Source organism: Achroia grisella, unplaced genomic scaffold, assembly GCF_030625045.1.
Source record: "Achroia grisella isolate CSIRO2021 unplaced genomic scaffold, CSIRO_AGI_Agris_v1 utg327, whole genome shotgun sequence".
Lineage (NCBI taxonomy): Eukaryota > Metazoa > Arthropoda > Insecta > Lepidoptera > Pyralidae > Achroia > Achroia grisella.
This window is the reverse complement of record NW_026712799.1, coordinates 2,235,126-2,379,304: the sequence shown is the minus strand read 5'-3', so window position 1 is coordinate 2,379,304 and position 144,179 is coordinate 2,235,126. Positions and strand designations below refer to the sequence as shown.

Genomic DNA, 144,179 nt, shown 5'->3' with positions numbered 1-144,179 from the left:
ATCCCTTGCTAAAGTTACACATTTATCTGTCTGCAGGATTTAGAGTTTTCGAATTCTCGCACCAACTACTAAAATCATAATTCAACCTTTCTAACTTCATGGCGAGATAAAATAAAGGCTGGGGAGAGTTAAACTCGTTATCCTGACCAATGGTCCATGAAAAATCTACCAAATCATACCACTAGTGGATTGAAGCGGTATAACATTTACCGTTAGCGAGTCATTCATATCTCTGATGAAAGTAATATATGATCATAAAACGTTTTATTAAATGTCTCTTTTATATAAAAATAATAGCAAATATATTTTTAAACCGTCTGAAACAGAAATATAGTTGTTAATCACCGTTATTTGGAATAAAAACATACCTTTTTCATTGTATAAGTTTATTGGCCAGTAAAATAGGGTACAAAATTCGGATTTAATGCCAAAAGTATTCTCCACAAATTTTTGCAATGAGAGTAATATATGATCATAAAACGTTTTATTAAAAGTTTCTACTTAAATAAAAATAACAGCAACATATTTTTATTTGCAGATAGATTTTTTGCGACTTTATCCGTTTGGATCAGTATGTCTTCATTATTGAGTGTGAATTCAATCATTACATTTGATTGGCCAGTAAAATAGGATACAAAAACCGGTTTTAATGTATTTATTATCTTTGTGTATTTTAGTGTTCTAGTAATTTCTGTTTTCTTTTTTTTTGTTAACTATGTTTTACGACTCTGGATACAAGTCAAGTTATATTATATTGCCATAGTAACATTTTGTTTTACCATTCAATTTAGTATATACAGAAATAGAATCATAATCTTTATTCAAATAAACTTAACGCGAACTCTTTTGAAAAGTTATGTATTATTATTTTTTATTGTACCGCTCATTCTTATCTTACCTTTAACTAGGTAGAATCTCTACAAAGTCAACTGCGTAGGTACCTATGTCTCATCTATTTCCGGAGCTTGCTTTGTAATCTATCTTTGAAAAGAAAAAATTGGCAATGAAATCACAGAGTATATACATGACAGATTAGTCCTGAGAATGGCAACATTTTAGAAACCAACAGTCTTCGCATGACGATGAAATGTAAATTTATAGTTACTTTTTTGTGAGGCATCAGATTGTTTACCATTCCACTAACATAAAAAAAATCCATAAGCCACATAACATTAAAAAATTCCTAATGCCACATAATATCTAAGGATACTTAATTTATTACGCTGCTATCAGGTATACGGTATTTAAAGGCGTTAAACTTATCTTGTACTTGTATTGCAAGTACATCGCTGATGGGATACTGTTAGTTTTTACTTTGTACAAACTAGTCTACTTAAGTATCTACTCGTACATCTCTCCTTTTACTACCTCCGATTATAGCGACGCGACTCAGCTACATTCTAGTGCAAAAACCCGACTAACAAAACGTTACCTTTAAAATAAAATAAAAAGAATGTTTATTTAAATAAGCAAATTTTTTTACTCTATCAAATTTTTTAGTCTCTGTATTTTATCTTCATAAAATCCTAGTAATATTATAAATGTGTTTTATACTCAATCACGCCTAAATAGTTAGAACGTAGATATGTAAATATACATATAAGATACTTCTTAATCTCAGAATCCCCTTAAAAAAAATTTATGGACATGTAAACCAAATTAAATGATGATGATCGTCGATCATGAGTGATATCGTCGGTGTCACATGATAACGTGATGTCCGTAGTGTTGTAGCTTGTTTGCCATTCCAATAATTAAAAAAAATCAAAACTTAAACCTGCAGAATAGATCTATTGTAAACCGGATTTCCAATCAATTACATTTATTAAGTAGCTGCGGTCGCGATTTCATCCGCGTGAAATTTATAGCTTATATGGTATTCTGATGTCCAACTTACTTTATTATAAAATTTCATTAAAATCCCTTTAGTAGTTTTTGTGTAAAATAATAACAAATAACTATGCAATCATCTGTCCTCCCATACTCAGAAACTTTCGCGTTTATAATATTAGTAAGATAAACTAAACAAATATACATACATGTATAGAGCGAGCTTTCTTTAATTAGCGACAACGATGTAGTACTAGCAAATGCAACAATCACTAGGCCAGTTGACACGCGTTTCCTTCCGATCTTAATCTGCAAATGTATGGAAAATCCATAATCACAAGAGCTCGCACACTTGACCTCTTTAAAAAATCCATTTATGCACAGCGCTAAGGTACTTAGGCGCCTAGAAAAGGTAAGATAATATAACATTTGTAAATTCATTTAACAGGATAATCTTTACGCACAATAAAATCATAACAGTATGTGTGTACATAACATGTAACATGTTCTTGCCTTTATGATATGTGGATAGTAAATGAGTAGTGTTATAATTTATTTTTAGTTTAAATTGTTATTGCATCACCAAAATCTGACTAATATTATGAATGCGAAATTTTATAAGTATGGATAAAGATGGTATAAATGTTTGTTACTATTTCAAGCAAAACTACTAAATAGATTTTTATGTAACTTTCAAGTAATATAGGTTACACATAAGAATAATGCACTGAGTGCATCCGAGCTAAGAAGAACTGACAAGAATCTCAACTCGTATTCTTTTCAAATAAGGTTAGACATGTTTACAATAGCTTCGTTTTTAAATTCAAATTTGGAAGAATAGAGTGACCACCTGCAGATGCTATTGCAATTTCGTTAAAAGCAAATAGTCTAATCAATTCCTAACCGAACAGAACATCTTCATGTATATAGAAATATTTCTATTGTATAGGTATCGAAAAATTTGATCTAAGGCGATGTGTTAAATTACGCGCTAGATATTAGTCCAATTAAAGTATTTAGAAGAAAAAGAATAATTACGAGTATTTATGTATATGTAAAAACAATTGTTATATAAGTATAACAATAATATTTGTGCGGATAAAATGTATGCATAAAGGTCATAGGGCTCATGACTCAACTAAATGTTGTGGTGCATAATTTATCTCAGTATATCTTATAATGTTTTATCACACGGCGTCGGTGTTTGTGAATGTGCTTCTTCGCACATAGGCTATAAGTTTCATGTGGGAAACCGCGGGCACAACTAGTGTTTTATATTTAGAGTCAAAATGTAACATATGCCATGTGGTTGTTGTATTCACAATTCACACTGAGTATATATTTTTTTTATTGTTTGATTTTACTTTGATAAGAGCAACAGCAAAATTTTATGCTCCTTCTTCGTGGCTGAATCTGCTTACACGAATATAGGAGTAGAATAATACTGTTCAAATGTTCTTATACTAAATTTAATTATACTAGGGGTCACCAAATGGGCAAAATACAACCATAATTAATCTAAATTATTTAAATATTATTATGGTTCTATTGACTAAGACTAATATGCATATGTGTGTTAAATTCATGGTAATGTGTGTAATGTTTATATTTATTGATTCAATGCATTTATTGCAACACTGCACTCCGTCTCTATTAAAACTATTAATATGCGAAATTTTACTCTCCCCAATCCACGTTATTTTTGAAAAAGAGGTATAATGTTTTGGCTCCATGCATTAATGTTATGATTAAAATTACTTTTACTTCTGTATGAGTTTAAGAGATACTTACATACATTTGATATTCATTGCATAAAGTCGTATAGAGGTGTTACTCAATCGAATGCTTGAACCATCTCATTAATTAATTAATTAACCAAGCACCCGAAAATGGGTCTAGAAACATTACATTTTGAACAAGGCTCCCTTATTAACCTGAGTAAGCTCTAAGAAATTACTTCGAAATGTTCCTATGAAAATGGTAGAACTAAATCTACGTGAATAATATTACATATTACTAGCTGCACCCACGACTTCGTCCGCGTAGAGTTTAACTTTATTTTTCTAAAATAACAATAACCCTTATGCCATTTTTATTTTATGTAATAAAGAGTAACTTATTACTCTTTATTACATCCGCTACCTGCCAATAAAAGTCATGTCAATATCGGTCCAGTCATTTCAGAGATTAGCCGGGACAAACAGATATACAGACACACAAAAATTATAAAAAAAAATATTTTGGTGTACGTTATTTCAATATTAAAAAACGGTTATTTTAATATAATAAACAGATACTCCAAATTTATTTATACGTATAGATTTATATATAACATATTTTTATCCAGAAAATTCTATTAGAATACTAAAATAACCTACATATTTCCATTTCAAGAAATTCCAGCTCATACTTTTATGAATAAAAGGTTAACATTATTATGCCTAGATAAAAACTGAATAATTCTCAAAGTATTTACGTTCTAATTTATTTGCATATACATGTTACTATATAAATATATTTTTTTGTAAATAACATAATTATTGTGATATTATTATTATTATTTCATTTATTTCGGATATTTTCCATCTATATAAAAATATTTTGTTAGTAAACAATTTTATACATTTAATTATATATTTATGTCTTTCTGATATTACATATTTACAAAATTATTATTATTATTATTAGTAACATGTATATGCAAGTAAATTATTTACGTAACATATTATTTGAGATAATATAACCCTGTAATTTTTTTGTACATGTTTATTACCAATAAAATTGCATAAATATGTTTAAAAATTCTAAAACCTCAAATGGGTGAAAACTATATTAACGGAAACCCAGTTAATATAGTTTTAAAAAAAAGATTTTCAGTCAATAGATTTTATGTATACTTAAATATTTTGTGATAATAATATCACCAATTGTATTTGTATTTTTTTAAGTTATATAGATATTTATTTAAACTTATAATATTTTTAATGGATCGGTGCCTGTCGTTAGCCGGTGACATTAAACAATTAAAAAACTTCACATTTGAATATTGTATATATACTAGAATCAAGGTAATTGCCTTCACAACAGTTTAATAATATAATTAGTAGGTATAGTACTGAATTTATGAGCTATTGAACATAATTACACTATTAATATATTCCAAGGAGTACGGGTCATATCATGCTCATAAAATTATCATGAAAATTACTTACATCAACAGAAGGTAAAGTATATAAATTTACTTACAAGTTTACTCCCAAGGAGCCTTCCTGCTTTTACTTAAAATATATAAAAGTCATCAAACACATTATAAACAAAATATTCACTTTTAAAAACAAATAAATAAACATAAAATAAAGATTTCATTCACTTAGATAAGTTCATTAAACTTTTTTTTTAAGGATGAATTAAAAGTGTCTGAAAGTCTAGAATAATTTTTGTTTCAAGTTACATCGTTTAAAAACATTTTTGCAGTATTTATTTAATTTATAAAGTTGAAATTAGTTACGAATACGTTCGCAGTTTCGGGAGCGATCGTTGTTTCGTATGGCGCGGGCGGTCGCAGCCGCGATGACTCGACAAGTGGAGTGAACAAGTTGTAGTAGGAACAATCCCGCCGCGATGTATCAATCACTATCCTATAATTTGCGACTCCTGACTTTTGTCAATCTTTACATATTATAAAATAAAGACCCCACCGCTGACTGCACGTTTAGCTCTTTTAAATTACGCAAAAGATTTTAATGCAATTTTCAGCAATAGATAGAAGTGATTCATGAGGAAGGTTTTTATTTATATGTATAGTATCTACATTGCAACCGAGTAAATCTGGGGAACTATAGCCTAGTTTAAGATAAAATAATATGAATAGCTTAAACAAATTTGGATATCTAAAGAAAAAAGTAGACTCTCCTATTTGTCACTATTGAAGATGCTCAATATTAGTTGATGGAATGAAATGGAAAAAAAATTAACTGCTTTCATTTCAGATATATTATTCCTTTTTTGGTACGTACATATCTGTAATGTAAGTAGCTAACTAAAGGCAGATCTGATTGAAGAATCTACTATTTTTAAAAAGTAAAACTGAACAATACACTTAAGAATTATGTGTTGTCAATAGTAGAATGTGATGCCATATATTGTCAAGCTGTTATAATTGTTCATCATCATTATTATAATATCTAATTTATTTTCAATCATTCACAAACAAATTTTTAGTAATAATGTAGCACAATAAGAGCCGGAGTTGAAAAATAAAAATTGCTAAGTATGCACTTGGTGTGAGTACAATGAGCTTTAATTTTTGAAGTGGCAGAACTACTTAATAGCTCTCAATTGGCACTGACCTAAAAAAATATTTATTAAAATTAAGAAATCACTTCAGAAACCTTTTGTTTAATTAAAAATTGATTCACGTGCTTTAAGAAGCCAATTAAATAACTAACATTTTTGTTTGATATTGACATGCTTTTAATTAAACGACTAATGAGAAATGTCTGCCGTCATCTATATATATGTATGAAACCATGAAATTCACTTCATCATGTGTCGACAGTAGGTAATACTGTATAACTCATGCATTGTCATTCTAGAGAAATTATGCCTTCCTTCCATACCCTGTTATATCCCATCTCATCCTTGAAATCAAAACATAACTTTCAGAGGTTAATTAAGCAGCCCTAAAACTGTATAATACCTATATTTAGCATTTTAAAAAGTTGTCAAACATCTTTATAAGATATTATCAGTTGTATGGCAAATGCATTTCTCGTCCTTTTATATATATAACCAATAATGTATAGTGATTACTTACTAGCTACTACTACTTTGTCCAGTAAGTGGTGGTCAGTAAGATTGTTTGCAGTTTTCAATAGTAGAAAATAGATCTGGTATAATCGTATTATTTCATTCTACTTTGTAAAGGAAAACTGTTTAAGTGAATTCTTCAGTAAATACAATATTGTTGTGTTTACGATTTAAAATGTACGATAAGTTACTTTCTCCTCTGAACATATTATTGAAACTATTGAGACTAGAGAATGAGGATATATAATATACAAATTATTTTTATTGATTTGTTTATTCAAAAACAACAAAGATTTGTAATTAAAATTATGTCAGTGTGCACTAAAAAGCAGGATAGCTTTATACACAGGGCACATATTAGTTACTTATTTGTAGTATATGATACTGGTATAATAATAATCATAATAAGTATTAAATAATAAGTAATTAGATGAAGTATTCGTAAATTAAATAAAAATGTAATACAAAAGGCGCAACGCGCACGTGACACCCCTGTTGTTTCAGGCGTCCATAGGCTACAGTAACTGTTTACCATCAGATGAGCCGTATGCTTGTTTGCCAACTACGTGGTATAAAAAAAAACAAAAAAGAAAATCGCTTACGTATGTGTCTAAAATATCAAAGAATAAATATACACAGAATAAATATTTTTTTAATTTATTAAGTCTATTTTTATCTACATAAGTCCATTATTATAAAGTTAGGTTTTAGGTTAGATGACTATAATGTTTGAGTACATAAAGTTTATTTCTATATACAAAAAAATATATACCTTATCGTTAGATAATCTCGGTGGTGTAGCATCCAACTGCTCTACCTTGTGATAGTCGTGGGTTTGATCCCTGCACAATTATAACATTTGTATTTATAAGTTATTATTTATACCATAGTTTGTACTTACTTGGGCGATTACCAAATGTAAGTATTTTTTTCTTGTCTAGCACCAATATTACCAGCACAGCTTAGCTTGAGACGATATGACGCTGTGTAAATTTTCGAAGGTTATTATTGACGGCCTCGGTGATTTATCGGTTTAGCACACCGCTTACTTCCGATGGTCGAGGGTTCGATTTTATTATGATTGTTTGTATCGGTCTAGGTGTTCTTTATGTATAAATATGTATGTATTTACAAAAACATTATGTATTTATATCAGTTGTCTAGTAGCCATAACACAAGTTTTAGCTAGCTTAACTTAGGTTTAGATAGCGCTGTGTGAATTGTCCTGAGATTATTACTATTATTATGAACGATTATAGGTAGTACATTAGAATTACGAGAATAATCTCGTTACTGCAATTAAAGAGTTCTTTTAGGAAATACCCAAATCTGTCATGCGCATCCCGCGGTTAGCAAATATACTTCTTCAAGTTTCAGAGGTCGAAGTTTGTGATACCGCATTCTCTCTCAAACACGACATGAGCCGAGTTTGGAGCCATCTCGTTTCTATGTTGAGTACGAACATTTATTTCTGCCCGCTAAATTTTAGCAAACAAAACTTACTTTGTGTGAATTTCGTACAACTTTGTATTTAAGAGGTTTGTAATGAAAACTTTATAGCATTGTAAGTTAAAATAAATATATGAATATATAACTGAACAATTAACACAGCGCCATCTAGTCCCACGGTAAGCAGTGGCAAAATACTTAGATATTTTTTTTGTAAATGCATACATAATATATAATACATAAAAAACACCCAGATCGATACAGTTGTATTTATTTTAATGCCACATATAAAAAAAATACCAAAAATTTTAAAAACAAACGTAAGCCCTTATCACTTAGGGGTATGAAAAAGATAGTAGCCGATTCTCAGACCTACTGAATATACATGTAAAATCGTAACTAACATTGTGACATGAGAATTTTATATATAAGAAGATAAAGAATATCTTTCCACCAAGATTAATGTTTAAGACAAAAGATAAAAAAGCCTATTCATGCAATCAAATTTCATTAATATCTGCTCAGCTGTTTAGTCATGAAAAGCATGAAGATCATAACAGACAGAAAAACATACTTTCACATGTATGATATTAGTATAGAAGGAAGCTTGACTCCTCAGGAATAGCAACGCATGAGGAGACTCGTGTTAACAACATGCCCATGGTGCTATTCAAGTACTGTACATAAAGCTTACAACCAATTTTCATCAGGTGGACCCTCGGCAACTTTATTATACCAGTTACATAAAAAGAAACGTTTCATATAAAGCAGTGATTAAACTGTCAGTCATTTTATGCCCTCGTCAGATTTACTAGATGATACAAAATGAATCATATTTTATTCGTATAAAGCAGTTTTTCAGCTGACCAGTAAGGGATTCTCAATTTGACACTATTTTTTTTTTGCAAAGCTACGCGATCCCTTTGGCAATCATGTAGATTTTAGTTTTAACCGATTTCAAAAGAAAGGATCAGGTTCGACTTTTTTTCTACGTGAAGGAAATTCTGGTAATTGTTTTTTTCGTATATCATATATATATATATATATATATAAAGATTGTTAGATTTTTTATACTCTACAGTACACATATTTATATCGGACGAGTAATTGAACCTCCGACCATCTGTAGTACGACTATGTGCTAAACAACTAGACTACTGAGGCCGTCTATTTGAATTCAATATGTGGTTTCTATAACAGCTTCATACAATTCTCAACAAACTGTTTGAAACTTACGTATTATTGAATGCGGTCATAGTTAATTTACGAGTACAATATCCAAATCCCAAATAGGTAAACCAATGAATGAAACAGCTTTCTATATCATATTAACATCTATAAATGGTCTATGGTCACTGTTATTGTATCTATTCGTGCTATTGTTTTAAATATATATTTAAAAGAGTTTTCTTTTCTGTGGAATACAGGCCATTTAGTCTATATTATAGTTATAAAGGTTTATATTTCGAATATCTACCAAATTCTACCATTGTCACTTAATTCTATAGTTCCTCTCGTTATCCCTTTCTGGCCCTAGTTTGGAGTATTTCTTTGATAAAATATATTATGTATAATGTACATCTTACGACATTTCTTTTCAATTTTCTTTTTAATGCACAAACAAATTTGTACATGTGGCGGACTTAATATTTTGCCGCGTTATTTACCAGGCAACCATGTCTTATTGTTTATATAAATACAAAGTATAAATAAATACATAATGATCCGATAATCAAATTATAAGTCAGTCTCAAATTGGTAAGAAAAACAGAAAATATAGAGAGAACTATCGGCTACATTTTATGTGAAATAAATTTTGTAGATTAGGTAGAGAGAAATAAAGGCATATTCAATATTTACCCTGTATTGGTCTTCAATGAATAACTGATAAGTACCACTGCTTGATAAAACTATTTGATATGAAATATGAATATTTTTTAAATGGACTGACTTCCACTGTCTGGCTCTGACCTGGCTGGCAACAGCAAATGCAAGCAGTATTACTAACATTACGTAATGGAATTGGGAAGCACAGGCATTACATGATGACGTGATATATCTGGTTTTCTTCATGTTGGTACATAAACGACGGTTTTATAATGGATTATAATGGAATGTTGCACCCGACTGTTTCCGTTAACGATTTTCTCTGGCAAAGCACCAATGGTGGATGATAAGTGAGCATGAAGACAGATCAGTTAGCCCATCGTACCGGGAATTTATCACGATGGTTTCCAGGCTCAATATGACATGGTTACATAGCAATGGTGTTATTAGTCCAGTCCACATTTGGCATTTTCTACCAGTCAACGATAGAAAATATGGTATAAACATTATAGTGCAAATATAATGAATGAAATAAACCATATAACGAAAATAAAAACGAAACTGACATGCTTCTATATATTTAATATTTCAAAGAGCACATATCTTTACAAACTATCACCTGTTATTCGTGGTAAATATATTTATTACTAGTATAGTGATGTCCAATGATGCAGACAAAACTAGGCCAATAAAATGGGAAACGCAATTCTTCATATTACCAACACTGGATATCCGCCAAAATTTTCTGTTACCTACAAAACATACGCTAAAGTTCCGAACATAGTTCTGTCACATATAAATCTCTTTGTGAGTTCTTGATAAATCTGACCAAAGATCCATTTGCGATGTGAACATTGTCATTGCATAACATGTAAATACTTCTAGAGTTCGTTGACACTACTTCTATAGACTAAATCAGTCCTGGCCACTGCTTCTAATATCTAAAAGCATCACGCAAGTTTCTTGCTCGTGCTTCTTGTGATAAGACAGCTTTCCAAATAAGCGGTATAAAGAAGGATAATTATGACGTTTCAAAAGTGCTTAAATTAAATTAATTTAAATAAAGGATTCTATTTCATTTTATTCTAAGTAATTCCAAATTATATAAATGACTTATATAAATCATATATGTAACTAATATCTGCTGTAAGCGATACGTAATATTTAGATACCATGTACCTATTTATATCACTGATACACTATCATTCAACGATCTCGGTGATCTAGCGGTTGAGCACGCAGTCTTACTTTCGTCACTCGCGGGTTCTGTTCCTCGCACTGTACAAACATTTGTATTCATGTGTATGATTGTTTGTACTTGTCAGGGTATTATCTATATTCATTATTTATATATTTATAAAAAAAATCTCTGTGTATTTATATCAGTTGTCTAGTATTTACAGCACACGCTCTGCGTAGGATGGTGCTGCTTAAATTGTCCTGAGATACTATCATGTTTATAAACTTTGAAAAAGGGTGAGCCAATTGATCTATCCCGTCGCAGTACTACAAGTCTTGGCACCTGACAATAGCCCAAAACCCTCAATTTAAAAAAATCATGCTAATATCAATGAGTGACATCATTTATACATATCAACGCAACAGTGTATCAGCATCAGCAATTTGGTACGCTTATCGTCCAATATCAATGAAGTATGTATTCTTCTTATTATTGGTATTACATTAGCTTAATAAATATCTATTTTGTACGCTCTTGATAAAACTAACTAAGGAGGATTTCCTATAGAGTATGGTTGTGACATAATATTTATACTCAAAACTTAGTCCCATAGATTATATGTATTACATCTTTTCGTTACATTTAGACTAAGAATTCCAAACCATAGTCGTATTTATAAATATATGCATCCCATATCGAATACGCGTTATAGAGCGATACGCAAACCATGATAGATTTCGGTAAAACACCACCGCAAAGATATCTATGTAAGCTCTATATAAGCACATAGATATCAACAGGACAGGGTATCATCAATACAATTTACACATTGTTCAATATCAGTCATGCATACTTCGTATCGTACGATATGTAAGAATACATATCTACCATACGATACTGCTATAGAATGTTTGATTGCAGTCCTTAAAATCGATACAAATTCAAAAAGGTATCGTGTTATATAGAAATAGAGTCGAATCAAGAACTTACTATTTAAAGTTCGTTGAAAATAGTATTAAAGAAGTCACGAGTTCATTCGAACACAATTGTAAACTTCTATTTTGAGAGCGGCCAAGCGAAAGTGTACGTTGGGGAATGAAATGAAGACTTCATACAAATTCAAATACCAAGCGCAATTTCAACGGAGCAATGCACTTCTATTTTCTTCTCGTCTGTTGTGAAGAAATTCAAGGTAATTTTGTCATACAATACAGTATGCCTAAGAGCGAGACTAAACTAGTTCAATTTTCGACAATTGTAATTTTATGTAGCTTGTTATGTAATATCTGATTAAATTCTCTGTAATCTCTCAACTTTCTTAACAAGACTAACTCAAATATTGCAATGTATTTTCGCACCAAACTTTGTAAAATAAATTTGAAGCCGAAAATTTAAATTAACACTAAAAATCGATAGTGTAATCAACAGTGTTTAAAAAAATATCATTCTTTATAAAAAGAATGAAAGAAAGTACGTTTATATGATACACATAAAATGTACAACAAAAATATTGTTTTATTACAATTAGAATCATTATGGCACCAAAGGTCCGCTCAGCATTTACCGTATCGGGGTGCCACGGCGCTAGTATTCTGTATATTAATGTAATTGGTACAGCAAATGAACTAAGGGCGCACCTGATGGTAAGTGATAATCGTCATAATCAGGACTATTATAGGTATCCTTATCTCCACTCTTGCATCAAAAATAGCTTATAAAGCAAGCTTGCTTGCCAACTGAATTATGTGAGGCTGAGGTACCACTCAGTTTTCACACAGTTTTATTTTTAGTTTTTAATTAATAGGATAAGCTTATGTAAAATTATTTACTTACTCAACTCTTTATTTGTGGAAGTACCAAATTATACTGCACATATATCAATTATTTTAATATATATTCCATTTAAATTTTATCTAGATACAAATGTCTTTGTGAATTTAATTTAATAATTAAATTAGTACATATATATTATTTCAGTTAGTTTTCCTGGTGACTGCAATCTCGTGTTTTAAATTATCTTGTACTATGAAATGATTATTCCAAATACATTATTGTTATTTCTCGTTACTCCTACATACTGGATATTTAGATAAAACATCAACCCGTTTAGTTTCGAAGTATATCTAGTTGTGTATCATCGTCAGCTGTCGCTGTCCTGCAGTTTGGTATCGGGATATTTTCCTTTTAAAGTAATCCTTATCAGCAATTGTATATTATTGTTTAATTCTTCTAATGCTAAGCTATTCAATGAATGTACTCTGTAATATATAATAAAACAACATTCTATAACTCTAAATAAAATGCAACGACTCCCTTAGGAGACTTTTATTATAATTAATATAATAAAAATCTCCTCAATTTTTACATTTTCTTTAAAATAAAGACCAAGACTAACAAAAAGATTCGGCAGCCGTACTCGATTACTAAAAACATCAGACAGAACTTACATATTTTTTATTTGAAAATTTCTCAAAAGTAAAGCAATGGGTATACCTACATTCATACATTTTCAGCCTTACCTTGTAAATGCGCTTAAATATGTTTAATATGTAAGAAAGTATATCCAAATTAAAATTTTAAATTCTATTTAAGACAAAATATATAATAATCACTTTATTATGTATTTATTTAATTATTTTGGATATAAACGTTCAGTAAATAATAAAATACATGGGATTTAAAAAACAGTCCATTAATTATTTGGTATTGTATTGAAAATTACCTATAATGTTTTATTTTGCAACTAAAACATATTATGCTTAATTTAAAAGAGCAAACTATATTATATCATAAAACTTACTAACTCTTTTCAAAAGCATCAAAATCCCATTCAGCTGTTTACTGTGATTCTCTCAGTTTCCTTTTAAAATACTGATCACGTGCCATCTGTCCCAACCAAACATACCCCATATTGGATGGAACTTTAACATTTTCGAATTTAGGGTATCGCGTTTATAAATATTTACGACTGAACGGGATAAATTTATATTTATATCTCGTATCGTAATTTTTTAAACTATGTTTCAACATTTAACAAAAGATTGAACAAAAAACTCAACTATTGAAGAAGAACGAAAGACACAAAAACAATTAGTTCTTATTCATAAACCTAATAACCATAATAAGTAAGCAAGTAAATTCGGATTGTTACATATGTATTCCAAATGAGTTCAGATAGGCGTAGGTGTATACAAAAATAAGTAATATTAGTACCTACCTACTCAATGATCAAAATGTAAAAGAATATTAAACGTAACATATTTAGCTCAAAAAAAATGAAATATAAACTATTTATTGCACTGAAAGCGAACTTAATGCTTATTGACATTCTGTACCATTTACACGTGGCGCTGAAAAGAAAAAATAAATATTATTCTACGTCTTGCATGTACACAGAAGAGATTTATATATACAGAACCAATGTATATAATTAACGCTCTAACCTAAATATGCTTTTTCTCATATCGCATGACTATAAAGCACATCTTAACAGAAGAATGTCAAATTATTTGCTGTCAACACGAAATCTGCAATCTTTATGCACGTCGCCATATTTGTTTAAAACATTTACGTAAAGAAGAAAAATAATAATAACATACCTACACGACTGTTGTAGGGTAGTGTGGTGGGGTAGTCAGAGTTTATTGTCAAAAATAAACGTCGTGCTGAAACCGTGAAACTAACATTTCATAAACCCAGATTTCGACACATTAATTCTACATGGTGCTGGGCGCAAGCCTACTGTCGTCTGCTATCTCTTGGATTACTTTACTTGTATTCGGTATTGCCATCACTGGAAAGTCAATCAGATTATTTTTGCGTCTCCCAGACTCAAACTTCAGGCATTTCGGCGAAAGTTGGAGTAGTAACCATTAGGCGACAACCTCAAGATGTATAGTTACTTCTTGAGATAGTTGTCGCCTAATGGTGTGTCGCCAAATACTGTGATTATTTAAGATATTTCGGAAATTCATATGTCACTGATTCATGACAATGATCTAAGCTCCTATGAGAACCCGGACAAAGAAACATCTGTCAATACAATCGAAATCCCGCGAAATTTTCTTTCGTAAAATCATGTGAAGTGGAAAAATTCAACAAACATCAAAGCGTTGAAATATCTACAATTCGAGGAAAGGATAATCGTACCATTAAATATAGTAACAAACTCGAAGAAAAACATGAAATCTGTAAGTGTACTTAGAACATAGTAACCGATTAACACTGATTTTATTGTTGTTCAGTATTTCAGGTTTTCAAAATGTGCTCACCGTCATCTCCTGTAGACCTGTATTTAGGATGTTTACAATATCGAAAGTTCTTAAATAATTATAGTCTTCAGCTCAGTGCACTAGCAGTAGGCTAGTGTTGAAAACTGTTTTATATATCTTTTTTATTATTTTTTTTTATCGTCCTTTTCTCCTTCCTTCACAGCTGGACATAGGCATCTCCCAAAGCACGTCACTGGGTACGATCTTCAACCCTTCTGGTCCAGTCGTATATTGTCAGGGTAAATATTAGGTACAGTGTAGAACCCCTATACGGAATATTTACTACTATCCATATATCCATAAATTACATCCATTATTATAATTTCATATTTTTTACCCTTATACCACCGGTCACATTTTACTGGTAACAATTTTGTATTTTAATACTAGAATAGAAAAGAGGCGTCATAAAATTTTCGGTTTTCTTCCATGATTGGGTGGGATGTAAATTTCTTTAATTGTTATACACTATCCGAATTTAAGGAAGAATATCGCTCACGCATGTTTATATGCAATGTTTATCTATATATGGAGGAGTAGTTAGTAATAGAATAATTAATAAATAGAATGTTCCATTGTTAGCTATAGGCATACCTAGTTTTGCAGTCAACCCACACGATGTATCGCATAATGAATTCGTTTGACTTCATTCTCCTCCTATCATCTTTTTATTATTACTTACTTACTTACTTATTCACTAGTACCCCGCCAGTACCTATATACCGTTAACGCAGATGGGGCACCATTCCACCATAATCCACAAAAACGGTACAGTTATTTTTACGGTGGCCCATCAATTTTTTTTCTTTCGAATCTCAACACTATAAAAAACACGTGACATCAAAAATCCCGACCGAAATCATTTACGCAGGCAAAATATTATCTGTAATTGGTATTACATATTATAGTCAATTATTGATATTGATATTAATAAATATCTTTTATAGTCGTAAAACACTTAAGATGATAATTTTTTACGATCGATAAATGACGCTCCCGTAATGATCAAGAAATAACAAGTAGTAACTGTAACGCGTGCTTTGACATAAGAACCGGAATTAACCGGATATTATAATGGCTCAATCACTTTGTAAGTGGTGCTGTTAGTTACAGTGTTGCCAACAAATATTGAGTTATCCCCACTAGATGGATCTATAAAAAACAACCAAGGAGACAACAATTTTACACCAATTTTATTAGGCAATCACTAAATTACAATTCTATGTGAAAAATGGCTCTTTCCAATTTGATAGTATAATAATTATTAGATAACTACAGTAAAAATGATTCATATTATACAACAAAAAAATAAAACCATAATGATTTAGAATTATTCAGCATAATTTTTGTGTACTAATCTGTCTGATAAAGATTTGGCTAGAACCTAATCCAAATTTTAATAATTTTATTTCTACTAATCTGTCTGTTAAAGAAAACTAATCCAATTTTAATAATTTTATTTCTACAAAGTAGCTCAAAAGCCTAAAAATGAAGTCAAAAGCATACGTATACGTATTTTTACTGCATAGGTATTAAAATCATACTACAGTTCTACAATAATCAATAACATAGCAAAAAAATATTCAGCCTTTAAATATAGATTTTATATATGACTAAGATCTTCTAAAACATTTTTACAATAATAGTACTTTGATAATTTCATATCCTATTTTGCATTTTCTTTTTTACTATGATATTTTTCAGTTTTTTTATAATCAAGGCTAAGATAATATGAGAGATATTTTCCAGATATAAAACTGCAACACCTCTATTTTGAAGGATATCAGTTAAAAATACTTCGCTAAGAAATAATGAGATCCTTTGGGAAATGGGAAAATTTCTTGCATACGAAAAGCTAGAGTGAGTAAGCAAAATACCGCAGAGCTAAGGCGTTAAATTGAGTGTTTTGGGAATAAAAATGTATTCTAAGCGTAAATGCACTTTACAGTTCATACAATACCCTAGTAACTGACCCAACAATCGTTGTTTTGCCACATAAATTACTGCATTAAAGAAAATTTCTGGTTAAACTCAACTTATCACGTTAGAACTAAAAAATATACACCAAAAATTGCATTTCACCCAAAATCGGTCTTGACGTTGTGAAGGGGTTCTATTCAAACACTCTAAACAGGAGTTATTTTATATTATATATAAGCGAATCTATATAATTATAATGACATGTTGACCTGGAATTTATCAATTTAAACATTTAAAGACAGAGACAAGACATCGAGCAAATATATACACAAAAGAAATATATTCTTAGAAGACGCTTTACTTGAAGCGGCATATAAAGTTTTGTTATCTATCAAATTACATTTACTTGACAAAGTGACTATTCAGAATTTCAAGCAAATAGATCAGAAAATATATACAGCAAATCCACAATCCACATAATAATAAAACTATTTTTATTTTACTAATTTTATTTTATTTAGCGAGCATTTTATTCAAATAAGTATTTTCTCAAAACTTTATTCTTTTCAAAATTAGATACTTCAATTAACATTTTTACTCTACTTACAGAAATATATTCAATTCATTTTATTTAGGTACCAACTTAGATTGTTACGCGTAGATTTGTAAAATATTAGTAGTATCTTTCTAAATAAAATCTTGCCGTTCTATATTAATTTAAAAACACAACTAGTGGCATTTCGTGGCCCTGCTTGCGTTGTAAGTGAATATGTACTGTGTACATCATCATCAAATCATTTAAGCCGGAAGACGTCCACAGCTGAACAAAGGCCTCTTCCATAAATCTCCACGACGTTCGGTCCTGTCTGTACTCTCTATGTATATCGTAAATAATGAAGTATCTTATAAATATGTCAATCTAAGATATGATTGATCTGTCTACATCTGCATTGAATCCATCTAGACATAAACAAACAAAAATTTACACTTCTACATTACGGCTGATACGATGTAGCAACCTGCCCTTGCTTCAATAGAATACTATACTTTCCTAAGGCAAACTGAAATTTTAAATTAAACATCTAACAATGCGGTATATTTCGAGTGATTTATATACAAACAGACTGATAGACGGATAATAATTCAAAAAACTTTTGTTTTGCTCTTGTTGCTCTAATAATGTTTATTATTAGTATTATTACTTTTTTTAATGTCTATAATATATACATAAGTATACAGACATCGAGATACATTATTTGTACATATGTATAGATTACACATATAATAATACTGGGTATTATCGGTCAGTTCTTTTTTTTTTGAGATAGTGCTTACGTCAGTCGTCCGAATACAATCAATTTTCACGTCAAACATTAAGATCCATTCCATCATTAGATCGTGAAAAGATGTCAAACATACAGGCAGATTTTCTTATTTCTAATGTTAGTATGGATGCCAGAGCTCAATCTGACAGGATAAGAACGTGCCTCACTCAGCATTCGGGCCGAGTGGGTTGTTTTTAAAAATGTATTTTTAGCAACAGGACGACTGTTATGTCACAGCGAGTGTTCGTGACAGACTGAGATATTGCTGGGCTGACATTGACCCAATAAACCGGTGAATCATGTTCCTGGTAAGCAAATCACAGTCACCGGTTCCATTCCCGTATAAGGATAATTGTTATCGACAATAATTTTATCAGTTAATGTATTTAATGACGCGTCTGGATGCTAATGGGAAATCTGATATGTATTTTTATTAATGTAATTGGAATATGGCAAACAGCTGACAGCCCACCTGATGGTAAGCAGTGACCATTGACTATAAACTAAAACAGTTCTATGGCTATGTCATCAGGGTTATCATATGACTATTCATGCATATTAATTCCAGTGGATTAAGTTGTCATGCCTCTTATCCTTTTTCATTGCCTAATCTGCAGGCTACAACAGAATCAGTTTAAAAGATAACTTACGACTGAATAGGAGACTGATTTTTTAGAATTAAATAACAACACTATATAACTATCTCTGTTACTCAAGCTTTAAGTATAAAGTTACCACTATACGTTATACTCGTACATACGTTCTAAAAAATAATGCGAGACATATAATTATAAAAATACTTATCTACACTGACTGACTGACCTTTCAACGCACAGCTTACAGAACTAAGCTAACTTGAGAACTTTAATATATTCTAGTAAGTTCCTTTTAATTTTGCAATGTTCTTCAAGATAGGGAAATGCCTAATTCATATATCAGATAAAGCCACAGTAAATAGCTAATAGATTTATACATTTAAAGTACTATACGAAATTAAATTTTTAATATAAAAATATTCGCTATATATAGAAAAAGTCCTATTAAATCTTGATTTTAAACCACTCAACTTAAATTGTATTTGCATGAATATGACAAGTTAAATATAAGGAACATGGCTTTACTGGATAACCGAGAGGTTTACGGATTTAACGGGCTTTCTGAGAATTGATGAAGGTTTTGCTAGATTGATAGGTGTCACCCCATGTTATTTAGATGTAAGTAACACTAGAAAAAAATAATAAAATGACCTTTATTACAAACAAATACAGACGATTTTAAACAAAATTACCTAGAATTAAACATATTTTCTAAATTTAATGTTTAAAAATACGTAATTTGAGTTTTCTTCGATAATTAATTCGAAGAATGACATGATCTCTGATTCGCAGAGATTATTACTTCGTTGTAACGTCACACACAATTTTTGCAAATTGCTGTATTGCTACGTCACACACACATTATTTTTTTATTTAGCAAATATATTACAATAACATAGCACTTTTGAATATTATGCTATATCTAAATCACCGCTCTATTAAAACTACTTTTATAAAAAAAAAAAACTTTTATATCCTCAGTGTTATGAATATAACGTGTATAACTTTTTTTTAAACTTGGCGTCTTTACATTTTTATATATGATTTGTATCAATTCAGATAGACAAGCCATTTCATTTCACATTAATATCTTATATTTATCTCGCAATCTTACAACATATTTATTTCTAGTTTTATATTTCACATATCTGTTTTCAATTTCGTATTACTGTGTAAGCCATGAACAGATCTGTTGCACCGTCAGATATATTTCATCTTGAAAGTCGAATACATTCGTTCCAGATGTTGGGTATCACACAGTTTGCGAGATGAACTACGAGTAGCTGTGATGCCACGTTCGGAATTTCCCCTTAAATTTGGGAGAATTATGTATGTAGAATAGATGGAAGGACCAAATGTGTGGAGGAGGGAGGTAGAACGTGATTCTAGGAGAAAATGTTGCAAAGGTGTTTTAACACTTCCATAGATCTGATAAACACACGCTTCCTAATAAAAAGTACCTGAAACGTAAAAGATTATTTCGTGAAATTAAACTGCTTGGTTTAATAAAACCAGTTTCACGAAACAATCGAACTTGAGAAAAGCAATAGCTATTATATATCAGATGATCTAAATAACAAGGTCAACAGCGTTTTTAGGCGATTTCAGATTTTTAAAACATCCGGAAACTAATCGAATTCGAAAACGAACAACGAAGAAAGAACTGAAAACGTTGACTGATTGCCATCTTTTTTATTGAGAGGATTTTGTACAAAATTCAAGACAGTATCTAGCAACACTGACATGTAGGTACTTGTTCGATTCTAAACAAATTCGAAACCGGTCGTGTCGTATAAACACATATTTTATTGAGCTCTATTTGTTTTGGTTATAACTTTAAAGGTAGAAAAAATAGAATTGGGTTTTTAATTTATTTGGTAACTTACGTTAAGTACTTATATTAATCCTTAGTATGGCTCGAAACTTATTGTAATTAAGAAAAGAAACAATACATTTTTAAATGGAAAGAAAAGAGATCAAACTTAACGAGAAGAATTAAAAAAACATGGAAATAAATATGACACTGATTTTACTTTGGTTGTTACAAATTGAACTAATCTAACGTTAAAGTTATAATATTTTATATTTAATATATAACTTGAAAATGATGCTATTAACAATAAGAACCAAGCTATGGTAGTCTAAACACATTACCATTCGTATTAATATTATAAATGCCAGTGTGTACCTAAGTATGATTAAATGATGTATATCTGTCTGTCCATCCATCCGTCTGCTTGTTCATTGCCTATTTAAGTAATAAGAAATAGATTGTATCTCAAAAATGCAAACGAAATTTCGGGCACGTGTTACCCGAAATTTCATTAGTAACGTGTAAAAGGGAAATGAATAAAATATTTAGCTTACTTTGTAAACATAAATACGTAATTATCATACATGGGTGAAGTTAAAACATTCACACGCATACTCAATTACAAGGCTAATTAATCTTCCACACGTTTTCTTCGGAACAATATAAATACTTACTTATACTTTTCACGCACATGTGCGTTATACTGAAATAGACGTCTTAATAAGAAAATTAAAGAAAAATAATGTGACCTACAAAATTTTATTTACTTTGTACTTTATACAGTTTAAGAAAGATAAGAGTTTGACGACCTCGGTGGTCTAGCGGTCTAGTACGCCGCTTTACGACCGATGGTCGCGGGTTCCATTCCTCGACGGCACAAACATTTGTATTCATGAGTATGATTATTTGTATCGGCCTGGGTGTTTTCTATGTATAATATGTATGTATTTACAAAAAAAATATCTATGTATATGTATCAGTTATCTAGTACTCATAACACAAGCTTTAGCTAGCTTAACTTGGGTCTAGATGGCGCTGTGTGAATTGTCCAGAGATTATTATTATTATTATTAAGAAAGACAAATATATTGTTTTTATCTGTAGGCAACACGGTATTTTTATTTATTTAAGTTTTTTGTTATTAAGAACTTCAATGAAGTCAATTTAAACATCCTACAGTTTAACATAGAACAGTGTTTTATCTGATAATTGAAATAAGATGAGCATTTTATTTGTGCTATAGTTTAGTGTTGTGTATTGTTGTGTATGTACCCTATTATATATATCTACGTATATATAGCATTCTGTCGGCATACGCTGAGTATCCTTTAAATGTATTTTCTTTTATATAATTTGATTGGCCGTAATATATAATTCTTATTCTTATTTGTTTTCTCTTTCTTTATCAAATGTTATGTAATATTAATTACCCATTACCTACGCCTTCTCATACCTATTTATTGACTGTTCTACTACATACACTATGTACAACAGACTAACAAACCTTCTATATTCCGAATTCTATGACAGATAATCATAGATCTATTGATATACGACCTAAAGAAATTCTCACGTGAATAGGAGAAAATAGGTATGCTCAGAACTGGTTATTCCCGCGAATGCTAATGATTGCCTGTGTTTGTTTGTAACGGTGTGAGTATTTTTAAAACATATACCGTGGCTTAAAAGAAAATAGGAAGGAACAAAATACATTGCTTTATAGTATATATAGATAAAAAATATGGTATTCACAAATCATCGCATACAATAATGATTAAGTATGAATATAAAACCTCCTTAGCCATCTAAGTATATTTTACTTTTTATTTACGTAATGATTCGAAATTCGAAATTTGAAAATTATTGTAACAAAATTTCGATACCATAACATGGCGTATTAATAATTCATTTTTTATTTTGTAAATTACTTAATATTAAACACTAGTGGATAAAAGGAAGTGGTTTTATTTTAATGGATCCGTTAAACAATAATATAATTCGTATAAGTGACAATGTATAGGAATTACGCTATAATACTTTTATCTGAAAAACATGAAATTATTGAAGTATCCATGACTAAGGACGTTATACAGTCATTCAACAGTATTAACGTTAATTTGAAGTTACAGTAAAATGACACCATATGTCTTGTCAATAAGAATGAACCCATATTCCCTTAAGTGTTAGTCACTTATTCGTAGACGCAGCTATACGTGCAATGAATACTGAAGTGCAAGAATACGTAGAGCTCGTAAGGTTAAATGTAGACAAACGACATACTATATTCGCCGATATCAATAAACCCTTGTTTATTAACATGCAACCCAGTTTAGTTTAAGACTTTAGGAAAAAGGATAGATGTAGATATAAATACTAAACAAAACGGCTACCACAATCTTTTAAAATTTTCTCGCATTACAGCGCCTTATAATATACTTTTGAATCCTGAAAACGTATTTGAAAGTTACATTAATACTGACATAAATCATCAGAAATGTTTTGTTTACACATCAGTGTGCAACAAACACACAATATATGTAGTACATACATAACAAATTACATTCACTATCCACATCATCTGTGTTATTCTAAAATTACATATGCTATTACATATTCTGTCAATATAATCAAATTACAAAAATTATTATATGTAACAGAGAGAGCGGATTTTGATACGAGGAAATCTTCAGAACCGGTGCACCAATTTGACAAATTATTTCCTTATTAAATGTCTATGTTATTCTAAAATTACATATGTTATTACATATTCTGTCAATATAATCAAATTATACAAAATTATGTGCATCTAATTTTAACCGGGTGCTCTCATTTGACAAAACCGGAGCGGGCCAATATGGCCTTCGTGGTCCAGCGAATTACCACTTCGCTTAACTTCCGATGGTCGTGGGTTGAGTTTCTGAAACGATACAAACATTTGTATTCAAGAGTATGATTGTACATGTATATTTACAAAAAAAAAGTATATAAGTGTATACTATGTAGTACTGATAATAAAAGCTCTGCTTGGGACTAGATGGGGCTATGAGATTTGTCCTGGTTTATTATATGACTTTTTTATATAAACTAATTAGTTGAATAAATTCAAGCAATCTAACACAAAGTGGTCACCAACTATCACATTACCATAAATTTCAGAACCACTCACATCCAGAATTGGCGCGTATTTGGAGTTTGACATATAGATTTCGTAAATGCACCAGACAAATGCACTTACACCAAAAAGCTATTTCCACGGTGTTTTGTAAAGCCAATAAATAACTGGAGTGAAACGCAATCGATGCACTAAATCAAGATCGGTTTAGTTGGCGTGAGTCAGCACTGCTTTCCATTTTCAATCGCTTTATTATTATTATTATTATTGCATAGAGGTAATTGACCTTTACAGTGCTATAGCTACAAATTTTGTAACTATTCTTTACTTATGAGTATTATGAGATATAAGTATCTCTCTCTTGCAATTTAGTCAAGACAGAAAGAGAAAAATGACATTAAATAGTTATGAACTGCTGCTGCCAAAACTTTGACTATGCAATATTCTTTCACTATCTTATCTGTGCTTTGACTCAATAAAAATATAGACGCATTCTATTATATTTATTTTTATTCAATCCATATATATTATATTATACATATATATACCACATATATATTACATTGACATATTTGTCAATGTACTATATATGTGATTGTACTTTTAGACCTCTAGTAACCGATATTTGTTTGTACTCTAAGAATATTTAAATATTCTCAGAACTATTCAAATAAATGCTCTAGTAAATAATAATTTACCTGCGAGTATGTACGTTACGAACCATTTTAGATTTTGCTTTGTACCATGCGGTGAAATGCACTATTCTACCCACAGCCTATTATGGGTGGCTATTAAACTTGATGGGATAGACAAAGGCCTATTATGTTTCTAGTAAATCAAGAGGCTGTATTAAGTTTCTGCTTTCAACAATGAACATCTCAAATATAGAATCTGTTTGCCTAACCAGACTATTAAGACTGATTTATTTTCTTACTCCACCAACAATATGTATGTTTATTACTTTGATACTACTTTGACTTATTTATGTTTTCCTGGTATTCGGTAGTTTATATTCATGTAAATGCAGACTTAAAAATGTAAATTTGTCTACTGTTTATTCAAGAGCAACAGGCTAGTCTATTCTTTTATTATTCTTTCTTTTTGACTTTGACAACCTCAGTGGTCTAGCGGTAAACGCATCACTTTACTTCCGATGATCGCGGGTTCGATTCCTCCCACGGTATTTGTGAGTATGATTGTTTGTATCGGTCTTGTATTTTTTGTATACGTATACAAAAAAAATCTAAGTATTTATATCAGTTGTCTAGTACCCATAACACAAGCTCTGCTTACCGTGGGACTAGATGGCGTGGGACTAGATATTAATTGTCCAGGGTTATTTATTTTTGACTAAAATTGTGTTCCGAATAAGCGATACATTAAAGCAACGACTTAACGTACGTAAACGTAAAATAAAATTTATAAATGTTATTATTATTATTCTATTTAACATAAGGTACACCAATTCCCTTTTTTCAATTATCATTGTCATTGTAGCCTAATGAAAACAATTTCCACGAGATTACGTCATTAGGCGTAAAGTAAATGGCAAAGGAGTTCAAAACTGCACGTCATTCTGTGCACCATTATGCAAGGAAGAGGGGTCCTGTCAAAAAAACTTTTTAATGCCCATCGTAAAATGGAAGGTGTTAAAAGTTTCAATCCTTTGTCTCTCTTTCACTCTGGGTCTTAGTTAATGTTTTCGTATGGCCTTGTAAGTTTTGTGAAATTCTGTACTTACTGTTGCTTTCAGACGATAGATGTAGGAATCTTTATACCATGTTTGTTTTAGTTAAACACTGTCTTTCTCTGTTTTTGCTTTTTTTTTAACAATTCACACAACCACATCTAGTCCCAAGTTATTAGACTACATACTACTACTACATTATAATCACTTAGAGCTTGTGATATGGATACTTGATAAATACACAAATATATTTTTTTTTCGTAAGTATGTATCTATTTACGAAAAAAAAAATATCAATGTCTTTATATTTATCTATTTATATATATAGAAAACACCCAGACCGATACAAACAGTCATACTCATGAATACAAATGTTTGTGCCGTGCGAGTAATCGAACCCGCGACTATTGGAAGTAAGGCGGTATACTAAACCGCTAGAACACCGAGGTCGTCATTGTCTTTTTATTATTAAATTACTTGTACTTAGATTGAATTGAATTGAAATTAAATACAAATTTCTATCTGTCACAGACAATTATCGTAAAAAGACAGTTTCATTCATATTTCTAGTAACATTATTATTCATATTCCCATTGGAATCAATAAATATCCATTGATATATGCTGCAGTTTGCTCAATATCAAGGAAAGTTATTGAATTTCTGTCGATAAAACTGAGATAAACAATGAAATCCACTCGTTTAATACAAAAGTTCAACGAAGTGACATTAATCGCCGAAGTTTCATAGCTGGGAGACTTCAAACAAAACACACAAACTGCAGTAAGAGAGTTGTATAGTTCTGCAACAGGCATTATGAATACTAAATCACCATTCATGTTCACTTATTCCTAAAAACACCAATCATAAATAAACCTATCATAAATAAACCTATCTGCAAACCTATTTTCGAAAAGAAAACCTAATTGACTTTGTAAATATCTTTAATACCTATGATGTTCAATTAGAAACTGATTTTTTTTTAATCAATACTTACAGTGCCGTGAAGGTTATACAAAATTACTGATATTACAAAAAATAATCAACGATATCTACTTATTCAAATCATTTAGTTTAAAAATCTTGACTAAGTCAACTTTTAAACTAAATCTTTAAATATAATAAAATACCTGTATTATTTTTATATTTATAATCATCAGCATCATTATTTCAGCCCGAAAGACGTCCACCAGCTGAACAAAGACCTCCTCCAAAAATTTCCACGACGATCGGTCCTGCGCAACCAACGCTTTCCAGCGATATTGACCAGATCATCGGTCCACCTTATCGGAGGTCTTCCCACGCTACGTACACTCCAAGTACATAATCTATACATATAAATAAAATTGGAGTGTCTGTTTGTAATATTGAAATAACCGTCTTTTACTACATGCATATATATGTAAATGCGGTACATACACCAAAATACCATTTTTTACAATTTTTGCCTGTCTATCTCAGAGATCAAACGTCTGTTTGTTCCGGGTAATCTCTGATATGGCTGGACTGATTTTGACGGGACTATTATTGGCGGGTAACTGATGTAATAAAAACTAACATAGGGTGCTTTTATTTTAGAAAAATTCTCCAATTAACTTTTTTGTTAAATTCCACGCGGACGAAGTCGCTGTTACAGCTAGTAAAATATATAATTTGTTAACTATTAAGAATATGCAATAATTAAAAAATAAATACTAATATATATATCTCAAAAAATAGAGTAAGAAATAAATCCCAACCAATATAAGATATCATCTTACATTGGTTGTGAAAAACAGTACATCTCTCTTATACAAATTGTTATACAATTATATGAGTATTAAAACTGAAAATCTCTACTACATTGTATTTGCATGTAATCAATTTTTAATTATTGTATCGGGTTTCATATGCGTCACCATATACAAAGTGCTTCTATGCGTTAGATCACGTCAGAGGCTTATCAAATATCTGGATAACGAAGTCTGAAGTGCACAACTATGTTAATTTGGTATGACTAAACAACGATATATTATATAGAAATGGAATGTAACATTTATACAAACATTTATTTTTATATAACGCCACATTAAGAAAAAATGTGTGTTAACATTTAATTAATTTCTAATTAAATCTAATTAAAAAAATATTTTTAATGAAATATAAATACATTTTGAATTATTTTCGCATTTAGAATGGAAATTATAAATAAATTTAATAAGTATCACTTAGTTAAATTAAAGTCTGCTTTAGTTAAATATACAGTCAATTTATATAAACAACGGGACGTAATGCGTGCAAAATATTTCTGACTCGATATCTTTTACTTTCAGAAGTTTTGAGGCATTAACGAAAAGCGCCAGCCTCTTAACCCGTTAAATTTTTTGAGATCTATTATTTCATTGATATAAAATAATTAACTCACTAACAATTAGAAATACCGATATTTAACTAAAGTAGTTATTGTACTACTACTCTCCCCTAATTACTAGTAACAAAAGTGTAGTAATAATAGTGTTTACGAAATCAATAGTCACTTTGAACTTGAACATAAAGACATTCATCAGTTGTTCCATAATAATATATCTTCATAAATACATCCGCACGAGTCACCTGCGACTTGACTCCAAAAGAAAATATATGGGTCCCGTGAGTGAACTAAGATACATAGATCAATTCAGAGAAAACACGCGGGAACGAACAAAATATAATCAATTTATCTAAAAAATGAATAAGATGGAGAATAATTTTATTAATAGGCAATTTAGAAATTAATATCGAGAAACAGTAATCTATATTCATTGTTTTTTTTAAATAAAGGAATATAAAAAATAATTAAGAATATTTTATTTCCATAAAAAAAAATATTTAGATAGTAGGAACGTATTAACAAAACAGTAAATTGTGTCAATTAAAAAACATCGTCATAATCGATACAGAATTGGCAATAATCGCGTAGCTCATATAAAGAAGTATATACTCATAGTCAAATTAAAAAAATTACTCTATTTTGAAATAAAAATATTTTAAGCGCAAATAACAAGACATGTACACAGACTACACACTAAAAAATGCTAACCTATATGGCAATGCATAGATAATAATACCACAGATTAGATAATAATACAAAATGGCCACATTTCTCTATTAATTTATTAAATATATTATTTGAATTTTTAATATTATTCTCCTGCAACAAACTTCTTAAAACACACAAAAATTACATAAACATTTGTGTATCATTCGAACTTTTTCAATTAAAATATACCTAAATTGTTGCTACTATAATAAATCACATATATACATATAATACCAGGAAAATGGAAACGTAAATGGAGTCTCCATTATGTATGTCACGCTTTATATCTTTCTGAATGTTAGGCGATATCATATGATTCTATTTTAGTCTGTTACTTAACCAACCTTGAATTTTACTTCATGTCGTTTAAGTTACCGTAATGGGACATTGTAACGTTGAATTAAGTATATGTAGAAAATGAGAAAGGGATGTGAAATGTAATATACCTTTAAATACTACCACTTAACTATAATAGTCCATTACTTAATGGATTTAAATTATTTTGTTTAATTCCTCTACAATTAGCATGTGCGAGAAACTTGACTACCGTTACGACCTTCTCTAATGGTGATCAAATTCCAATTGTAATTGAGTCTACACCCATATAGCAATTTGGATGCAGATCTAGTTTCCGCACTGAAAATTTATGGTCTCACACATGCTAATTGTAGCAGAATTAAATAAAATCCATTAAGTAGTGAAATGGACATCCGCGAAAAGACGTAATTCGATAAAAATATAGTAGTCCATTTCCTTTCATTTTAACCACTTCAAAAACCGACAATTACTTCATTGATTAAAATAATAAATGTAGTGATATATGTTATAAATAATGTTTCGAGTCTGAGTATATTATTAATAAATGGCCTCTATAAATTTACAAAATTATATAATAATTTGCAAAACGATTCACAATGTAAAAGTCATAGAAAGCCACAGTATATTATACATGTGAGTAAATAAATTACAATCATATGAAATATTTATTAACCTACATATAGACTGTGGAACAAACGATATATTAGATTCGAGTAGACAATAAATATTTCAAGCCAAGTCTCTGCCTCCACCTTGTCAAACATTGTAGGTAGTCTAAATAAACAAAATACAACAAACCAACCGACATGTTTATTTCCATGATTCATAAATAAACTAACAACATAAATCTGAAAGAGTGTTTGTGTGAAAGATCAAGTTCAAAGTAGTTAGTTTCAGAAACAGCTACATGTTTAGTTTGGTTAGAATATACTTTGAGTTATATCTAAGGTATTTTAAGAAACTACACGAGTGAAATCCGTCTCTAATATGATCTGAGTGAGATAACTTCTCACTATCAGGTAATTAAAATATTTTTTCCTACGTTTCCCCACAGTTCAATTAATTGTAAAAAAAGATGATAAAGTTTAAAAAAATGTGAATGATCAGACTTTAATAAAACAATTTAGGTGCAATACCGTAAATAAATTAAGTAATTCTATTACAAACATTATGTTTTAATGCATCGAATTCATTCAACAGTAAATGTTAAACTTTTCAAAGATGTGTGTATTATTTTTTATAATTGAAATAGATGACCCGCCTGATGGTAAGTGGTAACTATTGTCTATATACATAAACAGCACTATGGACATTACATTATACTATTTATATACCATTCATGCATTTCTGTTACTGAATACTAATTAACCATTCATTCGTTGTCGCTCACGAGAACTAAGATATCCATGCATTCTGTCTCTAATTTCCTAATCGTACCCTACAACCGAACCACAATCAAATTAAACAAGGACTTCTGAAATAAGTTAGACTCAGATACCCACGCAAATGACTTTTTACAAACTGTAAATATTTAATATAGGCACATACACAGTATCATACTGTAATGGAAAAAGGACAAGTATAATCTAACTTTTTCACGTATTCGAGTAAAGATAGACACTTTGACGGCGAGAACACGTCTGTATATCAACAGTTAATATTCCCACGTTTTGTGTCACGTAGCAAATTAACTTAAAATGCGGATAGGGCAGAAAATATGACGGTTCTGTGTGAAATAGTACTTTTACTTTCTTATAAATTACCAGCTTTTTTGATGAGGAAAATGCTTTTACGTATACCGTACCATGTGAAGGTGTATGGATGTGCGGCGCACCTCTATTCGGGGTCCCCCAATAAAATTCACCATAATTTCTTACTTTATGGAAGACATAATCGTACGTGCTACGTTCTCTATGGGAACTAGAGGACTTATAGAAAACAAGAATCACACGTTGTTTATATTGTTACAACTTTAGTCTAGACTTTAAACTTATAAAAGCCAATTTTTTTATTCAGCACAAGTTTGAAGCTCTCACTTTTTAATACGGGTACTGTTATATTTGACAATAAACAACCAGTTAATATTTTAACTGCCAAGAACCCGCTCGTCGAGTTCAGTCGGGTTCCTAACAGGTAAAGTGCTAAGAATGGAGTTCAACAATGAGAAATACTGAAGCCTATTTAATGAATACATTCTTCCTAACAAGAGTATAATATAGCATGTGGTCATAGAATGTTTTTATTTTATTATATAACTCTAGCTATGGCCTCCAATCATAGGGTAACGAATACCCATCATTCAGCTATTACCTTTAACAGCTGTTTCTATTGCCCATTGTAATGATAAATAAATTACTTGATACACGGGGAACCCAAAATATACGCAAAAGAATATCCTGGTCCGTTTTTATGTCCTAGCCGTAATGAAGTTATTTACGGAACTAGAGTTTTAGGATTTTGTAACATGAAGCAGCAGGAATAAATTATTAAATACTAACATTAAATAAGAAATTATTATCACAATTTTATGAATACGATAAATTTAAATATAGTTACTTGACAAATATTATATTTACCTATATGAAATATATATGAGAAAAATATTATTGGGTGAATTCTTCATCAACTTAATAGGACCTAAAGCTTAGATTTTTTTCGATTTATTTGCTAAACTCAGAAACAGCTTAACCGATTTGTGTGGTTTTCACTAATTTATAATCACTCAACACTTAGTTCTGTTGAAATCGCTTTCCAAACTTTGACGATCTCGCTGGTTTAGCTATTTTACACAGCGCTTAGCTTTCAATGGTCGGATCCTTGCACGATACAAACATTTATGTTCATGAGTATATTTGTATGTATCGGTCTGGATGTTTTCTATGTATACTATGTATTATTTATAAAAAAAAATGTATTTAAGTATATCTATCAGTTGTCTAGTGTCCATAACAAAAGCTGTGCTTAGCATGGAACAAATTATTATAACGATACATGTGTCTTTTGTTATATTGTTTGTGCTTCTTCTTTACTGTACGTTGCAAATAAAGTATATTCTATCTATTCTATCTATCTAACAAAAGAGTTTATACTGGTACAAAGTCGCGGATCAGCTAGTCCGCCAACTACTAAATTTATTGTAATTTATACCCATTAGCTACATTAACGTAAAAACGAGCTTCATTTGTAACTCTCAGATCAAACTCATTCTTACTCACAATTATCAATTGAAATACAATTTTGGGTCTATAGAAATAAGGTTTTATATGTACAAACATAAGCCTTTACCAATGCACCGTAGCTGATTTTTTGTCGAGTGTAACGTATAAACTGGGGGCACATCAGTAGATATTGCCATGTGCGGACCTAATAGAGGTCAAATGTATTCGACCCCGATAGGAAGCCATGAAGAACAATAATGTCATGGATTTTCTCCCTCATTCTGAGCAATTTTCGAGAATTCCCGGAATATCGGGTGTTGATCCGGGCCTGGTTTGCCGGTCAGTGGCCTTATTAGGACAAACGTGTTGAATGATTGTTGACAAAAACACAATCAGTGTTAGCCTCTTATTTTGACGTCGTAAATCTTGTTCATAAACTACTTTGTTGAACAATATTGTATTTCCTAGTTGTATACAAGTCATGTGTGTCAACTAAAATTGATATTTAAAATAATAAAAATGCATTGTCAGTGAACATAGTCCATTTTGTTAGTAAAAACTAAACTAAACAATCTTTAACTTAACTTAAAATAAATGCAGTAGTTTAGGTTCTTGGCTGTTTTATTCAACTGAAATAATTACTTGAAATGGACGGAATATATGTTGCAAGATCTCCTATATTATATATACTTACTCATTAAAATATTATTTAATCTAAAATACTATCACTCACTATATACTAAAAGATTACCTACTTCACATAAATAATCTCCATATGTCATAAATCAAACAATCCTCATTAAATTAAGAGCTGCTTTTACACCACGGAATTTCGTTTTCCAAAGACACGTTTAAGATTTATAAATTATCCTTTATAATATCCTTGAACCATAGTCAGATGTCAGCCATTTTTCAATGGAAGTTAATTATTACAAAAATGCATTATGCCATAGTGCGCTAGTGTGTAAAGGTATGTATTATATGTTATCTGTGATAAAGGCAACTATTGTGTGTATAGATTTATACACGAACATCAAATCAACAACTAATGTTAATTCTGCCCTGAGGCTGGGTTAATAGCAAAATTAGCATATTATTATTGTTTATCATATTTCAATTTGTAGGAATATAAACACATAATTGTATATTATTACGTGTTACTATGTAATGTCTGGGCTTATTGTATACAAATACTTATATAATTGAATATAACTATGTATATCTGTTAGAATTGGTTTTAATTAATGTAATGAAAAATAACAAATTCTGGCTAATATGATTGGAATTCTACAATTGGATGCTTGCTAGTACCAGTAAAATATATTATATACTATAAACTATAATAAAATAACACTCCTTATACGAGTATAACATTAATATGAAATGAAAATTACTGTAAATAATATATTTATTGTTATACAATATTATTTTATCTGTGCTACGTACCTTTATTGCGACATATTTTTATTCTAATGTAATATTTATTTAACGACAAATTTTATGAAATTTAACTTATTAAAATTATTATGATATCAATTTCATTATTTGCAAATCCCTACTTGTACTTTTATTATAAGATGTAATTTAGTCCATGTAGCAAGCAAATAAATAATTTAATATTATTATTAATATAAAACGTAAACTCTCATTGTGTACAAGGACGTGACAGTGATGTAAAGAATATTGCGTCATGTAACGTACGTACATATTACGGGGTAACTTTCGTAATTCGCGACACGGTAAAGCAATAAAAACCCTTCCAGCTAGTCATCATTGTAAATTGGCCCGAATTTATCCTTGAAAGTCCCTGGATATGACTTCTATACTTGCTTCAAACATTGCGCACTACATTTTTGTTTATATTAAAGTTTTAAAATATGCACAATTATGCACATATTGTTAATATTATAAGCCATAGAGATAGAGCAAGAGGCTTTGCAGTTTTTCTTTTGTTTCCTTTATTTATTTTTTCAGATATATTGTCATTATTTGCATTGCTAACATATAGACACCAAAGGGTAACAAAATATATGAAAATGTTTACTTCTAAAAATATCAGAAATGAAATATATCATAGTTAAGAAACAAATATAGAAACATCGATAACAAAGAAATTACCTCATTGGTTAATTATTTATTAGCCCCTAATGGAAATATATAAAATATAATGGATTTTAAAAATTATTTGGTAGTTGCTTCATCATCGATGCAATAGAGAAAATAACTCAATAATCTCATCCACAGATAATGTAAAAGAAAACCCACCCAAATGCGCATCTGACTAATATTGCAAGAGTTCCGTAGCTAAATTTAGATATAGTTATTTTTACTCTGCTGCTCGCAGTAATAATGTATTTAAGATATTATATTAAATTACCGTAACTATTTTACATTATACCTTTATACTTTTATATCATATATATGTAGCATACATTGAAAACTTGAATAGCTTCTTTCATATTTAAAAAGAAAGAAAACCGTCTTTGTCTCTTCAGGAGATCATAATCTTATAATAATACTTTTCCTACAAAATCGCCATATGTTGATAAAAAAACTCATTCAGGATTTTTGAGTGTATGTAAGATGTCATGTACCTGATGTGTATGTAATCGTTTAATATTAAGAATAGTTGGTACTACCTCACATATGTGATCAGTGATCACCATTCCATCACCTGCAAACTAAGCTTAGAAATCGAATTATGACTGTTAAAAACTCCGAGTTCATACTGATTAGAATCACATCAGATTTGATACTGGCGATCAGCAATCTAGTTGCTCGATGCAGCAGTTACGTTACCTTATATCGTCAGTTGCAGCATTTTTAGTAGCATAATTACTACAACGCTACTAACGCTAACTATAAAAAGTAGCAATTTTGCAAACACTGTAACGCTGTGCACACGATACAATGTTTGCAAAATTGCTACTTTTTATCTTTCATGCTAACGATGCTTTAGTAATGAAACGTACAGAAAACAACCTAAATAGTAAACAAGTAACAGATAGCCTTCGTGATACAATCTATCTTCATGCTAAATTTTATTAAGATCCATTCAGTCGTTAGACAGAGACATTATCTAGTTCATAATATTAGTATGAATTATTTTTTTAAAATTACAAGTTAGTAGAGTACTAAATATATTAATAATGCTAAATTACTAATTAACATCGAAGTAAATGTCAAATTGCCTATTTTAGTACCAATAAAATTGCGACACTTGCAAAAGTAGCAAGTGTGCATGGACCCAAATATATGATTAATGTGCATACAAACGGACGAATAGCTTTCCGTTCATGTTAATTGACTACGGAACCCTGAAAACAGAAGATTGATGACTCAAAGATTATCACAGGGCATTGTCGTTTTTCTACCGCGCTGGTGACTGGTCTTTAGATGGATGAACTACTGATCGTGAGGACAGAGACAGAGAATCGATATATTAGGAGTATATTCGAATATGCAGGTAATATTAAATCAAAATACCTACATGAAAATATGGCTGTAATGGATGTACATTAAAGTATAATGTATGTAAGTTATCTCTTTCTTATTTGGTAAATAAATATTATTATTTTTACCGCAAAGTATACATATACGAATAAATAAATTGAAGTGTCTGTGTATAATTTCAAATTAATATTTTTCATTAAAGCATATGAGCGTTTACACAATTCTTAATTCAAAAATTAATTTTAAAAAATATATCTCGAGAGGCTAGACCGATTTAGACGAGACATTCACTCGCAGATAGTTAATGTTATAAGGAGTAACTTAAGGTACTTTTATTTTAGAAATTGTATTTATTTTATTAAAAAAAAAGTTAAGTGGTTCCTAATTTTTTTTAACGCCCGTTCGGGCGATGGTACTACTACTGGTAATGTATATTTAAAACTATTAACTTATATATATAATTTTAATATGCGCTTATTTGGTTGTATTCCAATTACGAGTGCACAACATAGTTGTACTGTTGTAAAGTTTAATCCAGCAGTCTAAAACTAGGTACGACACGATATGGCACCCGATTTGATTCGGATCGGAAGGGGGTAAGTTGAATAAATCGGGCCGACATGTTAGTTTCTGTCCTTTCTGCAACTGACTGACTGAAGTTTGACCTACTAAATTAACGTGTTAAGACCTCGACTTAATAGTAATATTGCCACTAATTGAAATTGGGTAGACGTTGCATGTAAAATTGATGTGTATGAAGAATATGATTGATCAGCTGTGCCCGCGACTTTGTCTGCGTGGAATAGTGACCTTGACCAAATAAAGAAAAAAATTATTAACCCAAAAAAGCCAAAGAAAAAACAAGGTTTCATCGTTCTAGCTTCAAAAATGACGAATTTCCATACAAATTTTCATCCTTTTTATTTTTCCTTTTTTTTATTTTACCCCCTGAATGACATATATTTAATGAACAGCCTAAAAAATAAGTTTCAAGCGTCTAGCTTTAAAAATGACGATACTTCCATACAACCTTTCATCTCCTCTTTCAACCGCTTACAACCCTTTTTTCAGGTTCTAGATTATCTGTACACCAAATATCATTTAAATCGGTTCAGTAGTTTTGGCGTGAAAGCGAGACAGATAAAGTTACTTTCGGATTTATAATAATAGTAAAAATAAACAAGTAAATGTAATGGAAAAAGAAAAAACAAACGCTTAATTTTTTACAAACGTTGGGTCTAATAACAAGAACAATTTGTTAAGCGTCAATGTAAAATAACAAGAAATATATGGTTTAACTCGTGTTTAGATTAATCAACACACAAAACGTAATTCCTTTTTTATTAATTACGCGCGTTTCAGAATGAGTAATTTAATTTATTTTCTAAATAACACATAAAGCATGTACGGCATTCCATCAAAACGACGTAAGGGTACTATACTGGATTATGGTGAGAAATGCCATGATCAAAATGAAATCTGTGTAATTAGTGACGTCAGGAAAGCCAGCGAGATTACATCTACACTAATGTTGACTCGTGGGTTTGCTTTCCAGGTTACATTTGACGCCTTCGGTGGACTAGCGGTGGAGACTTATCTTTTGGGTATCGGTTCAATCTCCGCACAAACATTTGTAATTATAACTATGTGTATTTGTATTGGTGTGTTAAGTATAAAGTAGGATTTTTTAAATTGACGGTATTTGGTCTATTGTTAGGTGTTAAGACCTATAGCACAGTAGTATTTAGACCTGCGATCTGCATAGGTCTATTGTGCTCGTCCTTCTTCAAAGTTTTAGATCCATTAGGGACAAGAATTGAAGGCTATTCTTAGGTGAGGTGGTTTTTATCTCCTCAGGTATTTCCAATATACATATATATATATATACGTATTTCCAAAATATATTTAACTACCTATTTGTACTAATTAATAATCTAATAGTACAGACTACTTTGCTTGAGAGCTCCATTAAGCCGGCGATAAATATTGAGCTGGTAAATAATATTCTTTTTAGCATTTCTTACAGCAATAAATACAAAATCTATAATGTAAACATTAGTATAAGTAAAAGTATGTTAGTACATATTATAGAGACCAGTCTAAAACAATTATATTCTGATTAATCGATTTAAGAGCACCCTAACTCTTCATATATAATTTAATCTTTATGGGGTACATTATGATTTGGTAAAGAGACCTTGATATGATTGATAGTTACTCATATTATGTGCCCTTGACGCAATGTCATTAGCGTACCAATATCACAAAACCCTGTAAGTATGTATGTGTGTATTTCAACTTGATGCGTGGATGTGATCGTTGATAACCATTAAACACACCAAATTGTAAGTTAAGTCATGATTATAATTTTTATAATAATTTTAATATACAAGCAGCGGTGTAACAATGTGAAGAAAAAAAAGACTAATGATTTCACGAAAAGATACAGAGTTCTATTTTTGAAAATTATAAAATAAAATAGTAAAAAGGTTTTAATCAAGTCATTAGCGTACTAATATCACAAAATCCTGTAAATATGTATGTGTGTATCTCAACATGGAGCGTGGATGTGATCGTTGATAAGCATTAAAAACACCAAATCCTAGATTAACAGAGTTCTATATTTGAAAATTATAAAACAAAATGCTAAAAAGATTATAATCATTATTTTTGTGGGAGATTCCAACAGGTAACCAGGTGATATATTATATGCGTGCCTGATGGAGCTTACGGCCAACTTGAGGGTAACTTGTGACCATCGCCTAAATACATAAACATCACCACATCACGTGATCATGTGACGACTTGATAATTGACGATTGACGACGCATACGTCCTTAAACTTCTTTCCGTAGTTCTCAGACGTGCCTCGTATTTTGTAACCTTACTGCTTCATCTCGAACGTTAAACTGAAACAGCCTACGTAGCAAATAATGTGACTTTTTTAAAAGTATTCTTCGGTCGCGTAAAACTTGTGGAATACATACACTTAGTCTATATTATATTTATACACCTTATATTCGTACACTAAATTCTATAATAATTTTATTCTTCCTATTTTGCTATTCAGTTCTCCTTCCTGGTTGGTATCTTTCTATTCAAAACATATTATACTTGCGATTCTCTACTTTCTTTAGCCTTTACTTTATATAGCCTTGTTAAACTATCCATCTTCTCGTCTTTTACTTATTTATACAGACAGGTCGACACACTTAGACGTTTATAATATGAGTACGTATGGGTGCAAAAGTAATTCTCTTTGTCACCTGTTAAGCACTGATCTAATTTTGATTAAAAACGAACTTTTTATATAGCTAAATACGACATGAAGGGGTTGAAATGTGAAGTGAAAATGTCTATAACCAATCCATTTCTTTAAGAAAAACATAAGCTACTTGAAGTAGGTATTAACTACTCCCATGCAAATGAAGTTGCCGGCATTACATATGTAGTTCAAATAGGTTACTATATTTATAGAAAATCTTTAACTTCGACTTCGTGTGACATAATCCTAACTGAGAATGCTTATTACTAGTAAGCATTCTTGGATAGGATATGTGGTTTTTAACTAAGAACAACAACTTATTATTCTATTGTCATTGTTTTTAAATCAGTTTATAGGTGTGTATAATATTTATTAAGTCTATCTATAATTTGGAAGTGTCTTGCTTTAGTACTATTTCGACTTCGACCACAAAGGTCATGAATTCGAAACTGGCTAGCACAAAATTGCTCAATGTGTTAAGTTATATTTTTGACTGACTCTCCGGTTACATAAAACTAATAACAGCCAAGAGACAACGACAGACTATATATTCAAATATACGTTCCATTTGATTCAAATATACCCAGCGAAGTCAATTTTCACTCAGTATTTACGTTACGCATTTTCATTTTCCCCAATGAACAGAATATAACTAACATCGTACTAAGTTATCCTTTCACGTTTTCCGTGGCAAATCCCATCGACCGTACAACTCCCCGTAGAGTGCAACACCATGCCTCACCATAATAAGTTGGGTAATAACTTTAGGAAAAATTAGGTCACCCATATACTGACGGTGCCTATGAGACCTGTTCCACGATTTTACGCTCACCGAAATGGATATATGCATTCTGTGATCACATCGACGTTTTTTAAATTAAATTTGGGGTCTACTTAGAATAGCTGTTTAATGTTTGCAGAATCAAATTTGACAGTCAACAAAACTTACATTAAAGTGAAAGTGTATTGTTTTTATTTATATTTTGAACGTAACGTAATGTATGTGAAAGCAAAACCGTTATGCTAATAATAAGAAATATTGTAGTGGCAGTTGTCTCCCTCCTATTACGTAGACCTTTACGTGATTTATTCGTAGCGAATACTTAGTTGGTTCCTGTATACCATGATTTCCTCTATCCTTATAGATATGATCAGAAAACAATCTGTGAGACAACTGCAAGAATATTTTTTACGGATAATAATGGATGGTGCATCCGCCTGCGCTAACGGTACAAACTGACGGGCACCAGTGGAATATAATGAGATGATGGCCCATCATGACAAAATAACCAGGAATTTGTCACGATGGTTTCCAGGAGGAACCGCGTGGAGGTCAACCACGATAAAAACATGGCACATTGCTAGCAATAGGGTTATCAGTATACATTACTAAATTTCTTTCACTCTTAACTACAAGGCTATTGCTTCCTACAATGAAGATGCTAACCGAGATATGAGCAAATAAAAAAATATCTGTAGGTAGGATAATATGAAGATACGGAAAAAAAATAAAAGACTATTATAGTTAATAATTATTGTCATTTACTCATTTTTAGTAAAGTTATATGATGTTAACGCCTACTATACAATAACAAATTGCAATACTTATAAAAAGTTGCTATCAAAGAAATTAAGGCGCATGCTATTATTTTCGACGATTATATTTCATCGAAACCAAAATTAAATATCTGGACTATATCTATTAGACAAATATTCACCAAAATAGACTCACTCAGAATTTACTACATTCTATCCGCAAAAATTGTCCTGTTTAAAGTCGGCTAACCTTCACAAACAACTAAAACTAGACATAGATTGTCGAGTTGAATGAATATAGAACGTAATACAGACAAGTTCTCTTTACTTAATTTTTCTTTTATCTTGACTGTAATTCTAAGATAAGAATCTCATTAGCCCAAGTTGCTGAACCTTACTATGATTTCTTAGATATTCTCATCTAGAAAGTTTATAAGCCGCAGGCCATCTTTCACTACAACTTTTGCCTTTATAAGTGTTTTTTCTATAAATATACTTTTATCTCAATAAGAAGGATTACAAAACTAATTTTATAAAAATAGCTCGTTTTATACGCTGGGGGCACCAGTCGAGGATGGAATTAGGTTCATCATAGCGTATTTAATTCACCAGAACTTAACTATGAAGACTTCTCTGGAGTTTGCTGAAAACAATTGACTAGGTACACTAACAACTAGTTAGGTACTAGTCGTAATAATCACTCCGCTATTCATACCCCCACCTCATATGGATAAACAGCTATTATTATTCTCTAATGGGAATATAAATTATATAGAAATAAAAATTGGGAATACCTACAAAAATATTTTATAATATATATAATAGTTATAGGAGCTAACACGGTCTAGCGGTAAGAGGATAAGCATTGAAAATACATTTGGTATCTGCACGTATGAAGGAGTAAACATTATAATTTGAATTTCTAACTATTCATCTTTATAGGGCATCAAAAATAATGGCCTATTTTTTATCCTGAGATAGACTTTTTCCTGCAAATTAATTCATCATATCTGTCAGCCGCACACTGGACTTAAAGACAGACGTTACTGAACAATCGATGAAATAAAAAGATCCAAATTGGGTCAGACATTTACTGTGGTACCTACACTTATCTACTGGGATATACAGAGTGGGATGTTAGTTTTTTGATTACTCGGTATATTATTAAATATTATCGGTTTTTCCATCACGAGGCGGATAATTAATGAATCAGAAATATAAAATAACATGCAGAATCTTTTGGTGTAAGATAGATTCGAATTCACGACGGATTAGTCGAAGTCCTAACAGTAAGTTATACAAGCACATGCATCATAGGAACTATCAGAGAATATTTAATACTCAAAACAATTACTTATTTATTTAGTGTTTGGAATTATGTTATGAAAAGTTCAACATGTAATATATTATTCAAATTACGCGATTGAATATAATTAAACCGTGTCCTTTACACATTTAGTAGCCATGACTTGACGAAACATTGTTATTTTCATAATTATAGCATAACTATATCCTTTACACGTTATCATACATAGCGATCTTAAAGTAAATTAGGAAATAAAATTATTCATAATTATCTCATCAGCTGTATAATCGAAGCTCCTTTGCCTTTCACTTAAGTATTTACCGGCAAATGTGTTGAGCTTGCGTCAATTTTCTGAAAATGTCAATGTCAGTTTTGTGTGTCAAAAGTGTCATAATATTGATATTCATATTCTAGTTCAAGATTTGTTTGTAAATATTAATATTATTATAGTAAAAAATATCATAATGTTTGTTTAGAAGTCCGTATTAATTAGAATAAGTGTCTGTGATTTATTCTACAGGGTAATATGGTGAACAGGCAACATTATTCATATAATTACGCACCGTTACTTTCGGAAAACGCGTGAGTATTCTTTTTGTACTGAAATAATTTCTATATATTCAGTTGATTTCAGATGCTTTCAAATAATGATAAAAGTACTGGGACAGTACTTTCATCATTATTTCATCAAGTTATTAGAACTAGATTTGAAAGTTGCTCGATGCATAAGTGTGTTCCTTGCAGAATTTTTACCCATTATTTGTGTATCCTTAAATAGACACTTTAAAAAAACATTATCTACAACTTAATAATAATTCATGCCATTTAATCTTGAACTAAACATATAAAATTATAGATAGTGGATACTAGAATAGAAGTTACAAAGTATGTTACAACTAGAGTCTCTCATATTTTGTAATTCCTGAGGATTAAGAGGTGCCATATTTAGTACAAACGTAATCCACTGCTTGCTTGACTGATTGTCTACTAATCATAGAAGAATATGAGAAAGATATGTTCGCACAGAAGCCTTTGTTATAAGTTTTCTGCTCAGATGTAATTTTTTATAATATAAATATCATAATTAACAAAGTATAATGTAAACATAGGCTAAGACTATATAATGATAAGTCAATATGAATGTTAGGACTATTTTTAATACTTTTATTTTGAGCAGGCACTCAAAGAGAAATTATAGACTTATGCTGGTAGCTAAAGATACATTATGAGTTACAAATACATAGAAATAATAATAAAGTTATATTATACCTTCTACTATTTGAACCATGCAACTTCACTGGTATCATCTACTTTTGAAACATGTATCAATGATGTTGAAATATAATTGGTTGTAGTGTGAAAACAATATATATTGATATTGTATTCCTCAATCCTTGATCAATCGGCTATCCAACTTAAAATATTTCATGTTTTATTCAAACTAATAGTTTCTGGGATTACTTAGAACATTCAATGAAACAAATGAACTCCTCAGCTTTATAATTTTATATAGATGATAGAAGCTATTACAACTCCATTGTAATACTAGGTCCTTATAATACTCAGTCCTAATAACTTTTCTAAAATATGTTTGAATGTTTCATAAAACGACTGTTGCTTGCCTGATTTGGTTGTCCATAGATATAGCACCGTTAAAGTCTAGAGTCAAATAGGACCTCTTTAAATAATAGGTCTATACAATACTTAAATATACTTTCTGTTATATGGTAATCATATTATCGGAATTAATTGGAGCAGAGTATGGTATTTTAATATGTGTATTATATAAAATCAAACTAAAATATTTTTTCTATAGTCTCTTTTATTGGCTGATACTCAAATGGCAACTGTATATGCTGGTAGGGTACCAGTAAAGGATAATAAGATGAGCATGAAGTCTTCTTCATGCTCATCTTATTATCGGCTCTTATTATGTCGGCTCCATTAGCCCATTGTGATAAATTCACAGGAATTAATAATTTAACAATGATGTTTCAACCAGATAGAAATTTCTAGCATTGGGCCAACAATTAATAACAGTCAGATCAGTTATGCCATCATAGCAGTGGTAGGTCAGTACTATTTCACGAACATATCAGAATATTATAATAGGACTATTTATGGTTTGTATAGCCAATGGAAATGCTTTTATTTTATTAGTAGTAATAAAACAGCTTAACTATAAACATATCTTTCAGTTAATAAAAAAAAATCGTTCCGTACAGTTTCATTAGTTATTTAAGAAAAATCGTCACGAAATAATTGACGCCTCCCACCCTCTTGCCACACAGTGTCATACTTCATCGACCCACTCACAATCCCTTAATATGTGACCTTATTTGTAAATGACTCCATATTAGCAGTATCACTGGTCATCACATGTATTCTATGATGACAGTGATACAATAAAATTCTATAAGTGACTATTATCGTCATCCGTAAGGTCAATCTTCAGTAATTCCTTTAGTAGAAGAAATTCTTTATTCGCGTGCGTCACTACAATAGATTAATTAACGACCCTCCACTTGAACCCTCTCACAAATAACGGTTCGGCAAATGTCATTGTTAGCATAACCAACTTATAAATATGCCACCTACGATACTGTGATAAGGCTGCATTTCCATTATCCCATATTATTTTGCTAGCAGCTTGGACGTTCGAATAAAACTATACAATTAGTATTACGATTTAGTGTAATATATATATTTTTAATTAAGATATTTATGTTCTTACTTAAAGGCAATATTTCTGTAATGATACTGGTACTTATTGAACATTAATCATTGTCGAATCTAAGCATAATTTCAACAATTCACTATATGCCGTCCAATAGAAAAAGAATCATCGGTCGCCGATTTTGGCTCACGTGAAAAAAGCTATGAAGTAACACACAATAAAATACAGTCGAATTAAGAACCTCATGATCTGATCTTCTGAAGTTCCAGTTGTAGAATCTATTTTTTTTATCTAAACTACGAAGTCCTCTTGTGCATAAACATATCCATTTGATAATAAAGTTATAATTATTATTTCTTATAGAATATCACTTATTAATATTTCTGCCTCTGACAGAACTATAAAAAGTGACTCATTGACCTGTACCACAAAAAGACCCGTCAACTATAGGAACTTAATTTCACTCTTATGAGTCTTATGATTTATTTTCCCTAAACTTCTTTCTTTAAACCATACATACATACATACGAACAAATAAAAAAAAATCTGATAAAATGTAATATATAAATCAAATTGCCTCGTATATCATATTTTGACTGATTTTCCTAGCTCAAAATCTCGTACAAACATGTATGAAAATTAAATGTTCTCGTACCCAAAAACAAAAATCTCGTATTTGTACGACGATCCTCTCACGGTTAGCATGCCCTATTCAGCCCTGCCTTTGTTTGTAAATCGTGTCGTATCGTCGTTAAATGGAAACCAATGCATGTTATTACCAGTGGGGGGGTAAGTACGACCGCGGGGCGAGGTTAGGCAATCTATATCGAGTCAGTATACAGAGTGAGAGGCGCGGGCGTCGAACGCCGACTTGCCGTCCTCCAACACTAACCGTCTCAACTTTGAACTCATGCACCGTAACTTCGACCGTATCTTGTGAATGTTAAAGTTCAATTTAAACTGTGTTGTGTGGTATTGGCGAAATCGTAGCACAGTGACCTCTTGGTGTAGGTGCAGTGTAGTGCAAAAATGAGTGAAGACAACGCCGTCTCCGATGATATGAAGAGACAGGCTGCCATGTTCTATAATTCCACTGAAAGGTTTGTTTACCATAGTGCAAATTGTTTATGAATGTCAACGAATGTGGAAACAAGTCTGAAATGTCTGTACAATACGGCCAATAAAATGATACTTGTTTCCATGTCATAAAGTTTAATTTCAGGTAACTAGATTTTATCTTTTCTGCGCATGTAGGTAGACACGAGAATCGTATTCATATATCATAATCATAATTATTTATAATCACGAGGAACGTGTTTTCACAAACTGTTTGCTACCTGCTTATGATGAACATCCGGTCAATTCAGCACTCGTGGAAACTATAGATGTTCCAATGACGCAAAGTAGCATAGAAACGCAATCTCCTTTGTATACTCATCCCAATAGGATTTTAAATTTCTTTATTTTAATTTACGCAGTGCATTTTTTTATTTATAAATATGAAATGGAATAAAAATGGGTCAGTAGCGGATGAAGGATTACTTTGCTCATCCTTCATCCTTCAGATGAGTTGAACCATTGTGTTCAGTGGTTGAACCGCGTGGAGAATGACTTGATGTGAGATTATTAGCAGTATGGCCACTATGTCTGATTACTAATAAACCGCCTATTTGATATGTTAATGTCATAACAGTATATTGACGCAATGAAGCAAACAAACTCACTTTCATATTGTGTTATATTATTAAAATATATATATATATTTAAAAAAATTAAGGATTGGCTATTTCGCGCAGCATTGTTTGCGCAGTACCATTTATATCCAGTTCAGATGAGAATTTTCAAAAATTCTTTGCTTACATTATACAATAAGTGTATGAACGTATAAATTCATTCTTCTAGAATTACTGGTGGTAGTTTTGTCTGTGTGTTCATAAATAACAAGTATAAACTATTTTATTAATATTGATTATTCAGTGTATTTCAATTAACTGTCTCTTTACGAGGATTAACTTAGAAACACTGATTTTAATAATAAAGCGCCTACTAAAGCCGTTAAATTATTCAAATTTTGTAGAGCCTAGTACATACTTATGTAAATTATCTAATGCCATACAATAGGTATAGAAGACTGGTTGGGACAACGGTAACGGTCGTTGGCAACTACGTAATAATACGTAAATTCATAATCAACATACCCATCGTTGAATTTGACCTAATGTCCCAGTCTTCAGATGTCTCGGAGCTGATTATGTAAGGCTATTGCGATATTTCATATTTTAAATATATTTAAACTGAAAGTATTACAATTATGTATGAACTATTTGACAGTTATATACAAAAACCACGATATCGGCCGCGATTGGAATTGTTATATGCACAATTTATTATCCACAAACCTAATTATAAATTTCATTGTTACAACAAATAAGGCAACGATTTCTAAAAAACCATTGGTTCTGGATATAAGTCACTGTTATAAAAATGTTAATAATTATAGTCTTATTTTTACTACATCATAGGATAACTTATAATCAATTTATTTATTTTATTTATTCATTTATGTATTTCGAATATAAATCCATAGTAAATTACACTATATATCCTTATTGTAATTCATAAATTATATATCTATATCTACGTCCACGTCCCAAAGCACTGGGTCCGCAGCAGTGCAATGATGTCATGTGCTTCTGGAGCCGACAATCCGACATATTTGTTATAATGTGTAGGATTCAATACCAAAATTTATAGTTTAGAGTCATTAGAATCAAATTTTAGTCTTTACTAACATATAACAATAGATACGTAATACGATTAAGTACCAGAATTACCCTCGCTACACAAGACGCTACTAACCCTATTAGACCTTTCATAATATATTAGGTTACGCAAGTATACAATATGATACATCTAATGTTACAACTGTTGTGGTTATTTACTATCACGAATGGGGACTGTTAGTAATGTAGACTCATGATTTTATTGCGAGCAATGTACTATATCAAGTTGACCTCCACGCTGTTCTCTCTGGAAACCATCGTGATAAATTCTTGCTGAATTTGTCACGATGGGCTAACTGAACTGACCTCATGCTCGTCTTATCATCCTCCACTGATGCCCTGCCAGCGTAAACCGTTAGCGCAGGCGTGTGCAAAATTCCATTATCATCCATAAAAAAAATCACGAATGCATAAGCTACACATGTTATAAAAAAAAACTAACAGTCCTCTATTAAAGCCTTTGTAGATACAGGATTGAGTACTTATTATTGTCAGGATGGGAATAATGCCGGATATGAGGCCATGACGGGTCTTTTGATTTCGCATGCTTCAATAAATACACAGATATGTATAAGTACTCACATTATTCACGGTTATTTGGACACCTCGCCCACGTGAATTTAGTAAAGCTCTTTCTGCTATTTATAATATCTTTTCGTCGTTTAATAATAAATGACCCTCTTAGCAATATACAATAACTACCACACGTTCCCGCTCGAAATCAACGTGGTTAATTCCTAGTGAATTTTACGTGACAGCTTATTCAACCATCTGCTTCAATATCCTCCGCGGAAACGAAGTAATGTAGTCGACAATAGTGAAATCATATCTGACCGATACCAAAAACTCTGTGTAAATTAGCCAAGTTACTTCGATAGATTGCTTAAGACTCACCTGCTCACCAGCACATTATCAACAAAATATTTCCAAGTCAAGTGTTTATTCTTCCTTATTTTGAATGGTTAAGGCAACGATAACTACTCCATTTGGGATAACAACAATTAAGATATATATGTGTATATAATGTTTTTCTCACGTGATATAGAGATATCTATATATTTATCTATAGTAAATAAAGTTTTGTTAGTAAAATATTAACTCTGTCCTTTACATTTTGTTGAACTGACAAGAACCTATTTACATAGCTCCATGTTTGTCAGTTTGTCCATCCGTTCTTTCGAAGACTAATCTAAGGCATTCTTATTTATTTCGTCAATAAGTGCGAGGGGAAAAAACATATGATCTCATTTAATGAATATCTTTTTCGACTATGATTCCTTATGACACGATAATAATTGGTCATTTGGTTTCGGTTTTATTAGATTTCGACGTCGGTCGATGTGACCCCAACCTTATGCGATATCTTTTATTTATTATGGAACAGTTACACCTGTAATGTTCTTCGTCATTCTGTTTTTAAATTAGGGTCAAATATATGGTAATTTAAGGATTTTCCCTAAAAAAACGGTCAACAAAAAATTACCCCAAAAATAGGAATAATTATTTATGAGAATATGTTCTACTTAAACTGACTACTTAATTTATTAATGAAATGATGGATGGAATTGATGGCACAGATTTATTGTTGTCATTTGATTATCATCAATATATGGCGACCTCCAAATTCAACATCACTACAATACTGGTATTATAATAAAGAGGAAAGATTTACATTTTCTTGTATATTTGTTTGGAATGGATTTACTAGAAAATGTTTAGATCGAATTTATTAATTCATTTTCTATAGAAAGCTACGTTAACCGCGCGTATGTAAGCTATAATCTCACGCGTGTAATGCCGAGGAATAGAGTTAGTTATTAGTATAGTTTGTCGGCGAGATATAAAACGTATACTTCTAGGGTATTAAAAAGTCTTTAGTCAAGCATAAACCCTTTATTGCGATGCCGGTAGGTGACAGGGTGACCTACAGACGTAATATACCATAACGATCTAGCAAAGGTACTTAATTGGCCACCGTTTCTTGTGTATATATACAGTTTGACGGCCTTAGCACAGGCTTTTGGGGTCATTCAGAGTACTCTACTATGATTTCCTTTTATTATAAACTTCTAGTTCTATATTTGATCGAATTTCCTATAAAATATAGTTTGGCGGTGACTGATTCCTACTTAGATAGTTCAATTGAAATGATTATGAGAGCGTAGATAAAATTTTTGATTTTTATTTGAGAAATTTTGACTTTTTAGTAAACTGTTTCATATATCGTCGACGTTCCTTTAAACCAGAATAAACTTTGTACAATGTCAGCTGCATAAACATCTCAGTAGTAGTCTCACCTATTGCAGCACTGAAAAGCTTACTTTGTAAGATGTGTTTTTGTTCTTTTAATGGTGAGGCATAAGGTATTAAAATTACAAGATAGAGGCATCTTAGATCTCCGGAATGGCAACGAAATGGCACGAGCATCATATGTGACGTGATGTCCGCTCTTCTTGTTTATAAGCAACGGTTACTACTTATCGTTACGTGAAGTGTCAGCTTGTTTGCTATTCCATTTACATCTAATAAATTGGTAACGGATTCCTATCTAGATGTCAAACTAAATATAAAGTTTCTAATGGGCGAACAAAAACAAATGTTCCGACGGACGTTAACATTGTCTTTTTTCATTTGTTTGAGTCTCATTATAACTAGTTAGTTTCATATTTTGTTGACTATACTATTAAATATGAAATCTTATTAAAATTAAAAACTATAAAGTTTGTGAGTATGGGGGGATGTTTGTTACTCTTTCGCGCAATAACTACTGAACAGATCATTATGAAACATAACTGTAATATAGCTGATACACCACACATAGGCTGTAATTGTATAAATTGGGCGAAATATAATGATAAATGTCTAATAAGTGTGATGCAGACGAAAATGCGCGGATTGGCGAGTTTACTATATTTATTGAAACCACATATAAGTGCGCAAAACCACAAATGAACTGACAAGATAAACATTATAACAACCATTGTTTAGGATTCTATTACGTTGACAGTCCCCCAATAAAGTATTTCTTGTATATTTTTCATGTACTTCTGTGTGTACTGTTAAGTAATATTTTTATTATATGTATAGATATATATTTTGTATATATATTTACGTCAATTCATTGTGGCTCTGCGTAATACGAGTTATTGCATAAGTACCTGCATAGAATTATAAATGCAGTTTACCTGACCGATCTGTTATATACATATCAGCAATTAATAAACAAGTGCAAATATTATTGTGATAATTAATGCAGCACCACGATCACGAGTTATAAAATGTATAAAGTATAGTATATATTCTACTAAAGTATAAGTAGTAAACTAGTAAGTTTCTACTACTAACTTTTTAACGAGGGATCTTATTGGACTGTAAGTAGGTATTAGTTAGTACTTTCTATGTATTTCTAAGAAAACTCGGTTGATATAATATAAATACTATTTTAATGTTAATAGAAATATTAGTAAATGACGTTTGTGGAAAAATGAAATATAATATTTTTAAATATAAAAGAGTTGCATTGCGCACATATATTCTAAATTATAATGAATTAATGTAATTCCGATATAAGAGTAAATTCTTTGTTTTTTAAATTGTTAGAACCTTTATATTCTGTTGATGATGCCATACAAAATTATAAAAAAAATACTAGCAACTACCTGTTACTGGCTGTATACGTATGCTGTTGTTATAATTAAAATGATATAGGCATATATTTAATATTAATGCGCCGTATAATATGTTTTCTCTATATTGGTCTTTAAAATTGTTCTCGTACAAGACTTGTTAAGTTTTTAGGAATGTCCAACACCTTCGCGTGTTATTCAACTCTCGCTTGTACAATCACCAATAGTCTGTTGCCTACGATTTTGTAATTTAGCTCTCAATATCTTACTACACAATACATTAATATACTAGTAACCACGGCTACCAGGTTAGTAAGAGGCATTGTAAGTAAGTAAGTATCGACATTACATTTGACACAAGCGCATAACTATGCTTACCTTAACTTATCTCAACTTATTTTACTAATAATATAAATGCGAAAGTTTGTGAGTTTAGATGCAGAGATGAATGGGCGAATGTTTGTTACACTTTCACGCAAAAACTACTGAACGGATTTTGATGAAATTTTACAGTGATACAGCTTATACATCAGCGACGCAGCCATAAATTGCATACGGGATGGAAACGTGGGCACAGCTAGTAATATAAACGCAAAAGTTTGTGAACTCAAGGACTACTGAACGGATTTGATGATTTTTTTTAGATATATTGGTAACTATTTATACTACATACTAAATCATGTTGAGATCAGGAAACAAACTTAATTATTTTACTTTTACCATTAATATAAGTACAGAATAAATTGTCATTCTATTTCATAATCAATACATAGCATATGTAATCGACTCGATCTGCATCCATATCTCTGTCTAGGTGCAGAATCGCAAACTTATTTTGTTAATTCTAATTTTTATGGATGTATATATATATGGAATGATGGGGCATTATGCCTGCGTCAACTATATTAGTATAGTGAATTCATCAGTAGTTAACAAATGAGTAAATTTTTAAAAGTTTTAAAATTAATTTTATTTAAATAAAGATTATTTCTATTATATTCATTTCAGCGTTTATAATCACGGTACGTATAATAATCAAGCTCCAGATCTATACTATAATGATTTTATGAAGTGATGAGTTTATTTGTTTGATTGAACGCGCTTATGTATACTATTCCTGCGAATTACAAAAATCATTTAGTATTGAATAACCCATTTACCGAAGAATGTATAGGCTAGATACTTCACGCTGCGACCTACAGGAGCGAATTTAAAAACGGGTCAAAATTAACGCAGGCGAAGTTGTCGTCTGTGTTACATAATGACCACTAGTTCAACTCTAGTTTCTATAAAGAAGAAGTAATACTATTTAAAGACGTTATTTGTCTTTGAAATTTAAACAGTTTGTTTTTTGTGGTTTTGTTTGCAAGCTGAAAGTCACTATCGTCTGAGTTAGTTTTGTAACAGTAACATTTAGTATTCCATACGCACTTTGGCGCATCAAACTGGCGACCTTCAGGGTTGGTAAAGGTTGGAGGTCGGTCGCATAATACATTAAAAAAAAGAATTTTTTTATGTTTTAAAATATTTTATTTCTATTATCACTACACCCGTTTAACTAGGAGAAATCTGCATATATTTCCTGCCATGTGATTCATGCTTCTCGTTTAGCTATTAATTTAAAATGTCCCGGTTCCAAACCAGAACCTTTGTAGCAACGTCAAAATCTCATTAGCTTATAAATAATGTTATGACGGAAAATAAATAAATATAAATCCCGTTCACATATAGTGGTATAATTGTAAAGAACCCTGAATAGAGTAGTAGCCAGGATAAAACAATATCAAAGTCTACTATTTTCCTTCCTGTGATATAGCATGCTAGTCATTGATGCTTTCCTTATGCTTCCACTTAGCGAGCCGCACCTAAAAAATAAAAATATCAGCGTGGCATTTCTTGTTGACTCTATTACGCAAACGTTGCAGTGGTTAGTTGCAATTGTTGATTATCCGGTTTCTCCTACGAATACAATGCATAATGTATATTGTGTGTTGTACGTAGATATGGAAATTATGTGGTAACATTAAATCGACAGATTATTCCCACTTTATAAACCACTAGCGCCCTGCCCCGGCGTCGCACGGGTAATTGTGTAGTGTAAAGTGTCATGATTGATTTTTTATATGAAATAAAATGTTAAATTTATATACAGAGTCATTTTTTGATGAATTGCTATTTACAATATAGAATAAAAGAGTGTTTTTTTTTGTGTCTTTAATCATTCTATAATCATACGTGAAACCCATCTTTTTACCTCTTCAAAGTTAATTAACTTTTTTATTATAAATTTATCTAACACATCGTGTAAATAGCTTTTCGTTGGAATGCGGACCTGTAAATTTGTATACAATCTTATAACTTAACCAGCTGTGCTCGCAACTTCGGATATATTTTTATTGACACCAAAATAATATATATTGCTGGGAGGACATCAGTTGCGAGTAATATGATGAGTATGAAGTCAGGTCTGTAAACCCAAATAACATTATTAAAATAATTATGACAATGGTCGAGATAATCTATATACATGTATATATATATATATATAACTCAAAGGTGACTGACATAGTGATCTATCAATGCACAGCCCAAACCACTGGCCGGATCGGGCTGAAATTTGGCATGCAGGTAGATGTTATGACGTAGGCATCCGCTAAGAAAGGATTTTGATTAACCCCCATGGGGATAAAATAGGGGATGAAAGTTCGTATGAAAGTTAACGCAAGCATATAGCATATAATTTGATGGCCTCGGTGGTCTAGTAGTTTAGCACACCGCCTTACTTCCGTTGGGCGCGGGTTCGATTATTCGCACGGCACAAACATTTGTATTCATGAGTTTGATTGTTTGATTCGGTCTGGATATTTTCTACATATAATATGTATGTATTTACGAAAAATATATCTTTGTATCAATTGTATCAGTTACTAGCACCCGTAACACAAGCTAATATATATTGTTTTTCTTTTTATATTTGATGTACATATTAATTTATGTAATTGTTATATCTTTCTGTAAGAGGAACAATAAAGTGTTTTTCATTCATTCAATTTTTAGCTAGGTTAACTTGGGTCTAGATGGCGCTGTGTGAATTGTCCTGAGATTATTATTATTATTAAAATAGGTACATATTAAAAAATAATTATTTCTCCATTTCTCTCTTTTCTAGCCTATATATTCACCTATTCTGTGAAAGATTCATACAGTCATTTTACGTGCAACCTTAACACTTTATTATTATTATATGTTTTATAAAAAATATTTCTAAAAACAAACCATGATAATCCCAAGACATGTGATCTCATCGTCCAATAATTCACTATCGCACGTTCCGTTCCGAGTGTAGCGATGCGAATAACCATAGCTATCAGAATAATCGCTGAAACAAAAACAGAAGGATGTAGTTGTGTATTGCTTTGTAAATGTAATACATATTCGACAACGCTCGATCTGTAGGCAATTCTCCAATAATCATAACATTGATATCCTATATACCCAAATAATATATGTGTATAAATCAATATCTATACATATAATAAAATTGTAACACGTCTACATAGACGTAGTTGACTCTAATAAATACCCCCGTATACATACATATGTATACGGGGGGTATTTATTAGAGTAAACTATTATGCTCTGTAAGTAGATGTGTATTTGTATGTAGTTTTCACCGATGTATTGTTAAAAATCTGCAAGATCTTCAAAATAGGGGCTACTTTATACGGAATAAGATCTTGCAGACGTCTTCAGAGGCATTAAGTTAAGTATCGGTGGAAATTAGTTACTCTCTCATTGACAATTTAGTGGACAGATTGAAATAAAATTTAGTACACAGATTGTTATGTCCTTGAGTAACAACAGTAAAGAACGCTTTTTTTACCGGGAGCCATGATTTCCCGTGGGAAGTGCCACCGGGATATGGATATAGTGTTCAATAGGTCAGGAATTGAATTAGTCAATCGTAGTGACATAACAATGTGACTCTGTTGTGAATAATAAACTAATGCGATCCGAACACTGCAAGAATACGTTTAACCAAACGGCCTTATCAATAAAAGCAATCTTTTGCTTAGACCCTTTAAATGTTTTGTTTCTTTTTAATTTTACATACAAGTGGTAGAACGAAAAAGGATAGAGTATACTTTTTATCCTGTACAATCATATTAAGCTGTACCCGCGACTTCGCCCGCGTGGAATTTAACTTTGTTCTTCTAAAATAAAAGTAGCCTAAGTTACTGCTTATTACATCAGCTACCTGCCAAAAAGAGTTCCGTCAAAATCGATCCAGCTATTTCAGAGATTAGCCGCAGCAAACAGACAGACAGACAAAAATTGTAAAAAATGTTATTTTGGTGTATGTAGGTACCGTATTTATATTCATAAGCAAGTAGTAAAAAACTGTTATTTCAATATTACAAACAGACACTCCAATTTAATTTATATGTATAGATTTATATTTTTATGAAATAGCAATGTAGCTGTATAGCTACATAGCTAACTTGCAATATCTATTTTATAAGAATGTTATCACTTAAATGCAAAATAAGGATACTTAACATGTTTCCTACTGTTCTTGTTTGTACAAATATTTTATATATATATATATATCAGAGTACTTACATATTTGTGATTGGTTATTATTAGATACATTTTCTATTTCCGTGTGTCATTGCATTCTCCGATTACATTCTCGTTATTTATAACGTGTACAGTTATTGTTAGTAGTTATTAGATATATGGCCTTCATTTTTATTGTATACTAGCTGTACTCGCAACTTCGTCTGCGTGGAAATTAACTTTGGTTTTCTAAAATAAAAATAACCTAAGTTACTCCTTATTACATCAGTTACCTGCCAAAAAAAGTCCCATCAAAATTGGTCCAGCCATTTCAGAGATTATTACATCAGCTACCTGCCAAAAAGAGTTCCGTCAAAATCGATCCAGCTATTTCAGAGATTAGCCGCAGCAAACAGACAGACAGCCAAAAATTGTAAAAAATGATATATTGGTGTATGTAGGTATCATATTTATATTCAAATGAATGTAGTAAAAAACGGTTATTTCAATATTACAAATAGGCACTCCAATTTTATTTTTATGTTATTATATTATATATTATATTGAGTTGATAATAGTTAGTATTATTATCAACTGGTGGTATTATACATAACAGGTGGTCCACCCCGGATTCGCACATGGGTTTATACCTCTATGAGTTTTATACATATATATTAATATAATGTATTGCATATGTCGCTCTGTAATACTGTACCTTTCAAACAGAATGGTAGTCTTCAAATTGATGCAGTATTCATAACAAAATCCGCAATTTTGTTATAACATAAATATCTCGTGTCACATTGTTTGTTATCAAAGGCCTCCGAAACGTCTTTAATGATTTTTTGCATACATTTAGCAGGTTTGAGAATAGGTCGTAAGCAATTTTTATACCCCTAGGTGATAAGGGTGGCCCTATCCGAAAACAATTTATGTCAAAACAACTTTTGCCGGGTCAGCTCAGTATTAGTGTAGATTTTTTATTGACCTTTACTCGGACGGTGATGTGTTTCACTTTAGAAATAGAAAAAAAAATCGAACTATATATACAAGCAAAGATAAGTATTTTGACATACAAAATAACCTTTCATTGAATACCATTTACTAGAATTAATATAAAAAGTCTCAAGAAAATAGAATTAAAACCCGTACCTACTTCCTACTACCCGTACTTTCCATTTTACTTGTAGTTGCTCTGTATCCTTCGGGATCTCCAACATCCGCCGGTAACCCGTAAGTAGGGAATGCAATCCCGACTCGAGATTGCAAATTCGGGATCCCGTCTAAATTTAAAAAAAATGTTGAATTCAGATGACTGAAAAAGCTAATAACTGCTTGTTTGTGATAGTGAGGTTAACTAAAATAACATATTACTCGAAAGAAAATAAAAACCTTTATTCTTTAATCTCACCAACTAAATAATAATCAGGTTGTAAGGAAATTAACGTAGGTAAATTAGGTAATCAAAACAATAAGCTTATTTCATCCTTAAAAAACAAAGGGTATTAATAGTTTCATCTGCTAAACGGCATCTAATGTCCGTTGCAATGTACCCCGCTTCAACGCTGGTTGGCAACAGCGTGGCGAAGCAATTATATGCAAACTGCAAAAATCGCCCCCTTGTTCCTTCACACTCAAACAAATCCATTTCTTTTTTAATGGTAGATTCTAATTTGTCTTAGCTCGTGAACGTGGATATACGTGCAAAAGGACTTTTAGAAGCTCGCAGAGTTTCTTCTAATTCCTCTTGAAGCGATTTATTAGTTTGTGCAGCACGTAAATTCAAATCTTACTTAATAAACAAACAATCCCGTCAATCTCGAACGGGATCTCGTCATATGATGCGTCGGGATTGATCCCGAAAAATTACACGAGATCTCGCGAGATCGGGATCCCGCGGGATCGGGATTGCATTCCCTACCCGTAAGCAAGCTACTCTTGCACTTAACTCCCAGATAGATTTTCAATTGTGAGAATTTAATATTCCACTTGGTCCTTCAAGAGCCAGTTTTGAAAATGAGCCATTTTTACCTGAGATTAATAAGGTCCTAATATCTTTTTGTTATTATTCTCTTATTATGTTGTTTAATATTACGGAAGATAACGTAATATCTATAAGTACTTAATCGTAAAGTAGAAAAGAATTGTCTATCAGTCTACGACTGAAACTTTGACATAAGGATAAGTTTTTTTACCACGATGGATGTAGACTAACTCTTATTTCAAAGAGGCAGAAATGTAGCGTAACATCTAGTTGTTCTTTAAATATCACCATAGTTTATAATAAAAGCAATTCATTTGAATAATCAATATATTCAAATTCAAAATATCTTTATAGGACAGGATATATTTTTATAGGGACAGTACTCTTATGATATATCAAATGTACCGTCAGTTCGGAATGATTTCGAGATGAGAAAACTGACAAGAAACTTAGTATTATTATCAAATAAATGTTGTACATGTTTACACTACAGATTAATTTAAATTCAAATTTGGGAGAATAGAACAGAATAATATAGATAATAGAATAATAAACTAATAAATAATATAAAGAGAAAAGATCAGGTTGTTTGATCACAATGCTTGACGGATTATTTAAATTCTTTCACATGAAGAAAATTATATTATTAGCGTTCACTCTAACTGTTAGCTGCAATTACATCTACAAACTTTAACACAGTAGTTACACATTTGTAATTGCTGAGAAAAGTTAAGGTATCTGAGGTAAATATTTGCGATGCGTCGCCTTAATTTTTAAATTCCTCGTGAAATGGTGATAATCAGTTGAGCCGTTTAATCATGGAAAGGTAACAATTAGACAGATCTTCGCATTTATATTATAATATTGGTATGAACTTTGCAATATTTTTAAGTTTTTACTAAAAGTACAATAACAAATCATTATTCATTGAAATGATACCAATTTGTACCGATACAAGCTTTAAAATTGCAATTGGGTCACAACGTAATTAGGTCGGCTGTCACCATTGTCAAGCATCTTATGGTTGCTGTCGAATTAATAGTACCACTGGGGATTTACTTAACGACGTATTCCGGGGGAGGCCATAAATCCCAAGATTTTCCATTCGGACAAATGGTTGTTTGGCGGATGCTGTTGTTTCTTCTTCTAATGATCTTCAGATCTCAAATCTCACTTTCTTTTCACTCGACATAAAAAATGGGAGTCAAAAATTCGAATGTGTTTTTGCATATAAGTAGGTTACGCGAGATATTTGTTTCCATTTTTAATTTTGATGATTATATTTTGTAAATTATGGGATTTTTCCGAGGTATACTTTGTAAAAAGTCGTCTGCATGGGTACCTCTGTTAAGATTTATATTATTTTGATTAATTTCGCTGCCCTTAACATATGTGAGACCACAAATATTGAGTGTGGTAGTCTGACCACCGCTATTGGAAGCGTTATGACCTTCTCTATCAATGCCCAAATTTCGACCGTTATTGAATTTCCCATATTAGGTCTTGGGAGCCTAGTGTTAACTGTTCACCGAACAGTTAACACTAGGCATCTAAGCTATATCCGAGCTATATCCTTGGCTTAATGATGTTACATTTAGAGGCGAAATACGTGTACCCATGAATGTAGTGAGCTATGTTTAGGTGATTGAAGGCACAACACAGTATCACATGCGTCACATTTCTTTACTATGTTATGTCCGAGACGCTGTAGGTATATAAGTTGGTTGCTACTTACCACTGGGCTATTGGAGAATCGTTAGCTTCTTTGACATTTATGTAATTGGATACACAAATAAGATATTAGTCACAACTTCCCGTTCGGAAGACCCTTGACCAATCCACAGGATTATCCGCAGTTTATTTATGGAATCTCGTTATCTATGCTAAAATAGTCTTGGGTTCCTGTTCTTAACCCACGACGCAAAAGGAATGTCATTAGTTGAAGCCTTTGTCGCAAAAAAGGAAGCAAATAAATATGCGCTTCCGACAGTAATCCAAGAAGGGTTAATCAGAGACTTTTGTAGCGTGGTACATTATTAAAATTATATGAATATTACAGTGCTATATTAATGTGTCATTCCGAAAACGTACTTCTTTTTAAAATAAATATAAAATAGTATGTAGAGGCGTTATAAACTGTTAACAATTTGAATCCAAAATTGTGCGAGCGAGTCTGCTGCCATCTTTCCTCTTTATAATATTAGTGTAGATGTAGATATGTAAAATGGCTACTTGAGAATCGTACATATCGTATATACTTATTAAAAATTATTTTCAAGTATTTGTAAATCTACACCCTTGAACGTAATGTTAAATAATTATACTTAATTAATTTCCGTGTAAATACGATATTTAAACAATTACGCTATTAACATATTAACCTTCGTAATCTGTTTTATATTCAGGTAGTAGGTATGTATAGTCAAAACCGAGTGTTTAGAATGGTTGTACCACGACATCACAAAGTACAATGAATTTTGTGATATCGTGGTACTCTCAACGTATAAAGGCGACCGTACCACTTACTATTGACGATCCGTCAGCTTGTTTGTCCTATGTTGTAACTAATAATTATAGAGTTCAAAATTAAAATTTATCTTCAATTTTTGATGATAAATAATTTGCGATATTCAACAATAGCTCTGAAATAGTAATTCGTTCTGCTCTTCACACAATCAATACCCTGTAGATTAAAAACTAGACATCCGTTACGGTCATGCGACCGGGTTTTTTCTCATTTTCACTGAACCACGTCCTCAAGATGTTGTTTATGTGTTTCTTATCTTTAAGGAATAATTATTGTTTTGTACGTAGCAGTTCTTATAAAAGTCTGTAATTGATAAGGAATAAAAGATTTTCTACCGAATGTACAACGCTCTATGAATAGCTATCTAATACACGGTAATGTATTTTTTTTCTACTATTACTTGTCACATAATGGATGTAAACATATTGACGGCCCACCTGAACGAAAGGTAAAAATTGAATATCATCACATAATGTAACGCCCGAGGTAACCTCATGCGTTGCTATTTTTCGTAACTAAGGTATCGTGCTTCTATACTGCGGAATTTCACTGTCCTATCAATTACCTTAATAATGTAGATTTAGTAGATTATATGCGCCTTCAATACATGATGAATCTTCATGATCATCATTGATGATGGAATACTCGGGGCACTAGTCGAGGATGATATGAAATAAAAATCATCGTTACTCAAATAAACTTAATATAAAATTTGATTAGTCATATTTTTTTATTCTACCACTCATTTGGAACGCAGGCTCATCGCGAGAAGAACGAGAATGAAATGTGTGTTGCTGTTTGAAATAAATGTAATTAATTATTAGGAATTTTGTGTTGAGAATAAAAGCGATGAGCACGAGTTCAGGTCAGTTAGGTGGGCGTAACAAATTCAAAAGTAAGTGACCACTATGGTTTATAGGGGGGTTCTCCTTGCGTTGAAGTCTACCTGATATTATACTAGCAATGGGGTTACTACCCCCTTCCCCCAGTAAGGTAGATTTACTGATATTATATTTAATTGAATCAATTATAGAGGCTTAGTAACAACAGCGGTATTATATGTAATATGTAACCAATAAAGTTACAATTAATCTCATTTAATATTAATTGTAGGATAAATGTAATTATAACAGAGCTCTCTATTAATTAGATATGCTCTAAAAACTTGATACGGCCGTAAACAATATACATACTGGCGGTCTTTATTGAATACTAGCTGTGTCCGCGGTTACATCTGCGTAAAATTTGTAAATGTGTTTTACTGATGATTTCATTAAAATCCAATTAGTAATTTTTGTGTGAAAGAGAGAGATGTTTATTACCATCCATCCACACTCACAAACTTCCGCATTTTATAATATTTGAAAGATTAGGAAGTACGGTAAATTGAAAGTACTAAAGTAGAATTTACAGTCTTCTTCATGAATTCTTCTATCACCTATTTCAACCACAAGGTGGCTTTCTTTACTATGTTCCTGTTTGAATCCGCCTTAGACCGGACCCCGAACCAGCTTCCTTATCTCGGATTAATTTTCCGGGTTCGTTATCGATGTTTCCCATTTCCTTCACGGGAGTGTTATCGGAATTTTAATTTGATATACAATATTTTGGTGTCGGTTACATTAAACTAACGTCTTTCTGTCTTAAGTCGAGTTATGTAGTAGAGAACACAAGCCTGTAAATATAATTTTGATTCAGCCACCTTTATTATATTATATAGTTTGCAAGATACAAGAATAAATACCGATTAAGTGATTATCTCTTCTTCCTTTCGGGTGATGATGAATGTCGTAAGGTTCAAAATATTATGCTGCATTCGTTGTCAATTACATTTTTTATAAATCTCTATATGTGTATAGCATAAACACCGAAATATTAATATTTCTTAAATATAATTTGTTACGTGATTTGTTACCCGTAAGTAAGAATATCAACTCAGTACTTATAATTAAGAAGTCTCATTTCCTTCTGTTTTTAAAAAACGGTTAATCTCTTAAAACACTTAAGGATCGTGCAGATGGCGTGGGTGTTATCTCCGTAAAATACATTATCTCATATAATGGACTTAGGTGCCGATTTTTTCGCAATATACTTTTTATTAAGCTTCGAATAAAATTTGATGGTTATACGGTTTGAAACGTAAAAATGATACCCATATCTACATCTATATTAATATCATAAAAACACTAGCTTTATACTTAAGCTAGCAGTTTTTTTTTATTTGTATAGCTACACACAACTTCGTCGGCGTGGAATTAAATTTCTGAAATAAAAGTAACACATATTAATATAAAAGTAAAAACATATTAATATCAAATTACAAACGGACACTTCAGCTTTATTTATTTTTATAGATATGGTCGTTATTCCAGAATATCATCTATCTGGGAGCTACAAATCAATTAAATCCGTTTTGCTATTATTATTGTTATGGAGTGAGAAACGAAGCAACAGTTTTGCAAAGTATACATCCTACCTACTATTTTAACATAGTATTTTTAATGGATGATAAGGATGCACTCGCATGCAGGATGTTTTTTTTATCTTTTATTTAACAGTGGAGGATGTTTTTTTTTTGTATATGATAATGAAATGGTGTACCCGCCTGCGCTAACGGATTACGCTGGCGGGGCACCAGTGGAGGATGATAAGATGAACATGAGGTCAGGTCAGTTAGCCCATCGTAACAAATTCACTAAGAATTTATCACGAAGGTTTCCAGGGGGAACTGCGTGGAGGTCAACCTAACATGGTACATTGCTAGCAATGGGGTAATTACTCCACATTACTAACAATCCCCTTTCCCCCCCTAGTGGAGGATGTTAATAAGGGAATGACTTGAGTTCCGTTGGGAGAAATGTCACCTGACATACAAACATACCGTCACGACTAGTATCCTAGATGGGATAGTCGGAGGCAATGTCAACGGTCAATTTTGTGGTGAACGCAACACTTGACGTTCCCTTGTTACGCCGGTTTATATTTGAATCCAACGAGTCAGGACACGAGCCTACATACTACATATACAATTAAACGCAATTACATTGAAATAAAGATGAATGATGAATAAATTAATACATGCAATTTAATTCAAGCGATTATGTTACATACCAAGTTTTTTTATTATTATTAGTAGGCTATGGTAATTGAATTATACCAAAATCTAATAAAACAATAGGACCCACTTCTCGTGTATTGATTAATACCTAACTTTTATCAAATTATTTGCTAGATAAACCACGGTAAGTTTAGTACTACGTAATCAGTTAATCTGCAAATAGTAAAATATTTGTGATAGCTAAATATTTATAGTTCGTCAATAAGGTTTGATCTTGATATTACTGCGTACAATTTTAAACTCATACCGTAATTAGCAATAGATTACGAGTACTGCAACTGTAATGATTTATCTCACTTGTTATATTAAGTAATTCATTTCCTCGGCATCATTGATGGGCTCGGTGGTCTAGCGGTTTAGCACATCGCTTTACTTTCGATGGTAGCAGTTCAATTCCTCGCAAAGTACAAATATATATATCCATGCGTATGATTGTTATTTTTATCGTTCTAGATGTTTTCTATATATATTATGTATTTACTTACAAAAAATATATTTAATTATTTATATCAGTTGTCTAGTACCAATAACACAAGCTTTGCTTACCTTGGGACTAAATGTGAATTTTCGACAGCTATTATTCTTATTATTTCCTAGATTTAACAGTTTTAATTACATTTGTTAAGTATTGGTACATATACATAGTTATCTTAAACTTAATCGTGTGACGCAGTTCAAACCTTATCAGAGTTACATTTACTGGCGGTTCGCAATTGCAACTGCAAAGTTATCTATACATAATATAAAAACTGGAGTCGTGACGTATAAATGTTTAAAGAGTATGATGGAAGATCGTGAAAAGTGACAATAGCTCCACCGACAAGAGCGTGGCTCTTAAATTATAAATGAATGAAACGATTTGTTATCATTGTATATTGAATTTTTATTACAATAACTGGTAACTTTGTATCAGTTTATCTTTTATTTTTCTTTGCATTATTGCATTGTACTTGAGAGAGGCAATAAAATGTAATTTGTCGATGTTCAGCGTATTACTAGAGACTTTAGTACAAAGTCTATTAGCGGAAACGCTAGTACGAAGTCATCTGCGTTTGTATTGTCTTGCTTATATGTATGTAGTTATGTACTAAGCAGCTTCGTACATCGTATATCGAAACATAAGACTAAACAGCGTAAACTCTAAAATAACGCGTTCTGGAATATTGATGATAAATTCAAAAATATTAAAGTTGATTTTCGAACATACGCAATTTTTGAGTTAATTCAGTTTAGTATTTATTACGTGCAATATATTATTTTGTAGGGCACATTGTTGGGAAACATATCTGCATCAAAATCTTGGTAGACAATTAAAATGAACATAGTGTGGTATTATTAATTAAAACTAGATTTACCCATTATGAGGCTATAATAAACAAAAAATTGTACACAACTATTTGACAAAAAAAAAATTATTATTAATGTTATTATTTAATGACTTCACGACATTAATAAACTACGGCTGCCCTATATACTTTTTACCCTATATTTACGATACTTCGGGCATCAAAATTACAATGGCCTGAGCCGAGGTTCAAACCTAGCGGTGCCCTCAAACTAAAGTCAAATCCATCAGAAGAGAGGTGGCCTTCAGTCCTTCCGCAGTTTTGCAGTGCTATCTGCACTCGTCAACTATCGTCCAGTGAAGCTGTAAAGGCCAGCATTAATTATTAACAAACGTTTTTTTCCAGAGATTATATAAAAGAGGACCGCGAATCACGATGTGTCTTCCGGCACAGACGATACCTGGTTGCGCTCCTGGCATTCTTCGGGTTTTTCAACGTGTACGCACTAAGGGTCAACTTGTCAGTGGCGGTTGTCGCCATGACGGAACCCATCGAGACCAAGCTGGATAATGGGACTATTGTATTTGTGAGTAAATTTTTATACTATAACCGTTGCCTATGTACATAAACAGCAATACGGACATTACGTCATACGAAGCGTTGCCATACCGAAGGACTAATACGAGTATGTTATGCGTAATTTAACTGACCCATTCTCACCCTTCAACCCATACACAACTTACAAACGAAACTGATTGTTACATGAGTCACTATATACAGAAATAGACGTGACTTTGGTACAACTGACGTATATGCAGACGACTTTCTACAAAATCTACCTCGGTATTATTAGGTATATTTTTAATTGAAAATAATTTGTACATAACTTCGCACGGGTATTTATGTATTATACATATAAAACTACTTCTTAAATCACTCTATCTATTGCTAAAAACTGCATTAAAATCCATTGCGTATTTTCAAAGATCTAAGCGAACAGACATCGGAAGCTCGGAGTTCATTTTATACTATAGGTTCGTCTCCTAGTCTAGCAGAAACATTATTAAAGATACTGTAAGTCCATGCTTTCATTACTTTTATTTTCACCAGCTGCTCCTGTATAATAATAATAAATACTAAAGATATTGGTATCATCATTATTATGCTTAACATAACCGATCGTTGATTAATTTTTTGAATTAATCGTTGATTTTTATTATGAATATCATTACGGTTATTGTATTATTGCGCTGTTTTCACTATAAAAGTACTCACGAATTTTCCTTTCGCAACTTAATAATGTGATACGATCTATAAAACTCACGGAGCGTATCGGATATCACCGCAGAGGCCTGGGTTTAGTGTACTGCAGTATATTTTTATTACTATTGCATACATTCAATACATAACGTGTTTAAACAACCTGCCAATGGACATCCATTAATGTTTAGCGACACTTACTACTACTTTTAATCTTAGAGCTTCGAATTTTATTAAAAATTCACTTTAAATGTCTTCACTAGGACCTTAACAGGGACTCGGTGAATTTCATTGAACCCACAAATACCAAAATAGAAAAATTTGATAAAAGAAGTCAATTTGAGACAGTATTAAATTATGAAACAATAATGTTTCACTTTATTGTAGAGTTAACCTTTTAATTTTCCTACAGGACTATCTATTTTTGTATAATCAATGGACAATAGAAAACCCATTTTAAAAATAACAGCTTTCATCAAATATTTTTATAGCACCAAATGATTTAAGATTCTTCTTTTTCGAAGTTATAAATAAAAACTTTAAGGTTAAAATAACATTTAGAATTCTAACTTCATTTATTTTTCTAATTCCTCTTAAAAAAGAGCGCAGTATCTTTTCAATATTTTCAAAACTTTTATTTCAATATCACGTCTATCAGTACCGTACTTTATTATTTTTATTTATATATATTAAATTGTACCTACACTTGTAATATTTCTATCAATACTTGAGACCCTTCTATTAGTTTTCGTCTCCACATAAAAAACATGTCCACGTTTCGACTCTGCGTCGAATGTACGCGTTACTAATAAGCCATGTAACACACTATCCAATAAACTTACTAATGTAAAAGAAATACAATTACTTCACCAGTATACTCACTGTAACGATACCTCATCACATCATATATAACGCGTGATGAGGTGATAACCACCGCGCTACATAATGATAGCTAACGGTATATAAAAAAAAAGTCAATTCGGATTATCCTATAAAGAATTATACGTGGACATACATAAAATCTACTTACGGCTCTCGTCGTTTTTCCGTCAGTTAAAAACCAAGGATATCACGAGACATATATGCACTGAGTACTACGTAGGAAATGTACTACACTGTTTATACGATGTTGTCTTTTAACAATAGCAACCGTTTCGATCCTTATTGCATTCGATATAAGATTGATATTCGACTATAATCTACAAGTGTGTAAGGTAAAATCACCAATAACAGGGTCATGAAAACCCTCTCGATTTTGAGAGGCTATAAAAATTTGACCCGATATAATCCCTCGTATGTGACTTGGGGTAGTGTGCAGGAACGATGTATATTAAAAAATATTTATGGCTTATTGTTTATGTCCTTAGTTTCGGCGGTATTGAAAAATTCCGTAAACATAATTAAGATTATTAAGCGGTTTTATGATTATTTCGGTTTTATACCTTACTAGCTACTTAATACACACCCAGGCTGGGCACTGGTGTACATGTACTATGCATATAAACCATCCTCTTGAATCTATATCCCTTGCTAAGAACTGCATTAAAATCCGTTGCGTAGTTTAAAAGATAAGCGAAACTAACAATGGAAGCAACTTCATTTTAGACTATGTAAAGATTAATTTAAATATTTTTGACAATGGTACGCGGCCGTATCTATTAAAAATTAGGAATAATATCACCTATATTTTAAGGTTTATTATAGGTTATCTGTGTACAAATTTTCACTCAAATTCGATTCCAGTTAATTTTCATTTTAGATTTAAATTTAATTCTGTCATTACGAACTTACACATTTGTAACAATAATTGACTGACGGTTCATAAAATCAAAGCAATATTTTCCTGCTGACTTCACATTTATTTATCAAAAAATAGGTAGACCTCATGAAGACAGTATTTATTCGGAAAACATTATTGAACCATGTATTTGTCCTCGAATATCACAGATCACATCTCAACCAATAGACTAATAGATTTCAAAGCGGATAATTTTATTTGTTATTCTACAGGTAGCATTAGTATTTTCGCATTATTAATGAAAACAGAACATTTTTTTTTAAATCAATCGATACACATGTACTTACGTCTATAAAAAAAACCTACATTTGGTTCACTTTAGGTACCAGAATTTGATTGGAGCACACAAACCAAGGGGTTGATTCTCAGTTCCTTCTTCTATGGATACCTGATCACCCAGCTACCTGGCGGCTGGCTCGCTGCTAAAATAGGAGGTAACAGGTTCGTTCCATTTCCTAAAACACAAACACATTTAATATAAATATATATCCAGATTACACATGCATTCTTTAAATTATAGTACTTAATTATTTAATATTTTATCATCACACCATAGTTTTGTCGAAGTAGGCAGAAGTATTTTCCTAGTATATTTGGTTTATTATTGGCAAAATAATGTATGCAATTCTTCTTATCCTTCTTACTGTGATAAGAAACAGGCGCAAAATCTTGTTTCCAAAATTGATTGTATAAAAACTCAGCTGTAATTAGTCAATTAAATAAAAAAATATATAATATAATTAGTCCATTATATTATATATTTTTTTGTAATTGTATTTTTAATATATTGATAGTACGTTAGTCATTTAATAGTTTGTATTAGCACAACATTATAAACATAAACTTTTCACAATAGCACCAGCAAAGTTACCTTGCTCGTCTCATCTTGAATTAATCTGCAGGCTGAATGCGGCTATAGAATAAAAAAAATACTATTCAATGTTAAGTGTATTCGAATAATTATAATTTCTATCCTATTCTTTATTTTCAGAGTGTTTGCCATTGGGATAGGAGCGACGTCACTCCTGACATTGTTGACCCCGCCACTAGCGTACACAAGTACAGCCTTGCTAATTGCCGTGAGGGTAGTTGAAGGACTATTTGAGGTATGTATACGTAGCAGGTATTATCTAAAAGACTAATCATTAATAGTACCTAGTAATGAAAGTCTTACTTCTACTACTATTTCTATTGCTATATCAGTGCATTGTCAGCAATCAGGTTGACCATAGTGGTTACTGGCCAAACCATAGTGATTAATTCGCTGATTAACTGACTTGACTTCTTGCTCATGACTGGTGCCCCGCCAGCGTACACTATCATCTATATATATTATCATCGATAAAATACCAATAAACTAATATAAGATCTAAACACAGCGACTATTGAAGTTGCAGAAGTACTAACTACTTATTTTCTTGTTCCATTCCATCAAGAAAGAAATCAACCAAGTCAAATGTTTATACCGCAATTAGGCCCACCGTAAGGGTTTGACTGCTAAACAAAGGATTTGTAGAGTAGTTAGTGGGTTATTAGTTTCACTAAACTATTATATTGTGTATATATACCTTTCTATATTATAGATGTGTTTAATTGCAACCATTTGCGTGTGTTTAATTAATAAAAATGAAACATACGGTTTACAATCCGTAATCCAAAATGGAAAAGACAGAGACATTTTTTTAAAGCAATGTGCATACTTATGAATATCTCTTGCATTTGCGTAATTATAGTGTATTCTCGCATTTGCCCAGTGTTTTGGGTTGGGTAATTTTATATTGCTGAAGTGATTTTGTTTTGAGCACTTGTGTTAAGGAATTTGATATTGATGACTGAAATATATGTTTTATAGTCGGAGGCATTGTTAACTGTCGATGCTTTAGTGAACGCAACACTTGACATGCCAATATTTTGCCCGGTATAATTTTGATTCTAAGAAAAGAGGCGGGGGTAGTTCTGCCGCCATCTCTCGGATTAATTTATAGATGTTTTCTTCACCGGAGAGTCAAATATACTTAAATATATAACGAGGGTAGTTCCTCTACTTGGGATACCTCGTCATCAGAACCCATGTTGGGCATGGTGTAGGCAAGAAATAATAGTCTGGATTTAAAGTATAATTGTCTATTAACTCACTCCCGATAACAAAATAATAAATTTAACAACGATCAGCCAGATGCAAACGGATTAGTCGGGGAAACGCGGCAAGTTCGGTACAGAGTGAAGAACAACCTCTCGCGCTCGACCCCAATTCCAAAGTGCCGTTTCGTAATTACCGTTAAAACTGCTTTACCCTGTACCGACCTCACCCAAGCAAACCGCTTGACGTTTCCAACAACGATAATAGATGGCGCTATTCTAGTAGAAACTAATCAATTGAGCCTCTTTGTTGATTCTGCGACACGGCCATCTTGACATTTCACACGTCCTCGTGTGAAGCATCTGAAACAAGAATTCACGGAAAGTAAAACGTCCTTTGCTCGGCCTCCCTGACCGATATGTAATGATGATGAAAACAAAGTCACACAATTTTATTTTGATTCACACAGTCTCTCTAAATCTTATAAAGGGAATCTCAATATCGCAAATAATCACCACAGTTTGATAATTTCACATAAGGTTCATAATCATAATCAATATTCAGAAAAAATCGTGAAACATTCCAATCAAATCCAGTATGCAATGCTCTGTTAGGTACCAAGTCTCTGTAACACAATGCCTCCATCTGGCAATTCAACGGGACCTCCATCCGGTACCCGATCACAACACAACACATTGCCTCCATCCGGCAATTCAACGGGACCTCCATCCGGTACCCGATCACAACACAACACATTGCCTCCATCCGGCAACTCAACGGGACCTCCATCCGGTACCCGATCACAACACACTACACCTACTTGGCACCCTAGCAGTTACTTACATCACCATGCCGACATTGGCCACCAACCTTAAGTAAACACTTAGGCTCGCAGCCACGAACAACATCGAAATGCACGCAATCCGAGTCACTTGCATACTGCATTTGCTTCTTCCCATTCCTCACATAAGGTCACCTTCATTGTCAGCCGGTCCTGTCTCGTCAGTCGGTCTTGTCTCGTCAGTTTTGCTACAGTCATGGTTAGAGTCAGTGTCAGAGTCCTTGTCGTCAAAATTATCACTATCAGGCATTTTTCGAAGACGGTCGTGCGCATACTTATACGTCCGATTCGAATTGAGAGCTTTGAGTACATACCGGTCTCCTTCCAGTAACTCTACAATTTTAAAAGGCCCTTTGTATTTAGGATCGAGCTTTGTCTGATTTCGTTCTTCATTTTGCAGCAGTACAAAGTCACCAATAGTAAATGGTTGTAATTTAGCTTTGGTAGAATCAAAACGTACAAAGCTGAGCCGTTCTCCATATTCTCCACAGCCTGTGACCTTACCTGCTCGATATCGACTACGTGGTCGTCATCCAATACTGATAGGACATCTAAAGGCCTCGCAACCCTCCCAATGAGAAGTTCTAAGGGGCTGGCTTGTGTGACTCGATTCATCGTGCAGTTGAGAGCCAGCTGCACGTCAGGCAAAGCATCTTGCCACGAGCGACTACTTGTTTCTATTGCAGTAAGCATATTTTTCAATGTGCTCATGACGCGCTCCACCTGGCCGTTGGCCCTCGAACTACCTGTCGCTATTAGGTGAAGCTTAATGTTAACAGACTCGCAATAGTCCTTGAAGTCTTTGCTGGAGAAGCACCTACCTTGGTCGGCGATTACACGGTTGGGCGCACCAAATAGTGAAACACTAGATTTCAAAGCCCTAATACTACTAGCTGTGTCAATGTTTAGCGTTGGTGAAGTAATACGTACTTATTCTACAAGCACAAACACATACTCCTTCCTGTCATCCTTGCCGCTTAGTTTTCCCGTAGTCAATATGTACGGTGTGCCAAGGTATAGCTACCTTAGGAATGGGGTGCATTTTTGCCTGTACTTTGCCAGAATGTGACTTAGAAATTTTGCACGTAGCACAGCTGTCTACAAACTTTCGTACATCGTCATTTTGTCAAACCAGTAAAGTTCGTAAACCTTTTCTAAGGTGCAGCAAGCCTTCGTGTACATTGTTTATAATAGACCACCGAAACGTCCTTGGAATTATTGGAAGGCACAGAGTCCTACCACGTCGTTGAATTTTACGATGCAAAACGCCTGATCGAAGCTCATAGGTCTTAGCTACATCAGGAGGAAGTTTTCCGTCCTTCAAGTCGGATAAGAGCTTCGAAAGCTCCCCATCTTTCTGTTGTTCTGCAATCAACCAGTTGTCGTTCAGTTCGGCTAAATTAATTTGTTTACAGCTTACCTTCTCGATTCTCCGTCATCTGGTAATGGATTCCTTGAAAAGAAATCTGCATGAGACATTCGCTTACCACTACGATGAACAACGTCGAAGTCAAAGGCTTGCAAGAAGGCCCAATCTGTGAACACGTGGCGTTAGGTCGGTTTTCTTACGAGTCGACTGCAACGAACTGCAATCTGTGACCACGTCAAATTTGCGACCATGCAGATAATGTCGGAAATGCTTAACTGCGTTGACTACAGCGAGGGTCTCCAATTCGTATGAGTGATACTTAGACTCTGCAGCTGTTGTGCGCTTACTGAAATAAGCAACAGCATGTGTCTTACCTTCTTTTACCTGGACAAGAACGGCTCCATATCCAATCGCACTCGCATCCGTATGCAACTCTGTCTTTAGTACTGGATCATAAATCGATAACACTGGCTGACTAGTTAGAATAGAAATTTGTTGTCTTATGGTCTCATACTCGGGTTTCCATTCGATCCGACCATTACCGGAGGTCAAAGTATACAGCGGGGCCATAACTTATGAACTGACGAAAGTATGAGGCTAAACCAATAATACCGTCTGGGGTGGTGGTAATATCAAACAACTTTGCGAGGATTAGGTCGTATCTGCCCTTGACTGACTTCAAATCCGAGGTACTCCACTTTCTGTTTTAGGAAGGCACATTTCTTATGATTAAGCGAGAATCCCTTATCTGAAAGGACCCCAAGAACTATCTGAAGTCGCTCAAGAGCCTCGGCAACGTTTTCTGCGACAATGAGCACGTCGTCCATGTAGACTACAACATAAGTATTCACCAAATCCCCAAGCGCATGAATGAGAGCTCGCTGGAACACCGAGGGAGCGTTTCGAAGTCCGAACGGCATGGTCAAATATTCAAATTGCCCGTCGGGCGTCACAAAAGCTGTTCGTTCTATAGATTCATTTGAAATGCGGATTGACGCCAAGTCTAAAATGGTGAAGAAATGGCCTCCACGCAACCTGGCTATTTGGTCAGAGATAAGCGGTAATGGGAATCGATCAGGTACCGTATTGTCATTCAGTTCGCGGTAGTCCACACACATTCTATCCGTGCCATCCTTCTTTTTAACGAGAAGAATAGGACTCGCAAACGGTGATGAACTACAGCGAATTATATTGGCCTTAAGCAATTCATCGATTTTGCTACGTACAACCTGTCGTTCCTCGGGGCTCAACCTATAGGGACGTCGATTAACAGTTTATGGGAGTCTATAAGGCGAATTTGCATGGGTTCAGTATCTGCAGGGGATGTAGGTACACCGGAAATAAAACAATTTTTGAAAGATAGCAAAATATCCAATAATTCAGATTTTCTTTCAAGAGGAACGTCAGTGTCTATCGTGTCAAAGTCTTTATAGTCAACTACCAGGTCACATGTCTGAACTGTCCGTATTTTCTCAAATCGTATCTTATCTGATGATATATGAACTATTAGACCAATTGATAATACCTCACGTCCAATCATAATTCCATATCGCAAACAAATGTCAGGTAAAACGTGTAAAAGAATTTCAAAAATAATTCCGTCAATCTCAACAGTAGTCAAAATTTGTACAGTCGACCTAATAGAAGTCTGTCCAATACCAGTCAATGACATTTTCATAAATTCGTTTACCACTAAATTTACAGGACATAGATTCTTTAACAAGCGAACACTCAGCACCAGAGTCATAATAAAAATAAAATTGCTCACCAGAATGCCATAAGGATCCAGTAGGTGCCTCCACAAGACACACATCAACTCGCTTCTCCTTGGCGGGATCAACCGTGGTGCTCCTCTTAGGACAGTTGGAGGCGTAGTGTCCTTGTTCGCGGCAATTGAAGCAGGTGATCCAATCGGCTCTCCCTGGTGTCTGGTTACTTCTGCCGCTGCTAGACGCCGTCGTCCTCGATTGCTCTTCATGTGCCTTTGGGTCTCTCCTCGAGCGACATTGCGCCAATCTGTGTCCTGGTTTCCCACAGTTGAAACACTTGGGCACAGCGTTGGGCCAATTCGGTCGGTTCCTTTTCGCGTCAGGACCTTCACGTTCATCACCACCAGATGGGGCGCTCCTCTTCAGAAACGAAACAGCCTTCAGTTCTCGGTGTAGATCGTTGCGGGTTTTGATGTCGGTAGTAAAAGACAATCGCTGGACCCGCGTATCATTCTTCGCGATATGAGCCAGCACCGTCGCGATAGCAATCTGCTCCATCGTGAGGCCGTTCCATTTAGACATGATGGTTGTCATGAGGGTAGCTGCATATGCAGCCAAACACTCGTTCTCCTTAGGTTTGTTTCCATGTAGATTGATTAGAAAAGAAGCAGTAGTCTCAGGACAATCATACCTGGCTATAAACAGTTCCTTGAAATCGTTCCATTTCATCCCAGGGTAAGATATGGACGACAACCATGATGAGGCTTCTCCCTTGAGTGCACGGCTCAAGGCAATCATTAATGACGCACCTTGACTACTCGGATCGCACACACACATGTCTGCTGTTGCCAGCCAAGCACGCGGTTCAACATTCCGTTTTTCAGGGTCAAAATCCGGTAGGCGAACATCTACAGTCGCAGAAGGAGTTTTCATGGCCTGCACGATAGCCATAAAGTTTCTGTTTTGCTGCTCTAACAGAAAACGCCATTTTTCCGTCTCTGTGTTACCTTCAAGCACGTGCGCACTGTCTTTGCACTTTTCTTGGTTAGCACTGTCACTTACACCACGTGGGGCGTTTGAGTTGCATCCCACTTCTGATAACGAGGGTAGTTCCTCTACTTGGGATACCTCGTCATCAGAACCCATGTTGGGCATGGTGTAGGCAAGAAATAATAGTCTGGATTTAAAGTATAATTGTCTATTAACTCACTCCCGATAACAAAATAATAAATTTAACAACGATCAGCCAGATGCAAACGGATTAAAACGCGGCAAGTTCGGTACAGAGTGAAGAACAACCTCTCGCGCTCGACCCCAATTCCAAAGTGCCGTTTCGTAATTACCGTTAAAACTGCTTTACCCTGTACCGACCTCACCCAAGCAAACCGCTTGACGTTTCCAACAACGATAATAGATGGCGCTATTCTAGTAGAAACTAATCAATTGAGCCTCTTTGTTGATTCTGCGACATATAAATTGATAGTTTTTTTATGTCGACCTTATTTGAATTCACTACTAATTTAATAAATATATTTTCGGCTAGTAAACCACTAGTCCATGACTCTTTAATTAGCCATTAGTTTAATGACTGTAAAAACATGTAATAACTATATAATAACCTACAATAATAAAAATATTTCTAGTCATTTAAAAGTTTAGTTTTGGTATATTAAAAGAAATAAATTATAATAATACTAACTGTTACCTTTGTCTGCTTTTTTTAGACAAAAACCATGTCCTCCGTGATACAATTTACACAAATTTACTAATATCTAATATATTGTGTAATATTAGAAAATTAATAAAATAAAAAAAATAAAACAATCCTTTTCCCCTACGAGGGAATGTAGGAAGAGGATTATTAGAAATATGTACTAGTAAGGTCATCAACCCTATTATTAGGAATGTACCATGTCAGATTGACTTCCCTGAAAACCATCAAAATAAATTCCTGGTGAATTTGTCACAATGGGCTAACTGACCTGACCTCATATCCATCTTATCATCTTACACTGATGCCTCGCCGGCAAACGGTTAGCGCAAACGGGTGCACCATTCCATTTTTCACACATAAAAACACTGGCGATTATGACATTGGTATGAGTTCTAAATTTAAATATTGTCATTATCATTATACAGGGTGTTACGTATCCGTGCATTCATGCAGTGTGGTCACGATGGGCGCCGAGCGAAGAGCGCGCACGGCTTGCAACACTTGCGTTCAGCGGCAGCTACGCCGGCACCGTTGTCTCTATGCCTGTGTGTTCACTACTCGCCAAATATACAGGATGGCCCGGTATATTTTACGTCTTTGGTAAGTACTGGATTTAAAACAGTTTGAGTAAACATTTTGTAGCAATTGGATTAAGTAATAGTCGCCCAATGCTCAAATATTTATTCCAAATTTCAATATTTATTACCAATTCGACCATAATTATATGATTGAAAATTCTATCGTTAAAGTCTTTTGTTATATGCGCGTGTGCGTCAAATAAATGGCAATGTGTATTATTAAAAATGTAATATTTAAAAAAAATAGCATTCTGCACTTCTTCTCTATAACTATAAATATGCGAATTTTCATACTCTTCCGTCTGAGCAATATTGTAAAAAGGTGTACAAAGTTTCTGCTATGAAGCAGAACTTTGTACACCTTTTTACAATCATATTAATACATGAGTATTAATATAATGTTTACACATTTCAGTAAATGTCAATGCACATGCATTGTGATACCACTCATGCGTGGAGGTTAAATTTAGATTACTAAAGGTAGAATTTTTACAAAGTCTATATGGTTGAAATCCCAACTTTCTACATCATCCGACATTGCGTAACCAATGTATCAAATCTGTTAAGTGATATGTATTAATATATCAAAAAAATCCGAAGATGACAAACAAGTAGCCTGACATGGTATTGTATGGGCGAATATTAATACTATTTGGTACGGAGTATTTCCTAATTGTTTGTATGGCTCTGTGTTTGACTGTTTGAAAGGTACAGTATTATAGAGTGACATATTTTATGTTATATACTTATTACATAATTATATCCAGTAGGTACTCAGAATCTCATGAGCATCTGATGCCGGGAAAGTGAAGAACGGTCATTCGGAAAGCATATAAATTGTTCTTGTAATTAATAGCTATATTATATATTGATTTGAAGGTTGAATTATACAGGTATCTGCGGTCTGGTATGGACTACAATATGGTGGCTCGTCGTAAAGGAATCACCAGAGAAAGATCCTCACATAACACCGGCCGAACTAAAGTACATACAGGTAACTATTTTCAGTACTAGCTGACCTAATTATATTATATTTTCTTCATATATAAAAATGAATTGTTGTTCGTTAGTCTCGCTAAAACTCGTGAACCGACTTGGCTAATTTTAGTCTTGAAATATTCGTGAAAGTCAAGGGAACGTATAAACGTTGATAAAATATGAAGAAATTGCATGTAAAATAGTAACAACTATTTTATTTTCCCATACAGACTGCTGATACCTGTCAAACAGGGTGCGTTCAGAAATGTATTGCTTGACTAAACTTCAAATGCCTTTGACATATTTAATTTTGAGGCGGAACGGAGTTTGCGTTTATAATGCGAATGTTTGTGAGTGTGGATAGATGTTTGTTACTCTTTCACGCAAAAACTACTGAATGGATTCATAATTATACGGATGTATGTATATTAAGTATGTTTGACGCAGACGAAGTTGCGCGGGTCTGCTAGTATATATAGCCGTTTTAACGTGAAGCCTTAAACAGATATAATTGTTTGTTGATATTATTTAAGCTGGCATACGTTCATTCAATTACAAAAACTTTGTTAACAAATTACACACACTTAAATTTATTTTATAAGGTTACTAGCTACTCACCCCGGCTTTGTACGGGTGTACCTACATGTATTATATATATAAACCTACCTCTTGAATCACTTTATCTATGAAAAAAACCGTACAAAATCCGTTGCGTAATTTTAAAGATTTAAGCATAAATAGGGACGGACAGACAGCGGCAGCGACTTTGTTTTATACTTACGCAATGATAAGGAACACAATGAGCAAGAAATTTGCTTGTTCTTCTTTTAAATGAATATCGTTCTGATTAAATAAATTTAAATTACAGGACTCACGAGGCACTCAAGCAGTGGATGGCTCCCAGATCCGTCACCCGTGGAAGGCGATGCTGACGTCAGCGCCGGTGTGGGCGATAGTGATGGCGCACTTCAGTGAAAATTGGGGTTTCTACACATTACTCACATTTCTACCCACTTTTATGAAAGGTATTTAAAATTATTAGTGTATTTTAATAATATTATAAACGCATAAAATTGTGGGTATGGATGGGTGTTTGTTATTTATTCACGCAAAAAGTACTGAACGGATTTTGATGAAACTTAATATAGATTATACAGTAATATAGATTACACATGAGTATAACACACAGACTATAATTTAAAAATACGTATACTATATAAATTGAACGAAATATATTGATAAATGTGAATTTGCCCGGGATAGTTAGTCAACAATATTGATTGAAAAATAAAGTTAGTAATCAAAACTTGAGTTAGTTTTGATTACTAACTTTAGTTTTTCAAATTGTTCCTAATCAATTTCAACATCTCATCCAATTGTCGGTCAATAATTCATTTTCGGAGTGATAACATTTTTGATAACTTCCTGGGTTAGTTGTTTATTATCCCGATACATAGACCTCAAGGGTCGTGAGTTGATATCTGTTTGAAACCAAAATCTGTAACGATTAGACCATCCGGTGATGAAAAGCATCAATATCATAGCAAATTAGATTCCGAGAGACAGCGGTACGCTCGCACTTAACAATTATGAAATACAGTACAACGTTAGTAGTTGAAAATGCCTGAAATGTTGAAATGCCCCTTCTGGGCTATATAATAAATATGTGTATGAATGTTTTATTGTCTAAGATCCAAGAACTTGTATGAAAAACTGTTATTTGTCTCTAACAATACAATTACATAACTATTATGCAAATGACTTAAACGTGTCAGTATAATAAGCAAAACTGAGTTAACAATGGGTCTAAATAACTACTTAGGTGTATAAAATCGTACATTTGTATAGATTTAAAAAAATAACTAGGAGATTACGTAACCCTAGCAATTTGAAACGATTCATTTCATAACCGTACTTATTACTTAACCTGCGATTTCCTTTTTATTTTTTGAGATAATAGACACAATACAGAATCTATATTAATGGATATTATTAGTAATGTGGACTGTTGAAGCCATTAGCAACATACCATATCTGGTTGACCTCCACACAGTTTCCTCTGGAAACCAACCTGATAAATTTATGGTCAATTTGCCACGATGGGCTAAGTGACCTGACCTCATCATTATACAATAACGAAGTCTGTAGCTCTATTCCATATTATATATCCATTAAAAAATGTATCTTCATCCCTAAATTCATTAAAATCTGTTGTAAAAAGATAGACGGACGCAGTTTACTTATTATATTAGTTTATGTACGAGTATTATAAAGAAAATTGATTCTTAATTATTACGGGGATGGGTTCGATTCCTCACATTGTATAGCTATTTGTATTCATGAGTATAATTGGTTATATCTATCTAGAGGTTTTCTATGTGTATGGATTTGCAAAAAAAATCTATTTATATAGGTTATTTAGTACCCATAAGACAAGCTCTGTTTAGCTTGGGACAACATGGCGGTGTGTGAGTTGTCCTAAGATATTATATGTTATTATTTTTGAGAAAATTAAAAAATCAGTTACTAAAGTACTATTAGTACTAAAATTATTATATTAAATCTGTTTTCAGACGTATTCAAGTTCGAAACGTCACAAACTGGATGGGTGGCAGCTATCCCGTATCTAGCGATGGCCATCGTACTACAAGTGGCCGGCCATTTGTCGGACTGGTTGCTAAGAAAAGGAATCATAAGCAGAACTAACATTAGGAAATTGTTTAACTGCGGCGGTTTTCTTGCTCAGGTAAAAGCCAAGCCAATTATTTTTTATAAAACTTTAGCGGTTTAACCACGATATCGTCCGCGTGGAATTTAACCCTCTTTTTTTTATTAAAATAATTTAAAATTATTTAATCAGAGTAACCCATAATTACTTCTTATAATATTAAATGTCTGCGAGTGAAAGTCCCGTCAAAATTCAGCCGTTTCAGAGATTAGTAAAAACAGAGGGAGACAAAAGGGAGGGAGGGGAAAATGATAAAATTATTTTTTGTGTAAGTATAAATTAGTGAAAAGCTGTTAATTTGTAATTACAATCAAACAATTCAATTTTATTAGATTATATTATTTTGCTAATATTTTTAATGTATGAATTACAGACAATCTTCATGGTGGCGGCCGCGTACTCGAGTTCTGTAGTTGGGTGCGTCGTCTTCCTAACGATCGCGGTCGGCCTTGGCGGGTTCGCTTGGTCTGGATTTAGGTATATAAAATAAATATCTTAAGTGGGGTAGTATTTAGTACTGTACCTGCAATATTTATTTATTTATTTATATAACTTCAATGCACAAAATACCAAGGTAAAAGTACATATGGCGGACTTAACGCCTTACGGCTTTTTCTACCAGTCAACCACAGGTTGTGCAGAGAAAAGTTGTAATTGCAATACCGTTTTGTGTAATCGTAAGATTTTATGTTAGAATAATATATTTAAATGGCACATGCCCATTTATTGTTTGGAATAAATGGGTACATCCCAAGTGAACGAAACTGCCGCAGCTGGCCTAAACAGCTTCACCGGACGATAGGGGGTGAGTGTAAATGGCACTTTAAACCCGCGGAAGGACTTATGGAGCGGCTGCAGGCTAACTCCCGCCTGACGATCCGTCAGTATCGTTAATATCGTTCCGTAATTATCGTTCGTATCCACGAATTTAGTCTGAAGGCACCGCTAGGGGATTGAATCACGGGGCCATCATAATTACGAGCGGGAGATCAATTTGAAGGGGGAAGGGGGATCGAATGGAGGGGAAACGACGTTACAAGCGGTAGTTAATGTGATATAAGCGGTGTTTGTTACCAGTGTGAATCACCTGGACATAGCACCTCCACACGCGAGCATCCTCATGGGACTCAGCAACACGTTCGCTACACTACCGGGGATGGTCAGCCCGCCGTTAGCCGGCAGCATTCTACAGGATAACGTGAGTATTTCACTAAAATAACATTCATTTCATCAACCATATTGATAGCACGATGAATTTGTATTCTTTTAAGTATTAATGAATATCATTGTTTGTATTGGACTAGATATTTACTATATATACATAATATGTATGTCCAAAAATATATATTTATATCAGTTGTCTAGTACCTGTTTAGTTAAGGCCTAGATACCGATATATGCATTGTTCTAAATTTAATCATTGAATTAATATTTTTTTAAGTATTATGGAGTATGATTGTGGATATATTCTATGTATATTATGTATTTTTAAAAAATCTGTCAGTTGTCTAGTACCCATAAGCTCTACTTAACTTAAGACTAGATGGCAATCTGTGAATTGGCCTAAACTTGAAATAATTTATTGATGTAAGACATATTTAAAAAATATTATAATTATTTAAAGGCTATTATTGTTATAGATCTTTTAGACACGACACACGTAAAATATAATATAAAAAATGTATGCTCAACTAGGATGTTATGACTTTTAGCTAGTTGACCATATTTTTGATGTGAATGTAGGAATTTGAACAATTTTAATTAACTTTGCTTAAGTAAATAAATATTTGTATTATCTTATAACAATATGTTTTTCAGACTGCAGAAGAATGGCGAATGGTATTTTTCATATCCAGCGCCATCTATCTCATCGGTGCGATAGTCTACGGTGTGTTTGCATCCGCCGAAAAGCAACATTGGGTCATAGAAGCAGACTGCGACGCTAGTTTCGACACAGATGGCGCCTCCGTCACCACCGCAAGGGGATACGACAATAAAGCTATGGACAATAATTCTGAGATGTAAACATTTTTAATAGTATATTACGATATAAGTGTTATGATGGTTATACCACACAAGGCAGTATATCAGCCAGAGCCGAATAAAGCCAAGTGTGTTAAAAACGCACACATATCCTACGGCGTTTTTGTGGTGTAGACTGTTGCTCTCCCGCCGTTTTATTTTTTTTAAATCAGCGCGCTGTCTACTGGCTGTCGCTGAGCGGCGATCAGCTAAAATAATTGGTTTGGAATATAACTTCACTATTTGCGTTTATAAAACACGCGTTGAAAATAGTTTATACAATGGGCTGCGTGAAACAGAGACAGAAGTGCCTCTGTCTCACCTACAACAGCTGCCAAACAGCTCGCTTTGTAAGTTTGAAGTGAAAACTCGGTTGAAGAGTGAGATATGTCAGTGATATTACAAATTACGGAGACATGACACCTAGTCTTCCAGAATGGCAACGCATGAGGAGTACCACAATTGTCAGGTGATGTAATCTCCGTGGTGCTATTCATGATATTTAGGCAGCCACTTGCCATTAGGTGGTCAAACTGCTAGTTTGCCATTCCTATTCCATTAAAACGCTTTACATGTTTATTGTAAAGAAAACTAGAAACTAAAACCTCATACAAACCTACTTTAGCTTAATAGCTAACAGCTTAAAAGCGTTTTGTACTATTCCTGAAAATTTAGATAATATCTTATAGAATAGGACGGAACACAATTAAAAATAAACTAGGTTTATTTCATATTCAGAGTTTTTATAAATATGTTAATAATTACGTAGTATTTTTACAGTATTTAATGCTATTTATGCTGTGGTATTACTTAAGTGAACTATTTGTATTTGAAACTGATAAAATATGTCATAATGACTTGGCAGTAAAGTAGAAGTTGTAATGATAATAATTTTAATTAAGAATAATTGAAATTAATACACACATTCATTACACACATACATTCCATGTTTAAAAAAATATAATACCGAACTAGTATAGTTCATTTAAATTTACTTTAATGTCATGTTTTTATGATATTTTTTTGATTAATTACTAGTAGCTTGAATTTATTTTAATTTTAGTTTACAAAACTGACTATGTATTGTAAGAATATCATATATTTTGTAATAATGCTTTAAAAATGAACTTATTAAGTAGAGTTTATTATACAAATTGATGATTCTACTTATTTACTGTGCTCAATTATATTATACATTATATTTAATCTGTATTTCTGCCATTACTTTCAATTAGTGTTGGATATGAAAATATATGTAAAAAAATATCATTTAAATATAATCTAATGAACATTCCTGGCACAATGACAATTCCTGGACAATTCTTGATCATGCCCATTTAATTACCTCATGCGTAGAATCTAAAACATCTTACTTCCAAACCTCCTTGTTACTTACTTTCAAATTAAGAAAAAAATGCACTCCAATTAGTTAAGTTAGACATTTAATGCTTTTATGAATAAGGGTGATGTTTTCCTATGTTGCCAGGTAAACTCTAAGTTTTCCGTTCAAGGTAATTTGGATTTTCATAACAACATTATAGTGATGAATTTTGTAAATAAGTTTATATGTAGATTTGTATATATGTACGTACTATGATGATTTGCTTTATTTTTGTGCCGTCCTTTAAGTATATATATTGTTGTTATAATATTATTATTGTAATAATAATTGAATTACCGTGAAAATCAAACCTCGCATTTTGATGTAAATTATATTTGTCATTAGCTGCCCTTTACACGCGCGAATGTGTATGTAAATGTAGACAAAGAGAACAAGAAAGACCGCGCGCACCTCGCTCATTCCCTGAATCTTCAATTGAGGGTGCATTAGCGACTTTGTAATAAACAATTATCATTGCAAAATAGAGGTCATCTTACTATAGAGCGAAAGGGCATAATTATGGAGTTATTAATAATTTATAAATTAAAAGAACTAATATGAAGCATCGCGCTATCATGCATGAAAGAGTGAATACAACCAGTAAAGATTATGAGCACTGGGTTTCCCGCGTTAATCGCGCGCGCTGCTGTTTGCGCTTGTAAGAACATATCGTGTAAAGGAAGCAATTGACTTAATATCAAATATTGAACAGAAATGTTTTGTGTATTTTAAAAATCATCATTAAACCTGAAATGCATGATATACTTTCTACACATCTATCTATATCTAATATATGTCTACATTTTCACACGATATAAAGATCTGAATAAAATAAATTAGGCTTGTAACTACATTGTGACTTGGCGTTCGGAAACCATGAAAAAACACTATGGGTTAAATTGTTGTATGAGTATTAAGCATGATTTCGTAATCAAAGTTATACTAGTTAAGGATCTCATGAAAATTCGACTACGCTAGGCAATTAGGAATGGATGCGCACATATCCACATTGAATTAATATACAAGCGAATTTATACCCTATATTGCTTTACATGTGATATATTTTAGTCTGTCAGATCAACATAATAACAAGACGAGGCACTATGTACACAATACATAGATATAACTCTCAACAAAGTACGTGTTTACACATTTGCTCCCAGAATTATGGTAAAACTATATTGTCAGTACACATTTACTACATTTTTATTGTTCCTAAAATTATTACGAAATATTTCATATATTAAACGAAATAATAAAATTTTAAATATTTGGTCTCTAACCGTTTCTACAGCGGTTAGGAAAATATATACAAAATATTTGTCAACACTTGTAGATTACACATTATAGACCATTGTCATAATTATTATCATAACTAGTGCGCCGTCCTAAGTGTATTTTTGGTCTGTTTAAGTTATAATTAGGTAGATAATAATATAATATAACGATCTTCGTATATCGAACGTGATGTAAATTATTTTATACTTGTTTTGTGATGGATATTGTATTAAACTACTTACATATACATTTTTTTTATTTGTGTCGGAATACCCTGTCGTCTTTTCAATATATTTAGATTACTATCTACCTGAGGACTTCTCGTATACCTATTCCTACTAGTGTGTCATTGTTAGTGAATAACCGTTTCTGTTAGACCTCCACGCAGTTCCTCTCCGGAAACCGTCATGATGAATTCATTACATTGGACTAATTGATGAAAGTATAATGCTAGCTATTATAGAATAAATCTTTTATTAACTATTACGGATCAATCAATCAAAATTATTTTCCGAATCGCGCCATCTATCCACACTATCCATAAACTAGCAGCTGGAACTTTGTCTAAATTAAATCAAACAAAAAAGTCCACACAATAACAAGGTGATTTGTGTAAATAAAGACAATTTATTAGTAGTTTTATTAGATTATATTTAAATTCGTTTTTCCAAATTACCAAAAATTTAATATAAGATATGAACTGATTTGTTGTAATTAAGTACATCCTGCCCTTATTTATTGCAATCTAATTAATTTTGTTACTTTATTTCATTTAAATAATAACTAGCCATTATTTTATGTTATTATATGATATTTATTAATAAACGCATAATTAGAGACATTAAAATCTAGATATGTCTCAAATATTAGATAACAATTTGATTATCCTGAAAATTAATGGTCTCCGTTTAAAGGACATTTATTTAATTACTTCGATTTAATTCCACTAAAGTATTCTATTTGGTTGTAAAAATTATTATTACAAGATATTTAATACAAATATACTGCATGTTATATTAAATAAGTATCTGCTGATATCGTTTTTAAATTTAATAAGTATTGCAATTGTTTACTGTGAAACCGCCAAATTAAAATATTACGTTACGTCATAACCGGTGCGGTTCGTTTGTCGGCTTTCGGCAAAATATAAAGAGCGCCGACACTTTGACCGGCCGCCTTTCTTCATTTATTACTGTGATCGTTCCAATCTTAACTTGCGTATCGTTAGTTGATTGTGAAATTAAAATTGTTAGATTATGGATAAAGATAAAGATAATGATGTGATAAGGAAGCTATTAGAGCTCTCAGAAAAAACCGGTTATAACATCTTTCAGCAAAATGGACAGCGCAAGTTTGGACCACCGCCAGACTGGACCGGACCTCCACCACCAAAAGGCTGTGAAGTCTTCATAGGAAGGCTTCCAAGAGAAATATTCGAGGATGAGCTGGTCCCGATTTTCTCTAAGGCTGGAAAAATCTACGAGATGAGACTAATGATGGATTTCTCCGGCTCTAACCGCGGATACGCTTTCGTTACCTACTGCACAAAAGCGGAGGCGTTTAAAGCAGTCAAAGACCTCAACAGTTACGAGATAAGAGCCGGCAGACACATCGGCGTCGTAAAATCCGTAGATAATTGTCGTCTTTTTGTTGGCGGTATACCGAAAACTAAAACCAGAGAAGAAATTCTGGAAGAGTTAACACAAAGAGTGTCGGGAATTGTTGATGTAATACTATACAAAAATTGCTTCAATAAACAGATTAGTCGAGGATTCGCTTTCGTGGAGTTTACATCTCATCGCGCCGCGGCGATGGCAAGACGAGCTCTTGTGCCGGGCGTCAAAATATGGGACCACGAGCTGATGGTAGACTGGGCTGAGCCTGAACCCGATGTCGATGATGAACAAATGAAAAAGGTAAGCTTAAGTTTATTTTTATTACCGATCTTAGATTCATTTTTACGTATATATATAAACTATGTATGTGAGGTCCCTTGTATCTTGCTTAGTTTTAAATTTGTTTGTTTTACTCAAGGTATCTTGTTACTGTTTATTTAAACTACAATCTGTGCCCAATCTGCTCTGCTATATTCTCTAAACAAATGTGTATAGTTAGATATACAAAAACTATGTCTATTACAGGTGAAAGTGCTTTACGTTCGTAACTTCTCGGTCAGGACATTGGCAGACAACATTAGATCTGTTTTTGAGAAAGCTGTAAGTAAAAAAATAGAGCGTGTAAAAAAATTTTATGACTATGCTTTTATACATTTCTATGAGCGAGAGCATGCCGAACTGGCTATGGCGAAATTACAAAATGCTGAAATTGATGGCAGTAACATAGAGATACGTTGGGCAAAACCTGTAGATAGAGAGCTTTATAGAATTCAGAAAATGAGTAAAGGCAATGCGAAGTTTAATAGCAGCCTTGATTGGACTCAAACTCTATTACTTTATAAACAGCATTTGGAGAAAAAGGAATACGAAAAGTCTTCAAGAGATGATGGCATCAGCTCTGTGTGTGCTGGTGAGTCCATATCCGGGTCTTCAACAAATTGGGGGACATCTTTTCAAAATTCAGCACAACCCTATACAAAGGATAACTACATGGTGGCTCCAGCAAAACTTGATGCTATGTGTAAAAGGTATGTGCAGTCATTGCATTATTTTCCCATCCTGTAAAATATTTCCGAATTTTTCTTTTAAGAACTAATTTTCTACTATATAAATTTATTATCAGTAAAGTCTTTTTAGAGTTTAATTCCCTACCACAGAATGGACTGGCCTCCTACTGTGAATCCAATGTTAGTCTGTATGATGATCTTTCATAAACTCTACATCCTTTATATATTCCAGAAGTAGTAAATAAGTAAACTATTTGATTTCCATTTACAGATATAATTGGGCATCACCAGTCTATGACTACCAGAAATATTTGGGACCTTCTGGTGCTGATGTGTGGGTGGGCCGTGTGAGTTTACCTTATGTTGGTCTGCCTCTACTAACAACACCTCAGCGCCTGGGACCTTTGACAGCACGACCATGTTTCTCTTTGCAACAGGCTCAAGTAGAGGCAGCTGAAATGGCTCTCCATTACATCAAGGTATGATTGACTAGATCCTATATGTACCACCTGAATGGAAGGTTACAATCTCATACATACACAGATCTATAATTGTTATATGGGTGTATATTTTAATGAGAATTTATTATCTGTATTATTAAATGTGGGTACCCCCTATATTCCCCATTTCACTAAGTAGCTGATTTTGTCAGCTATGTTTAGACTTGATGGGTTAGATAAGACTATGGAAAGAGTACATAGGCATAACACATTGATCATCCAGAATGGCATGAGGAATATAATATATGTCAGAAAATAAACACTGATAAATTATATGGTATAGCTTTAAATTTCTTAATCTAGCAATAACTGCATGAAGTAATAATTTATTTTCAGGTGCTCAGAGGCGAGGCCATGCAGCAGGCCACAGTCACACCTACACCAATAGCTATGCAGCAATCCACTATTACACCTGTGCAATCAGTCTACCAGCCTGTGGTACAGTCGCTACCAACCTGTGCAGGCCTGCAGTACAACTATATTAATTCTTCAATATATCCTCGCACCCAACCAACGATTCCTGTGACAGTGCCAGTCTGGCGTACAGTTTGAACATGTTTATTTTTTTTGTTTGACTTTAGGCTTAAGTTCATGAAATTGCTGCTTTATTTTTGATGGAATAAAGTAGAATTTCATTCGCGTTTATAGTAACTGAATTAAATATTAGTATGTAACAAGAACAATTTGACCAATTATATGCATTGGTGTATCGTTTTGTTTTCAGAGTTTTACGCGACTGTTTATTTTTTGTGACTTATCTAGTTGCAGTGTTGGACTTGTTATAAATTTTTTCTCATTCGACTAAGACTTATGTTTTGTTCTTCACTTTTTGTAGTGAACAATTGTTTTTCATTGACTATTCAAATATATTTCTCCCTAATTTTTCTAATCATAGTTTACCTTAGTGATATAAGTATAACAAAGATTGTATATGTTAGAGGTTACATAGTTGATTTTGTTTTATATAATATATATTTCTGGATTTGTATGGCATTACATTTACATTTCTGTAAAGAGGCTGTTTTTCAGTGCTTACTTGTGCTTATACTTGTGTATATTCAGAGAAAAGCATTGACATCTAGACTTTATTTTTGGTTGACAATTTTCTTTATTTTATAAGACTTATTTACAGACAAAATACATATTCCGTTCCTGAAAAAAAAGATGTTTTTATTTAAAACCCTGTTGTTTTGGTGTTCTGTAACTTTATATGCAGAAAATTTCGACATAGTATAGCATATATATGGTATTACAAAATATAGATTTATCAAAATAAAATATATTTTTTTTTATCTGGGGAGGCACGTTCGCCGCCCTCTGTATTTTTAAATAAAATTTACTCCATAGAAAAGTGTGTTTATTTACACAGTAGTCGTTGTAATATTTGAGTAATAATAGAGACGTACAGACAAAATGTCACCAACTTGTACAACGCAATTTTACTTCCACTAAAAGTTATTTTTTAAATAATTGCTAGTCTAATTCCTTCAGGCGATGAATTTTTTTGGGGGTTTGATATAGAAATTTTCCACTTGCTTCAGCTGAGTGTAGATACTGATATACTTTAGAAAATCAGTTGATTTACATTTATGTGAAAATCCTATAAATTCGAAAGTTTCTGTTTGCCTGTTTATCTTTTCACACATCTGCGGCTGAACGGATCTTAACGAAATTTTATATAGAAAAATAAATTATATTAGGGAGAAGGGACACGAGGTCGTTACTCGAAAAATAGACTTAGCCCGGTGTAGGCGTAGTACATTGATAAATATTATTGTTTATTAATATAAACTTATTTATTCTACCGGTAAAATCTATTCATATTTACAATATCAAAATCAAACGCAATTTAATTTAATCGAGAATATATTTCGGTAATCAATTATATACATAGACTTTAGGTAAATCACCTGGGAGAGATTGCTATTTAGCTTCCGGACATTCATCCATTGGTATGCACGGTTCCCTAGTTTTTAAACGTAAATATCCTGGTTTACAAATGCATCTAGGCCTGCATAACTCTTTGGAGTCACATTTGAACTTGGCTACTAAAGAAATGCAGGAGTCTGGTGGGCAAGTTTTCGTACACGGATTGAACACCTCGTTGGGACCACAGGTTTCATCTGTAATACAATACATAATGATTATTCCACAAAAACCTGACTTGTCCTCATAAAAACATTTCTTGTATAGTAAAAAAAATAGGTCACCCTCGCTTCGCTGACTTTACGAAAAAAGATAGTCTATACCCGTCTTAAGATTCCTTCAGCCTTTTAGAGGCATTTTATTCTAATCACTTTACAAACTTTAATAGTAAGTTTGTAAAGTGAATAGATCAAATCTGACAATAAAGTAGTCGCGGGTACATCCACCCGAGAGATTAAAAAAGACGTTGAATTTTACAAGAAGTTTGTATAATTGCGAGAATTCCTTCGTTCTAGAAATAATATTGCTCTAGTTGGGACTATCAATTGTATAAATCGAAGAATCCATTCGTATACCAGCTTCTAGAAAGTTCCAGCTCTAGTTGCGATTTTAAAACATTTATGGCTGAGATGTATAATAAAGCAGGAACGTTCCCATGTTACTAAACTTAGTTACTTGCATAGTGCAAATACTATTAAAGCGCAATTAGTTCTAGTTATTTCTGAGTATTTATTACAATTACATTTGTATTAATTTCGCGCTTTAGTTTTAAGATTGTTATTTAAATAACCTATGCTCGAAATCGGAACAATATGTACACAACTAAAGTAGGTAAGTAATTTATTTTCAATATCTTTGTTTTTAAAAACATAAGTTTACTGCGATTCCCAACCTCCTAGTGTCATGAGGGTATTCTAAAATTATAGACAGATTGAGAATTGTGATTGAAACATCCAATAATTTAGTATCTATGAAAAGTATCTTTGATCATATTATACTGGCGCCATCTATTTTTAACTTACATTAAAAACGTTGATTAATTTGAGAAAGATTGTTTTAATTTAAAACTGTGTGTGGTATTTAATCTAATCATAAACTTTTTTTAAACAATGTAAGGATATTAATTGACTAAGAAAACATTTAGAGACTTATTATACAAATTTATTTCCATAATGTATTCTATGTTACCTATATATTAATTGAAAACAATAATTTGGTATGTAGAGTGTATACGGACGTTTACATTGTAGATAAAGCACTAGATTTTATTTTTATTATCTATTATTTCATATGGTTTTAGACATTAATCTATTTAAAAGACATATTTTTAATTGAAATCGGGTGAGTTGGCAAGTTGTGGACATTGTCGAGTCGGTATACAAGGTGTTCCGTCTTTAAGGCGTAGAAAACCCGGTTTACAGATACATCTCTTTTCGCATGGTTGATTAGCGTCACATCTGAAAAACGCTACTATAGAAAAACATGTTTCTGGTGGGCAGCTCCTCGCGCAATCACTGAATACCTCATTTGGGCCGCAAATTGGTTCTGAAATTGAGTATAGAATGCGTTGACTACTAATATTCTTGTGACATGTGATCCAAAGAGAATTTTTTTTATTTATTACTAGCTGTACACGCGACAAAAATTGTAAAAAAAATATTATGGTGTACCTATGTACCGTATTTATTCATATGCATGTAGTAAAAAACGGTTATTTCAATATTACAAACAGATACTCCAATTTCATTTATATGTATAGATGATGATATGATTAGATCGATTAATAAGAGTAGTGTACTCCACATCAAAAACTAAATATTGCAAACTTGGAAGTTCATAGTGCATAAATATTATTAAAATATTTTTTATTATTACGAAATTGTTGATAAACGTATGATCTACTCGGTAACCTCCGTTATTTGCTTGTATATTCATTATCGCTTCAGACTGTTGTTTTAAGTATTTAAATTGTCCTACATCATAAATAAACACGAACAGATGTCTGAACATATTCTCAAATTTAAATTAAAAATTAGATAGTCTAACAGATACTTACGACATTTCTCTATTGGTATGCATTTGTTCTCACTGTCTCTTGCATAACCATCATCACAGTAGCATTTATCGTTGCATCTTATATTAACAATGGGGCAATTTGTTTTGTTTTGTACATGTAACTGGGAGCATACATTGTCGCAGGCTCCACCACATGCGTAGTATTCATGTTCTCCAGGACATAAGTCTGGAAATTTATTAAAGTTAACTTTATAGTACAAAAATAAAAAAATTAAAAATATATTTAACAATAATAAAAATGTCCCTGGACAATTCGCATAGCGCCATCTGGTACCAAGCTAGGCAGAGTTTGTATTATGGTTACTAAATAACGAATAGATAGGTATACTTAGATTTCTTTTTATAAATATATAAAAGCACCCAGCCAGTACAAACAATCATACTCAGGAATACAAATATTTGTACAGTGCTATTACCGCGACAAAGTGTAATAAACCAGCGGCACGCGGAAAATATCAATAAAATATAACGACGACATTGACAACCTCACTTATTTTCTGATCCGATCAATTTTCTTTTTCTTATATATATTTGGATGAAGTACTGTATATTTAGTGGTTGAGTAGGTGAGCTATTCATACATGTAATATTCTTAAATGGTTTTAATTAGTTAAGAACTTACCACATTGACTTTCTGTTAAACAATCACCATTGGGGCTTCTATAGAACCCTTTCTTACAAACACATTTTGGGGTGCAATCTTTTCCATCATCAAAACAACTGAATAGTATTCCTCTGTTTCTGCATGTCTTTTCTGGTGGACAGCCTTTAACGCAGGATAATTCTTCATTGGCTCTTACACATCTGGTTGGTTCTAAAAAATATGCTTATAGATAATAAACTCATTAATATTATAAATGCGAAAGTTTGTGAGTATGGGTGGATAGATTGCTGGATGGATGTTTGTTACTCTTTCACGCAAAAACTATTGAACGGATTGATGAAACTTTACTACAATAATATCCGGAATACATAGGCTATAAATTTTATGCGATGAAACCGTGGGCCCATAAAATATTTGAGTCAACTCATCGTTGTAATTATTTGTGACTAGGTATATATATATATATGTATATATACGTTTTCATGAACTGTGTCAAAAAAATTATAATTAGAATACAAATAAAACTCATAAATACTTAAATATATCAATAGCCTAACATAATTTATATTATATTATCTAAATCTAAATGATATTTTTAAAAAATAAAAATTCAAAACTTTCAGCAATAATAATGACAAAATATTATAGTATGATAGCGCCATCTGTTTCTATATCTTAAAAGCCGACCGTCTAGCGTCTGTCGCGGTACTATTACTAATTTAAAAACATCCTATTAAAAATATTAAGTTTACTTTTTATTTTTTTTTGGTTCGGTTTTTCAATTATTAGGTTTATTTTTCTAACCTTCAAAATGTCAAACTGACAAAATGTCATATATTAATTATCTGTGGCTTATAGGATTTTCCTAAGTAGTCTGTATAGTAGTTTTGTTTTGATTTGAAAAGGTGAAAAAGAATAATTTTACTTTACTTATATAATTATGTAAAAAGTACCACTAAATGTATTTTATTTTTTAGCATATTGGAAGAAATATAATATTTAACTCTACATAATAACCTTTATTTGAAGTTAAAAACTTACAATGTTAAGAAGAAACATTTTTAATATTTATAAAACATGCAATGTTTACAGTATACCAATATCTTTGGCCACCGAGGCCCATGTAATTATATTAAATAAAGTGCCGCGTTTATTAAATTTTCATAGTTTTTCGAAACGGCACAACATAACCTCAAAGAGACATACTTATTCACACAATGTTAAGCAAGACTTAGAAAAACTTATAGACGAACCAGATTATAACGCATTTTCTTATAGAACCCACACATGCGGAGAACTGAGGCCTAGTCATGTTGGAGAAAAAGTGTCTCTTTGTGGATGGGTGCAATATCAAAGAATGAACAAGTTTTTATTACTCCGGGATGCATATGGTATAACGCAGTGCATTGTAGGTGGCGATACGAATTGCCCCAATATACCATTGGAAACCGTAGTCAAAATTGAAGGAATAGTAGAGTTAAGGCCAAAAGGTATGATTAATTCAGATATGGAAACTGGTGATATAGAAGTAGTTATTAATGACTTGAAAATTCTTAATACCGTTAGTAACCTGCCATTCCATCTGAGAGATTACCAGAAACCCAAAGAACAGCTAAGACTCCAACATCGGTATATTGATCTGAGATTTCCAGAAATGCAATATAATTTACGGCAAAGATCCACAATGTTGCATAATATGAGGAGGTTTCTTGTTGAGAAACATAACTTTGTTGAAGTGGAAACACCAACTTTATTTTGTAGGACACCAGGTGGTGCTAGGGAGTTTGTGGTACCAACACATCATTCTGGATTATTCTATTCTTTAGTTCAAAGTCCACAGCAATTCAAACAAATGCTAATGGCCGGTGGTATTGACAGATATTTCCAGGTAGCCAGATGTTATAGAGATGAGAGCACACGGCCAGACAGACAGCCTGAGTTCACACAGCTGGATTTAGAATTATCGTTTACGAACTTAGATGGAGTATTATCATTGATTGAACAAATGCTTTATACAACTTTTGTAAAGGATATCCCCAAACCACCATTTAAAAGGTTAACATATAAATATGCTTTAGAAAATTATGGCACAGATAAACCTAATTTGACTTATGATTTAAAATTTAAATCTATTAAACATTTATTTAATGATAAACTTAATGATCCAGTCTTTGGTGCATATGTGTTGCCATATCCTAATGAAATGGGTAAATTAACATCAAAATATAAAGAAAAAGTCAGAGAGTTGAGCAAAAATTATAAAACTAAGATAGTATTGTTTGAAAATATTTCTAAAGAACTTGGAACTGATATTCATTATAAAATCCAAGATGCAATTGGTGTGTCAAATTCATGTATAGTCTGTATAGGTGATAATGAAAATACATGTTTGTCTCTAGGCGAAGTTCGTGAGATCATTGCCTCATTATTACTTGAAAAGAACCTGTTAGAAGTAAGCAATACAATTGTACCACTTTGGGTGATTGATTTTCCTTTATTTGTTAAAGGAGAGGAAGGTTTAGAGACCTGTCATCATCCATTTACAGCTCCTCATCCAGAAGACATTAATTTACTAAAAACAGATCCATTGAATGTGAGATCACTGGCATATGATTTAGTAATCAATGGTAATGAAGTCGGGGGAGGTTCAGTCCGAGTGCACAATGCTGAACAACAAGAAGAATTATTGAAGATACTGAAAATAGATGCAACAAAGTTATTGCATTTTCTAAATGCCTTAAAAAGCGGGTGTCCCCCACATGCTGGAATAGCTTTAGGTATAGATAGATTAGTGAGCATAGCATGTAATGCAGATTCTATAAGAGAGGTTATAGCTTTTCCTAAGTCTCATGAGGGAAAGGATCCGTTATCAGGCGCCCCGAATTCTATAAGTGAAGATGATAAAAAATATTATCATATAGTTACAACTGACTGAATGTTTATAGGAAAATGTTAATAAATTATGAATAAAAATTGTTTTGTTTCTCAATGGTTCATTCTTTAGCTTTATATTTCAGTTGGTTTTATCAATTACCAAGGTTGTTTTTATTATATCTGAAATGTAAAATGGCAATAATTTGGTACCTACTGATTTTTATAGTAGACATATAACAGGTTAAACTCTTTTTTTATAACGCCGAGAACTACACAAAACATACTCATAAAAACAAATAAGTACCTAATCATTTATTCATATCTTAGCATTATATTTATCATATTTTTTTATTTTATCAGTTGAATTAATCTTAACGGAAATACAGTTGAGAAAAGTATACCTGTGAAAATCCAATCTCTGTTTAGAGCGGGGAACTCGCGAAAGGCGATACCAAATGTTAAACCGCATTACCGAGGTATAAATAAGAATAGTTTTATACAAAACCGATACAAACTGAAAGTATGAAGTGTTATGGTGGGACGCCATTAATCGACAACTGATAGAAATACTTAATTTTACCTCTAAACTCATAATATAGCCATACAAAATTTTCAGACCGATGCAAACTCAAGAATAGAAATATTTATAATGTGAGAGAATTGAACCCGCGACTATCGAATAAGGGGGTAATAAATCACTAGACCCCGAGCCCGTCGAATATAATCTGTGAATCTAATTCTCGCATATTGATAGAATATTTACTCATACTGTTGCCGATACTTTTTATAGGTATAGATTTTATTACATATAATTTGACATATTTTTAAAACAAATAAATGATATGAGAGACTGAACGCATGCTTAATTCGTAACACATCCTGTATGTAATTAAAATAAGTAACAATGGTCAACAAAAAAAAAATTGTTTGTTTACTTCGATTTTTTCTTCCGTTTCTACCTCGAATTAACGCGTATTGAATATAGTAACAATTTTTCTCTTACAGCTTTTGTTTTTGAGTTACAGCTAACTTTCCTCATTTACTATTTTTAACTTCGATTTTTATATCAAAAACAATCAGGATTAATTATTTACCTAACATCTTGTTGACGAAGCTATATTGAAAACAACAACAAAATATATTTTAGTGCCCAATAAAACGTAAATCTAAGTTGAAAATAGTAAATGAGGAAAGTTAGCTGTAAGAAAAATTTGTGGTGAATATGTATTTGTAAAATATCTAAAACCTATATCACAGATAATATAATATTACATATATATAATTATATATACAACTATATATAATTGAACTATATTTTTTCGTCAAAATCATTAATCTGTGTATATAAAAAAAAAAATCTATTCGCAATCTCCCAGTATCTATTTTCTTCACACTCAGAGCCATAAAAATACTCAAAAACAAAAAAAAAAATAAGGAAACAAGGCTTGTGTTAACGTGTAGTATTCTAAGAATAAATTAACTTTTTTTTCTCATCAACTCAGTTCTGGTTAACATAGGTAAGTATAAATCAATTTGGTGTGAATGATGACATCAACCGACGGCTGACAGAGGTAAATACCCGACGTGACGTCATCATATAAGGTAAAGGGCCATATTATGAGACACCTTTTGAGTAGGAGTTGAATATTTTACATTGTTTAAAAAAAAATAGAGTTGAAACATTGAATTTTTCTAAGTTAATAGTTTGCCTGATATCTACTGAAGTGATAATAATTTTTATCAAGTGAGTTTTAGTTGAAAATGCTAATAAATTGAATAAAATAACAGACAAGTACATACGGCCGTATTTATGAAACAGTCTAAAGCAACACGTACGGGTGTTCCATCGGGAATGTCCCAAATTATGGAACTCAAAATGAACTGAAGTACTCACATTAAAAACATTTTTCAGTTACTAATTTATTTATTCATAGTATCAAAAGTTTTATTATTAATTATTAATACAGTGAGATTTAAAAATTATACGAATAAACAAGCAATAAATAAATATTCACTTACAAAGTAAATATGACAAGAACAGTTTCAAATCTTAGGATTAATAAACAAGATATAAAATCCAAATATACATTAAATTAAACCAAAAATTCAACTATTTCATTTCTTCTTGGATCCTTTGTAGTAATGCGTTCTCTAGTAGCTTTTTCCGTTCATCAGCTATCACTTTTTTCTCATTTAATAATTGTTTTCTTTTATGTAGCTTTTCTTCTTTAGTTTTACGATCAGTTTCTTTTTTTGAGTCATATTGCATCCATTGATCAGATATGCCAGCAGAAGGTAGTTTGAGTTTACCTGATGTCTCAACTTTAATCCATTTTTTCTTGACTTCAAATTCAACTCAAATATTAATTCATCACCAACATTACGCACAATATTAAATTTATATTAACAAAATATTAGTTAAATTTAGTCAATTTAAATTACTACTTTCATTAATACCAGAATGAGCTTTAGTAACCATATCTAAAGGTTCATTTTATACTATAATTTCATACAGTAATTACCTCAGGAATGGCCGCTTTGTTGAGACTGGGTACTGGTATTTATCAGAGGAGAATATTTATTAGAAGAATGACAATCATTGTTAAGTGTCATGTAATCATTAGTTTTATCATTCGACTTGATTATTAATCAAATTATTTTCTTACAGTTCTGTTCTTTCTCTAAAAATTAAAATTTACCAACGTCACTTCTTTGACAGTTAGTTTATTTATTTCATGAAAACCAACCAATATCAAATTATAAAAATTATACCAAACAATCAAAATTAATAATAACAATATAAAACAAGTCTATAGAATAAAGATATCAAATTCAATAAAAAAAATGTGTCTACCTATAAAAATTATTAATTTAAAAACATCTATAAAAATGTGATATGTAGGTGCTTCGTAAAAATTTTGAATAAAATAAAGTGTTATTAATTTTTTCAGGCAGGTTTTCCACTTAAGTATATGTTTTAATTAACATAAAACAATATTTATCATCCAGCTTATTCATTTTTGAGGTTAGTTTTTTATTTTCATGGAAATTTACAATCTATGTACTTATCTAAATGCAAATTTTTATAAATATAAACTGTTCTAACGTAAATTGCTTTGTTATAATTAATTAACAATTATTAACACGAAATTAACTAAATATTGTCCACTTATTGCTGTTTCATAATTACGGACAACTTAGAAAATCGAATGTGAGGGGGATGTGGAACACTGAATATACTGTTCCATAAATACGGTCTGTTTAGAAATTTTTGGGCAATTATGAAACACCTAAATAAAAAATAAATACCTTATTAAAGTACTTTAAATTCAATATCAATCAATAGATTATAAGTCAAACTTTTGATTAACATGTTTCAAGTATTTTTGAATCATTGACAAATATTTCAAATTATTAAAACAATTGTGATGACACCTGTCATTCTCTAACTCAAAAGACAGTCTTTTTTCATGCAACCTGACACGTGCATTTCACTATTTTTTTTTTTCTATACATTTTAAGGTGTTTACCATAATAAATTAATTTAATCAATAAATAGGTTATTAAAGATCATAAAGATAATATTATAAATACTGAATACGTTAGAAATTATTTGTAATTCAGATTTTTATCACTTGTTTCATAAACTAGTACAATGTTCCATAATATGGCCCTTTACCTTACATACCACCTTGTACACGTGCGTAAGTCAAGCGCTATATAACACGAACGTGAGATTTGTAATTTAAGTAAATCAGAATTTTCCTGTTATTCTTTTTATTAGTTTATCAACTGGTACATTTGTCTTTGTGTTTGATATTAATTTAACAAAGAAAACTGATATATAATAATAAATAGTGTAATCTTTAAGGAATAATTTATGCTACTTTTATTTTAGATCTATTATTTATTTTAAAAAAAACATGTTAAATTCCACACGGGTAACAGTTAGTTTAGAATATAAACTGAATTATTGTGTTTTACGGTTTTATATTTGTACAAACGTAAAAGCGTAAAACACATAACAGTTTGTTTACACTCCCATCACACGTAATCATGGAATGTCTTCAATGTCTTTAATGTTTGTATACAAATAATATTCGTAATAATTACTAATATTCCATTATATACATAAATGGCCACTAAAAAGACCTGTTGCTACTTCGGTCACAGTATGCTTTGGTAGGTACCTACTTTAAGAGATCAATGAACTTGTAAATAAATAAAGACGTATTTACACGTAGTTTACAAGTTGGGTTAGTTAGTTAATTAATTTCTTTTGTTTTATTAATTTACCAAGATATGTTTTTTATTACTACTAACACTGTGCCCCGTAGTAGGGAGTTTGTTATCTCTCACCAATGTATGTAAACTTTACTTATTCAGAAGACATTGTAGATACAAGTAGGCAGATTCTTAAATTAATCTTTATCGAGAGTTTAAAATAATAAAAAAAATATAGGTATTTGTTCCTTTAACTAGTAATTTAACACATAAAAAACAATGGATCTAATTGATATTTTTAAATATTATCCATACTAATATATTTTTTTTAATATTTTTTAATTGTTGACTGGGCTGGGCCGACAGTGGATGATAGACGAGTATGAGATCACGCCAGTTTGCCCATTGTGACTAATTCACCAGATATTTATCACGGTCGTTAATAACGTGGACGTGATGTTGAGTCCATTGCTAGCAATGGAGCATGTTCCTCCTGGAAACCATCATGATAAATTCCTGGTGAATTTGTAACGATGTGCTAACTGATTATCTTTGACGAACGCAGCGTTAGCGTAGACGAGTGTACCATTCCATTACTATTCATAAAAAAAAACTTATAACCTATTAATCTACTTATGGTCAAGGACAATGAATAATTCATATTAATATTATAATATAACATATAGACATGTAAACTAATGCGAATTTATCACCATTTCACACAAAAAAGACTGAACCGATTTTAATGTTGTTTGACATGAAGATACATTGTATCGATAAGAGACTACCACAATCGTAGGCAAATTCAAAAGAAAGCAGATGATGTCTTAAAGAAACGAAGTAATGAAATAACCTTACCATCGGCAGCTGAGGAGACCGAAAAAATGGTGGACACAACGAATATTAATAACAAAAATCCCCGCATGTTGATCCGTCTGTGGTCTGACAAGTTGTGAGCAACAAACTTCTTGTGTTTTGTATAAATAGGTACTTATTTATTTACGTTTGTATCCACTTGGATACAGGAGGCATCATTAGATAATTTCGTTGCTAACAAATGTGATTCGAAGATAATTTTGAAATTATTATTAATATTGCATTGAGTCAAAATATGCTTCCTGTGTATAATATGGCAAAACACAGAACCTAGTCCCAAGCTAAGCAGATCTTAGAGTACTAAGAAACTGATAAATATATGTTCTTGTAAATACAGACCGATACGAACATCATACTTACATACATGAATACAAATGTTTGTACCGTGCGAGGCATCGAACCCGCGACTATCGTAAGTAAAGTAAGTAGCCCTGTAGCAAAACTGCTCGACTACCGTAGCCGTTTGTACATAAATGTATGTAGTATTCGTATCATTGTTTAATCGTTAATGTAATTATTAGAACGATAGTTGCTATTGCGAACCGTATAATATTTCAGTAATATAGTTTGGAACTCTCGAGTTTACTATTTTTCAAAATATTGTATAACAAGGAATTTTATAAAATTTTAATTAGGTATATAATTAAGAAGTATATTCTTTAGATACACCGAATTTAAAATAATAAATGTTATTTAGATATATCTATATATGTAGTAGATAAGTGTAAGTCTATGTGTCCTATATTCTGTCATCAAACATAATAAGATTTGTGGACATCAGTTATTATGAAATGAAAGGTAATTTATGTATATTTTATTTATTTCATAATGTTATATAGGTACATAAGATATAAGATAATAAATATTAATAGGATACTCGTAAATTTTTCCAATTTGAAATTGAAATATATTTCTGCCATTATGAAAAAGTAACAAGAAAATAACAAGAAATGTAATAAATTCATTGTTTTTTGAAGAACCACTTTCTTACACAGTACAGTATATTGTATCTGACCTCTGATATCTACGTACTTTTTTTTATTATTGACAATCGGGGGAATATTGCATTTGCGGACAGTCACAGATTGGTATGCATGGTGAAGTCAGGTTGAGTCTCAGGTATCCTGATTCACAGGAACATCCCGGTGCTGGAGGTGGTGAGTTTCTGCAGTCGTATCTAGCCACAAGTGCTTCGCAGGTATCTGGAGGACAGCTCTGTTTCTCTTCATTGTAATATTCGTTAGGACCCGCACAGCACTTCTTGCCTGCAATTTTCGTTCGAAATTTTACTACTAGATGACGCGAAAATTAGGATGAATGAATGGATGGTTTATTTGTGATTTTAATGAAACTTTACTTTAATATAGCTTATACCTCAGAGTTGTTACTCTGAGGTATAAGCTAATTAAAGTAAAGTTGAAGTTGAGGTTGACTATAATTTTCACGCAGGGGAAACGACGGGCACAGCTAGTATATAGTATATAGTATATTTAACTGAGATAAACTTTGTAAAAAGCCGTCGCGTGGGTAACTCAGTTTCGCCTATTTCAACTGCCAAGCAGTAAGCTTTATAAGCTTTGTTTCGAAGGACTAGATTAGACATTGAAATTAAGCCATATAACTTATATTGGTACAGTCATGTGTACTTAGTCGTCAGGAATAACAATGTATGAGGCACCCTGGGAGCCATAATGTAATAGAGTGATATTGTCACACTCCATTAAACAATTTATTCGCTATTTCTATTACTATTTACACCGATAACTTACTTCAGAGCGTAGTAAGTGCTATGAAAGAGAAAGTGCATGTGATAAATGATTAATAAGTACCTACTTAAAGGCATTCCGCCGTATTACCCACTGGACATAAAACGAAAAACAATTCCCGTATAAATCTTATACTGTTTAACAGTGAAACGAAATTTATTCAATTTCGTACTAACTACTTACATATAAAATACCAACCTCCCATGTTCCAGATATAATTCGCAGTTTTTTAGTTCTACATCCGGTGAAGCTGTAAAGTCCAGCATTATGATAGTCAGAAAAATGCGGTATTTAGGTATGAATACCATACCGTGAGATTACAGAGCTATTAAAAACTTATTAGTTACCTGCCGTCGAGTCCAACCACATCACAGCGATGATAAATAAGGAAAACAATTTCAACATAATTGTATTTAATAATTACTCGTGTCTATGACTACCTTTACAACTCCGTGTATGAAATCGTAGTGTAACAAAGATATGAAGTATAATATTTTTTATACTATTCTTCAAGGTACGTCGGTGTATTCAAGTGTATTCATTATTTATTTAGATGCCAATTATTTTGTATATCAATATGTAAAATGTGTTTTTATTGAAATGTAAAACGTTTATCAGTTATTGTTGTCATTAGTTTTGCTGTTACTATTTTGTTATCATGAGAATATAGGGTTGAGCAATATCAAATACTGGCTGGTATCTATAATATTTTATATATTGAAATATATGTCACAGAGTAAGCAGGATTAGAAGTAAAGGGCCAAGTCGATACAAATTGGTAATTTGATAATACATTTTTAACAAGTACAGTTTCATATTTATGGTAGTAATATAGATATTCATTGTTTGCAATAAATCTTCATGAATACTAACGGCTCTATTACTAATAATCCCCTCTCCCTTAATGTATTCCTTTATGTCGCCCTCCAAGCTTTCTAGTGCACGAAACAATTTCTTGTTCACCATAAAGATAAAAGTTGCTAAAATTTATATAATGTCACTATCAGTAAATTTCCTTTGTGTAGGTAACCCTGACTTAAGTATGTATTAAATTTGCATATAAATATAATAATAAAAAACCGCCTCAATTAATATGCAAATGAAGTGAAATTCTGGTTTGTTCGTTTCCAAAATGAATAGAATTTGTTATTGTTGAGGTTAAAAGTTTCAATTATGAAAAATTTGTTTTTGCGATTGATTGGTAAAAAAGGAGTATTTTTTTGTATTGTCAGAATAATTCACTAGATACAAATTAGAATCATCAAATAATATCAGAATTAACAACATAATTCTACGGTAACTTACCTTTTACATATATGGAAGATATAATTCCCATATCACTGTAACATTTCAGTTTAAATCTTGCCATAGTTCAATTTATACTAGCTACGCGCCCCGACTTCATGCGGGTGTATATGTATTATAAATATAAACCTTCTAAATTGCTTAAAATTACATTAAAGTCTGTTGCATAGTTTAAAAGATTTAAGCGGAAACGCTTTTATTTTATACTATGCGAATATTAAGGTCATGCCATATTTTATTAAATTACAAAATTATAGAAACTCCCCTGGTCTTGACATAATTTACAAACGGCTACTATGATGATTGTGCACTATAATACTTATTTATATAAGACATAGAGTTAAAAATGATGTTAAAAATCATTCAAAAAATAAATATATTTATCTCAAAATTACAAAATTTAATTAATTTTACACTCGTCATTAGGAACGCAGACTCCGTTCAATCTACCGTATCCACTAAGGCATCGGCATTTAGGAAAACATTGAAGTCTAACACCAATGCGGCCGATTATGTTACAGGATCCATCTGGTTTTATTCGCCAGCAGTTATCACTGCAATACGGTGGACAAGGGTCATAATGTTCATTTACTCCAGGACAATCAAATGGCGCTGAAAAAAAAAATCAAACTAGAACATTCGTCGTCACATCATCACACTTAAAAAATGTATGAAGTAATAAAATAATTTTACGACCTGGGTTGTTTAGCAGTTTAGCACACCACTTTGCTTCCGACAGTCGCGGGATCGATTCCTTGCATGATGAATACCTATGATTGTTTGTATCCGTTTGGATGATTATTATTATATTCTATTAATTACAATTCATAGAAAATAAGTATTTATTAAAAAAAAACTATTAATGTAGTTGTCTTGCACCCAAAACACAAGCTCCGCTTACCTTGGGACTGGACGCCACTGTGTGAATTGTTCGGGGTTATTATTATTATAAATTAATAAATTTCAATATAATAATAATAATATAATAATAATCTCAGGACAATTCACATAGCGCCATCTAGACCCAAGTTAAGCTAGCTAAAGCTTGTGTTATGGATACTAGACAACTGATACAAATACATAGATAATTTTTTTTTTCGTAAATACATACATATTATACGTAGAAGATACCCAGACCGATACAAACTATCATACTCATGAATACAAATGTTTGTGCCGTGCGAGGAATCGAACCCGCGACCATCGGTCGTAAAGCGGTGTGCTAGACCGCTAGACCACCGAGGTCGTCGGTGTACTGACAACTAAAATTATGTATCATGGACTAGCTACTCTTTCAATTTCATTTACTTACGACAAGCCTTCGTTGGTATGCAGGTTCCATTCGCGGCTCGGCGATAGTTAAAAGCACACTTGCAACCTGGCACGCAGTTATCACTGTCGGTGCATGTAGCTACAGTTTTGTTATCTGCACTAGTGGGGCATGAATCATATGTGCAATTCTTCAGACAATCAACTTGAACTTCATTAGGTCCACATTCTGTAATAAATAAAAATATTAAATAATAAATAAATATCCTACAAGAAGTCATTTGGAAACCTAAATTGTCTTTTTCTTTAGCATATATAGTATCTAGAAGAGAATATTTAAAGAAAGTATTACAAATAAAGGTGGATGGTTGTAAGGGAAGAGGAAGGCCGAAAAACAGAGGCGGACTGTGTAAAAGATGATAAGGCAGACGAACGGAAGGGTCTTTTTTAGTATCTACTAATAATAATTAAAATAAATTGACGTCATCCCCATTAACCCATTACGGCAAATTTATCATGAAAAACCACGATGGACAGGGGATTTTTGTAAGATTCTCATGTGTTTTCAGGGATTCTATTAAATATAAACACTGCCACGTAGGTAAAGACTTAAGGAATAAGTAGTGGCATTAAGTGCGGTATCTTTACAAGAAAACTATAATTCAGTACTAGATAACCTTTGGAACAATGAGGAACAATACCTAGTTCAGGAATCCGGTAATTATATAATTAATAAAATATTTTTTAATCAATAAGATAAATTATCTTACCTATTCCATTGTCTGTAGACCGACGCCGGCGAGATTCAGCTGAAAATACATCATTACTTAGAGGTAATTAAAAACACTTAATTAAAATTAAAATTTGACAAAAGTAGAATTTGTATACAGTCGTCGGCATAGAGACATCTGTTACACTTATTCCTTCCACCATGTTTCTTATTTAAATTGTGTTTCTGTTAAAAGTAAGATATGGGAGTTACATTATTTGACGACCTTGTTAGTCCAGCGGTTTAACACACCGACTTACTTCCGATGATCGCGACTTTGAGTCCGCACGGTATAAACATTTGTATTTATGAGTATTATTGTTTGTATCGGTCTGGGTATTTTCTATGTATATTATGTAAATATTTAAAGTATAATATTTATATCAGTCGTTTATTACCCATAAAATAAGCTTTACTTAACTTGGAAGTTGATGGCGCTGTATGAGATGTCCTAAGATATATTATATGATTATAGAGTTTACCGGCATAATATCTTGGTTCTCCGTAATGGCATCACACGAGAATTATCATGAGCATCACATGATGATGTGATTATTCAAATACATTACCACATATCATCATGTAAGTAGTTATCATATTTTTGCCATTGAAATTTTAGAGTCAGCAACGCGCCCGGGACACTCCTGGTATTTCAGGCGTCAATAGGCTACGGTAACCGTTTACTATCAGATAGGTTTAGTGCTTGATTGCCACGATCGTAGTATAAAAAAAAACATAAAATACTTACGACAGTCTTCTATTGGGATACATTTGCCATTGTTGTCCCTTGCATAGCCATCATCACAGTAACACATATCATTACATTTTATATTTACGATGGGGCAGTGTGTTTTATTCTGTATGTGTAGCTCTGAGCATATGTTTTGGCAAGCTGGGCCGCATTCATAGTATTCGTGTTCTCCAGTACAACTTATTTCTTGATAAAATATGTAAAAGTTCTCATATCATTTTAATTATAAATGTTTACAACCTTACTAATATTATAATCGCGAAAGTTTGTGAGCCGATTTTGATGATACTTTACAGTAATATCATTACATAGTATAAAATAAAGTAGCTGTCGCTGTCTGTCCCTATGTATGCTTAAATCTTTAGAACTACGCAACGGATTTTGAAGCGGTTATTTTTAATACACAAAATAATTCTTTGAGGAAGGTTTATATATATAATACAGGTACACCTGAGCGAAGCCAGTAGCTAGTAACTTATACATCAGAATTACACTAAAGTAGGCTGTCATTTAAAAGATATTATGTAAATTGGACTAAATATAATGATAAATGTAAAAATAAGTTTGATGCAGACAAAGTTGCGCAAATGCAACATACAATAATTAATTATAGCTATATCACTGATGTATGTTATAATTTCACAACATATTATAATAACTAGCTGTTCCCGCGACATCGTCTGCATGGAATTTAACTTTATTTTTCTAAAATAAAAGTAGCCTAAGCTACCGGCTAAAAAAGTCCCGACAAAATCGGTTCAGCCATTTCAGAGATTAGCCAGAACAAACAGATAGACAGACAGGCAAAAATGGTAAAAAATGTTATTTTCGTGTACGTGCTGTATTTATATTCATATGCATGTAGTAAAAAACGGTTATACCAATATTACATTATGGTTTTACTTTCGTACTTCGATAATCTTATAAGTATAAAATTGGGATTGTTTCTAGGTAAGAAACCCATAAATATTGTATATATCATAATAATTACAGTATTCATTTTTATGTACATTTTGTATAATGTCGTCTGTCCATCTGTGTCCTGTTTTATAGAGCTTCTACTTTATGGTTTGTAAACTGACTTTTTGTTGAAGGGTATATAAGGCACTGACATTACAGGTTAGGCACGAGACCTTAGTCCTCTGGGATGGCATCGCTAGACGTGTACCACGGGTATGATACTGTTTACTATTTCAAGCAGTATACGATTATTAATAACAATATTATAACACATAAAATATCAGAAAATTTGATGACAACCCTACATAATATTTTCTTTATTGTCTGGTAACAGTGCCTAATTAAATACAAACTAATATGTGTTTTATCACAATTAGAACTTAATTCTTACCTGTACAGTTGACTGTTATCACACAAAAACTCCATAAACATAAAAATACGAGACGCTTCATAGCGAGTAGTCGGATAAATAACAAATGAATGACTACACTGTATAGTTCTCGTTTCAAGGCTTTTTATATCAAGTTTATAGAACTTGGGTATTTATTTATTCCTACACAACAGTACGTAACACCAGTTATCAATGTTACCATTGTAAATATTGAAATCACCTATTATTATTTTTATTTCGTATTGTACAAAATTTATTCTATCAGTATTTTTTAAAATTACGTTCGTTATGCTTTCTAGTGTTTAAAAGGTGTCGTCTTTTCTCCATAGATAAAATATACATACCTACTTGATTTCCATGATATAATTATAGATAATTGTAGATATGAGACATTGAAATATTGCTATTCAATAATACACGTAGGTATATACAATGATGCGGTCTTATTGCTGTCCATTTTTTCTAGGCAAACTTACGGTAAAAGCTGTTGGATTATACGATGCCATAACCTTTCGGTAGATGGCGCCACTAAAGTAGGTATTTTATTTATTTGCTCACTAATGATTCAAAGGTAATTCAAATTTGAGTGTTTGGAATAGATTCCTAAAGGTTATTTTAAGGTTGTTTTAGGACAGATTCGTACACCGCCTTACTTCTGATGGCCGCGGGTTTATGTCTTTACACAATGCAGTTTTTTATTTCTTAGGTAGGATTAATTGTATTTGTATGGGTATGCTTATATGTTTATACATACAAAAAAATGTATTTTATTTAGTATTTCTATCATTTGTTTATCATTGTTTACATAGTAAGCTCTGCTCAGTTTGATACTAGATGACGCTACGTGAGTTTTCCTTTGTTTTTATTGTTCATGTGTGTTCATTAAAAAACTAATAATCTCAGGACAATTCACACAGCGCCATCTAAACCCAAGTTAAGTTAGTTAAAGCTAGTGTTGTGGGTTCTAGATAACTGATACAAATACATGGATTTACATTTTTATTCGTAAATACATACATATTATTATTATACATAGAAAAAACCCAGACCGACATAAACAATCATACTCATGAATACAAATGTTTGTGACGTGCGAGGAATCGAACCCGCGATCATCGGAATTCCGATCTCCGCCGTCAAAGATACCTTGGTATTGATTGCATTTTGTTGTTGAATAGTGAATGCATTATGGTCAGGTATTTTACGTGAGCAATCATTGTACGTCACTTTACTACATTAAGGTAGGAAAAATCATTTGAAATTTCGTAACGATTTTGGTATGCAGGGAAATTGAACTTACTCATATCTATGAAGTTAATGAAATGTGATAAAATGAATAATATATATGTAATTATTGTTCTGAAACTACTTAAACAATTAAAACATAAAATTGATTAAAATAATTACTAATATTATAGATACGAAAGTATAAAAAACATCTCTATCCTGTTACCTTTTCATGAGTAAAACAATCATAATGAGATTTCATATAAGAGGATACTTAGGAGATTTGATAGGGAAGGGAATTGTTAGTAATGTGAAAACATGACCTCATTACTAGCCATTTTAGGTTTTTTAGCCATTTGATCGTCACGCTGTTCTCCATGGAAACCATCGTGATAAATTTCAGGTGAATTTATCACGATGGGCTAACTGACCTGACTTCAATCAGCCTCCACTGATACCCCGCTAGTAAACCGTTAGCGAAGGTAAGTGCACCATTCTATTATCATCTGTATACAATAATACTAGAATACCGATGTATAAATATACCTACTATGAATTCTGTATTTATTAATATTTATATTATAATGAGACAATATAATTGTCTGTTACCTTTCACGACTAAACAATTAAACATATCTTAAATAAATTTGAAATCATGATAGATTATATCGAGGACGACCATAAGCTAAATTTAAGTTTATTCTATCTTTCTTATTAATATTAGAAACACGAAGGTTTGTGAGTATAGATGGATGGATGTTTGTTACACGTAGAAAGTGCTGAATGGATTTTGATGAAACTTTACAGTAATATAGCTTATTCATCAAAATAACACATAGGCTAAAATTTCATGCAGCTAGTGTTGCTATATCGACAAGTGTAAAGAATTTGGGTAATTAATTCAAAGAGTTTAAATATTTAAACAAATGTTTATTACATGTATTTCGAAGTATATAAATGTTATTGGAACAGTAATAAAGCAATAATTTATATTTACATAAAAAAATTAAACATCAAATGGGTGTTGCTAAGCACAAGATACGAAAACGGTTGTACATATTTAACTATTGATTATTAAATATTCAAAGTATGACAATAAAAAAATGACACCTACAATCTATCTGTGTCGATTTATATTTCTTACTGATTCTGCCTTGAAGGAAACTCCGATATCAAACCAAAATTTAGTTTTAATTTAAAATTACCAATTAGATTAAAATGTATTAAGCGAAATGTGGCCATGTCAAATTTGCATTCACCACAACATCAACAGTTGACTACCCTGTTTGAGAATCTTGTTAATACGTTCTAATTTAATACTGATTCGTTTGAGGCTGAGGCCTTGATTTTGTTGCTGATTTTAAGAAGGCAGGCGATTTTCCATTGTTTTTTAGCTCTCAGATATAACTATAATTAAGTGGCAAATAGTGGCAAAATTATATTTATATAAAAGGCCTTATAAAGATGTTTTTGTAATTCAGTTCATTATCTTATTCTATACTATAGAGTATATCTAATAGTAGTAACAAGTCAAGAATGTACCTAGAATTGACTATCGCTAGTATATGAGCTTGTTGCTAGTTTATCAGTTTCTTGATGTTAACTATTGTACTAGGTATATATTGCTTCGCTTGTGCAATATAGGAGACGTAGCTGAAATTTATTTTTTTGAAAACTGAAACCTCTACAAAATTACAGAAGAATCGATGACGTTCACAGAAGTATAAAACTGTGTTAATATCGACGCCCTCCTCCGAGTTTATTTAATTTCAATGTTACGTTTATTATGTATTATGTAATGTTGCTACTACGTTTATTACGTCTAATAAAATTTCCAAAACATTTAAATTAAAATTTACCAAAATAAAGAAGACAAGGAAGTTAAAAACAGAAATACTTATGAAATACATTTTTTTACTAGCGTATTTAAGAGGTAGGACACTGTGTAATGGGTTTGCATATGCCATTCTGCCTGGCGTATCCAGTTTTACACCTACAGTCGGGAAAACATTCTAGTCTAACTCCAATGTGCCCGATAATGTTACATGTTCCGTCAGATTTTATATTACCACAATTATCACTGCAGTACGGTGGACAAGGGTCGTAGCGTTCATTTACTCCAGGGCAATCAAATGGTGCTGAAAATATTAGAAGTAAGGACAATTAAATTGAAACCATTAAATCAAATTGTGTATAAATGTTGAATATGTACTTCAGTCTCCCCTATTTCAGCCGTCCAGCTTGCTTGGAAAGCTGTGTTTCGGTTCTAGGGTTCAACATATTTGCTAATGAAGATTAGATTAATCAAATTAAGTCATAATTAAAAAAAGAAAATTAATGTAATGCAAAAGTTTTTACAAATATAAAACGACAGGTTCGGTGGACTAGAGGTTTAGCACACCGCTATACTTCCGATGGTTGTGAGTTCGATTCTTCGCACAGCTCAAACATGATTATTTGAAAGATGATATTCGTATATATTTATAAAAAGAAATGTATCTAAGTTTTTACAGAGCAAACAACTAATATTTATACACATTAGGATTACATGACGCTATATGTATTGTTTAAGTTTATTTTTGTTATAAAACAGTAAATCTACTCATTATGAAACAGTGTCATGTCATAGTAATAATTGACTTACGACAATCTGTAGTTGGTATACAGTTTCCATTATCATCTAGGCGATAATTAAAAGCGCATTTGCATCCTGGTTGGCAATCGCTACCCGTATTGTTCGTGCATACATTTGTTTCATCTTGACTTGTAGGACAGGAGTCAAATGTACAATTCTGAAGACATTCGACTTCATTTTCATTGCTTCCACATGTTATTGCAGCTGTAAAAAATATTAAAACCATGGCTAAGATTAGCACATCGCCTGCTAGCCACCATTACAAAAACAATATTACCGGGAGCCTCATTAAAACAAAATTATAATCATTCTAATATTATGAACGATGAAAGTATATAAGTATGGCTACCTGTATTCGAAATTCAAATTCAAAATTCTATATATAAGTAACACAATATTACAACTACATTTTACAGTTGTTGAATACTCCTTTTAAGCACAAAGATGCCTGTGCCAGGAGGCATAGCCCATAGCCTCCTATATCAAACATTTGTAAAATGTTTCTATTTTATTTATATATAGTATAATAAAATAGAATATATTATTTCCTATAATGTAGGCATATTAAAATTAAATTATATAATTAGTTATATAATTTAATTTTAATATGTATAAATTATAGGAATATAATATGGATGAATGTTTGTTACTCTTTCACACAAAAACTATTGAACGGATTTTGGCAAACTTTACAGTAGCTTTTACATCATAATAACGCATAGGTTATAAATTTCAGGATGGTCTAATTGCGGGTACAGCTAGTTGCGACATAAAACAGTTAAATTATTGGATAAGAGGCATGACATCTTAGCTCTTCGGATTGGCTACGCGTGAGTGGTATCACGGATGTCACATGAGAACATGATCTCTGTAGTGCCTTCAGGTGACTTACCATCAGGTGGAAGGTAAGCTTGTTTGGCATTCTAATTAAACATAAAATTTTCAAATGAATGGGGTAACTCTTTTTGTAGTTATTTGAGAATATAATTAGTTCTTACCTGCGAAATTAACTGTTACGATACATAATCCCAAATAGAGATAAAAATTCATTATGAGGCCTATGTACTGCTGTGTCTGTAGATATGTGCTGAGTAATTGAACATAAAATTAAGTTACTCGACTTTATATTAGTCAATATTAAGTGTCTTTTAATTATTCACACTTACACACCTGTTTCTACAAATATTGTGAAAATACTGCAGTGACGTTATTATTTTTTTGTTATATCCAATTTATGGTAATTTTATTGTTTTATTTATACTTGTACTTTCCAGTCATAAGTATGTGACGTGACATTAAGTAAGTAATGGTATCGTTATCATTACATAGTATACAATAAAGTTACTGCCGCTGTCTGTCTCTATGTATACTTAAATATTTAAATCCACGCAACGGATTTTGAAGCGGTTTTTTTAATAGATAGAGTGATTGTTATATATATATATATGTATATATATATATATAATACCTGTACATCCGGGGAGAGTAGCTAGTAAATTATAAGTTATGAATAAGTACTAAGCTATATGTTATACAAGCTACTCTGCCCGGCTTCGCACGAGTGTACATGTTTTATAAATATAAACCTTCCTCTTGAATCACTCTATCTATTTAAAAAACCGCTTCAAAATATCTTGCGTAGTTTTAAAGATTTAAGTATACATAGGGACATATAGCGACAGCGACTTTGTTTAATACTATGTAACTAGCTACACGCCCTGGCTTCGCCCGTGTGTACATGTTACTATATATATAAATCAAATTGAAATTTGTAATATTGAAATAATCGTTTTTTACTGCATGCATATGAAAATAAATACGGTACATGCTGCAGGCTGTAGTTGATGGTTGCCTCGACGACTTTATTTAAAAATTGATTGCCACTTCTTATATCATACCTTTGATTTACAGATATATTTTATAATTACACCAATCCGTTTTTCTTATCTTTTCTTATCTTAATTCAAAATATTTTGTTACATTTTTACAGCTTTCCTTTTTTACCATTAAGTAATTATTATAAATTAGGTTCATTTGTGTTCAATATTCAGATTTATATTGAAATTTATAAATTATTTATAGATTATTTTATTTAGTTAGTAACGTAGGTAGTTGTTTTTCCTAAGATAAATATTTTTTAGTTGGATTTTGCGTTTTTTAAATGCACAGTCTATAGTTACATACATCCATATAAATAAAATCGGAGTGTCTGTTTGTAATCCTTACTAATATTAAAAATGCGAAAGTGACTCTGTTTGTCTGTCTCGCTTTCCCGGAAAAACTACTGAACAGATTGAATGAAATTTGTTACACAGATAGTTTAAACCCCTAGAAAGGATATGGCTACTTTTTAATGCGAAAAAAGAGTAGCAAGAGCTTGAAAGGGGGTATGAAAGATTGTAAGGCATAATTGTCATTTTTGAAGCTAGACGCTTGAAATTTATTTTTGAGGCTGTAAAAAATTACCCTTAAGGGGATAAAATAAAATAGGTGATGAAAGTTTTATATATATATAAACGTTCCTCTAGAATCACTCAATCTATTAAAAAAAACCACTTCAAAATCCGTTGTGTAGTTTTGAAGATTTAAGCATACATAGGCACAGACAGCGACTTTGTTTTATATTATTAAATCTCTTGTCACAATGTCACCATACTCCTCTGAAACAGCTTGACCGATGTTTTATGAAATTTTATATTCAATAGGTCTGAGAATCGGCTACTATTTATTTTTTATACCCCTTAGTTGTCTACCCATAATATTTTTTTTGTACAATTTTTATTTTTTTATTATGTGGCATTAAAAATACATGCAACCCTAAATTTACACCCTACAATCAAAAACGATTTCTATTTTTTAACAGTAATTTTAATTTATATGGCAAAATAACGTTTGCGGGGTCCGCTAGTATGTATATATATATATCAGTCCGAATCCGTGTCGAATATACGCGTTACTAATAAGTAGGGTTACCCGGATTTTAGAGTCCAGAACCTGTTCATGGCTACAGATTTTTTTAAACATAGTGTAATAGAAAACAGTTAAAAATGTCATAAATCATTGACCCGGACGCTCCCCGGATGCCATCTAAACTAGGACAAATCCGGGGAAACCCGGACGGATGGCAACCCTATTAATAAGCCATGTAGCACACTATCGTAATATTGTTATCTGTGCTATCGTATCATACGCAGTATATCGGTGATGAGGTGACCACCAAGCTACACCTTATAGATATTTTTAATACTTGCAATCTTTTCCATAACTATAATAGGACGTGACTATTCGTATTACAACCTAATAAATAGAGTATTATATGTAATACAGATTAGAGAATATTATAATAATAAACTTTATATACCTATTATGATTTTTTTTAAATAAAATAATCATAGCCACAAACTCTACTACGTAAGCATATTAGTTCTACTATGTAATTATAGTTACATTAATATTTCTATAGGTATAAATGTAAGGACTTCAGGTGATAAATTAAAAACCACTAAATATTGAAATAAACATTTATTACATTTATATGTAGTTGGAATTATCTAATATGCTAGGCATATACCGATGTTATAAACTATATATATAAGTAAAAATGAATGAAAAATTAAAAAAAACTGCGTGAAAAACCGTAATAAAAAGTTATTACGGTTTTCTTCTTTCCATACCAACTATAGGTTAGAATGGGATTAAACGAGGAAGAATGGGATAGAATCAGTAGAATGAGATTGACCAAGGTTGAACGGAATAAATTGGAATAGACTTTAATAGAGTAGAAGGGACTGGAAAGTATGAGAAGGAAGTGAAGAAAAGGGAAGGTAACAGGTCTTATATGGTAAAATGGATATATATGACAGACGGTGAAAGTAGTGAAGTGCTATTTTACAGTAATAATTAAATGTGTTAAAGAATATGTGCTCAATAATATAATAACTCATCAACATGAGGTCGTGTCAGTCAACTAAAATTTATAATAAACTATATTGGTAGTATATGTACTCCATCACTAAAACAATCTGCAATGAAAGTGCAAGTCTTAATAAAATTTCTGGCATATCCATTTTTACACCTACACTTAGGGACACATTCGTTTGGTGTATTTAGGGTCGTATTCTTGCAAGTTCCGTTGCATGATATACTATCATAATCATCGGTGCAGTCCGGTGGACAAGGGTGATAGTATTCGTTTTGTCCAGGACAAGCAAATGGTGCTGAAAAGAATACAAACAAGGACATTAAAAGTTGGTGAAGTCTAATGTTCCTATAAATATTATTTATGAAAAGGTAACTATTATATAACATATGAAATACTGTATCCTGGTTCATTGATCAACGCAAAGCTTAAAACTTGTGGTGTTTTTGAATTGATTAGTTTGTAAGTTACATTAGAAGGAAATAGACAGAAGCATTTTTTATTTTGTAAAAAACAGATAAAGTCGCGAATAATAACTAGTTATCTATACATATTATGTTATATTAATATTAAACTTACGACAATCTGTAGTTGGTATACAGGTTCCATTCTCGGCTCTGCGATAGTTGACATCGCATTTGCATCCTGGTTGGCAATCGCTACCCGTATTATTCGTGCATAAATTTGTTTCATCTTGACTTTTAGGACAGGAGTCAAATGTACAATTCTGAAGACATTCGACTTCATTTTCATTGCTTCCACATGTTATTGCAGCTGTAAAAAATATTAAAACCATGGCTAAGATTAGCACATCGCCTGCTAGCAACCATTACAAAAAAATATTATAGAGTCTCATTAAATAAAATTGTAATCGTACTAATATTACAAAAAAAACTACTCAATGGATTTTGACGAAACTTAACAGTATATTATAGCTATACATCATAATAACACATAGGCGGCCTTTCACGAGGGCGTAACCGCGGGCACAGTTAGTTGTGAGACAAAGCAGACAAGATGCATGAACATCTTAGTTCTTATTTATTGATTTTTAATATATGTCCTAGTATTAGAGTCAATATGGTAATGAAATTATAAGGCATAAAAAATACATAGTTTTCAAGAATGGCAATACATGAGAGGCATGGAAGCGTTGCAATGTTTATGTGTGTGTATTTCATATAATCCATGAATATATGTTAGCGACGGTTACCATTTTCTATTAGGTGGGTCAACGGTTAGTTTGCTAATTAGTTCTCTATACGTTTTAGTGTTAGGAAACGAATAACCTGATCTATTTCTGTCCCACTTTCTTTAACATAAAAGAAAAGGATAGAACAGTTTCATATTTAAGAAACAATTACGGTACGGCATTTTTTATCCATGTATGAGTGGTATCACGGGCGTCGCAGTATAAACAGATCTCCGTAATGCTCCGTAATACTCATGTATGAAATAAATGTTATTTGTTTGTATCCTAAGTGTATATAAACAACGTTTACAAGGTATAAACTGTTAGACTGTCAGCTCGTTTGACAGACTGACAAACAGATGGTAGACTGTCAGGGGAAAAATTATTATATAAAAAAATTGACGTTCATAAGCGGCTAAAATGTACTACATGAATAAATATTTGAATTTGAAAAATTCGGATTCGAATTTTACATTGTCATTAAAAAAAAAATAGTATATAAGTAAGTAAAAATAGTATATACAGAAATTATAGTTTAAAAGTGAATGTCCTTTTTGAAGTCGTTTGAAAATATATTTAGTTCTCACCTGCAAAACTGGCCGTTACTATAAATAATCCCAAATAGAAAAGAAACTTCATTATGAGGGCTTATGTACTGATGTATCTGATGTATCTATCTAGAGATGTGATGGATAAGTGACTACCACGTTAAGGTACTCGACTTTATATTGTGTTCGAATTAAGTGTTTTTTTTTTATTATTAACTCTCACACGTGTTACCAGCCATGATTGTAGTGAAATCATTATTTTTTTATTTCATCCAGTTTATGACAACTTAACTATACGAAAGCTATAAAATTGCTATAAATTGAATAAAATAGATACGCTTTAATAGTAAGTATACGTGACTATAAAATTAGGTACATGTAGACTTAGGAGAACATAGGCGTGACTTAGGAACAAATTTCTCAATTGGTCAAAAGTATTTGCCACCTTATAATGTTAGAATTTACTTAAAAGTATCTAAGGTTTGTACTGAAATAAATATTATAAAGAAATCCGTATTGTACTATCGGCCTTCTCTTGCAGATATAATTATTTTCCGTCAATTTCGTATCAAGTTTTCGAGTCCTATGGTCCTTGAATAGAACATTTCATAACCTGAGGATCAGTAAATGTATATAGATTAGGAATTTCTAAGGAGTTTTTTATTTTACTTATATTTTTATTCAAGGCTGTACATATGTATCAAATGAACAAGGCTTAGATAAAACAATATTATAGGAAAATAATATTTTGAAATTTTAAAACATTGAATTACGTATTAAAACACTGTGGTATACATAAGTAGTCTTTGTATAGGCATAAGGTAATAAAAATAATTTAAATACAATTGTTACCACAAAAATTAAAAACAAGTTTACAAAGTTACCCTTGATTATATAATGAATCAATTTAATTGCAGTATCTTGCAAAATTTGAAATGTTTAAAATTTATAAGTCTTTGAATAATCATCCAATGAATAAAATAATCATTTTCAGAGATACAAATAAGTTGAATCACCAGTTACATTCATATCGTCATCAGATAATAAAGTATCCATCACATTTACAGAGAGTTAGTCATAAGGGGTGTGCCTAGCCTCTATATATATATCTCATATATTAGGTAGAACATTAATTTAACTGAACAAACAGTCACCAAGATGTGAACTTCAAAGTAGAAATAGAAAAACAACATTATCAACCCATGACTGTTACTAGACTAGATAGCTGTTAGAGATACGTAAAGACATCTTTATTTAAATACATAATCATAATCATTAATACAAATGTTTTATCGTGCGAGGAATCTAACCTGCGACCATCGGAAGCAAGGCGGTGCTAGACTGCCAGACTACCAAGGCCGTAAAAGTATATAACATACATATAGAATAATACTAAATATGTATCTGTCATCGTAATACAGTCTATGCCTATGTCAAATTTAATCCGTTCAGACGTTTTGTCGTGAAAGTTAGCAAACAGTTAATTATAAATAATTAATTGTAATTATAATTAGGTTCGATAATAGGGTATTAATAAAAGAGGAAAGTAAACTATTGTAAACTCTTGTATTCACAATGAAGTCAAAATTTACAGTCCTTTTTTTCCAATGTTCAAAGTTGACAAGGATGGTATATTTTTCAAATATAATATTTTTTTTACATGAACCAGAGAGTTCTTAACACATACTTTCGCATTTGTGGTATTAGTATGAACATGGATTATTCCTTTTCAGCATTCTGTTAAATTTAATTAAAAATTCACAAATTAAGTTTCCTTAAAACACTGAGCGTAGGGTACGCAGGTTCCGTTCTTCCGCCAATAGTGGTCTATACAACGGCATTGAGGCGCGCAGGCGACCACTATCAGGATGGGAAATGGTGATGGACAGTCTCCAGTTGGTGTGGCCTGGCTGCAGTCATCACTGGGACACAGCGGTGGGCAAGCAACATAATGTTCATTTCGCCCGGTGCATGGGAATGGTGCTGCAAAAAATTGATAGTGTCAGAATATACTGGATAGAGTCGCAATAATATTTATTTATCGACTTTGGATATATATGGACCGTTGGTCAGAGCTCTGGTCCTTATTAAAAAGCTCTTTATTTTTGGTATACTACAAAAAGTTTACGTAGGAAGCTTCTTGTAGTTTCAAGGTAGGCAGAGTAAATGGAAAGACTTTTAATTCAAATATTATTTCGCTATTACATTAATTAGGTAATCTTTTCATACAAGGTCACTGGATGCCTAGTCATTTTCAGCATGTTACCTATTTAATGGACATACATAAAAAATACAATATAACAAAAATAAAATGTTAATGTATAGTATCTAAACATTAAATATTTTTTATTATTTATTAATATTTAATGAATAATAAAATCTAATCGTGTGTGTCCTGCGGCAATATAAAATTTTATTTATTATTAATTTTATCATTAAAAACAAAATTAATTTTATAGGTTAACATATTATTATGAAGTGTAAAACAAAACAATAATTTAGACATTGACTATTATGTTATATTTAAAAAACTCCTTTTTCTTAAAAGTCGTAGGTGTCGGTTCCCATGGCTCATTTATTTCTGGCGCCTAGTTTAGCTCTTATCCTGTATTTTATTGTTAGCGATATAGAATGCTTACAAATTGTTTTTTACTCATTTTAAATATTATTTTAAAATAAATGTAACAAAAATATATCAAAATATATAATATCTTGATATATTTTTGTTACATTATATATTTTTTTATTCTTTCTATTTAATACTTTTTAGTAGTTTATATCGCCATTACCAAGTATACCAGTGAGAATTAGTCTGCCTCTAGTGATTTATTACAGAATATTGATGAAGTTGACGTTGTTTATCTGAAATATTATACAGATAATATGTGCCTCCTATATAGCATATCTAATGCACTTTTTAAAGTGTCACCATGGTATCCGTGTTGAAATGCATATCAATTCCTATTTTAAGAAATTGATTGTACACTTCTTGCTTAAATAATTGGTCTGTTTTCGTGTGTTGTACTTTTATTATGCTAATGAAATATATACGTGAGTCATGAAATAAATTACATATTATAACACTCATATAAATTGTTAAATATTTTGTTATAGCAAAAGAAGTAATCTATAACGGAAGATATGTTCATTAAAAAATAAGACAGATAAAAAGAATAATATATAATACATTATGCAATTAACATGTAAATTTTCTAGCGACATATTCGTTTTATATATATTTGCAGAAGAACATATGTCATTTAAAGAAAAAAGAATAGGGACTATTTTATAATTACCTATGTATTAATTTATATACAATTCATTTTATGTAAGCTATGAGATATCGTGGGGTATTTTTTGTTGTTTATATTATAAGTATTCGTTTTGTTTTAATCTAGAAGTATTATTATTATTATTAGAAGTAGTATTGATGACAACAATAATTTTAATAGCTAAATAACTACTTTGGTTGTAGTTTTTAGTGAGGTAGAGCGTAGATAAATACTCATATTCAACGTCAAGCAAGGTCTAGGGTTATTAATATATATTTAACTTTCATGCACAGAAATAATACCCAGGCGGCGTCATCTACCAGTCAACTATGATTGATGCAGAGAAAGACTTTTTATTATACCTGCAAAATATAATCAAATTTTTAAAATATTTTGTGGTTCCAATTTCGTATTCCTTTCCATTAAAAATCTACAATTTAACAATGCTATTATTTTATCAAGTGTCTATTTATTTGTTTAATAATTATAGTCTAGAGTCTTATGTGTGCCATCTACTTTTACGGTGTTTATTAGTATTCTTTTCCGGGTTGTCTGTAATAAACTGCCTATAGCGATAAGACCGCCTTTTGTTATTACATTTTTACTTACTTTTTTTTTATATTTCTTCTCTGTGCATAATAAAGAGTAAATTATTATTTTGAACACATATAACATATGTTAATTAATAAATAATTCTAAATAATATGAATAAGTAATTAGATATTTTTATGTACTTACGACAATGAGCACTAGGTATACAAGTCCCATTGACAGCACGGCGGTAGTTAAATTGGCATCGGCAGACTGGTTCGGGGCACGGATCGGGGAATGGACATTCCTGGGGCTTAGTTTCTTTCGTGGGGCAGTACTCTGACGCGCAACTTGTAGGACAATTGTCTAATACCTCATTATCCCCACAATTAGTTTCGGCTATAATAAAAGAAAACGTAAATAACAATTAGAAATCTTCATGGTTTTAAAATTGCTTTATATTTGAGAATCAGGGAGACGTGGAGTTCAATATTAGTACGTTTAGTTTATATCCAATAATTTATTTTTTTATTCCTAACATTATATACTAGCTGTGTCCGTGACTTCATTCATAATTGTTTGTTTTTGTATGGATGTTTTCTATGTAAATTATTCCAAAAATAAATATGCCTCTTGGGACTAGTTCTGTGCGCTGTGAATTGTTCAGAGATGTTATTATAAATTAGTGTGGGAAAATTATTTTTTAGAGTATTATCTTTATATATACTATGGATGTGATAAACTGATTGTGGATTTAAACCAGTTAATTTACATTGACTTTACATAATCCAGCCCTAAGTTATACAGTATCAGTAACATTTTTGTATCGTAATAGGTAAACCTCACTTTAAATCTCTTGTAAAAACGTCTTTTTTGAAATAATCACAACAACTTATATAGAACTCCACTTTGTACAAAACTTCTTTCTCACCTATTTCAAAGGCCTAAAAGATTTTATTATAACACTATGTAGGTAGTGTCTAATCTATTTCTAAAACAAAATATAAGTTATAGACATTTTTGTTCTTAACCAAATTACCAGGTATTTTTTTTATACTACGATGGTGGCAAACAAGCATACGGCCGATCTGATAGTAAATGATTACCGTAGCCTATGGACACCTGAAAAACCAGGAGTGTCATGTGCGCGTTGCCGATCGTTAAGAAACCTTAATATACTCTTCTCGAAAACCCCAATGCTGTAGTCTCATATGAAAACCTCGGCAGGAAGTTCATTCCACAACCTAAGTCTATGCGAGAGGTACACGGGAGGTAGCTTCTTTAAAACTGCACTGTCTGAGAACACTTAGATTCTAGCGTTCTAACCGAATAACAAAATAATTGCTATAACACTGTGTTATTCAATTATTTGGTGTATTCGGTTAGTCATTGCAATAAATGAGCGACAGTTAACAATGAACTGACAGTAATTAATAGAATTATAACATATTTATTGCACATACCTTTCATATAACAAAACAATAGTAATAGAGAGAAAATAATTACTTTGAACGCCATTTCTAGAGTATAATTTGTTATTCAACGACTGTAACTTGACTGTGAAATAAATTAACACTTTTCCACTTTAGGAATAACCTTCTCAATATCGCACTGTTCAGAATAATGCTTTAGCGCCATCTAACGATAGATGAATGAAGTGCGTACTATTTTAAATTAGTTTTCATCTTCGAAGGTTCTTCTGTAGTTTAATTAATCTTACTAACATTTTTATATAGATGTCACGGATGTCTATTATATTTATACCATAATATTAAAACCATTGTAAAAACTCCTCTCAAATAAGGACCTGAGTATCACAAATTTCAACTGTAGTTTGGTTTGTAAAATGTATATCAGTTGTAAGGTGAGATAAGGTAGGGAAATTATAGAATAAGAGTCATTAATTACATCGTATTCACTTGATGACGTGTGCTGCAATGCTGTTCATGTCTAACGTCGACAGTTATCACTTACCATCAAGTGGACTGTTTAAACGAACGTTTTATGATCTACTGTTACTTCCAATTTTATGAAGATTCAGCCGTTTAGCCGTGAAAAATAACAGACACAAAAATAAAGGCAACAGACAGATGCACGTCTACAATTACTTGATTTTTTTATTGATTAAAATAGGCATGTATTCAAACTAAACAGTGTATACACCTATTCATCAACAACTATGTAGAAAAAGGTACGCACGTATGCTTATTACGTAACGCTGACTTTTTTAAACAGAAAGTTAGCCAATTAGCTAATTATTGCTTACAATATCTTCCACAGATTAATATACTGTATTACTTAAAATTGAAAGGTTTAAAAACTTGGTTTAACTGGCAATTCACCTAATAAATTAATCTTGTCTAGATATACTGAGTAATGTAGACACAGTAAACATACGTCAAAATTATTCTTAAATTGTGACATAATAAAACAAGGTGGTGTGAGGGGTCCTATATTTAATAATAATATAAATTATTGATACGAAATTTTAACCATTAACGTAAAATCCCAAAATATGTAAAGTCACATTGGGGAGAGGGAACGTACACAAATGTGACCAGCTGTGCCAAGGACGAGGGGAGGACCTAACGTTATTTATGGTTGCCCTCAAAGGTAAGAAAGAGACAGATATTCAGACAAACACACTTTTTTTATTGAAATATTGGCTTTGAACTATATAAATATTTTTTTATAGGTGATAATCGGTATACGCTGGCGGGGCACCAGTAGAGTATGATGAGAAAAAGTACGAGAATTTGCGACGAAAGTTTCTAGTGGAAACCTTGTAGAGGTCAACCTGACATGTGACTGTCCATTGCTTGGGTTACTATTCCCCATTACTAACAATCTCCTCGGCTATTACAAGGTATTATGGATCTGTAGCACTGCGATCTATGAAGATCTATTGTGCTTATCCATTTTCAGAGGCCTGTCAAAAAATAATTCAAGCATATTAATAGTAGCGAATGTTTTATCTCCTCAAGATGAAGTGTGTACTTTCCAAAGGATATCTATTTTGTTTATGCATGATTGAACAACAACCGCATAGAATGTAGATACAGTAACGCATTTATATAATAGCACGTATAGATACAGTAACGCATTTATATAATAGTTGATAGACTGCTTAATATTTGCTCAATTGTTAGTCCTCTCCGTATGTAGGTCGTCATTCATCAGGTACACAAACAATGGACACAGCCGTTCGTTCTGCACTTTTGATCAATATTTAGACAGCCTTGGACTGATAACTCTGCAGTCAATAACATTTCCAAGAACGTTTCATTGCTATATATCATTATTCATTACTACATTTCTAGAAACATCATATTTCAATCATGAATATAGTATAATAATAATGTTGTGCAATTCACACAGAGCCTTCTAGTTCTAAGCTAAACAGAGTTCTAGTGTTATGGATGCTAAATTAGTCAGCCTTAATTAATTTGACAGCCTTGATAGTCTAGCGGTTTAGCACAACGCTTTATTTTCGATGGGAGTGAGTTCGATTCCTCGCACGGTTCAAACATTTGTATTCATGAGTATAATTGTTTATACAGGTCTGGATGTCTTATATGGACGCATTTACGAAAAAATATATATCTGTGGGATCAAGGGTTTTCGAAATGAAAATTTGTTGCTTCGTATTACTGTATTTAAAACTCTTCTTATAATTACAAAAAAAAAATAACACCATTGACCATCTCCTGAGAACACCGTAACAAGAATGAATGACCTAATCTATTGCATCTAATTTTCTATCTGTCAATCTCACTCACTCATGCATATTCATTCATTCTCCTTCATTATACGTTCCATTATAACAAATATTGAATACAAAAATATTTCCTTCCTATGTATTTATATCAATTGTCTATGTCCATAACAGAAGCTAAACCGGGGACTAGATGACGTTGTGTGAATTGTCCTGAGATATTATTATTATATTATATTATGAATGCATATATAAAATACCCAGATTAATAACCCAGATAATACACTCATGAAAATAAAGCTGCAATGAGCACCGATGGAAGTAAGGTGCTTAACCACTAGACCACTATGCCCATATCTTAATAAATAACAAACAAACTGATAAACATATTGACATGAACAGTACCACCGACGTTATATGATCATCACAGGCAACTTGTACGTCTGTGTTACGTCACGTTTAAAGTCAAACATGTAAATAAGTATTAATAAGGAAGGAGTTTCCTACTATTCAGGACTAGTATGCATGTAATGTATCTCCACGTAGCTGAACGAATCTTAATGGAAGCTGAAGATAGATCGTATCAAGGGAAGATACATAAGATGTCTATTATCTCAAAAATAATATATATAAGGTTAAAGTAGCGGACGAAAGATTCAGCTGCGTGAGTAGCGGCTAACAGCTAGATCTATATCAAAATATGCATTTGATATTAAACAAATAGCCACAATTTTAGGCTTTTGATTAAATATACATAACGACATCCAAAGTTTGGAAAAATGTTACATTTAAGGGGGAAAAATAAAATAGGGGATGAAAAGAGCGTATGGAAATTCATCATTTTTCAATCTAGAATAATAAAACATCTTTCTTTTGCTTTAATGGGTCTGATTATTGATTTTTCTTTTATAATATATGATCAAGACGAAATAAATTCTTTACTTTTATTTCCTCAAAAGAGAGTTGCTGAAAACAAATCGTGTTTTTTGAGCTTATATTTCTGTAACCCAAGATTCATACACTATTGAAATGTTGTATTTTGTAGGTCTATAATAGCATGTAGAAATATCGGGAATATATCTACTATCAATACAACAGTTGATCGCCTACTTATTTGAAAATTTAATCTAGAAAATACAAAGAAATTGGTGTAATGGACGTATATATTCAATTGTTTCTAAAAACATGTTTGTTATACGTAATTAGAACGTCATTGTATCGAATAATATGAACAAACAAGACACGGAAATTATGAAATACGCCTTATTATTTATGTGTCTTGAGGCTCAAAACGTATTTAAACTTTTAGGGCTGGTTCACAATAAACGAAATTTAAATGCTCATGTTCTTGGGTGTTAAGTGTAATAACAATATAATAAATAAGATTTTATTTAGACATTATGTAACATTCAATCATTAATATTGTACATAATAAAAAAATACAAATTAAAGTATACTTATATAACTAAATTAATTATTAGTAAATATTATTGTACATTTATATACATTTCTTTATAATTGCCATTTCTACTCGGGAGACTATTATTTTGATTTTTCTATGATGGTTTTGGTTTGATATTGCTGTCTATCCTTGGCACTACCTCATAGTATACCTGAAATTTCTATATTATCATGATTATAATTTTCTCTCTGTTTCTTTTACTTTTGCCCTCCGTACCTTCCTTCCCATGTTTTTCTTCTTCTTCTAATCATATATTAAAACCACTTGTTTCATATATCACTCATTTAATTCACTTTTTTCATAATGCTGATGATACAGTAAATTTCCTATTTTTGTTGATATCTATAATAATGAATCGATATAATAACAATTATCATTCTTTCTTCACCTATTTTATTTAACACTATTGATTACAGTAGTATTGATTGATTCAAATCAAATCATTATTACCTATGATATATCAAATCTATCGTCAGTTCGAAATGCTTTCGAGCTACAAATAATTGATAAGAAACTCTGCTCGTATTTTTTTCAAATAATTCCGCTTTAATTGACACCTCTTCGTTAACTACACTACTTATCACATCATAGAGACTATATATAAAATTCAGTAATATATAACATCATTTTTATTTATTATTGACTTTATTTTCTATACAAACAATGAAATTTCTGGGTAACATAATTGTTTTTTCTTTCAACAAAGTTGTACCTATATCTAGCTGAAACCTTATTGTGACGTAAGAATAAATATAACATACAATTTATTGATAACGTAGGTTGAGTTACATTGAACAGAAGAATAGGTTTTGTGTGATCAGCTTTCGTTAATACAATGTTTACTTTTTAATCATTTATAATGGAAAAGCGGACGCTATAATTCAGTATTGTGTAAAACAAGGCACCAATAAAAGTGTATTGTGAGAGTCAAAATGTTGTCTTTCTTTTTATTTGCTTTAGTTATTAATGTAGTGGGTGAGTTTTATTTATATTATAAGGCTAGTGAATCTGAAAATTGAAATTTAATCAATAATTAAAAAATATTTGACTGACAATAACAGTATGTTTTCATTTTATAAATGTAGCAATTGAGTTAATATTACAATTTATAAAGATATTTGAATATAATAATGTTTATATAGAAATAACTAAAATATTATTAATAAATTTTCAGTACCAAATGTTATTGTTGGACCAGAGTATTCAGGCGTACAAAATCCAGCTATTGTAGGAGACACAAACAACCCAGCGTCAGATTTGAATGAAAACCATTCACAAAACGATGATGTTTCTAAATACGATCATTTAAAACCTCCAAATCAAGAATATTATAATAATGTTTTACGCAGCCAACCAGGTTATATGTCTCCAGTGCCAACCGAATCTGATCTACTTCATCCAAATATTGAGGGACGAAATTTAAGAAGTCTCGATGTTAAAAATTCATACTGGAGTGATAAAGGCGAACTTTTAAGAAGCTCACTGCAGCCATCGGAACGAATACAAATTGAAGAACAAAGTAACCTTGGTACAAGTGGTCCTAGAAACATTGCATATAACAGTAATGTAAACATACCACAAAATGTACCAATTTTAACAGAAACCGGAAATTATGGTCACCAGATATACAAGCCTTTAAGAGATGGTCAACTAGTTGGTACACTACCAAGTAAGTACATAATTATTTTGAATAATCTACTTGTTACATTTTTTAAATATATTAATAAACCAGCTGTCCGCGCAGTTTCACCTGCCTTAAATTTCAATCTATAAAGTTTAATAAAAAATATAGCCTATACATGTTATGCATAAGCTATATTATTGCAAAGTTTCATATTCAAATTCGTTTAGTAGTTTTTGCTTGAAAGAGTCCCAAACATCCATACTCACAAAGTTTCGCGTTTATAATATTATATTAACATGTACCTTACATTATTTTATTTAGAGATTGAGACATTTTAAATCAATTATGATAAATATTTTTTTTAAGTTTCAAATGAAAGTTATAAATACTGTATTCACAACAAAATGATTATTATTATTTATGTTAAGATACGAGAAACTATACTAATAACATGTACTAAAGTTCAAGTAACAAAGGTATAAAATATATTCTTTTTCTAATGCAGGATATAATGCTGAATATTTGAGTACCAATCAAAGAATACGAGACATACTGTCGTCAACAAATCACAGGAAACGATATTTAGTTGTACATCCAAATGGAACAGTGGAGCATGTAGATACTTTGGATATTGTATCGAAAAACCATCCTAATTATGTATTACTTAATTCAGGTGACATTATTCAGAGTAATAATAAAGAGTCAGAATATAGTACAAAGTCACCTACATCTGTTATTAATTCTGTTATAAAAGACACCAATTATGGACCGCAAAATACTTCAACCTTAGTGCAAGAGACACACAAACAAACACAAACGGACAACAAATCAAATAATGCCGTGCCACAACAACTGTCATCACCTTCTGTTTCTGAGATATTGAATAAACCTTCAATTAATGTAGCAAATGTAACAGAGGAGCCTGCAGTTTTAATAGTAAAGCCTAATGACGTTCCACTTACAGTAACAGAAATAAAAGTAAATAAAAATCCAATTTATAATCAAGATGCGATTATTACTACAACAGATGTACCAAACGTAGTATTTAAGAGTACGGAGAATAATGTTGCTACTATTGTAGAAGATCTAAATCCTACTACAGATAGTTCAGCTGCTGTAAGTTTAACATCTCCTGGAGAAAATAAAAACGTTGTGACTATAGAAGAACTAAATGGTAAGTTAGAAAGATAGTTAATATTACGTAATGCTACAAATATTGATATGTAAATTACAAATTACCGACAGAAATAGTTTCCTCAGAAACTATTTAGATCTTTAATAAACGTTTAGACCATTATAAATTATATTTGTGATTTTTGCAGATGATTTCGATGAAAGACCGGTATCATGGTTTAGAACCGATGAGAATTTTTGGGACAAATTATCAGATAACGAGGATGATATCACTTACTTTTTCGTTGTTAAGCCACCGCATAGACTAGAAAGAGACACTACACGTACTGTACTAGCAAATGGTACAATTGTGGAAGAGTTTACTGAAAGTGTTTGGAGACATGCATATGGTATGGAATTTGTATTTATTTGAAAATAATATATACGGCAGTCGTTAATTAGGATTTCGAAAAAAAATCTTTGTGTAAAACCGCTGTATTATAGTAATGTAATTATTACGCATGTGAATAAAAGAAAACTATTAAATTCGATCAATATAATAATGTAATTATTACGCATGTGAATAATAGAAAACTGAATGGCAATTCGATCCTAATAATAATTTTCAATTAATGTTTTCTAACATTACCTACTGTTAAATAGAATAGAATAAATGTAATATGCGTATTATGTCATTTATTTTTTAGTTTTATTTTATTAATAAACTACAAATATGTTATTGTTATTTAATTTAGGTTTAATACAATTTCTTTTCCGTTACAGATATCGAACCAGTAGTAACAAAAACGATTCATATTATAAATCCCAAAGATTAAATACAAGACTGAATGGATAATTTTATAAGAAATATCTTAAGCAAATATACGTATTATGTAATTTATTTTTTGTTTTATTTCATTAATTAACTACAAATATGTTATTTTTATTTAATTTAGGTTTATTATTGTTATACCAAGTCATATAGTCAAAAAATTATGATCAATTTATTTGCCAGTATCTATAGGACTATATTTTTCCCCTTATAGTCGGGTTTAAAATTACAAATATATAATATTTATTATGTGCCTAACTGAAATGGGAAACAAGCTGCAATAAAAGCCGATCTAATCGCAATAGAAATAATTTTATTAAATAAATTATTATAGTCTAATATGACTTCTGAATAGTTTTCAATAGTCGTATAATATATTTTTGACTCTACCGCTTATTTGGAAAGCAGACTCATCACAATGGAAGAAGGTTACCAGCAACATGCAAGTTTCTTGCTCGAGGAATGACATCGAACAAGAAACTTCCATGTTGAAATCTTTAAATAAATGTTCAGCGTTACATATATAAATACAATAGCATGATTGAGAAAAGTAAATAAATATAACAGCTAATAAAATAAATCAGTCATAGTTATCAGAGCAGACCAGTTCTTACAAACTGCGCCCGTCCACAAGTATAAAAATTAATTGGACAACTAAAAGAGCTATACTTCCGTACCTGTCATTTCAATACTATATTAATATTTGACGCCATTCAAGCGAAATACAGCTTTCAAAGCAAACTGTTTAGGACCTGAAATAGATGAGACAGAGGTATTTTAATATAAAGACGACTTTATAAAGTTAACCGCAGTGAAATTAAGTTGCTGTTCAGTTTAATTACATCACATCTAGAAAAATATATAAAGCTTTCCCGAGAGAGATAGAGAGACATCGATGAGAGACACTGATGCATTATCACAACGAGAAAAACATACACACTTAAAGGCACTTTGTGGAATTACATGTAAATTTTATAACCCCTAAATGTAGTCAGTCTTGAGTATTCCTAGAGAATGACTCTCTTTGTTTTTTTATATCTATTGTTTACAAACTTCAGCTGTTTTCTTTTAAGTTAGGAGATACACGTATATTTACACTTAAATATCTATTAAAAATGTGTTGCAGACAGATTTTTGTGGATACAATTATACCGTTGATCGTTGGTTATCATTTGTTATTAAATGCCAACCATGTGAGTTTCATAGTAAATATGAATATTTTATAGAACACTAGCTGTGCCCGCCGTTTCATCCGCGTTAAATTTCAATAAAAAATATAGCCTATATGTCATTCTGATGCATAAGTTATATTATTGTAAAGTTTCATCAACATCCGTTCAATATCTCGTTTTTGCGTGAAAGAGTAACAAATATCCATACTTACAATCTTTCGCGTTTAAAAAATCAAATCCGAAAAAGGAAAGTATAGTTAAGAATATTGAATTAGCATTGATATTTATTAATAAAAAATAAATTCCGCGGAACTCTCTTATTTTTTTTCATAAATACCTTCTTCCAACAATAACAAAAGAATTAGCAAAATATATAGATTTTATTCCATTATCAAATATAATAAGATTATTTAATAAACGAATTATAAAGAATATGAGAATTTCACTTATTAAGAAATTATTACATTATCAGAAAATAATATAAATAATTACATCCGTGCTAGTACGCGTAAACAGTAAATATAAGCTTGCCAATATTATACAGGAAATTGGATCCGATTAATATATTAATTAATTTTCTATTGAGGCCGACCCCAATAGAAAATTAATAGAAATACGACCGATAACATTGCAAACATTCATAACTCGCAAATTCGCCTGATTTTTTTTAAGATAAATGCAACACTATGTCCGTGCTCGTGACACATTTTTTTATATCTTATGGTTTATGGTGAACCGTTTGCTTAACCTACGAACGCCTTTCAACAAGGTACCGCCTGAAAAATCTTCATATACCTTTCTTGAAATCTGGAAACATACCTTCTTTTTTGCGGTGTAGTCGTGATATTTCTCATTTAGGATACTAGTGTAGAGTATGTATTAGAACATAAATTGTATATATACTCTAAAGAAACCAAAAATATCTAAATATTTATTGTCTAGTAGGCACCCATAACACAAGCTCTGCTTACTGTGGGCGCTGTGTTAATTGTCCAGGGTTATTTATTTATGTATATTGGCGATGGTTACTATTTACCATCAAGTACAATGGTAAACAAGCTACCCAGCTTGTTTACCATTCCAATTACATAGACTAAATACACAGAAATGGTTAGAATTAAATAGCACCACTATTCTATGAATATGAAACGTTAGGGGACTAGAACAATGTTTTCGAATGAATTCAATAGATACATTTTTCACCGACCCCGCCAACAGGAATTTAAAATATTTGCATATGATGAACAGGTATAATTATATTATGTTTTGCATTTTTTGTATTTGTCTATCACGACAAAGCGTGTTTGTACGTGGACGAATACATTCCAGACTATTTTCTGGTATGTTTTCGAGGTTTATTTTTTGCTCCAATAGAACAAAAATAAAAATTTTGTTCAAAGTCTATTTTATGTAGCTAGTTTATCATACTTGGTCAAAGGAAGCAACGATAATAACGCTACCTACCAACGATAATTACGACATAAAAAAATGAAAATAAGCTTTATTCAAATAATAAACTTAGTATAAGCACTTTTTAATAATTATATTTGTTCAATGAGAATAAAAAAGCAGCTAGTGTAGCTCCTTTAAATAAATATTTTTATAATTTTAACATTTTGTGTAAATCTTACATGTTGACATTCTTCTTTCATCACTTTCGATTTCATCGTTTCTGTTAGAGAGTGTTATTAGGCAGAGAAATTTGATAAAAATAGAATAGAATAGAAAGAATCTTTATTCAAATAAACTTAATATAAGCACTTTTGAATAGTCAAGTTTTTTTATTCTATCGCTTACTCGGAATGCAGATTCATCACAAGAAGAATAAGTAAGAAACTTATGTGTTGCTCTTTTAAATACCTAAATATTGATTTACTTATATTTAATTGACAATACGGATTAGTCATGCGACAATCAACATAGAAACCGCTACGCACTTAATCTCTGTTCAATCAGATAACATTGTCAGCGCTATGAATTTTAAGTTAGATATTTTCTATAAAATCATTATTATCATTTATAAATTCTTCAATTTTATAATAAGCTTCTTTACAAAGAAAATATTTTATGACACATTTGAATTTTTTTCTGGCAAATTGTGTACAGACTCTGGGAGTTTGTTGTAAATATTTTTATAAGAGTTAATTAATACATTGTAGTCCTCTAAAATGGCAACGCATGAGTGATTGTCATAGGTTATCGCATCTGTAGTGCTGTTTTGTGTATAGACAACCTTTACCGCTTAGGTACTATAAGATGAGCCGTCAGATTGTTTATCATTTTGATTCTATAAAAAAAAGTCCTATATCAGAGGAAGAAAGGTTTTATTAAAGACTATGATGTTCCAATAAATTATATTATATTCATAAATAAATGTGACCAACATCGAAATCGACACCAAAAAATTATTATATAAGTTTATATTTCTTATTAAATATCCGATGATAGAAACAAACAAAATAAATCAAATTAATCTGAGAGACCGCAGTACGTTCGCCCCATGCCACGTTGGATTCGAATATATTCTGCGAAACGTGATCTGCATTTTGAGTGTTGCGTGTACCACGACGTCAAAAGCTTGCAGTGCCTCTGACTACTCCATCTGTGCTTACAAACGTGACATTTAATTATTTTGTTACTAGGAAGTGAAGACGTAACTTTATATACCTGTAGACATCCATAAATATACGCTATTTAATGACGACAAATCTAACTACGAAATATATATAAAGCCATATATTATTTCTTTATAAACGAATTAATAATATTTGTTGTCCCCTTTGGAATATGGACTTTGTGATTTGGGACAAAAATTCTAAGTTTTCTTTAGTCTATAAGTTAAACAACTCTTATTAAACAACATGTTTGGTGAAAATTGCATGAAACTTAACACACGAACTGATGAACAAACAAACAGATGTCTCTATTTCCTCACGATTTACATATTATGATATGTAAAGGTAAAAACATTAAAGTAATAATAATAAAAATGTAACTAGTTCTTGTGCACTTAAAAATAAGTACTAAACATTCGTATAATTATGCTTAACGAAAGGAAGCCTTTTCGCTCAAAGCAATCTATTACAGGTAACTTGTAATAAGACGAGAATGAGTAAAAGACTGATTATTTGTTAATTAACAGCCTCTGTATACCGATTATATGTATGTACCTAGTAAATCATATAGTATAAAACAAAATCCCTATGCTTAAATCTTTAAAACTTCACAACAGATTTTGAAGAGGTTTTTTTTAACATATAGAGTGATTCAAAATGAAGCTTTATTTGTATAATACATGTACACCCGAGCAAAACCGGGGCGAGTAACTAATAATCTATATATCTTTATGCAAGATTCCTAGCGTGGTAACAGTATCACAATTGATTTCTACCCTGAAGCTCTTAAATATTATAACGTCAAATGCTCTATACAAATTTAAAGGGACCTCGTTCATTTCCTTACATACCGTAACCTATTCATCCATCTCATTTCGTAACTCATCCATCATGAAGGTTTCTGCTTATATTAGAGACTGGTATGATGTAGTCGAGTTATTAATTTGTTATTTTAATAAATATAATTTACTTTATTGTACTTTGTTTACATACTATTTTATAATTACCAAACAAATACAACTGCGGAAAACTTAGTATGTCACTTATAAGTGAATATTATATATTAATAATAATAATAATAACAAATGTAACTGAACAACGGATGGTTGGTATCTTGCATAAAATTACTTGGTTAGTATGACCTGTTACTCTATTAGATTCTAATAGAAGAATTTTAAAAATATAAAATGTACAAGGACGAGTTTTTGTTATCTTATATATTTATTTGCCGGAAAGAATTTATTTTGTTTATATGTCTAGTTTATACTCGTATTCTCCAGTGAAAAACTAAATTCCAGTGAACTCCATTGATAACAAAAAATCATCCAATAGACGGCGATAGGCTTGCTCCCTGCCACGTTGTATTTAAATGAACCCAGCGAAATTTGAGCATATCAATTGTAGTGTTTAATATGACGTTGATAACATAATGCTTCTAAGTACCCCATCAATGTCGTGACGGTATGTTTTGACCTAAAATTTGTATGTGTGTATGTAACAAGATGTGGGCGTGGCCCGCCACAACGCTGTGTCATCGGTTAACGACTAGTCTTATTCCCTTGTTATCCCGAAAACTGCTCCCGATGTCCCGTCGTTCCCAAGTTTTTGCAGTAAATTAAGTTTTTGCTAAGCTTTTCTGTTTCAAATTGCTAGCCATTTGCTTTCATAAAAGTTGATTGCATACTGAAACTGAACGGTCGTATATTAATTTCAAGATTTTCATACAAAATTTTAGGATATCATTATACTTGAATAAAATTGACTGAAGAAAATTTTAGGTTATGATGAACAATGATGAAATCCTATTAAGTAATGTTTATTGATAGTAAGTGATGGAGTAAGTAACAGGAATAAACCACCAGTGACTTCTGATATCAGGAATAATACTCGAATATCTTATATTTTTACTAATATTACAAACGCGCTAAAAATTTGAAGTTATGAGTATAGATGGATATTTGTAACACTTTCATGCAAGAACATATATACACAGAATATAGTTATACATAAGATATATCTATACATTTTTCTTACTAAATAGGATGAAAGAATCGTTGTTTTATAGAATTCAGTTTTAGTTCATATAAAAATTTACATAATTTATATGGAACATTGTAGAATATACTTGTTTTATCTCACATAGTCATTAAAGGGAGTACAATAATAAATGAACGGTGTCATTTTGCTCGACACGCAAAAGCAAAGTTTAAATAAACATATAGGTATTATGATGTAATTGAGGATTATATTTCAGAATTAAGTTACATAAATTAAAACAAAATAGTACAATCATTTACTAATTTTGTTGTAATTGATATATAGAAAACCTAGGATAGAAAACCTATTGATTGGAAATCCAATTATTAAACTTACTTTTAGTAGATTGAAAATAGGTTAAGGTCACGAATATTGATGGCGCGATAGGTAGATCGCTCCATCAATATTCGTGCTCTTGTGCCATTTATAACTACTCGAAAAATATCAGTATTTTCTATATGAAAAGGACAAAAAGTCTAGACGCTAGAAGAGCACTATTGCATTTTCATTTTTGATGTTGTGTGAAACGAATTCAAATCTAATAAATATATAAGTTATTTGCCTCTTTTATAACGTTAGAGAAGATTCAATAAATGTAATAACTTATTTACATATTTAAATTTTATTACTTACTAAAATTGGATATACCAACGAAATCGCTCTGCAATTTTCTAAACGATCTTGGCCTGTCTAGAACTGCAGTAAATTCTATACTAGAATGTATTATTAAAGCAGCACTATCAGGCTGCTACCAGGATATGGTTGCCCCGGAAGAAAAACACGAGCGGCGAAAGTGAATGTTGAAGTAGGTCGCTAGTAGCTAGTAGTAGAGTTTAACTCTTTAGCGACCTATTTCACCTTCACCTACACCCGGGTCACGACTCTCGCTAACTAATCGGAGTTTCCTCCTCTGCCACACGATGGACCCGGCTTTCACACGGTGAATACATGGAATATTAAGAAGTTCGTCTCACTAGTCAGTTTGAAACATTAGTAGGTACTCGAAAAATATTTATTGACATTTTTTCGATTAGATTCGATAGTGTTTGAAAGTCGAGTTCGAGTTGAATCAAAAGAGAGTGTGGTATTAATAATAAAAATTAGGATTATTGTATGGTGTTATTATTATTATTATTATGTAGTCTGTAATTTCTACTGATATAATTTATGTTACTAACCGCATTGTGTTACTGAAATAAGATACATTAAAGATTCATCCATACGAGGGTTGAATATGGGATGAAAGTTTTACTTCAAGTACTTAATGAGATATCCATCAGCTCGCATTGTGTTATATTGAGGTTCTTATGATCCTGATTAATTAATCTGTATGTATTAGTTGGTTAACAAGCGAGTGCTACATTAATATTAAAGTAAAACAAAGTTTGTTAACTTTACTTGTAGAAGGAACCTCTCAAACTACTCACTACAGTCAAAAAATCTCTAACTAATATTTATTATGTCCCCTCAGAGTACCTATATTTTGTATATGGGTATACCTAGCCTTCACCTACTAATATTAAAAAACAAATGCCATGAACTAGTCCAATAGACATGACCAGAACCCTGGCTAGAAACAGTTACCTCCACGCTACCGACCAGAGGCAACGGTATTTTGACCTTTTCAATTCAATTAAATGTAATTATAAATTATTGAAATGTAATTTTAAAATGCGCGAACATCGCGAAATATTAATAAAGTATTGAAACACAAATAAAAGAAATTAGGGCGAATTATAAAAGAAAGGCGGCACGGACCTCCTGCATGTGGTTGTCACTAATAAATAAAAAAATATTACATAATGAGTGAGTGAATTTTATTATAAGAAAATGTATAAACTTCGTAACCACTGCACCGATTTGAGAAATGCTTTCACTGTTGAAAGATATATTAATCTCGAGTGACATAGACTATATTATATCAATTTATTAAATACTCAAAAAGTTAACTGCCAAACATTACTATTTCTAGGTTAAGTTGCACTGTTTTTACGGAGGCAGACTTTTGTACAAAGTCCTGTGGTGGTTTCGGTTGGGTGTAATAAGTCAGTAAAAATGCAGGGTAAGAGGCACGATATCTTAGTTTTCCGAAATAGCAACGCGTAACTGATATCATAGACGTCACATGATACGACATCGGGTTATCATATGCTGATAATGTCCTCGTATGTACGTGACAATTAATACTTACAAGGTGGGCCGTCAGCTTGTTTCTCATTCCAATTATCTAGACATATAAATAAAATTGACTACAATTTTTTAAAAACGGTTTTCAATAAGTTAACGGTTTTAAATAGTTTTTGAAAACCGTTTTTAACTACATGTATATGAATATAAATGTATGTACCGTACATACACCAAAATAACATTTTTTGCAAATTTTCTCTGACTGTCTCTCTATCTGTTTGTTCCGGCTAATCTCTGAAACGGCTGGACCAATTTTGACGGGACTTTTTTGGCAGGTAGGCTGATGTAATAAGAAGTAACTTAGGCTACTTTTATTTTAGAAAAATAAAGTTAAATTCCACGCGTACGAAGTCGCGGTTACATACATACATAAAATATTGCAAAGAAGTTGGGGCAATCCACTACTTATAATGAAGCTTGTTACTTTTTACTTATTGTACGTAATACAATTTACTGCGTAGGTAATATAAGAGTATTAAGAATAATAACTATTATTCGTGACGTGAGTCATACTGAATTACAATTGTTTACACGAATTACATTGTAGTACCGCGTTACAGCTCATGAATAAAGGCCTCTATCAATTCTGAAAGTAGTAAACGTGACTTAAATTGTAATAACATTTTTATTATTTACAAGTAACTACTTAAGAATACGTAAACAATAAAAATTCTATATTCCTAATATATCAATCTTCTATATTGGTTTTTCTATTTAAAGAACACTAGATATCGACTTGTATAACAATAAAATAACTAAGTATAAGTAGTTGCCGCATAGAATAATTCTAAGGCGTTAATTGTCAGTTTACTACTCATATGTTGTGAATTGTTAGAATTAATACCAGTTGCTGAATTCGACCACCACCCTACCTGCCAGAAGCTAAAATATCATCCTGATCATCTCGAGGAATGATAATGCCCCACTGTCTGTTTCTCAATAAAGATTTTTACTATGCACAACTATTTATTGGAATCACCTTCCAGAAATAGTATTTCCGAACTAATACGAAATTGAAACTTTCATGAAAAGACCTTATTTCTTCTTAAAACGCCGGCAAAGCACTTACATTTCCCTTGATGGTGCAGCAGTTCATGAACGGCGGTAATCACTTACCATGATCTGCAAGGTCGTTCATCCCCTATGTTATAAAAAAAATTATTCATATTTTCACGTAATCGCGTTTTCTCAAATACTGTAAATGTTTGTAATTTTCCTGTCTAATGTAGCTTATTTTTTTGTATTACTTCTATAATACGCTTACAGAAAAGAAATTGTATAGATAGGTACTATTATTGGTATATATAAAATAAAAAAGAAATAACAGAGGCACGATCTCGTGATCAATTTAGTATGAAAGGTTTAAAAATAATTTTCCTTGGTGAACGTTATTCGGTTTCATGATTACTTTCTCTGGCTTTCGTTAAAGGTAACTCTTTCCAGTAAAAAGAAACAAAAATATAATAGTATTTTAAGTGCTTATACTTTTACTTTTTACTAAATAATTTTTTATCTTCTTATATAATTATTTTGTAACTGATCTATTAATATAGGGGTGCTACCAAATTATGTCTATGATATGAATGATGGAGTTTCTGCCTTAAATGTTAATCATCATTACATAGTATAAAACAAAGTCGTTGTCTATCCATCCCTATGTATACTTAAATATTTAAAACTACTACGCAACGGATTTTGAAGTGTTTTTTTAATACATGTACACCCGTGCGAAGCCAGGGCGAGTAGCTAGTATTTAATATATAATAGAAAAAAATATAAGAAAACTTGTTGGTAGTAAACATTTTATTATTAAATAAATTTTATACATTTTTTACATTAAATGTTATCAGTACTTGAAATTACCATTTGATAGCCATTTTAAATATCGAGCATTTATATAAAACGCAAACGAAAGTCGTGACACTCAAATGAAAAAAAATAGCGAGACGTGACATTTCAGAGTACCGTAGTATCAATTTCAATTTGAAGACTTTTTGAAAGATTTACTATAGAATTATAGCATGTCATGTTACATTTAGAATGATTTTATACATTAGAAACCATTATACGTTTTGATACGCTCGGAAAATTTCCATATACCAATCGAGCCAAAAAGTTTTGAATTAAAAATTTCATTGTACTCGAAAGAACTATTTACAAATCTTGAATTTCTCGGCTTGTTCTATGTATGCCTAAAATAGAGTGATAGAAAAAGAGATTTATATGTATATATACATATAAATCTCTTTTCGAATCACTCTATGTCATTGCGTAATTTAAGACATATAAGCGGACAAACAGCGGTCGCGGATTTATTTTATACGATGTAAAGATAAACTTACTCATTTTAATATTAACATATATATTTTTAATGTAAACTCGTATACGGCCCGGCTTTACCCTATGTTTATAATGTTGTTATTTTTGTATATATTAGCATAATGTATATCCAATGTCACTCCGTATAAATACAATCTCCATATAGTGAAATAATTTCTCAAATCAGTGCATTATTTTCCCAAAAACAAGGCTCTATCTCTCTTTTTATAATATTAGTATACTATACGTAGAAGTTAGATAAGAACAATAATTTGCTGTTCTAACTGTACTGCCATCAAATTTGTTCAAAAAGATACTCAGCTTTGTTACACCGTAAAATTACAATTGGAATTTCCCGTTTCCTATATTTTTTATGTTCATGTAAAATAAGAATAAGTGTAAAAGTAAATGTTTTTACAGCCCTTGTTTCGTTTATTTACGGTGTCGCGGTAAAATTGGCACTGAAAATATTTTATGAATTATCTTTATAAAGTAACGTACCTACTAAAGTAAGTAATTTTGTTTCGTTGTGATACTAATTCAGCTGTATATACTACATACAAAATAGGATATATATATATAAAATAATAAAAGCATCGTATGAATCAAATTCAGACCAAAATGTTGTAAGTTCGAATCTGGCCGGAAAGAAATTTTGTGAAACAATTATATTTCTGACTGACTCTCAGGTGAGGGAAAGATCGATAATAAACCAAATTATTTCAAGAGATGTCAGTAGAGTACGGAATGACTGTTTTCATTTGTATAATTTTTAGTTTGTAATTGTTAGAAGAATATTTGTTTTAAACTAAAGTATAGAAAAATAGTACATAAATTGTGACTAAAATGTGTCAAGGGTCTGCAATTAAATTATTGTAAAGATCAATTTGACTTCATTTTCCGCCTTAGGACATCCGTGTGAAACTAGAATAAGCAGCTAGTGTATGTACAAATATTAGACTATCATTTCATAATCATCAATTAAAAACTAACTAAGCTGGCTAGCAATTTTAATTTTATTTCTATTAAGAGCAATATAGCATGGAGAATATGATCTGTATAAGTATTTAAGCCAGACACTTCCCTTCTGTAGATCTTACACGACTCCGTAAACTATTTATTACTTTTCAAACTTGGAGATGAGTTGTGAGAAGTTCCTGGGACTGATTGCTTAACTTTCCCGCTGGATCCCAAAAATGGTTGGCGAGGTACACAACTGTTACTGATGTTTATTAGCCCGCATACAAATTGTGGAAGATTGTGAGGACTTTAATTATTGGTCTTTGGTCGGGCGTGCCTTTGAGATGTCATTTTAAATATTAAACTTGTTTAAGTTGCGAATTGGGTTGGAAAGATACACAAAAAACAAGTTGAATGTAATCTGTACGCGTACAGAGAGGGTTGTTTTTTTGACGAATATTGAATATCATCCATATATTCAATGAACGAGGTTGAAGTCTGGTCCAGCTCGTCCTGACTGCCTGAATTCACTGGGAATTAACAGCAATTATTTTCAGTGGACTATTTTCTATTAAGGTACTACCACTAGTCCCCACTACGAACATAGAATACTACTGCTAATGTAAACAGGTAATTTTATTCGTTGGTTCAGACTAAATTATAGAAATGCGATCTAAACAACTATGAATGGAAATATTGGAATGGATATATTATACGATATATTCATTAGACGATTTGTAAGTTTGCGTCTTTAGCTGTTAGAAAAAAATATTATTTTTCATATATCGAACACTAATTAGATCACAAACTAATTTTGACTCTACTATCGTCTGGATATTTTAGAAAGCCAATCATTTCTTATTCGCATTGTTCTGAGGCACAGTCTTTTAATTTGATGGGCTTTATTCACGGGACCTTTATCGAGAACACGGCCTGAATTTTGGATTCTGATGTAAATCGATTATTGTAATCTAGAGTGCGATTCGAATATATCTTCGAATCGGAGTGTTCGAACTCGTTTGAATTAGGGGCCTAGAATTTATCAGTAACTCATTTGAAAGTCGTTACGAATATTTTAAAAGAATATAAATTCAAATTCTATAATATTTTATTCATGTAGTTTACATTCGGCTGCTTAGTGGATATATTTTTTTTATTACTATTCCTACCGTTCATATAGTCCTATACGGTAACGTTAGGACCGTTCGGCAAGTAATCTAGGTTAAGAAGAACTCGTAAGAAAGTCAGCTGATATATTTTTTGTTATTTTTTTGGAAAATACTTACTTGCCATAATTATTTCTTACATATATAATAAATGCGAAAGTGAGTTTGTGTGTTTATTGAAGCGATTTGAAATTTGGTAGTATCACCACAAATATAATATACCAACATTAATAACTAAATTATCCATGTGCCCCTTTATATCCCAAATAATTAGGTACTAACATAGTAAGCATTCTAAAATAACTTGTGCTGTCAGTATGTTGTTCCAATGGCACCGTGAGTAGGGGTGTATGCATCAAAATCTCTAACCACGGCAAGCGGAACAATCATGTTTCTTCGAAATAAACTTCAGAAATAGATCCCCTATATCTACGATTCGAATAAATCAAATGAACATTCTTATTCAAAACAGGACCATATAGATTAACTTAGGGCTGCTTGCTTTTCATAATGTACCATCAAGCCGATTTACTTTAAGTTTACGTATTGAATCCCTAAAAATGGCGATGTTACAAACAATATATTGTATGTTAATTTGTAAGTTTTGAATTGTACTATATATATATATAAGAGCAAATCAAAGTCGATTTGCTCAGGTAAAGTTGACCTGACCAATTATTTTTATAATGGGAATAGTAAACAACTGTAAACCATTTTTTTAATTTTTTTTTTATTTGTCTATTACTTACACAAAACCAGGAACATCATATCATTATGTGACACCCTTAATAAGTGCCACTCATGGGTCGCTAAAGGATTAAGATGTCAAACAGGGCACAGATCCGGTAATATCTCTGCTTTGCCGTACCTACCTTTTAATAAAATATAGCTCACAAAATAATATAGCATCTGATTTAATTAAGACCGAGGTACCCATATGCGACTTTTTACAAAGTTTCTTAGAATGAAACAAAACATGTGCACAAAAGTCCATTGTAATTTGAATAGATGACAACCCTAAATAGAAGTCACGGCCAATATGTTCCAGGTCGCTTCATTGTAGTCAAATCGCATCGTATCAGAGTCACAACATTGTGCTAAATAAATCAGCCCCGGCCGCGACGATATCGGATCTCACCCCCGTAAATAAAAGTTAACTGAATCCGTACACACTCCCGCGCGCACTCTGTACATCTGTTATCATTTATTTTCTATAATATTCTTTCCCACGGCAATGATAAGAAAAGTTTAAAATCTTGAGTCGCGATGTTTCTTCGAAATAAACTTCGAGACAACTTAACCAATATTTATAAATTTAGCTAACTTTGTGTAACTCCGTCTAATTAAAAAGATTCTAATAGCTGATTATTAATATTCTTATTTTGTATTAATTGTATATTTATTATACTACAAATACTTATGATCAGTCAAACCTACTATCGATTCTGATAGTCTAAGAAGAATGGATGAATGATATTATTTTATTAAAAAGTTTTTTTCTTGCTATCTTCAACAACCTACGAGGTTAAAAGTAGCTTAGCTTCAACAGGTCTTATTCTTAAAATAAATTAATATTAGTAATAAGATTTCTAAATACTTTCAACTGTGTATAAAATTATAGTGGACTTAGTTTATGCCAACAGTTTGCTCATGTTGTAACCGAGTTCAGACTCGTTATGTATAAATTTTAGGATGTAACTACATTGCGCATTTAATGTTCAAAGCCTAAGCTTAATAAAGTTTAAAGTTAGACATGAGAAGTAAATCAGAAAAAAAAACCTGTTACACATTACCCGTATAAAATAATAGAAAGTTTTATTAGTTTAGTAGTGCTTATTATTGGTACATTATAACGACAAACTTCGCCTATCAGTATATGCCTTTATGTAATATGGGAATAGTTTAGAAACTTACAAATTACTCACCGGGTACGGACAAAGTGTCTTAATTACTTACGTTAGTACCAAACTGAATTAGTCCCCTGTAGGTTATTAAGAGATTTCCTAAAGCCTTCAAGTTCGGCTAGTCACTTTGTGTAGGTGTGTTTATTCAAGGGCGAAGAGATAAATTAAATACAATGGCCATTCCAATTTGCTCTTAGCATATTTGTTTTAGATTCGGATTAAAATGTTTCCCGATTCGGATGAATGTTATTCTCTGTATCTTACAATTGATTATTTAATTTAACCGAATTGAAAATAATATCTTATAGAAATACACACCAAACATACTTCTGTCTCTTTTTTCTACAAAGATATAAAATATATGGTTAGCTTTTTGGTAGTTCGTTTTTTATGAAACTAATAAACGAATTAACGAAAAATAGTTTTGAGGTTAAAATATATATGATAAATAAATCTTCTAAAAGATCTTGATTTCTCTAAAACTGCAGTAAATAGTAGAAGTAGTAGAATTGTATGTAAACTGCATAGGCAGGCTCCTACCAGATTTGGCTGGTCAGGGCGAAAAACAACCGGTGAAAGTAAGTGTTAAATACTTCGGCTCCTTCAACCCGGGAACTGCTCGGAGTT

General features: G+C 31.7%; 4 protein-coding genes and 1 pseudogene across 5 annotated transcripts; 4 read left to right on the top strand and 1 right to left on the bottom strand.

The window, feature by feature from the left end:
* Positions 1-42,358: 42,358 nt before the first annotated feature.
* On the top strand, positions 42,359-82,266 carry LOC131843698 (vesicular glutamate transporter 1-like). Of its 2 annotated transcripts, none has more exons than XM_059192390.1 (11): positions 42,359-42,493; positions 64,878-65,058; positions 67,853-67,971; positions 68,522-68,636; positions 75,669-75,843; positions 76,715-76,815; positions 77,668-77,824; positions 79,373-79,545; positions 79,901-80,004; positions 80,605-80,725; positions 81,346-82,266. In XM_059192390.1, the coding sequence occupies exons 1-11, from the start codon at positions 42,438-42,440 to the stop codon at positions 81,550-81,552; spliced, it is 1,509 nt and encodes a 502-aa protein (XP_059048373.1). In that variant the 5' UTR covers positions 42,359-42,437; the 3' UTR covers positions 81,553-82,266. The 2 variants fall into 2 exon arrangements, with proteins under 2 accessions (XP_059048373.1, XP_059048372.1); XM_059192389.1 differs by lacking the exon at positions 42,359-42,493 and adding an exon at positions 45,446-45,688.
* Positions 82,267-85,239: 2,973 nt separating this feature from the next.
* Positions 85,240-88,142, top strand: LOC131843699 (probable RNA-binding protein 46). Its single transcript, XM_059192391.1, has 4 exons — positions 85,240-86,124; positions 86,350-86,852; positions 87,103-87,310; positions 87,668-88,142. Exons 1-4 carry the CDS (start codon positions 85,465-85,467, stop codon positions 87,881-87,883), a joined length of 1,587 nt encoding a protein of 528 aa, XP_059048374.1. The 5' UTR covers positions 85,240-85,464; the 3' UTR covers positions 87,884-88,142.
* Positions 88,143-90,474: 2,332 nt separating this feature from the next.
* On the bottom strand, positions 90,475-122,051 carry LOC131843624 (zonadhesin-like). Its single transcript, XM_059192295.1, has 16 exons — positions 121,910-122,051; positions 120,654-120,845; positions 118,414-118,626; positions 115,483-115,677; positions 115,064-115,201; positions 110,994-111,188; positions 110,347-110,487; positions 107,123-107,242; positions 105,769-105,957; positions 105,022-105,060; positions 104,295-104,480; positions 103,397-103,594; positions 100,955-101,176; positions 91,956-92,159; positions 91,314-91,499; positions 90,475-90,802 (listed from the first exon to the last, which is right to left on the bottom strand). Exons 1-16 carry the CDS (start codon positions 121,962-121,964, stop codon positions 90,585-90,587), a joined length of 2,691 nt encoding a protein of 896 aa, XP_059048278.1. The 5' UTR covers positions 121,965-122,051; the 3' UTR covers positions 90,475-90,584.
* Positions 92,828-94,934, top strand: LOC131843696 (aspartate--tRNA ligase, mitochondrial). Its single transcript, XM_059192388.1, has one exon. It carries the CDS (start codon positions 92,980-92,982, stop codon positions 94,870-94,872), a length of 1,893 nt encoding a protein of 630 aa, XP_059048371.1. The 5' UTR covers positions 92,828-92,979; the 3' UTR covers positions 94,873-94,934.
* Positions 122,052-126,394: 4,343 nt separating the features above from the next.
* LOC131843623 (uncharacterized) lies at positions 126,395-129,208 on the top strand (annotated as a pseudogene).
* The last annotated feature ends 14,971 nt before the right edge of the window (positions 129,209-144,179 follow it).

Bases quoted from the DNA above. Each gene is read 5' to 3' on its own strand.
- LOC131843696 (XM_059192388.1), top strand. From the start codon at position 92,980: ATGTTAAGAAGAAACATTTTTAATATTTATAAAACATGCAATGTTTAC.
- LOC131843698 (XM_059192389.1), top strand. From the start codon at position 45,618: ATGAGTGAAGACAACGCCGTCTCCGATGATATGAAGAGACAGGCTGCC. The intron at 45,689-64,877 runs GTTTGTTTACCA...GTTTTTTTCCAG, and splicing joins TTCTATAATTCCACTGAAAG to AGATTATATAAAAGAGGACC. The intron at 80,726-81,345 runs GTGAGTATTTCA...TATGTTTTTCAG, and splicing joins GCAGCATTCTACAGGATAAC to ACTGCAGAAGAATGGCGAAT.
- LOC131843624 (XM_059192295.1), bottom strand. From the start codon at position 121,964: ATGGCGTTCAAAGTAATTATTTTCTCTCTATTACTATTGTTTTGTTAT. The intron at 118,627-120,653 runs GTAAGTACATAA...AATTTTTTGCAG, and splicing joins TATACCTAGTGCTCATTGTC to CACCATTCCCATGCACCGGG. The intron at 107,243-110,346 runs GTAGGTGTAAAA...TGATATAAAAAG, and splicing joins ACTAGAATGTTTTCCCGACT to CCTTGAAACGAGAACTATAC.
- LOC131843699 (XM_059192391.1), top strand. From the start codon at position 85,465: ATGGATAAAGATAAAGATAATGATGTGATAAGGAAGCTATTAGAGCTC. The intron at 86,853-87,102 runs GTATGTGCAGTC...TTCCATTTACAG, and splicing joins CTTGATGCTATGTGTAAAAG to ATATAATTGGGCATCACCAG. The intron at 87,311-87,667 runs GTATGATTGACT...ATTTATTTTCAG, and splicing joins TGGCTCTCCATTACATCAAG to GTGCTCAGAGGCGAGGCCAT.